Genomic DNA, 140197 nt, shown 5'->3' with positions numbered 1-140197 from the left:
AGGGAGGGGAGGTGGAAAGGATACACTAAATGCAAACCTCTCTCAGCTTTAGCTGCCCACAGGGAATATACTCCCTTAAATGTCACTTTGCCTGAGGTTTTCGACCCAAGTTCTCAGCACAAACCTCAGCTTTCAGGTCAGAATTATAAATCATGCCCTGACTCCTGAGGCCAAGAGGCCAACAGAAGGTTGACTGAATTTAGTTAGTCTGAAATTCAGACTAACAACCAAAAGCTGATGAGGTACTTGTTATCAGCTCTGTTTGCCAGAGAAAAGCACCAGAGACACATCAGTTCTAGAAACTCAGAGTCAGCTTCCACTTCAGACTTACTAAAATTAAAAACAAGACAAGGTTCTGTCTTCCCCTCTTCTCCAAGAAAACACATCCTTTTTCAACAACAGACTGTGCCTCAAAAGTGCAAAAATTGTCTTCAAATATCAGATCTGGACCCAGGATGTCATTTTGGTTCTTACATACAAAAGCTGTCATGTCAATGCCCAACTGTTTGGATAGGTTCCTATCGGACGTAAATACGGAAACATGCTGGGACATTTCTAGGGTTGCTACTGGAGTCTAAATAAGGGTATAGCTCTAGTTTACCTGTAACTCTGCTGCTCCTTGAGGCTTGGGTGCTCCCAGAGCAAACTGACCCCCTTCTACAACGGCATTTGTCAGACGGAGCTTAGAAGCAGCTCTTCGGTAGATGAGTTCTTCAATTGTATCTCGCCCAATCAAGCGGATAATTTTCACAGGCCTGGAAAAGTTTATGAAAATTCCTATCATTTACTTTTTTTTTGAGGTGCACTAAGCTATTTCCTTGCATGGAGCGCTATCCCCTCACCCACTCCTTTGGTGGGTTAAAAATAGCAAGAACAAAATGACCAAAAATAATCAGCAGAAATGTAATGCTGATACAATTGCTTCTTGACGTGGGAGAAATGCTCACTGCAAAAGTGCAGGCAAGCCTCCAGCCTCCATTTCCTACTCCAAATTTACAAAACTCCTACCCTAGACACATGATGAGAACAAGACTGCATGAGGCTGCAACTGAAAACTGAAGACATACAATCCTTTCTGCTCTCCTTTGATCTTCACTCTATTGTACATTAACCTTCCATTGCCAATGGATAGAGAAAGTAATACTGAGACACCAAGAGAGTCAGCAACCAAACCAGAAGTACTGATGTTTCTTACTTGTGCTGTCCAATTCGGTGCAGCTCTTGCTATTGCTTGCAAGTCGTTTTGTGGGTTAAAATCACTATCAGTAAAAATAACTGTATCTGCTGCTGTCAGATTCATGCCAACTCCACCTACAAAAGAAGATGGTCACAAAATATGTTGGCGGCAGAAAATTAAGGAGAATTTATGCTATGCAAAGTTCTGTCAGAACTTATCTAATTCAATCCATCTCTCAACCCCAAATCTAAGTCTCATATAGATCTAAAAGGATGGGTAACCCTTCCATTTCCAGCTTCCAGCTTTCTGCAACAGCCCAAAACCACGCCGTATTGTGCAATATAATCAAGAAATATAAGAGTGAGAATGAACCAATGCAAAGGGTCAAGACTGTCAAGACTGAAGAACACGGACATATTCTTCCGCTGGCAGGCAAATTATCCCAGCAAGGACAGGCTTCCCTGAGGCCACAACGGACTGTCCAAGTCATGACTTGGCTGCAGCTCAGAAGAAGCTGGTAAACACACCACTGAAACACTGGAAAACACCAGGCCCAAATATACAATAACCAGAGACTAAGTATTTATATGACTTAGAGGTTTTGAGGTTAGAGCTTGGGCTTTCATGGAATGAAAAGAAAAAAACCCCAAAGTTAATTCTACATTTTTAAATACCCACTATTGTGACCACATACTATAGTTAAAAAGGGGACAGCCTGCTGCCTCATATTTCTCCCAGCTCACGATAAGACATCTTCAGTGTAATCAGAACATCCCTGCAAGCGAACACAGTCATGCACTGGGTAATTTCTGTCCATAATGTAATAGCAATGGAAACACTGTTAGCACACCTATTCCCAGCTGAATACAAGATGCTTTGGCCAGACATGACAACGTGCAGTAAAAAACAACTCTAAGTCTGGCTGGCACGGGAGACCTGGCAGGGAGAGTTCAGGTACTGTGGTGAGAGACACATGTGCTTCCAACATCTAGCTTTAGGTGCTTCTCTTCAGTCTTGCTATGTACTCCTTTCAATGCACTGCGGTAATATTGGAGCCAGGCTCATCCACAAAAATCTAACCAGAAGCCCAAAGGAAGACTTAGTTCCAGTTGGGTGTTTGAGATCAAGCACTGTGGATGCCTTCTCTGGAGACAAGCAGAAGCCTGGCTCTGCGCTTGCTTGAACAGAGAGACAGTGAACTTTGAAACAGTGTAGAAGACACCGATCTGCCCAAGGACCTAAGAGGGGAGGAAGCACAGATAGCAATCCCATAGAGTTCTCTGCAGTCTCAGGACAGCAAAAGGCTCTTGTTTGAGTCTGTCTGCCAACTAAAGAGCATGTCCACGTTTAGCAAACTTGAGAAGCAATTCCACCAGCTTACTTAAAGGAAGTCTGCTCCTGCCTAAGGTCTGGCGCTTGCAGAAATGAAATGCTAGTGAGATTCCTTAAACTCAAACTGGCACACAGACAGTCATTATGGGACTTGGAATAAAATAAACTCAAGAGGCTGCAATATGAAAAGTATCTTGGCATCAGCTGCCAAAAAGAAAGCACAGAAACCAGATGTCCTAGATGAGAGACCCAAGTTCAGTCCTGCTTCCTTCAAAAAGCCCCCACACAAACAGGCTCTGTAGGATTCAGAACTCCCTGAAATCTTTCCAGAGAGAGAAAAGGTAGAGTGCAGAAGCAAGATGGTTTGCTTGTCTCTCCTTACTTACCTGCTCTGGTGCTCAACAGGAAGATAAAGATGGGCTGTTGACCAAAGTTCTTAATGGCAAGGTGTCTCTCTTCACCCCTAACAGAGCCGTCCAGCCGCTCGTAGCTGTAGCCTTTTCAAACAAGCAACATGTATGTTTCTGAAATTCCATCTATGCTCTTACTCTCTTACCTCATTCTGTCTCACTGCTGCCCTGAATCCTTTCATGCCAAGTCCTCCTCCCATGGTTCTCATTTTATTGCCTTCAACTCCTTTTTCTTTCAGTTAAACCTCGTATAAACTGATGTAGTGACCCTGACTTCCAGATTGACTGTTTGTAAAAGGTAATTTAGCTGAGTCTGAAGCAGAGACTCTCAGCATTTAATTTACTGCTTGGAAACACAACAGGAAAATTCAGAGCCCAAGTAAAAAAACATTAGCGCACAGTCCCATTTCATACTATGCTGTGCTGGCTGTTGGCCCCACAAAACAGGCCAACAACCATCAGATCCTCCTTATCCAAACTCCCACGACCTTCAATGTGTGCTTTCCTGTGAGCAAGCAGTATGGGATATGGCGCTACATTTGGCTTTATCCTACATTATTAGTTGTCCAAAACCATAAACACCAAACAAAAGCCTCTTTCATGGGAAATCCTAAGTAGGCATGAAGCCATGTGGATTGAAACAAAAGAAAATGTCCCAAGAACACATTGCTAATCTTGCCAAAAATGCTCTGATCCAACCTGCCCTCGCAGACATGTTGGGGCCTCACTGTCAACAACTGTTTTAATAAAATATTAATTTCCTGGTACAAATGTGGCTCAATTTGTGTTTTATTCTGGATAAACTGAATCTAGAACAAGCCTATTGCCTTTACGGCAATTACTTCAGGCCTCAGGTACACAGTTGAACACAGGTATATAATGAAACATTGCTACCCTGCCATTTGTTAGCTCCATTTCACTGAGGAACAAAAGCTGAAACTACTTTGAAGAATAGCATTTAACTGTCAGCTCATTTCAAGCAGGTGGTAAAACAGCAAAGACCTGAGTTCAAGACCCTTTAACTCACAGAGCTACTCACAGAGCAAGAATATAGTTTATAACTACTAAGAAGCAATAAATTCTCATCACATTTCTTTCTCCATCCCGGGCACATCAATCAAAATCAGAGGAACAATACATGACAGAGATCATCAGGATAAGCCCTCTCCTATCAAAGTGTGCAGAACATACCTCTATAGTCCATGTAGTCTTGGAGGATATCAAGCAGTTGAGTCATCTGAGAAAAGAGCAAGACACGGTGGCCACTGGAAGAAGAACATGAGACACTCAGCATGCTGTGACAGCATTTCACAGCGTGGCAGAGGGGTTACAATAGCTTAACCAGTCACTGTTAGTCACTGTTACACAGCAAAGCCTCACCACCTCTGTACACTCTGCCTCCCAGAATCAAGGCCCATCCCCTCAACACATTTTCAGCCCCCCATCCAAGTGCAATCAGTGAGCTTCATCTGCCATCATCAGTCACCCTGTCTAGAGTGTTGAAATACAGTCAAGTAACAAGGCCCTGGCACAGCTCTGCTTCTGGCTGGATACAGCCTGGTGAAGATCCAAAGGAGCCTGTCTAAAAGGATCCTCAGCTTCAACTTAGCATGACGAGGTCTTCCTCACCACATGACTGCTCTCAAATCACACACTACAATGAATCTGAAATGCTGGGAAAATGCGATATCAGCATCTCTGTGACAGTAAAGCATTTTCTCCTCCAGTAAATGACCCTCAAAGATCAGACTATGTACAAATGTTTGTGAGAAATCAACTCTTCTCCCTCTCAGCGCTAAGCCTCAGACTCTGTTTAAATCAGACCTCACTGTAGAGCAGAACATGAGCATTTTCAAGTCCAGAACCTGCACAGGGCTGGTCCTGCAGCAAAGACATTCAAGGCTGAGGCACACACTCACAAGGTGATATACAACAGAAGGATAAAGACCTTTACAACCCCAACAGAACTTTCCCAGGTCTGTTGGAGCTCTGTCCCTTGAAAGTAGTCAAAGGGAAATCACAGTCCAGTTAAGAGAGAAGGTAGAATTTGTATCATGCAGGAGGCATTGCTTCACAGACTGCACAAGAATGCAAATCACAGTTTGATTTGCTGCCCATCTGAGAGCTGGAGGAAAACACCCAAAGTCTTTGGGTTCTATGTTCTGAACTCACTAGAGTGCAACACAAAGACTTCTGAATGTCAGTCCCAAAGCTGAAGTTTCAAGCTTATTCTTGTGTTTTTCTTTTTCACATTTGCTATGGATTCTGCCTCCTGGTATAACACAAACCTGCCAGCACAAAGGAACTCAACTGATGCCTTGGAAAGCACTCTCAGGAAACCCACAGTCAAACCAGAAATGCTGAATAACCAGTCACATCATTATTATCCCAGATTCTCAAATATGGTAAATATGAGAACATGTGAGAGTTAGTGGAGCGTTTTGAGAAATGTTTAAAAGGAAGCTACACAAATCATCAAGGTTCCTCTACATTCTCCAATGCAGTTCTTTATGCTGAAATTGCTTCTTTCAAGTAGTCAGTAACATGCAATGAATAGAGCAGTGCTAGTGTTTTGATGAATATCTGTTCCATCTATGGCTAAATAAGGTAGTTTGCCTTCCCAGTTTACCTCTTTTTTTTTTACCCTATGTCAACCCCACCCTGATATGACATACCCAGCATACAAAAATGAAAGGAGTTTGTCCAACAAACACATCTTTCCACTGGCTTCAACAATATGCTCTCCAATCTCAAAGGGTTCTGGTTCAACACCTGGAACAGAAAGGAGTTTCAAAAGCAGACCTAATACCATGCAAATAACAGCTCTGTGGTCAACCTCAGTGTGTCTGCACTGCCACTATTGCCAAACAGAGCCCCATGATGCTTGACTGAGAAGTGATGATTCTTCTCTGTCCATAAACAACACCCTCAGTAGTTCACAAAGCATTGTAATTTCTTTGTTTAGGTGAGAGAAGACACACAAGTGGAGAGTTGCAGTTAGAAACTCAGACTTCACAGTCTCCTACTTTATTCCTCATTATTAATGAACTGTCATGTGTTGGAACTGGTCGCAAAATCACAGCTGCTACTGATTCAAGTACAAGATTGTTTATGACTTGCTTCTTCTAAGCATTACACTGCCAGGCAGTAACAGAAAACCACTGTGTAAATCAAAGTTACTTTTTTCTGTTTCAAGAGGGAGAACAGTGCCTTCTTACCATTGAAAAGGTACGGGTGGGCAACACACTTCCGAAGCTGAACTAAGACATTCTGAAGTGTAACCTTTCTTCCTGCTTCATTTCCAAATGCATCTGGATAAAAGAGCACAGAAAAGGAACCGAGCAGAGAAGCCCATGCTCCATTAATGGGTTTGACTGGGTATGTCTGAGTCCTGAGCACTGCTCTGAAGTGCTTCAGCACTGGAGTATCTCTCTCTGCATATCATGAATTTCCCACCTCAAGACTTAATATATCTGTTTTCATGGACCAAATAAGATTTCCCTCACAGTTTTTGGACAAGCCTTTAGAAATAAGATCCTGATGAAAACTACTCTATTCAGATTCACCAAAGTTCACTACAGTCAGATTCACTGAAGTTCTGGACTCCCTGGATAAGGTCACTGTAATTTTTCTGAGAGTGAATCATCAAAAATAGTAAAAAAAATTTGGTGCAGTTTATTTGAATTTTAAAAAAATAAGTGAACCACCACAGTCAAGATCTCCTGGGCAACCAGGAATTTAAGAAGAATTGCATTTTTCTGAGGAGAAGAAGAAAATACATGTACATATGTTGACTACAGAAGATGAAGGTTCCGATTTCCTGGTGGTGTTCATGCAAAGTGCTAGGCCTAGAAGAACACAGGATCCCCAACTCCCCAGTTTTATTTCCCTATGACACAGAAGTACTGGCAAGCCATATGATGTGGTAGTAGCTGCATTGTCTACGTAGCCCTGTGGTTTCCCAAAAAACTCCTAACTGCATCCAGTAGGTTGAAATTTGCTTTATGGCATCTGTGCTACTGTTGGAAAATTCATAGAGATCCACAGATCCAAAATTTCTTGTACTACTCTTTTGTTTGAATACAAAAACATGCAATAGGAGTAGCTTACCTCATGGTAAGTATTTTTAATTACAGACTGGCCCAAAGCAGATCCTTACGCTGACCTTTCCTAGCTCTGCAATACCTGAGCAATAGATCCATTTGTCTCTTATTTTATCACAAGCTAAAACCACAAATCAAGGAGCTCCAAACAATAAATTTGGCGTATTTATGCTGTACATATTCTGCAGGCCAGAGTAACTTTTTTTCTCTACAACAGAGCATGCATTTACAAAAGGAATTAGTTTTGTTTTTAAAAATAATTGATAGAATTCAAAATCCTCAGTTACCTAGATCTTTCATCAAAATGGCCTTGTAGTACTTTTTCTGCAGAGCTGACATTCCATGATACAGAACCACTTCCACCTTCTTTGGCAGTTCTGCAGCCACCTCAGATTTTACTCTCCGAAGCAAAAATGGCTGCAGAAGACTGTGCAATTCTTTGGCTACACAGAAGCAGGGAAAAGGAAAAAAAAAAAAAAAAAAAAAAAAGAGGAGATTACTGCATTAAAGGTAAAGAGTTTATACAGTACCTTCACAACTATACTTCCAAAATAAATGATTAAGAAATCTCACAACTATTAATGAAATTTTTCAAGCCATATTTTACAAATAGAGAAACCAAAACATAGCTGCATACCTGAAACACTTTGGAGCTACACTAAGGTAACTCTTGCTTTAAAGGTAATTATTAGTTTTTGTGTCTTAAAGCTAGTCAGCATTAAAAGAAGGCAAATAAAGAAGACACAACACCCTTGTTTCCTAGTCAAGAGAATGGCTTCAATTGGTTCTGATTGAAGTACAACGTTGCCTATTACTGACCTGGCTCACTCTCCTTTTCGATTGCTTGGTAATACTCAACAAACTCTTTCACTTGTTCCTTAGGAAAGATGTCAGGCTCAATAAGGCTGAGTAAAGAGTACAGCTCCTGGAGGCTATTCTGGACTGGAGTGCCTGTGAGTAGCAGGATGAAGCCTACTGAGAACTGAAAGAACCAGCAATAAAACAAAATAATTAGGAGAAAATATCTGTAATGAATATCTGTAAGTTAATATACAACTCACCCACACCACTCTTAGGCTTAACCTAAGGCAAGAGGCAGCAGAGAACTGCTGGCAGAATGCTGCAAAGGTGTGCCAAAACCATCCAAATGTAAGGTATGGTGTGACTCCAAACTGACTAGAATGGCACCAGTGCAAGGAAGTCAGTGTAAGGAAAATAAGAAAAAGTGCAAAACCAGCTCCATTAAGATTCTCAGATCCATGCAATCTATAGTAACCAAACACTCAGTGCTTTCATTTCACTGTCCTATCCCAACAGCATTTCCCAGTTATTTCTCATCACAAGCACTCAGTGCTTGGTAATGAGAGATAACCGGGAAATGCTGTTGGGATAGGACAGTGAAATGAAACTGCCTAAGTTACATTTCGATTTGCTGGCTAACTCTGACAAACACAGCAACATTATCTTGTCCATGTTGCTTACAGTAATCCCTGTAAAGAGACTTGGAGAATATGGTAACCTTTGGAAAAACAGAAATTTATCTCAAGCTTGGTAATAGAAAATATGTTAGGAGAGCTGAGGTGAATCATATCTATTTTTTTGTGACTATAATCAAAGTTCTTGAATTACAGACATTATGGACAAAACATTCAGAAGGTATAAAACTTTCAGTAATTTAATTTAAAAAATTATTTTCCAAGGTATATTGTAGTACATTGTGGCTGATGCCAGTGCAAACCTAATGCCAATGTTTCACTGCCATGACAAGAAGTGCAGTCTTCACTCAGGCATTTGTGGTACTCTGCTGGAGCAATTCTCCTACATTCAGTAAACAAGGGACAGTGGAAGTCAGTAGTTCCTGACTTGAGGTCCCATGAACTAGGTAAGGGTTCCTTCACCCTCCCAGAGCTGGAGATAGCCCCTTGTTGCTTTACATTGTCTTAGGTCAGCCAGACTTCTACTACTTCAGTAACACAGCACTATGTCTGGTTGTTTTACATTTTTAGGTCTTTCAAATGAATCAGAATGAGAGAGAAGCTCCAAATACTGCCCACCTCCATGCAAAGCCAACAATATACGCCTTTATCTCTCTGCTACTAAATATGGGAATCTGTTCACCAACTCTGTCAGATACTAGTTGTGGGCCAGAGTTTAATAAATACTCAGAGAAATAAACAGAGAATCCATATGTTATACTGAAGGGAAAAAGTCTAAAGACACTAGAAGACAGATGACTTACTTTACCTCAGAAAGTGTCTTGTAAAGCAGAGAACTTTGATTTTTCAGTCTGTGAGCTTCATCTACAACCAAGGCAGCCCAGTTAAAGCTGAACAAACACAAAACAGCATCTTCAGTGAGGGGCTGACAATTCATTTTGTAAGTACAGCAAGACTGAAATAAGTGGTGCCTCTGCTTGGCTGAACTTAAGGTGGTCCCACCCCATGAACAACAAGCAAACATCACAAGTGGGGTGGGGGAATTCACAGGTTCTTCTTTTGAAGAGCCAACACAGCTTCTTAACTATAGCCCAGATGAGTTTTTCTGAAATCAAAACTAAATAAACTCACTTGAATTTGTTGCTTCTAACTCCACCCCCACTAGTAGGGGAAAATGACATAAGCACAAGTTAGTCAAACATTCAAGGAAACCTATGATTTGGAAAAAGAAACATGAAACTAGGCCCTAGCACTTGTGCAAAAACACAACAGCTATCATGAGGCAGTGATAGAAGAGTGATTACAAGTCTTTTGCAGATCACCCAAGGCAAGGGTGACAACTTATTCTAGGCTCACATAGCTCTATGCAGTGCCTCCTCAAGCAGGCTGCACAATCACTGGTGATCTAGTAGATCCACTAGGCTTAATACAAATTCCACATCTTTTCAGGCCTCAGTGTTTGTGCCTCCTTATCACTAGGGTTTCAACTCCCACATCACAGAATTATTTCCACACAGTCAAGTCTGGCTGAAGTCAAATAGGCAGGGGACAGAAAGCATGACCCTCCAGCTTTTCTTACCCACATGCTTTTCTTCCTGGTGGAATACAATGTCTGAAATCACAGAGACCTACATTCTCCCCACTGCCTTTCTGTTTGCCTTGATTTCCCTCTTCGCTATGTAAGAGTGGTTCTCCACTGCCTTCTGTCAGTCAAATGTCATTACTCTTATTCTATGGGCTCAGGAGCTGAACTGCAGAAGGGACACTGCCTTGTGAAGCATTGCAGAAGCTCATGTGCAGAGCAGAGTCTAATCTCTCATGTATTACCTTAGAGCAAAGCTCTTGCTCAACTCATTTGTGCTGCTACACTGCTCATAAGGAGTAGTGGTGGTGAGACATCTGATAACTGTGACCCACCTTTACAAAGTGCTCCAAGTGCTCCTGCACAGGACAAGGTACAAATGATTAGCGACTACTTTTTTCAGAAGGAAGACCAGAGGAACCCCCTCCCCAAATTTGAGTGACAAGGCTTTGATGTTATGTGTTAGCTTTAGAAGTAGGAAATTACACTGGAGCTGAGATTTCTGTGATACTAAGGCTAGCTACTTGCTCTCCCTGGGTATTACATACCATGGCTAAACTGCAAAATAAACAGAATCATATGCAGAACATGATATGAAACTGTAAGGACAATACAGTCATGGCTATTTTTCATTAGATCTGACGTCTACCATGATGTGTTCATCCCGCACAACCTGCTACTTCCAGAAGTGGCCAAGGACAGGTGCTTTGCTGAAAGAAAACCTGGTGCCCCATTGCAGGCCTGACTAGTTCTGCCAGACCCAAAACTGTGTCACTGGGGGCTACTGGATTTCTGCTACTACAAAGATACTGAGCCATCTATGATATATAGCTGCCCCCAGCATTTGTCACAGCACTTACCATCACTGCACGGCATTGGTGCTACTACTGAAATTCCTCCCCATTTCAGGTGCAGACTTCTGCAAAATTCTGCATGACCGTGACAATACCTCCTACAAGCTGAATTTCAGCTGAATAATCAGTCTTTCTAGAAAGCATAATGCTCCAGAAGCCCTCTACGTTTCTGACTGGTGGCAAGAGGCAATAAACTTCAGGATATGGTATTAGCACATGATCACCGTAGTGTAATGCAGGTCAGCTTCAGTGAATTTTCAACTAATACCTTTAAAACCTGAAGCTCTTGAAGATCTCCTGTATTCTAAAGATCAGTCTTCTGGACTGATACTTCAGGTACTGCTATAAGTCACTATGTATTATTATTTTGAGTTAACAGGTTTGAAAACTGTCCTTGGGAGAAGTTCACATGCACCTTAGCTGACATTAAAGATTCTTCACTGAAAGTTGGAGAAGGCAAAGCTCTAGTCACAAGCAAAGAACATCCCTGGCTCTTGTGAAACAAGCACAGGATCTCACATATACAAACATACATTTAAGAAATCACTGACAGATATGCAGATTTAAATTTTAAAAAATTAAAACCAGACTCACGATTTCAGAAATGTTGCATCTTTCAGGCAAATCTGCAATGAAAGAAAATGAGCCATGATTTATGATTTAAGTAAACACACTAGTTAAGAAACAGAACATCTTTTTGTCTACTTGCAAACCGTGGTGAAATGGAGCAGAGTGGAATGAAGGCTCTCACTACCTGAGGAAAATAATGTGACAGCTACATTGCACCTTCAGCATGTCGTGGTTTAACACTGGTCGTCAACTAAGCACCACAGAGCTGCTCACTCACGTTCCCCCTGGGGGAGAGAGGGGAAGAGAACTGGAAGGGTAGAAAACAAAAAACTCCTTTCAAAGTGACAAAGACATCACTTACCTCATACGTTGTCAAGAGTGCATGGAACTGAGAATCCTCTTTCAGGTTCTGCTGCAGTTTGGGTCGCTCTTCCTTGTTGCCTATGTATGTTATGAAAGAAAGACCTGGAGCAAACCTGTTGTTAAGAGAAAGAGACAGGGAAACCAGCGAGCCCAGCTAAGTATTTCCATGTGTTTTTGACCTGGACCCTATTATAAAACATAGCTAATGTACAGATGAGAACTCCTATCCGAACACACCACCCTCCTGTGAGATATGGCTGGATCTCAGCTTTTGAACCTCACTCCTTCATGATCAATTTGCATCTCAGGTTGGTACCTCAGCTGCTGGTTCTGGTTTGGACAAGTCCCAAGTAAAACTGCATTCTCCTAGGTAATGAGTCCAAAGTAGACAATTGAAAACCAGTCTCATGGCCCATCTGATATTGTGAATTGAAAAAAGATCACGAGAAGCAGGTGAATGAATACAATTTGCCCAGGTGAGATCAAAGAATCGGCCTAAAACATGCAATGTCTGCAGCAAACAGGTCCAAGTTAGGGCCTCAAAAATATATTCTCCTAGTCAAAATACAGATAAAAGCAGTTCTATGGAGTAAGAGCTGGGACCATAAAATTCTTCCTCATTTAATCCCATTAATGTTATTTACTTTATATTCCTTCTGGATAGCTGTTCACTGCTGTCTGTGAAGGGATGCACTTTTCCCCAACTATTTCACCCGCAATTCTATCCAAATCAGGCCAGCTCACTTCCGAATGTAACCCGGGTGACTTCAGATGCTGAGAGACATGATCGCCCCGTGGCCCATACACAGACTTCTGTTCTAATCTTTGACTTCCTTCCCTCCCTTTTAAAAGGAATCTCTGGGCTCCAGATGTAAAATGTATGTATTCCAGGCACAGCAGATATGCCACCATCACAGTCACTGCACCCCGGTGAAGACAGGCTGCATGCACATATGTAATGTACTTTGCGTGCACATGTGAGCATGCCCCCCAACTTGGGTCTTACCTTTCATCATACAGAATCCTGGCTGTCTTCAGCAGATTTTGCCTAAGAGAGGCTGAGCACGGAGGGTTACAAATCAACAACAAGCAAGCAGCTAGTGGAGGCATTTGGACTGAAAGTCAGCCAATACTATAGGATGGATGAATTTGTGTTTACCACAGCATGGTAAAGACTATGCATTAACTGCATAGTCTGCATTGATTAATTGGTTTAGTAGCAGCTTCTCTTTTTACTTTTTATCCCTTTGAAAGGATAAAAAGAAAGTGTTGGAGTGAGCACATTTGAAAACAACCTTTGTAACTTGCTGAGCAAGAATATAATGAGCCAGACAACTGTTGAAACTTACCTCTCCAGTTCCTCCTTCCAGTTACTCAGAACAGACAGAGGACAAAGTATCAGAAATCTCTCTTTGTCGGTTAATTTTTTTGTCAAATAAAGAAGTAGCGAAATAGTCTAAAAGGCAAGAAAAATATTTTTTTTTATAACAAGGGAAGAGTGCAACCCGATAGCTTGAATCTATATAAGCTGTCTCCTTGTTGAGCTTTGCAGCTAGTTCCCACAGCTTCTTTAGCACAAAGCAAAGTTAACAGAATATCAAGTGGGATCCACGATCAATGACAAAAAGGCTTACATCAGGCCTCAATACATGACCTCGATATACGGAGCCCCTTTCCAAAACCTTTTTCCCACAGTGACAAAAGACATCTGCCATGCATCACTTTCTAAAACTACCAGTTTTTTATTTAAGACCCACTGAATGAAACCAGATGAACCAAAGCACAAACAATCATTTTCCAACAAAACTTAGACCCATTGAAAAACTTATTAAAAAAACCCTCAAAAAACTCTGAAAAAAATTGCACTTATAAATTTTAATCCATGTGTTGATGAACTCAAATATCATCTTGGTGCAGGGGCACCAAAAGGACATGATTTTCCCAGTTCTGGATGTGCACTATGCCTTCAAGTCTGTGCACTGTGAGGTGTTTGTATAAACTGACCACTCATGTTTTTACAAAACCCTGAAACATCTTTGAAGTGTTACTCAGGACTTAACTCAGGACTTGTTTTAAGTGGTTAAGGAACGAAAAAGACAATGAACTTTCTCCTTGGAGTGTGGAATTCAGAATGGGGCTGCTTAACTGACCAATCATTAGGGTGCTTTTCCTTTTTCATTCCGCAAAAATACTGGGCTAAAAAAAAAGTTAGGCAAAGATCATTTTCCAAAAGAAAAAAGACACACCTGACAAGTCTTCCCAAGACCCATCTCGTCACCCAGGATACAGCCATGCTGGACTTCACAGCATTGTACCAGCCAGTTTACACCTTCTACTTGATAGGGACGAAGCTTAATGCCTGGGAATAAAAGTGATTTGTTACATTTACACAGTCATCCAATACACTATACACTGTTATGCCTTGAAGCTACTAGAAACACGTCCTGCCCAGAGCAGGCCTTCCCAAACATCTGCCTTAAAGGAAATGCACTGTCCTAGAGAGTAGAGACACTGGTGTTTACAGCAATTCTGTTAAATTAAACCCTATTCAGAAAGGCGGACACACAAAAATGCCCCAAGTCATTACAAAGGCCTGTAACAGGAACCTGATCTAATAATTAGGCTGCTACTTTGCATTCCTAAAAGACAGCTTGATTTTCAGCTCCAGCCACTCTTAAATACCTGCTAGATCCAGGGTCAGCTTCAGGCTACCGGAAATGTTTGCAACAATCTAGCTTTGTATAATAACAATTTCTCAACATTTTCCAGCTTTCCTGCACTTAAGTTAGGGCAGACCTCAATTGTAGGTCACTATAGGTACTACCACCCTTGCAATCCTTATTATGGGGCACAAATTAAAACAAACACAAAGCAAGTCAAGTAGGACTCTTCAAGACCTCTTCAAGACTCAAGTGCTGGGTATTGTGCCATTATGGCCCTTTTCTCCCTGGGAAGATGTGCACACTGAGTGCATGCAGCAACTCAGCAGCCCGCAGGATACACAAACCCAAACTGGCATGGGGATTGAGACAGACAGCTAAGGAAAATGTGCAGGTGGGATGGATAGCCCAGGCATTCCTCTTTAATATCTCACCCTTCAGACAGTGGAAAGCACTTTCATTCATGCTCACCATCAGCCCATTTCAAGGTTGCTGAACAGGGCAACCCCTGTTGATCTCGTCCCGAAGCACAAAGCTGTCTGAGGCTATGCTAAGAGGTTAAAGCTGGGTTAAGCCCCTGGCCGAAAAGCCAAAGAGAGAGTGACTGCAGCAGCTGGGGAAGGCTCGAAAGGAGTAGCGAGGATGGCAGCAATGCCATCTCTGCAGCAGCTGCAGTTCACTTTCACAGGCCCAGGAACCACTTTATTTATTTCAAGTCTGGGGTCTGTTAACACAGAGCCCAGACCACTACAGCTGAGAGAACTGGGATTGTTCAGCCTGGAAAACAGAAGGCTGCTGGGTGACCTAATTGCAGCCTTTCAGTACCCAAAGGGAATTTACAGGAAAGATGGGGCAAGTCTGTATAAGAGCAGGTAGTGACAGGACAAGAGGGAGCTGGTTCAAACTGAAAGAGAACAGGTTTAGATTAGGTATTAGGAATTTTTTTTTTTTTACTGTGCGAGTAGTGAGGCACTGGAACAGGTTGCCCAGAGAAGTTGTGGGTGCCCCATCCCTCGAGGTATTCAAGGCCAGGCTGGATGGGGTTCTGAGCGACATGGTGTATCTGAAGTTCTCCTTGCCCACGACAAGGGGGTTGGAACGAGATGATCTTCAAGGTCCCTTTCCAACCCAAACCATTCCATGGTTCTACGAGGTGGGCAGCACCAGGCAGCGCTGGGCCGCTCCGCCGCCTCCCGCCACCGTCTGACAGCACCACCCGCAGCGCTCCCTCCCCGCCCCTTCCCCCGGGCATCCCGCTGACCTGTCAGACCCCACTGCGACACGTCCGCCTCCTGCACGCCCGGGCCCCCCGCCCGGGCCCTGCCGGAGCGCCGAAGCGCCTGTAAGAAGCGGGACATGGCGGGACACGGACACCGGCACCACCGCGCGGTTCCCGCCTCCTTCCCGCCGCTGCGGGCGGGGCGAGCCCGAGCACCGCCCCGGCAGCCGGAGGGCTCGGGGGGAGGACGGCGATGGCGACGCTGCTGCTGGTGCTGGTGCTGCCGCTGCTGGCGGCCGGCGCCGCGTACCTGTGCTGCGTGCGGCGGCACACGGGCAGCGCCGGGGCCCTGCTGCTCCGCCGGCAGCCGCGCCGCGCCGGGCCGCCCAGCCCGCCCCGGGACATCGTGAGCGCCGGGCCGGGCCGGGGGGGGAGGTGGGAGCGGGGCGGGAGTGGGGCAGCGGGGCCCGGCGCTCACCTCTCTCTCGTCTCCTCTCCGCAGTGGGCCCCGCGGCTGTGCGGCGCCGGGCTGCGCCTCTTCGTCCATGTGGCCAACACGGTGAGTCGGGGCCGGGCAGGCACGGCGGTAAAGGTCGGGGAGAACCGGACGGGGCCGGGGGTGCGGCGGGGAGGTAAAACCCGCGTTCGCTGGGAGGTTGTGGCGCTCTGCGCTCTCGGGTTCACCCTGTCTCCCCCAGGTGTGCTGCCTTGCGGACTGAGAGCGCTGTCCTTTGGCCCAGGGTGTCACGTGTGTCTTTGGGTGCGGAGAGCCCAAAGCCCACATCAAACTGGAAATACAGCTGCCAACAGCTTTCCTTGGACGTCAAGGGGTTTGGGTCCTTCAGCCCTCTGAGTGGGGTTTTCAGGAGGGTGCTGAAGGCGGCCGACCCCCCGGTGCTCCCCTCGGGCGGGTTTGGGAGCCTGCGGGTCGATCCCGCTGCGGCAGGTGCGGGGGAGGTGGGAGCGCTCCGTGTCGGGGTGAGAAAAGCCTGCGGCCCCTGGGCACTGCACACCTTGCAGCAGTTTCTGCCTGAAAGCATGTGCATTTTGTTGCTACTGCTTGGCCATTTGAGCCGGTATCACGGTAGGCACGAAAGTTTCATTTCAGCAGTGGGACCTGTTAGAGAGCTTGGTGTCCGGCTGGGCATGGAATGAAAGCTAGGGGTGGGCTGTGTTTATTTGTGGGAATGCCTTATGAGTGGCTTTCTTCCAAGATATAACGATCGGAATACCTTGTTATCCTTTGCTTTGTGGCCATTTCTGATGCGTGGTAAAGGGGCTTGCGTTGTTTCCTGACATCTCCCTTGGAGGCGGGACCTGAGATTCTCAATCTGCTAGAGGATTATGCTGTGTTAGATTAGATGAGATTAGATTAGATTAGATTAGATTAGATTAGGAACAGTGCATTTTCAAAAAAGATGCTGCAATTCTTATGCAACGTGTGAGGTAACATACCACTTTGTGTGTCTAGCAGTGTGAGCCTTGCGTCAGACTTGCACTGTGTTTGTACATCCCATAACGTGTTTTTGAAGTCCATTGTTGAGCTATTAAGACAGGCTAGAACCAGGCTGGTCTTTTTGGGACTGCTGGTGCTGAGTATTCAAATATTCAAATCAGAGTATTCAAAGAGTATTTTTCAGCCATCTGCTACCATCGAGTCTCTAAATTTCTCATGCTTTTCCAAGTTGTCTGGTTTTATTGCAGGAACTGGTTGAGAGACAGGAAAGGTCCTAACACTGTGATAAATAAAATAATAAGCTTCTATATTATCCAATGTTTGCACAGTCTGTGCAACACGAGGAAAGTAATGGTGTTACCTATATAGATGCATGTTGCAGCCTTCAGAGGCAGGCTTTCAGTGCCGAGTCAGGGAAAGACAAAGGCAGGAGAACCCAGAAGGATACACTCGTTATATAAACATGAGAGGTGGGAAAAAAGCATTTTAGGCCATTTTTGTAGTGTGAAATATAAGTGTTTTTGTTGTTTCTTTACTGCTTAGTATTGCGTGCTCTCTAGGGTGCTCTCAGCCTGCAGTAATCGTGCACATGTTCAGCATTCCTTGTCTAGTGAAGAAGGTGATCAGGTCAAAGTTACTGAAAACCAACATTTCTGCTTACTTTATTTCTAGGCTTTTGGACAGATCTGCTTACTGCCATTCTTAATGAGGTAAGAGTGGGAAGTTTTGGTGTGGGTTTTTTTGGTTGGTTGGGTTTTTTTGGTTTAAGGTACTCACACTGCACACAGCTTTTAGGTTATGTGAAATGACAAATGACATTTTCTAAGAGGAAAGCTGCATAATTTGATTGGAGAGTGAGGAAGATTATTTCATAGATGTTGTTTACTAGATTATTTTTTTAACTATCCTCATTTGAGTGGGTATTTATCAGAAGAAATTAACCTTTTTCCACACTCAGGCAGGTGCACAGAAACTGTATTAGTCAGCTTGCCTCTTTGCCTTTTGTTTGCCTTTGTGTCTTTTTGCCTTTGCTCTTTTGTTAAAGGACAGTCTTTCTTTCAAAGCTTGTGGATGTGCAAATAGGCTGTGTTTATCACCAACAGTGGTAAAAGAATAGTAACAGTGGGGAAATGAGGCCAAATATAAAGTTCAGAGATTTTAATAAGTCCTTTTTAAAGATGTTCACTATTTTAGGTCAGCCTTTCCTCTTTCACACTTATGTTTTTGTTCAGAAACTGCTGTCAAGTGTACGTTGTATGCTAAGAGCCACTCGGGTAAGAGGTGTCAGGAACCCCAGGCTCACACTTGGTTCCCATAGTTTGCCCATGGTTTGAAGGGTCATCTGTGCAGGTCCCTGGACCCTGAGACATGTGTTACCCCTGAATTTTATTTAGACATGGGCTTTATGAGTGAATCAAATCCAGACAAGTGTCACTGCTGTTATGCAGCAGATCATTCCTGGACATCTGTGACAGGGTCTTAATTTCCTTGCTTTACATGTTCCACACTATGGATTTATGCTGCAATCCCTGTTGTATTTGGTTGCAAACAAACTATGTTGAAGCAGGTCATGCAGAAGTCTGAAGAGGTGCTTCTTTTAACAGGATTAGTGGTTGAAAGTATATACAGCTTATACTACTTTCTCTTTTTATTTTCCTCTTCATCCCTGTCTTTATTGTTCTGTGTATGATACGTCCAATTAAAGTGAATTGCAAAAATTTCACCATTTCTTTCCCAGCTTGGGTATACAGAGGCTGGCTGGCCTTATGTCAAGAGGTAGGAGGCTTTGTTAAGCAAGCAGAATAGATTTGACGCTGCCTTTAGGAAAGATGTGAGAGAGATTAGCTTGTAGCTGTTGAAACTGTTGCAGCTCCCTGCTGTGAAAGCAGACTGCTAACATAAAATGTTCTTGGGTAAGGTTCCTTCTGAACAGTCTGAAAAATTAGTCACGGTAGCAATTGCAGACTCTGGCAGTGACTCTCTCTTTCAGACTGAACAACTTCTTGCTTATGCGTTCACTTGACATTCATGAAGATCCCACGTTTATCCCGGAGGTTGCTGCGGAGGTTACAGGAGACAAGTCTGAGGCTAAAAGCACTTCAGATGTTATCAAGCAGCTGATAGATGCAAGGTCAGTATGTGAAGTAGAAGAATACACGTGTTGGCACTGTTATATTAGTGGGAAGCTGTCATTGTCAGTAATTTAGATTGAATTTTTTTCCACGCCCAGCCACTTTACAAAACAAATAGTGCTGTCAGTCATCTTTCCTCTGGCACCTTATAAATTACCAGTAATTACAAGCAATGTGGAAATTCTCCAAGCTGCAGGGAGTCTGCCTTCTGGGGAGAGACTAAATGCTGCCCTTGCCAGTGCTCTGTTTGCACTATTAGAGCAGATGCACTTAGTGATTGGCTAGCCAGTGTATAGATCCCTTTAAGTGAGTCTGCAGGTGTGCTGTTTCTTGCCTGCAGGGAATCTTGAAGAGAACACCAGGGTTGCTTGGAAGGGAGAAGGAATGCAGGTTTTAAAAGAAAAAGGTGCACAAGAAACTAGCTTTTTTAGTGAGTGGTGAGAAATGGTCTGTTGTTTAAGTGGTAGAGCCATCTGTTTTTTAAGCAGTTTGCTGATGTGTATCCTTGTGTGTGCTGCATTGTGCCTTTTCCCAAACCACACACCGTATGTGCTGCTGGCTGTCTCTGGATTGAACTGTGACAGAGGTCCTGCAAGTAGGTTTACAAGTATATTTCAGCTAGTCTGTAATATTGCAGTGGTGAGTAGCAAATGTAAACCTCGGAACATATTTTGAACAGTTTAATGACTGCTGTCTTTCAGTAGAAATATGAAGAAACTAGAACACACTGCTAAGACTAATCCCTTATTTCTGTGGCACCTTTAGTGTACCTGGTATGTGGCACACGTGCAAAGAGCGTGACAGTGTTAGCTGCTGGCATAGGCCAGCTGTCCAGATGGTGTGCTGTGAGTGAGTGATGTCCAAACACACATTGGATGGTGCTGCTGAAATCTGTAGGTCTAAACAGAGGTGGCTTTGATGGTTCACTGTGGTTCACTATTGTCCCTTTAATCCTTTCTTTGCAGGTCTGATTCTGCTAGGAATGGATTTAGCTTCAAAGGGATCAAAGATTATCTGGAGTGCTACCGGTAGGTGAAGTTGTGGTCTGGGAACAACCTGTTCCACATATTCCCCCTGCTGTGGGCTGCTACTGTTTCACAAGCTTTTAGGTATCTCTGTTAGTGTTGTCCTTGAGGTGCCATTGTTTAGCATCACTCCCAGCTGTTCTTTCCCTTTAGTAGAATAACAAAGGAAAGTCAGCTGGGAGAGCTGGCACAGCTTTACAAGCCCTGCAAGGATATTTAAATGCCATTTTTTTTGGCTTATTGTCAGTCTTCTCTGAGAGATTTCTACATACCTTGTTTGCTCAAACACGAGTGAGAAGCAGATGAAGGTTCATCTGGATTATGCAAGGTGCACAAACTATGGGTCTCTGATGAATCCCTTGGTTCCCCAGTTCCTTGCTCTCTTCTGGCCCTGACACCCAGTAAATATGTCCAGCTGGGAAAGGGCTGAAAGTACATTCCTGCCTCTAAGCTTCTATGAGCTGTTGGCTGCTTGGTAATTCCTGGTTGCCTCTGGGACAGGTGCCAGATGTGGAAGGCTCAGATAAATCCTCTTGTGCTCCTGGCACTTGTTCCTGAAGGGCCCCCTCTGCCACCAGGCTGTGGCCTTGGAGCAGAAGGTTGACACTGCAGTCTGGTGTTACAGATGCATCCTGGCTTTTGTGTCAGCCACAGATAGGTGTGTTTGTGGTGTAACACAGCCTTTTGCCAGGAGGGAGGGAAGGCCTGTTTGTTAAGGTGAGTTATGACAGTACTACAGGGAGCCGCTTCTCTGTAATGGGAAGACTGTATAAAGGGGTCTGGTCTCTTGGTCTTAGCTTGTGGTAACTGGCAGTTTCGTAACTTCAAGCTTTTGGAAGCTTGAGGACTTTCTGTAAAGCTGTCACCTGTTCATCCCTGTTTATCTGGTGGTTCAGGAATATCTAGGTAACTCTGCTAACTCTTGCCCTACTCTAAGGGCTGGGGACATGCTGCATAGGCAAATTCTCTCCTTAAGGAAGGGAATCTCCTGTCTTGATGGTGTCAACCGTGTTGAAATCATCACCATGCAGAGATTCTTACCTAGTTCTTGCTTACACCTGTCATGTTGCTGTATGGGAGACAAACCCTGGGTGTGGGTGTGGTGTGGGGAGGCCTTGTAACAAGGTCCCAACTTCTTCTGTCCTGCAGGAGTGGGAAGCTGACGCCATCTCAGGTAGCCAAGAACATCATTGCCATGCTGGAGGACTGCGACAAATCCACGCCTCCGCTCAGAGCAATAGTGCAATGGGACCGGGAGCAAATAATGCTGGTAATGTCTGCCTCTTGTAGGAGAGGGGCCTCTGCCACATTAAGAGCAGTAGTATCCATTGGAAGGGTCAGAGGCTCTTCTGCTGATATATTGCACAGCAAAATAAGTACATTTTTCCTTCTTCTGTGTTTAGAGGATTACAAACAAGTTTGCTTCCTGTGAAGAGAGGTAGCATTAAAGCAATCTGTTTCCTGCTGGATGACTATGTTTATAACAGGACTTCTGTGCTTATGTGGCATCCATTAACACAGATGCTTCCAAGTAGTAGTTTCTCATGAGCATATGGTGGAAGAAAGAAACTTTTGATAGATTGGCTAAGTAGAAGCCTGAGAAAGACATTTTTGGTATCCATTCTGATATTGGTGATGACCTTCAGCTTAGCTAAGTATATATAACACATGGTGGTTTTTTTTATTCTGTGCAGATGGCTGAGGCCTCCACTACTCGTTACAGGAATAAATGTACCCTGTCTTATCTGGATGGCATCCCAGTGTGTCTGAAAGAAGAGTTCAAAGTGGTGAGTTTCCTTGTCTAGCTGCCAGTTCGTGCTGCAGGTGGTCAACCTGGGCAACTCACTGTGACAAGGTTTTAAGGCCAACTCCTCAGAAGCCTGAGAATATGTTTGTAATACAGAGTAGTACGTGGGTTTTCACTGAGTAGGATTAACAAGTTTCGCAAGGTGAAGACAGATCTTGCATACAGCAGATGTGTTCCATATCTTGTACCGATCTCTTGAATCCATAGGTAGTAGAGGGTGGGTGTGGGAAGCGGTCTCTCATATCATGAAATGAGAATGTATCAAAGCATCTGTAACGGTGGGTGTAACTGTTTGTGTTTCTCAGGCGCTGACTTTGCTCCACTGGCAAAGCATCTCTCTCTCCTTACCTTAAAATACATGTGTCAGAAATATGCAAGTTGTTTTGAAAATCCCTACTGACAAGGATTTTTACCTGTGGTCTAGCAGTAGCTACCAGTAAATACTCCTGGCAGTGCCATCAGGCTGTCATAGGCTGTGCAGAGACCTACCTGTAGGGTGGGAGTCCTGTTTATGTACAGATTCTTCTACTGCTGCCTCGAAGTGAAGAGTTCTTAGCATACCCTCCAAATAAGTCCATCTGGTATTTTGGCATTTGACTAGTCTTGGTGCCTTGCTTTAAAGCACTGCAGATCTGAATTGCTGTAGCCCTGTCCATAATAAAATGGAACACGGAGCTGTGTGCTGTGCGGTGGTTGTTCAGCAGCCTCTGGGCGCAGCAATCACATTGCTGCAGGGAGGCAGACTATGACCATCTTCATGTTTCTGCTCTGCTGTATCACGGTATGAAAAGGACTCCTCTGCATGAGAGAAGGACCAAATATTGCAGGGTTAGGTGTCCCTCCTAACAGAGACCAACACAAGACAAATTGAAGAGTGATGCTTCCTAGCCCTTACCTCCACGGGTCCCAATGTCTGGGATCTGTTGTGGTGGTGAAGTGTGCATGTGCAGCATACACAGGGTTTTATGTGCATGTGTGCACTGTACCAGGGTTTTGGAATGAATAATAAGGTGTCTTCTTGCTAAGGTACCTTACCATCACCGAGTGGGAACAGTGTATCTTGGGACAGAGCCAGAAACAGAAGATGCTACTGTGGCCAAGAAGCTGCGAGAGGCTGGGGCTATCATTATTGGGGTCTCAAACATGCATGAACTAGGGACTGGAACAACTGGATGCAACCCTAATAGGTAAAAATCCCTTTCCTCTCTCTTCCCCCAGTCTAGAAATACCTATAAGACTGTCCAGAACTGGGAAGGATACAAAAATAAGGGCAAGCACATGAGAATAAAACTGATGGAAACACCCCATACAGAGAGAACCCTGGGGATAGATTTGAGGGTCAGAGTAGCTGTGGAAGCCTGAAGGCTCATGAAACCAAAGGAAGGAGAGGATATGAGTGTTGTCTGCTGAGTAAGGAACTTGGTTTGTCAGGCCTTACAGGCCTGGAGGTGCAAATGTTTACAGGATGAGTGGTAGACAAAAGCCATGACAGAAAACAAATAAATAGTAATGTAATGCTGAGCCACAGTAATGGCTGAAGGTTCAGAACAGTGAGAAAAAGGTACAGTAGTCTCAGAACATAGTGGTTTTGTTAGCTAAAACAGGTTCACTGGAATTTGCTTTACTGTTGTCAGTTCTTCAGCCAAGATAAGAACTGCAATCCCACAGCAGTGGTCCTCACAGCCTTGATGAGCCTTGTGTAGAGCCACACTTCATGCACATGCATCTGGATGGAACTAGGGCTCCCCCTCTGCAGCAACAGCGTGCCAGGGCATTTCCTCACTGTGTGAGGTCGGCTGGATACCCAGCTGCATGCCAGACCTCTTTGGTGTCTGGGGGCTGTGGTCAGACTGGAGACTTTGGGAGCTGCTGCTCTGGGATAAAGGGAAGAGCTGGGGATGCTGACTTGCCTATCTGTAAGGATTGCTGGCCATCAACTGCTCCACCTTTTGGAATTGCTTAATGCCCTGTGGCATGCAGTAATGGCACAGTGCCATTGCAGACAGAAGAGCTTGAGCAGCATCTTTTCCCTTGCCTTGTGTCTGTCTCTTTTGGATCAGCTGTTTACACTAACAAGAGGCTGTACTCTTGGAGGCAGAAGTCTATTTTACATTCTGTTTTCTAGGGACATAGCTCTTTCGAGATTAAATGGTGTCTCTTTACCAAGAGATCAGAATCCCTGAGCTGTGTTTCTGGATCTTCTTCTGCACTGTACTGCTTGCAGTTCTTCCTAGGAAAAGATTAAACATTCTTTGTTTCTGCTTCAGGTACCACAAGATCCCTAGGAATCCCTACAAGCCTAACCACTTCACAGGTGGGAGCTCCAGTGGGTCAGCAGCAGCTGTGGCAGCAGGTAGGTGGTCCTACAAGGAGCTCAGGGGTGGTGGGAGGAAGGTCTTGAGCCAAAGGACCTCAGGCATTTAGTTTTTATGAGGGGGTTTAGAAGCTGGAGAGAACTCCCAGCTAAACAGAGAGCTCCCTGTGCTGTCTTGGCTACAGCTGCTGGTAGAATGGACAGGGCAAAGTGATGTCTCTCTGATCACAGGCCAATGTGTGGGTTTTTTGTAGGTCTCTGCCCGGTGGCTATTGGCACAGATGGAGGAGGCTCTGTGAGGATTCCTGCTTCATTCTGTGGTGTGGTGGGGCTGAAAGGTAGAGCTCTTTAATCATGTAGGGGGTGTGTTCGTCTGGTTGGTGTTTCAGACATAATGCCACAAACAAGTTGGGCACAGTCCATCAATTCCTGTCAAGTAAAACTTGACCAGAGAAACTCTGGAGAGTAACACCCCAGGAGGCATGTGGGTTAGACTGGCAGCATGGAAGTATTAAGTCAAATGCTAACAAAACATGCATGCTGCTTTTGCTTTTCATCCATTCACCCCTCTTCACTCTTCCTTCTCTGCTGGGAGGTGTTCCCAACATAGTTGGGTATCTGTATTTAGCTGGTGAAAAGTATCTCCACCCATGGTGGGTTGTAATCACCCCAGTTATATGGAGAGGCTGATGCTGCTCAGATTTGTACCTGGTAAGTTAAACCTGGTAATAGGCTTGTATGAAACCAGGATGTAGCCATTCCCTCTTATCTCAGTGTTACAAGGAGTAGCAATGCAGTTTTTGCAGTAAGAATTAATATAATCAAGGAAAATGTGCAGAGGACATAAGAAATGCACAGGGCAGTGTCTAATGTATGGAACATGGTGAGGCAGGGTTGTCACCTGGACGAGATGCTGGCTTTTGGGAATGGTTTATCATGCTGAAGTATCTCAGCTGCTTCATCTTAGACCAGATAGCCATTACTCTCTTTCCCTCCTTTGCATGAGGTCAACTTAAATAATTGTGATTCATCTGAGAGGAAGATAATAATGATGATGACAAAAATATAAGTGGTCAGAAAGGCAACACAAATACTTGCAGAAGACAACTGGTGTTGGGCATGAAGTCTCACGGGTGAAGTGGGTGACACCTCCCATGGGGTGGTGTCTACTGCTGTTGATAATCCTGTTCCTGCATCTCCATCCTCCATATCAAAAATGCTGCTTCTGCATGTTTAAATGTGTATATACCAAATTAACCCTGCACATATTTCCCCTCAACTAAATAATTTCTTAGGGGAAACCCATTTCATTATTTACTGAATGCATCTGTTTCACTGATGAGTCAGATCATCGTCAGCAGAAAAGGGTACTGAAGGATGAGTGAGTGGGCCCTGAAACAGCAGACATAAAGTGACTGGCAGGAATGTTGTTTACTGACTGGGTGCACCGGAGCTATCTGGTCGGCTTTTCCCAGTGACTGCTGATACCTAGCTAACTGCCCTTTTCTTGTTCTCTAGGTACATTTGGGCGCATCAGTTGTCATGGCAGCTTGCCACTCTCCTACTCCACAGTCAGCGTAGGTAAGAGGACTTGTGCTCCACTTCAGGGACCTTGCTGTGGTTTTCTCATAGGAGAGGCAATCTGTGCCTACAAAAGACCTTTGGAGGAAGGTATATTTACCTCTTGTCACATTTTTATAACTGATCTTTTACAGGCCCTATCTGTACCTCAGTGGCAGACGCAGCCATTGTTTACAGTATCCTTGCTGAGCCAGATCCGCTCTATCCATATGGTAGGTGAGCCCTCTCCGTCCCTGAAACCCAGATGCTCTGTCTTCCTAGAGGCATCCTAGTCAAAAGGAGGAACTCTTCTTTGTTCCCTGCAGGACTAAAACAGCCCAAAGCAACCCTATCTGATATGTGTGCTCCTGACCTGAAAGGCTTGAAGCTGGGAGTGGACTGGACATTTTTTAAGGTACCTATTCTATCTCACTCTTTCTGCTGCTTTGCAAAGTGAGATTTTAAAGGAATCTGATGTTCTCTTGCCTGTCTTCATTAGAGCTTCTCATATTTAGTCCTATAGTTGGAATATAGCCTGTGTGAAAACATCAACATGGGTAGATTTTTTTCTAAGGCAGCCTTTTGAAAAAGTCTGTTGGAGACATGAGGAAAGGTAACAACTGCTGATTCTATTGGAGAAAATGATTCTGAACTCATTACAAAGGGCAGTTAGTTCAAAATCAAATGAGGAAAATCAGTGTGTCTGCTTGGTGACAATGCTGAAGCTGCTGAGTGTTATTTCATTGTGCCAGTGTACAAATTGGGCTTGCAAGCTAGTACTGCTTGGCAATTGTAATGCAACCCCACAAATGTGCTCAGGATTTCTTCCCCAGAGGTAAAAAAAAAACTCTTAATGGCTCTACCACTGTGCAGAGGAAGAAAAGATGATATTTCCTTTTCCCTGGGGAGTGACCTGCAAGCTGTTCTCTGGGAGCAGGTTGCCTAAGGCACTCCTGGAGGGCTGTTTCATTGCCATTAGGGACAGGAACAAGGAAGGTACCATGAGGACCGAAGTCCTAGTGAGTGTGCTTACCAAGAGGAGGGCAGTTATTAAAGTCTACTGAGTTGTTTCCTCTTACTCTTTAGGCATGTGATGCTGAAGTCCTGTCTGTCTGCGAGAAAGGTAAAGAGGAAAAGTCTGTAAGTCTCTTATTCTGCCTGTTGTTGTGGTGTCACTTGGTGCTCCTTTTATGTATGCATTAAAAAGACCTCTCCTCAAGTCCTTAAAGACAGTTACTTAAAGAGGTTTGGCTGGACAAACAGCATCAGCTTTGTGTTGGGGAACCCCCCCTGACTGCTGAGGGTTAAAAATCTCAGCAGTTGTAGGCTTGTCAGATTACAACAGAAGAATGCAGTCCAGTGTGCTCAGCCTCTGTCTATATAAAGACAGATCTGTGCTCAGTAATACTCTGCAAGCTTTAATGGTAAAAGACTTTTAAGGGAGGGCCTTGTTTCACAACATAATACTCAGTAGCAAGACAGTGCTAGGTCTTTGTGATGTATCCAGTCCTCTGGCATTTCCTTGAAAGCAGCCAAATGGTTCCTTTAGGGTGGCTTTGTCAGAGTTTAGACTAAGCAAAATTGACCCAGGAGAGTATTTGGGGGTGGGCGAGAAGGACTACAATGCTTGGTATAGTAGTTGGCCTCCTGTGCATTGGAGCTGAGATAGTTCACAGTATTCAGGCTTTGCCTGGATTTTCTTTAGCCTCCTAATTTCCAAAGACAAACTTCTACATCTGTAGTATTTTCTTAGGAGAGCTGCACCTAAGGCCAGTGAAATAGGCAGGCTTGGGTTATTATTAAGTTGGGGTCAAAGAAAGGATTCTTTTTAGGCTGCAAAGATTCACTTTTTCTGAAGTTTTGGTATTCAGCCTGGTTAAAGTGCATCAGGATTTAGTGACCTTGTACTGTTGACCAGGTCTCTTGAGTATCTCCTGGGTTCCTCTACAATTGTAGTTCAGAAGAGGCTCTGAATGGAAATCTCATGATGCTAAATATTCATTTCATGCTGATAGAATAGTGGTCCTGTGAACTGCCCAGGCAAGCATTGGCAGTCACCTTTTACTCTTTGGCTTAACTGAGGGGCTGGAGGGAGAGGGTGAGCTTGTCCTATAGTGGCTAAATTAGGAACCTGTGGGCAAGCCCCTACCCCTGCCCCATGGGAATACTGAGATCTCCTTAGGCTGAAGGCTTTTACCTGTGAGAAGCAGCTGCAGCAGCCTGTGTGCCACGTGGTGCACTGAAGGTGCTTGCCACATAATGGCCTATGGGGTCTCTAATTTGGCAAGGGGTTGGAGATTTGCAGCCCTTCTGTGCAGCCTGGTGACCTCAGGGATGCTGTGTGTGCTTTACCTGTTCTGTACACAGCGGTGGAGCACCTGCGGAGTTTGGGAGCCAGTGTGGTTGAAGTCTCTCTTCCAGAGATGGAGGAAGCTCGAGTAGCACATGTAATCTGCATTCTCAGTGAGATGAGAGACTTCCTGCAACCTGACTTCAATAAACATTTCCAGGAAATGGTAAGTAGCAGCACAGATGTCATGTCAGTGAGAAACCTGAGACTCTCCTTCTGTGACCAACTACGTGTTGGATGACTACCAATACAGGAGAACAGAACTGGAAGAGAACTCCTGGGCTGTTGCAATTCAGTTTCTTGCAAACAGAGCCTTGATAAGTGCTTTTTATTTCAGAATTTGGACACTCGGGCTAACCTGGCCTTGGCTTCCCAGTTCACAGCTCTGGATTATATTACGGTAAGGAACATAGTGTAGTGAGGGCTGAAGGGAGGCCCATAGTGAAATTGTACAGGTGGGGTAGAGGCTTCTCTTAACCTCCCCGTACACTGGGGAAGATGTCACCCTGCTCTAACTGCCCTCAGCTATGAAAGCATGCTGAATGGTGGGGCACCACAGAGGACATGCCACCTGTCCTGCATTGTGATTCCAGGTTGCAGGAATGGTGTCTTCTTTTGCAAAGGCAGAGGCTCTGATGGGCAGCCTGTCAACATCAAACATGAGCCTCGTGAACCAAAAGGTTCTGGTCAGACAGTATTCTCTCTTCTTGCAGGCAAATCGGCAGAGAACTCGGAGCATGGGATTTTTGCGAGAGATCTTCAGCACTGTGAACTGTATCCTTACACCAGGTATTGCCATTTTTGGCCAGTCCCCAACAGCTCTGGGATGCCTTTTAAGAACAGTCACTCCATTAACTTTCCCACCTCAATTTTTAAGAGTATGACTTCTGTGCAAATATTTTGCTGTGCCTCAAGCCTTTAGAGGATAATGCAGCCTGGTTAGAAAGACTGCTGTATATTTCTAGATTTACTGGCTGTATCCATGGCAGTGACAAATTCCCCCTTAGTGCTTGAGACAGGAGCTACAAAGCCAGCAGATACGCACAGGAGGGACTGGATATCTACTTATGTATGCAGTGTTCTTGCTATAATAGAAGTCAACTGCTTTATTTGTAAATCCCAGCAACTTGCATGAGTTTGCATCACCACGGTATATCAAAACATGTGGCTTTAGTGAATGAGCTGTTCCTTGAAGATTGCCCACTGTCTGACTCTTCCTTTGCTCTTTAAGCACTGCATCAGGTTGCCCAGAGCCTGTGGAATCTTCATCCCTGGGAATATTCAAAAGCTATTTGGACATGGTCCTGGGCAACCTGCACTCAACATTCTTGAGTCAGAAGGTTAGACAGAATGACTTCTTGAGGTTCCTTTTCATTTCAGTCATTTTGTGATTCCTCCACAGCTGTTCCTTGCACTGCCCCAAGAATTTATGAATCTGACCTCTTGACTGGGAGCAGCGATATGTCCTTCACAGTGCGGTCCATGAGGTAAGAACAGTGTTACTTGCAGTATAGAAACAAAAGTTTGGGAACTGCTGGAAACTAGCTGCACTAACTGAAGAAGCTCAAGCTATAAGGCAGGAGAGATTGATGCTACCTGCCTCTCCCAAAAAAAGATGAATTTGCTGCTGTCCCAAGTCAAGAATGCTGATTACAGCTTTTCCCCCCAGGTTCATGCAGCTTGGTAACTTCACTGGGATTCCAGGCCTTGTGGTCCCCATTGGATATTCTACTGCTGGGCTTCCTATCAACCTCCAGGCAAGTACTGGCTTTTTGTTGAAAACTGGGTCACAAAATCCCCAGCTGGATTTGTCCCGAGCCACTATAACCAGGTTCCTGCTGTTCCACACAGCTCATTTGAGGAGTTGCCAGTGACTAGAAATAGCAGTTTTAACTTGTGGGTGATTTGCCTCAGAGTAACTCACTCCTGAAGGGCAGAGGGACTCTTTAGGTATCTTTGAGATAGATTTGTTTCCCTGGCTACTTGCATTGGTCCCCAATATTTGTCACTACTCTTTCCTCTCTTATTTCTCATTTCCTTTAAGTTCTTCCTGTTGAATGGGTCTTATGTAATGGAAAGATCCATGTCTTGCAGTTGGAAGTCACACAGCTGCCTTTATTCCAAATGCAGTGATGTCATACTTACTAGGGTAAAGGGGAAAAATGTGCCTTTTTGTGCTGTTGGGGGAGTGGTAGGGAAATTATGTTTTCTGTTATGTATTCTGGGGCTTTCAGGAGTGTCTGTATGTGATGATGCTACTTTGTGGGTTTTTTCCCCTCCTTTCACTCCCTGTTTCTCTCATCTTCTCCCAGGTCATGGCAAAATGGTGGGATGAAGCTGTTCTTCTGAGGATTGGCCTAAAGCTAGAGCAGTTCCGTTCCCAGACCAAAAAACCATCCATTTATTATGACATCCTCGCATGATAGAGTGACCAAGTTGGGGATTAAGTCTTTTTTTTCCCCCTAGTCTGACCTGACCAAGTATTAAGAGTGGACTTGTTTTCAATGTTCATCTGAAAGGCTTAGGAGCAGGCCCATTTGAGGAATGGGGACAAACCACTGATCAAAGCAGGCACTGATGCCGAGCAGACATAATTTCTGCTCCCTGCTTGTCAGATGGCCCAGCTTATACTGGGGAGACCAACTGTGCTAGTTCCTTGCTGTGTTTTTGCAGGGGAAGCTGCAACTATCTTCTACAATTTCTTCCCACACGGGGCTCCTGTGTACAGATGCAAGACAATTGCGTCTACAGGACTGCATGCAGGTAGTTCATACCACTGTACATGGAAAGGTACAATCTCTAGGCCTTAAACCTTCCAGAATGGAACTTCTCCTGCTCCAGGATATAACAAAGGTTCTGTTTATGAAGGGGAAGGCAAGCAAATAATGCCTAGCTCCCCTGGAATGAGGAGGCTCTTAACACAGCTGCAATCAGGCAGTGTTTGTTTTGGCCCGTACTTAGTCCCTCAGAGCAAAGCAGAAATCCCGTAGGTACGGAAGTGTAGCTGTGCTTGTCCCTCATGCTGCCACCAGTGCGAGGTGTGGGTGTGCTCACTGCCTGAGAGTCCTGCCTGCCTTCAGCCTTGCATGGAAGGGAAGGAAAAGCCAGAACACGGACTATCATTGACTTACCCAAAACCCTGTTTCAAGTTTCTGGCTTTCCTTTGCACATCTCTATTTCCCAAGCTAAGACCTGGAGAGTCTCTTTTCTTCCACTGGTTGCTTGAGTATAAGCCTACTATCATTTAGATGTCCAGGTGGAAGAAACTACTTGCTAATGCAGTGAAAATACTGTTCTAAGGGGTGCTGAGGCACCTATTAGAAACAGCTGACATTTGTAGGAAATGCTACTGAGCTACTGCAAAAGTTGAGGCTGGATGCAAGAAAGGTGTTGCACAAAGCCACATGCAGCAAAGAGTCTGCTCTAGATAAGATGCCAACCTTCTTTTATCCCAAATGTACTTTGTGAAGTAATCAAGGTAGAATTAAGACATGGATTACTACATAAAGCATGGCATGGCTCTAAGCCACAGTATTGTGTTTTATTGAAAGGCTTCAGGTTGTAGATTCATGAGTACCTGTGTCCTTCCAGCAGCACTAGGGCCACATGAAAGAAGAAAAGGCCTAGGAGTGACTAAACCTAAGCATTTGTGTTCATTTCAGGCTAGCCTGGGGTTAATGCTCAGAGGCATCTCCTGCTGCCTACCTTATCAGGTATTCTGGGCTTGTGGTCAGGCTGCTGGAGCAGCTGCCCTACAGACAGGAGCAGAGATCACTGTGTTCTTATGTAGCTTGGAAGGAAAGAAGCAGCAGAAAGTAGTTGCAGTTTCTCCCAAACTCATTAGAGTTCTGGGGGTTTTTTTCCCCATACCTATCCACTGTTTAACCAGAGATAGCTCTTTACTAACGGCTCAAGTTGTCAGATGGCATCTGAATGGAAGAACTTGCATTACCGTCTCCTTAATTACCCGAGTTAAAGCATCAACTCCTACCATCAGCTGTCAACAGCATCCACAGTTAAATTAATTATATGGTTGACACTGTCTTTGATCTTTAATTCCTCTGTGATACTGCCAAAAGTGTTTGTTCACTAGGTTCTAGTACAGTTTAGCTTTATGAAGAACGGTTTAAAAGCAAAGTATTTCCTCTGTTAACAATGATAAGTTATTAAACACTACCAGCATACCTTAGAGTGAAACACTGCTGAAATGTACTGCTTAGGAATAAGGGAAGTGGTAAATGACAAGAATAAATTTCTGCAAGGAACATTACTGCTTGAAGAAAATGGCTGAATATTCCCTAATTCAATGCTATTACTGAAGAGAATAGAGATGGATGTCTAAAATATTCAACTACCATCCTGCTAGATGAATCTATTTATTTCAAATCCATTCTGAAATTATTTACTACCCTAAAATTATAATTTGAATGTTAAATTCATTCCCTTGGCATAGAGAGGGAGCTCAAGTTGCTGGGAAGAGAGAGGCTAAAGTAAATAGTTTGTTATTTTTTAAAAATAATACTTGCATCCTGCTAACAGTGGGAAGAAAGAACTGAGAGTTTTTACTGACTGACAGTAACTTAGTCACTCTTTTCACACACTGCTTCCTGCCTTTGCCTAAACATATCTCATCAGTGCACATTTTCAGTGCAAGACTTTCCTGGTAGTGAGGTTACCAAAATAAACTTTACTTATCTTGGTGAAAGGCCCCTGTGTTTCCTTTTTTTCCCCCTGGCTGTTAGCGTATCCAAATTCTAGAGCAGACCTGCTGTTCCTAATTAACAGCAGCTCTGTCCCCACAGTATGCAGGGGCAGGGCAGTTCTGTGAGCGAAGCAGACACAGTGACCACACACACAATCCTGTTGCTTCACATAGATATATGTATGGGTATAGATATACGGTATATACACATCCACTTTTTTTTTGCTTTTATAGATATATAAAATAACACCTTGTTTATAAAGCGACATTTAATTGCCACTGGTTCCCTTCCCGCCCCACAAAAACAATAGTATACAAAATATAAAATATTTTAAATATTTATAAACGCCGCAAGAAAAAAATAGAACTGTACGAAAATATTTTTTTTCTGAGGTTCCCTCCCTGCCCTGTGGGAAGAAAAAGAGAAGGGGGTACACATTTGGCCGGCCTAGTGTGCCTTGAGTCCATAATTGTTAAGTGGGTAGGAGTATGCCCTGCCTAATACTATCCGGTCCCGGAGGAGCTTAAATAAGACATAATAATTGCAGAAAAGGATGAGGGCCATGGAGAGGGTGTGGTTCCACTTCTCTGAGCGCAGCAGGGAGTAGAGCTGGTAGCAAACCACACTGCCTTCAATGAGGATCAGCAGGTTGAGCAGCCGTAATGGACGGTGGAAAAGGAACTGCAGGGAAACAGTTAAAAAGGACAGATTTCTGTGATTTGTTGCAGGGTTAAAGGGAGGAGGGGTATGTATATAATGCTGTCAGGCGCCACTGACCACTGTGGAGCAGAAGAAATGTACTCCAGCTACCACTAGCTGCTACTTAAGGAGAACAGAATAAGAGGTGGCATGTAGAAAGTGGTATTTTGCTTGAGAAGGGAAGGACGGGTGAGATAATCAATTGGCCTGCTGATGTACTTTCCTGTTTCCCTGAACAATGTTAACTGGAACCCTCTTGGGAATATGCCACTGTCTGATGAGAGAGCTGTGTCACCTTGATGAGAAAACACTGACGAGGCAGCTGTGGCTTCCACCTTGCCCAGAGGTCACTGTAATACTGGAAGGGGAAAGCCCCTCTGCTGCTAACAGGGATTTTGTTTAGCAGCAACAGGCTGTTGCGCAGCACTGAACTCTGTTCTGCACGGTCTGCTCTGCTGCAGCTATGTTTGAGCCTCTCCTCCCTCCCACAGTCATAAGGCATCAAGCAAGAGAAGAGATACTTGCGTAAAAGCGGGCATGGGACACATCTGAAGGCACTGCTACGTTGTAAGGCCCAACTGCTTTATACAGGCATCGGCTCCGTCGCACCAGAACTCCTTGTGGCCATATTGTGTTTTCTGACCAGCTGTGGGGAGAGAATGCCAGAGCATTAGCATCTCTGCTCCCAACTCCCTGGATAGGGAATGGACTTCATCTTGAAAAATACCAAAGCCTCTGCCACAGGGACATGTCCTAGCTCCCACTAGAAAAGCAGAGAGAGGTGATCACAAGCCCATGAAATGGACTCTGAGTAACAAGAACAAATGGCTCCCAGTGCAAGAACCTCATCCCCTGCATTGGAGGAGGCCATCCCACGCCCCTGCGCAAGATACTCTCTAATGGCCAAGAAGAATGTCAGCCTTTCTTTTTGGGAAGGAGCCAGCAGTGACTGGAGCAGCTCAGACAGCTCTCTAGAGCAGATGTTTCTGTTTCCATGGAACAGCAAGGCCAGTGGAGTTGCACGGGGAGTGCAGAAGTGTTCTCAGTAGACATGCACTGGTGGTGGTTGCTCCTCCACTAGAACGTCTTCTCCTCCCCTTGCTAGGCATGCCAACCCCTCCCCATGCCCACACTCACATGTGCTGTGGAGCATTGCTGTAGGAACCGTGTTCTAGTTTCTGCCACTTTCCAAGGTGGGCAGCTGACCTGTGGAGCAGGTCACAGTACTTGGGAGGCAGCAGCTGAGTGGTGAGCATGACAAAGGCATTGATCCACACCATGATGAGGTGCTCACAGGACCAGCGCATGTCGTAGTACTGGGTGCTCTGCAGAGAGACCAGACAAGAACTTGGCACCACTGTCACAAGACAGACAAAGGAATGACAAGGGACATACTGCGTGTGCATCCAGTAGACCCACACCACACGTTACAGGCATGCGCTTTTGGACCGGTGATTTCGGAGGGTTACAGCTTAGGAAACACTCAAAGACTCCCTTCTCCTTGACCTGAAGGAGAAAGGGCAGGGGATGATGCTGCAGCTGGTGCATCTCCTCCTCCAGGAACAGATAAAAAGGCAGTTTGCTTGTCACAGAACTGCCCCAGGAGCACCAATTGTACCAAGACTGCTACATGGAGCCCTGCCCATTTCTGCACCAACAGGAGCTTGCTCAAGTTAGAAAAATGACAGATGAAAATATACAACCCCCACACTGACAAGAGGTTCTTGGATTTAGCTTGCTAAGCATCCTAGTTGGCTCTAACAGCCTGACCACCAAAGCCTCTGATCCATGCACTCAAAAGGCAAGATGCCGGATCTGAGACGGGTAACGACAGGTTCCCTTTTCTAGGAAGAACACAGCTATCCATCTGCCTAGGACAGGGGGTGGGAGAAGGGGAGTTAGTAAGTGGGGTGATGGGACTAGAGGTGCATCACATTTATGGCAATACCTATCTGCCAACCAGGAGCAGTACTAGTGCACTCCGGATGCAGCCATGCTCCGCTATCCGGGCTGCCAAAGGGGAGACAGAGAAAAGGGGAATTAACCAGGAATCTGGCCTGGCAGCAGTTCACACAAGAGTCAGAAGGAGACGGCGGGCAGGGGCACAGGGAGAGCCAGACAACAGCTACCTTCACAAAACACAGTGGCAGGAATGCCACGTAGTAGGCACTGAAGAGAGAGTTGAAGAGAACTTCCTTGATCCTGCGGTTGAAGTCTGCTTTTAGGCACTCCACCTCATTGCGGATGAGATCTGGGGAAAGGGGGCAGCTGTGGGTGGGGATAGACGTAGGATTATTGAACTGTTCTCTCAGGGATTCCCATAGAAGTGAGAAGAAATCTTTGACCAGGCTGCTGACAGCTGAAGCCCCATCATCCGCCACCTGGTCCTGTACCAAGTATCCACAGTCTGCAGGTAGAGGCTGTGCTCTGCTGTCCTGGTGGAAGCAGCACAGAGGGACGTAGACACCAAACCTGCCATGACAGAAAAAACAATGGCTGAAATGACAGCCATCCCAACAGGAAGTGGGGGGCACCTTCTCAACAGATGCTGGCCCTTAGGAGAGTGAAACCACATAAAAACCCTCATTCCAGAAGCTAGTGGCCAACTCTTCTCCGCCCTAAAGGGCCAGAGGTTGCAGTTTCAACAACTGGGCAGAGAAGCTTCTTTAAATCCCATTTGTGGAACCAACCATTGCAATGGCTCAGTCTTCAAGTCACAGTAAAGGCCCCTCACACAAATAGCAACTGAGGCAATTTGTTTCACCAGCTCAGTGCCACCTTCTCACACCACCCCCAAGCCCTTCCTGCCTCCCTTTTAATTTGAGGAGACAGAGCACAGCCAAGAGCTCTGCTTCCCATGGTGGCTGGTGACACCCCCAAACAGCTGCGTTCCCCCCGCCCAGAAGGCACAAGGTGGTGTCACTCACGGGTAGCCCAGGAAGAGAAGGTTGAGAACAGAATGGCTGCGGAAGAGGTTGACCAAAGTCCAGCAGAGCACCCATCCACAGAGGGTGAGCAGCGCCAGGCGCACCATGTAGTGAACCACTGATGTCGCACCCACCTGAGAGGCCTGCAAATAGAGAAGAAACGCTCAGCAGCCCTGTAATACTGGTGCTAGAAGATAAGCAGAAGGGCTGCCTGTGGAGGAGGAGCAGGAAGAGGAGCGCCAGGAGGTACTGTAAGAGGGATAGCTGCCCTCTTCCTCCCAGAAGCAGGAAAATGATTCTCTTACAAAGGTAAATGCCTTTGATTTTACTAATGATTGACAGAATCCAAAAGATTCAAATAATCACAAGTTGTGGGGCATGACTAAAATAGGGCCTTTAAAAAAAAAATTCAGAGCTGCAAAGGAGAAAAATATTTTTGCTCAAGTCCCTTATTCCTCTGATAATAGTCCAGGATAGCCTGAAACCCATTTCCCTCTGCTCTTTGCTTTGGGTCTCAGCATTCTGGAAGGTCACAGTTCTCAGCCAAGGGAAGAGAAGATGGTGTCCCTTTGCAATTCCAAAACCAGATTTCCGTGACTCATCTTTATTGGATGTACAGGATGCAGTCTAGTGAGGAAGCATCACAGCAAGAAAGCTTGTTCCAGTCTCCAGAGGGGAGAAGGAAACTGAACTATGAAAAGATTCTGAAGGGTTAGAGCCAATAGATGGGATGTGCAAGAACTTGCATGGTTTCAATGCAGAAATTTCAGTCTATGGGAAGTTTTACGGAGGATGTGAACATAAATGAAAAATGGCAGGAATCAGATGAAAAGAGAACTTCAGAGATCCCATCTTCTCCATTCATCTTTTCAACAGGACATAACTGTTCCTTTATTTACCTTTTTTACAACACTGCTTAGTTGCTTAACCTAGAGTTGTATTAACCATTTCAGTTGTCAAAACTTCCATTTTCCTCAAACTGACTTTTACAAACGTCTGGTTTGCCTGGTTCTGCTCTCACAAACACAGAGAAGATCTCAAAATCTGTGGTGACGTGACCAGAGTCTGAGTTATTGAGTAACCAGGACTGGAAAAGCAGTTCTACCACCATTCCTGTTTCACTTCAGTGTACTCAAGACATCCTCCTCCTGACCTTTCCCCCTCTAATCTCCTGTTCATTATTCCAGTCTTGGCTAACCTCCCTATTTGCCTTTTTGCTACCTGACTTGCAATTCTCTTGGCCACTTCTCTAACAAGATTATGGGGTGCAGTATTGTGCCTGCAAAGATAATAAGCAAAAGGGACCATTTAATCTCCTCCTAGGTGCAGAGGCAACAGAGCTACCCAATACTGCAGGACATGAACGGTCTCCAGGAAAAATCTCCAAGGCAGGGCACCACCAAAATCTTAGTCCTTCACCCCCAGACTCTTCTGAGGGAAGAAACCCTCCAACTTGCAGAACTTTCTCAGGCCAGGGATGGTCACGTTCTGCAGTAAGTACTGCAGGCAGGAGAGGGAACATTTGGAATGTTACCTCAGAGATGAGGGCCCACACCAGCCTCCGTGCCAGCATCACTGTGATGAACGCCGCCAGGTGGTAGTCAATGAGGTGAAAATTCTGAAGGAGGAAAGAAAAAAGGTCTTCACCAAGCAAAAGGACTCTAAACCCACCCAGACGGGGTGGGACTAGAAAACCGTCTGCTGGAGATTACTCTAGGACCTCATGTAAGCATTCCCCAAATCTCTCTATTAGGGATGAGGGAAAAAGGATAAACCTTAGTAAGACAGGAATGTCTCCAAGAAGCTAGATCTCTTCCACAGGGAGGTTCCTTCCCATGGAGAGATTTGCACAGAAAACAAAAAAAAAATCCACCCTTCAGGAAGGTATTTGTAGGGTCAAAGGGACATCTAGGACCAGAATCCTACTGTGGAGAACAGGTTACAGGTTCTCCAGGGAAAAGCCCCTGAGCAGCCAGAGCAAGGGCAGCAGAAATGGAGTCCAGAGTGAGCATACCAGCTCACTTTCCCTCTTGGTCTCAGAAATGGTCTGTAGCAACCAGTGCTCCCTGATGAAGTGAGAAATGTCATCTTCACAGGCCACAGATCTGTACTAGAAGTTTAATGTTGACTCTGGCTGTATCAAGTTAGACACAGTTCTTATAATTTTTCAGTGAAGCCATCAAATATATCCTGGTTAGAACAGTTAGCAGACTCTGAATACTGCTGTTTAGGATTTCAAGGACATTTTGGGTAAAAAAGAATGCTTGAGTTATGATGGGAACAAACAAATGACTATTAAATCCTTCTGGGTAGGGAGCCCAAAACAGAATGCTTTTACTTCTACTAAGCAAAGTGTGTCCAACATCGCAGAGCTGAGCTGGAACACCAGCACCACCTGTCGGTACAGGTAACTGAGGAACCACCTCACACTTCCAAGCAGCACTGAGGATACAATACAGGCTGCAGAGGCTGGCTTCACTCACACAACGCTCACTGACTCAGGTACAGGTCACTGCCAGGTCGTGCAGCTTATTGGGCCAGCAAGACTGAAACTGAGCAGACTGGTAGCTTCAGATCTGAGGATCTGACCCCCTCCCCAGCTCTGCTGCTGACCTCCTGTGAGATCCTAATGTAAACTTGCATATCTTCCTTCTTCAGGCTCTGTTGTTTCCACTGGGAAGGGGCACCCATGACAGGAGACAGCTCCTGGAATCTCAGCTCCATTTCAAACCCTAGGAGCTAGCCAGGCCATGCAAGTACCTGCAACAAATTTCCCCTGAAGGAGTCCTGTTGATTCCTTTCTCTGACCTGCCATGTATTTTCTCCCCTGTAAAATGGGGGATGACATGGCCCTGGATGATGGGGGTGCATGTGAACTCCCATCCACTCCCTTAATGTTTAATGCTTGGTGATTCCTGGACCGAAGCAGCATGAAAAGTAGCTGTGTAATGAAAAAGCATGAGTGATGGCACTCGCTGGGGAACTCACCAGTGAGGTGCAGGAAGCAGGGTGATTGTATGGGTACCACCAGACAGTCTTGTAGATGTTGATGTACTGAATGAAGAGGGCTACCAGTAGGTAGATGAAGAACAGGAATTCAAAGAGAAGGCTCCCATCCAACGGCAGTTCAGGGATCCGGCAGTGACGCACAGGCTCTGGAGTAATCAGCGCTGTGATCGGAGGCGCAGAGAGGCTGATGGCACTACCATTCCTGAAACAGATGGGTATCACTCACTTGGTAAACATTCTACATCATCTCCAACATTTTCCAGGACAAAGTGTGCTTTTAAACTGGAGACTGGGCATTACCAGAGGAAAGGTGACAGCAGTCTTGCATTCATGGTTCTGGCATGAGACTGGCGGTGAGCTTCATCATCTTAGCTCAGACAAAACCCTTATCCAGCCTTTTCTCTGGACAACTGACTGAGCTGCCAGAAGTGCTGTGACACACCCAGCAATACTTCAGTAAACTTGGGAGACTGAGGAGCAGAGGTACAGAGCAAAACTAATTGAGGACCCTGTGCCACACCAAGCACTTAATGTTGGCTCCTTCCACCCATCACCAGGACATTACAGTAGCACCCAGCCTCCTTCTCCAGTACTGTAAAGTGCCCATTGTCTTTCTGCTAACAGTTCCTCTTTTTAAAAGAGGGGTAATGAGAAATGGAATGAAGTAGTTCAGCCACTTCCTAGTGGCTGACCTGTCAAGTGTTCTCACACTTCCTTCTTTCCTAGGTTTCAGAGAAGGTTAGAGCAACTAAAAGTTCTGGCAGACTGAACTGATGGAGGAAGCTCCGACATAACTATGCAGTGTCTGAAACCAGGATAAGCAAGGACCTAGGCACTAACTCGATGGTCTCTACAGTCACTTGCTCCTCAAAAACCTCAGACTGTGCCATCTGTCCATCTCTCCCAGACAGAGAAGTCTGTGCAGGCCAAAGCTACACGGCTTGGATCGCTCTGATTTGAAAGAATGAACCTATACCAGGGCCTCTGTGTGCAGCAAATAGCTTTTCTACTTTGCCAGCTTTTCTATGGAAGGAAGTAACACTGGGCCCTTTCAGTTTTCATATCAAACGTGGAGATCTAAATGTCACTGTGTGTTCCTGTTTCAGCCCCCAACTTCCCCAGAAAATGGAGATGATCTTTGCCAACTGTGAGAATCAGTTGCATCTGCAGCTAGCAGGTCCAAAACAGAATAAAGGCATTCCCTTGCCCTGCCTTTCTATTATGTGGGAGGAGGAGTCACAGCTGTGCTCTGACATGTCACACTAACTCCCTGTGGCACTGCAGGCAAGTGAGAGAGACAAGGACTCATCATTTGCCAGGACTCAATGCTCTGGGAACTGCTTCAGGAAAGACAAACGGAGCACTGTGCAATTTCCACCCCTGGCTGTTGTGACCACAGAAAGCACTGAAGGGGGGCTGAGACCACTTCCACAATCCTCCCCATGGGGCTGATTTTACTGTATGAAGTCAAGAGAGGGGCCACAGAGGGTAGCATGTGCCATAGCAGAGCTGAGAAGAACTTCAGGACACGTTCCCTCTTGGATGAGTCATCTCCTAATGCCACAGCAGGAAGCTCAAAGTTCCCATCTCCCAGTTCCTCCCTTTCACCACAAAGCTACACTCCTGCACGGAGTTCAGAGTGGATCAAGTCCCTTGCTTTTAGCGCTGTCCAAGCCACAAGGGTCTCAACAATCCCACCTTTGTCCTCACCTGTTTCTCAAACCAGTACCGTTTCCGCAGCTCCCGCCAACCAGCGTCTGGAGAGAAGGCAAAGCTGAACGGCTTAGCTGTTGCCGGCTGGGTCCCCTCCTTCCACCGGGCATGACCAGGAACCAGTCCGCTTCCAGTGCCTCCGGCAGGCTGTGCCCTGAGACCCAGACAAGGATCCAAAAGCCTTCCCAAGTCTGCAAAGGAGGCAGAAACATTAGCTAAGGTGCAAACTGCTGTTCACCTAGCTCACGCTGCAGCCAAGCAAATTCATGCAAAATGAAGTCACTCTCATACACTCAGAGCTCTGTGGGACAGCCATCACCACCCTAAAACACTGTGCCATTTCAGTGGCACCAGATCAGCCTCTATTTGCACATGCAGAATGAACACCACTGACAGTGTATCTTTAAAAAGGGGATGCTTAAATCAGACATCAGTGACTGCTAGCACTTCCTGCTGGCTGGAAAGCACCACTGAGCATCCGCAGTGCTGGAGACGACACGACTGTGTGTTTCATTTCAAAGCAAGCCTGGGGAGAGCCCTCTCCATGTTGTGGTGGAGCTATTAGAACTTCACAGGTCTTTTTAACCATCCAACACGTTACTTGACAGCCTCTGATGCTGGTAGGTAATTTGGATGCCCTCAAAACAGGTCTGGCAGAGGTCTAAACAGGCTGGTCTCCATGGGAGCTGGATGGTTCAGCTTCCTTCTGTGCTAAGAAAGCCCGACTGACATGAAAGTAGGAGGTCCTTTAAAAGTGGTTTTAGTTAGCACAGTAGTGCAGCAAAACACACATGTTATGCATCTACTTGAAATGCATGTATAGGTGATCACATGACCCAGCCCTTCAAAGAAAAATAATTTAACGGTAGGCTTATAAATATTTCTTTATTTTTAACAACACATTTAAATCTATCAGTTCCTTAAAATGAACTAGTACGACAGAGGCTGGGAAACTCCGAATATCACTAACAGTGGTGGATTCTCTGGCACTCACTTCCCATACAGTTTTGCTTCTATTCCATTGGTCTCCCACATGACACTGCAAGGATTTCGGCAGTCAGCTAAGTTTCTGATGGCTAGCAGATACAAGCAAGTGAGGGACTGAACTGGAGTGTAAATCTGCAAGTCACTCCAAGCACCTGTGATGTACAGAAACAAGACACTGAACGAGCACCTCACTACAAGGACTTTGGTCTGTGAGTCTGGAGATTAATCAGTTGCCCTTTCAGAAAAATATCATATCCAGAACCAACCCAAGGTCCAAAAAAGCAGCCCCACCTCCTGGGAAACTCTAGATCTAGCTTTGAAATCTACAGATGGAAGCTATCATCTATTTATAATTCAGTTATCACCTCCTTTAAAATCATGAGAAATCACAGCTGGCAGAAACACCAGGAAGTTTCCTCAATGAGTCACACCACTGTCACCATGAACACAGTGTGCAGGAGAACTATTCTAAAAAACTCCCTCAAAGAATTATCCTTTGTATTAAAATTTGCCATCCTTCATCTCTACTCCAATAACCAATTGTTGTGGTTGAAACCAGGACACCAATTCTCAAATTTTCAACAAAAACCCAAGACGTTTCAAAAGATGAATGCTTTCTACATATACATACAAAGATCACTTGCAAAAAAACCCAAAAAACAAAACCCAAAAAAAACCAAACCAAAACAACAAAACCACACCAAAACAAAGGAGATCCTGGAGTGGGGGGGGGGGGCGAGAGGAAAGGAAAAGGAGCTGTGAAAATGCATAAAAGAAAAGCAAACAATGGACAATTTGGGTTTGGAGGAAAATAACGTATTTTGGCAGACTTTAAAATTCTCATTATAATTCCAATGACAACACAACAGAGAATTGAAGCCTTCCTTACTTTTCTAGTCAAGACACTAAAGCTTTCAGACAATTTTCTCTAGGATGTTCTAGAGTTTTATTTGGGAATATTTCTATTTCAGGAATTAAATATAAACAGAAGAAAATTCTCCTGCATGCACAAGATGAGCAGGGGCAGCAACAAACAACGCTGAATTCACTCAGGGCATCCAGACTTGCGATAAGCAGCTAAAGTGAAGGAAAAAAAAAGAGAAAAACGTCTAAAAAGGAACAAACCTGAAAGACATTTTAAGCCAAATTTAACTACTACAGGGACTGTGAAAGCTAAAACAACTAGTCTAATTCAACCTACAGGATATTTATGATAATGGATGCAATATGTTGGTGGTCTAATTAGTGCTATTAACAGTGGAAGGTATTTTATGCCACATTCGATAATTAACGTAAATAATTTAACAGGTCTCATTAGTATCATCCCATTAGTATGCCTCACACACCCTCCAATACAGGCACTTGGACACTAAGGAATTGCACTTCCACCCTCTGGTTTTGCAAACCAGTAAAATGCAGGGTTTCTACCAGTAAAAGAGACTGCCTGTGGAACGCAGCCATCCTTAACATCAGTGCACATATTTTAAGTGCACTTGAATAAGCCCTTTCACAGTGATCCATGAACATATAGACTGGGCAGTTCCTCAAGCCAAGCTTTAAATAACTTTTACTTCACTGGAGTTAGATCAAATTAGGTAGGCGTCTGTTAGAGCAAAATCTGCCTAAGAACCATTCCTTTTTTGTTTGCCTTTGTTTTGTAAAACTCTCCACACAAAACTGAAGCTCCACAGATAAAGCTAAACAAAGCAGTGAGATTACAGATCAGTTCGACTCTAAGTCTGCTTTTTTTGGCCTTGAACCAATCAACAGCTTTCATTTTTGAGGAGAGAGGCATGGGGAAAAGCCTTTTTATACCTTTCAATTAAAAAACAAAGGCATGATTCTACTTTGAAAAATATGTGAACAAGAAAAAAAGTGTCCATAACCCTTTATTTCAACAGATAAAAGATTCCTGTGTGCATCTGAGTCATATTAAGTATTAATGAAGTCTACAGGCTCCCTTCTCTGTTTGCAGTACCCACTCCATCAATGATCTTATTTTATATAGAGTCATGCAGAAAAAATGAGTAATGAAAGATAAAAGCTCTTCCTGACAAGCCTCTTTAGTCTATTAATACGACTCCACATTGTTCTTGCCAGTTCACCTACAATTTCCCTCAAAAAATTAGTCACATTCTTGTAGTCCCTTCATCCTCAAATCCTCAGAACCAAAACTACCCACTTTCAAGATCTCATCACTTAGGCAGATGTGGGCATCATGAGAACAGACAAGCAGGATCTGGGGACCAGCTACAGAGCAGCAGACAGTGGTCCTGCCCAGCTCTTGGTCCTAGGGCAGACCATGCTCTTTCATCTGTGACACAGTTATAAGAAGATGCAGAAACAAAGCATCAGACCCTCTGATTTCCAGTTCTTCCTTTTAGAACCACAGCAAAGGACCACTTGGTCATTTTGTTTCTCTGCACCAACACCCTCTCCTGCCCGTCAGCTCCCCAGCTATCCTGATGAGGCAGGATCAAGGCAGGCAAGAACCACAGCTGTGTGCAAGGCTTTACTGATAAAGAGCTAGACGAATTATACACCAGTTCAGATGAGAGGTGAAGCAGCACGCAGCCCTGTCCTGCTCCCCAGGGACCATCACTCAGAATCATGTTCCTGCATCAGCAGCTGCCCAAACAGCTCTTTCAAGAGGCAAATCAGGAGAGAGTCAGTGACTCATCAGAATGGAAAGTCTGCCTGGTTCTTCCCCATCTCTTTGCTGGAAACACTACAATGCTCAGCCAGTTATTTTGATGGCATTAACGTTTTTTAATTGAAGAAAACTCTGAGCCTCCAGTTCCCTCGGGAAGCTCACTTCACCACGGCACAAGAACTCTCAGAGGCTGGAAAACATTTAAGATGCTCTTCTTGGCTCCACAAGACCTACAACCAGATACTCTCAAGAGCAGAAAGGGAAATGTGACCATCCTCACTTGCAGCAATGTGGCTCAAGAAGACCACAGGTCTCTCACTGCAACTCTCCATCTCGATTAAAGCAGCCCTTTCCTGCCGGGTCAGCATGTGACATCTGGGGGTGAAGCAACACATCGCCTCTGTGGTGAGTGAGGGAGCCCTGCCTGCCTCCTCCTCAGCTACACGCATGCTCCCAGTAAGACTTTCCATTCTGGGTGTCCGTGCTTTATGGAAACACACCTGCCACCTGTGCAGTGTTCCCTTCTGGGGAACCGCAGCAGGTCACCCCCACAACATGGCCCTAGAGCACTGACACAAAGCACAGTCTGTCTCTGAAACGGAAACAAGCAATGTAAAAAGGTCTCTTGGTTACTAATGTCCTCATTCAAGTCGCTGTAGATGGTCAACATAACCCTAAACTTGCATTTGTCCAGCAATCCTAACGTCTTTGCAAATTATCTGCAAAACTACCTTATAGACAAGTTTTCTTTTGAACTTTGAACACTGACAGTCCCAGTTATTACAGGTTATTTTTACTTCCTCTTAGTGTGAGCCTTTCATTTAAATTAAAAATTAATAATGATTTAAAACTCTCCAATACAACAAAAAAAATTCTCACCCATTTTGACAGCTGGAAAAACTGAGACACAAAGCTGGTAAACAATTCACCCAACATAATGCCAAAAAGAAAAAACAATCCCAAGAGAGCCTGGGAACAGCGATGATGGCACCCAAGCCTTGGTCACGAGGCCCCCCTGTCAGCACCCTCACATCTGCCACAGCAAAAGCCAAGAAGCTGCAAAACTTCTGTGGAAGCCCTAACTTGGTCTGGGAATAAAATAAGCATTTGGTTGTTGTAAGGGAGGAAACAACCAACAGGTTATCAGATGGAAAGCTAAATATTTGGCTTGTGCAGAGCTGCCCCAGTGCTAAGTCAACACAACCTTTCAACTCAGGCTGGCTCCAAAGGCACACACCCACCATCTGGCCCAGAGCTGGGAGGCAAAACAAGTTAGGAAGGAGGTCTCCAAGTCAGCGCATTTTCCAAGTCCTCATGAAATACGCAGCAAAGAGGGAGATTTGGTAGAGAGAGAGACAGAAACACCCATGAAGTGCAGCTCAGACTCCATCAAACAGAACAAGAGTGAGTGGTGAATCACCATCAGGTGATGCACCAGCAAGACTAATTTTCACTCAGTGACTAAGAATCAAGAACCTCCTCTGTAATAACAAAACCAACCCATCAAGTCCAGGTCAGTGTAGGCTTTTCTGATGCAGCACAACTCTGGCTGAAGAGGCTCCATCTACCAGCTCTCTACACACACACCAAAACTGAATGGTGAAAGAAGCAAGAAAAAGGAAGAATTCACAAATGGTATATACAGTGTATGACTCATTTCAGGCACCTTCAGCAAAGAAGGCTAGAGCTGAGAAGACAGGTAAGTGGGGAAACTAAGAGTTCTAGCTAAAGACAAGGTGAAGGCAGCATCTGCCATTTGTAGCTGCTGCAGTACTTCAAATACCCATACAAAAATGGGAGCAGGAAAGAAAAGTTTTCCAGGAAAAGCCTCTGAAGATTAAAGAGCAGTAAGCTCAGCCAGCTTATTTTGCAGATGTGCTCTTTAAGGTTAGGAGATAGATTTAAGTTCTTAATACTCTAGACAAAGCAAATTATCCAAGAGACTGAAAGAGCAATTTTTAAAAATGAAGAGGGATTTCCAACCCAAATCCTATACATTGCTTAAAATCCCCTCAAAGACCTTACTTTAGGAGGCGCAAGGAGGAAATTTCCAGAGGTATGCAGGCAATAGAACTCTCTTCAGAATACCGGTGAGTTCAAGTCTTTGTGACTTGGAGCAAAGAAGATACACTCAGCACTCTTAATGAACCTCTGGCGAGTACAAGAACAAAGCCACAATTTCTGGAGTAATAAAATGAGATTACCTTATATCCGTATAATTACCTTGTGCAACAAACTGCTGCAGGAGGTTAAAGTAAACAGCCTAGGAAGACTTCAATGAATGACTGTGATAATTTCATGAATGAACACAAGTGAATTTATATTCCAAAAGAAACTGAAGAAAAACAAAACCAACCCACAACACAAGATCCTCTCAGGGCTCAGCAACTACAAGTCGCCAATAACACTCCTCACCAAGACAACAGCATTACAGTTAGCAAGACATTAACATTTTCTTTGGCTTCTTCTGATGTATACAGTAACACTCACAGCCAAATACAGGATCTGGGAATAAAGAAAGCACTGGCTTGTTCTCATGTGAGAACAAGACAGAATTGCAAAGTTGAGCTTTTCCAGCAGCAAAGGGAAATGCAGGCCTGACCAGCTGGGTCATGGCTTATTTTGGTCCTACAGTTCCCATGCTTTTAAGTCGTGTGGGGAAAGGGACAGCAAGTCTAGCCTCATCCAAAGTGAGAGACCCAAACTAAAGAGCTGGCAGGAATTACCGAGCCAGACCCACAGTTCTCTGCGTATGCAACAAGACAAAAGTTTTAGGCTTCAATTCCTTGTGCATATTACTGATAGAAACAGAAGTTCTGTTTAGAAGGGGACATTGGTTGGGAAGTAATGCTAAATCACAAGGGCAATGTTTTAGCAGACATAACACAGGCAAGGCTATCAAAGCTGGCCCTTAATAGTTTATCAACACACACTCCTAAGTACATCTTGCACCAAAGCTCTTCAGTAAACATTAAGCACAGTCATGGCTCTGCTAAAACACAGCCACAGATCACCCTCCATTAAACTGTGCCATGCACAGTAACTGCGAAAGGAAGCGAATTTTAGGTATGGCCACTGAATTTTTTTTCCAAGTTATCAGCGCAAATGCACAACAGCAGGTCACTCCTGAAGGGAATGAAGAAAGAAAATAGAAAAAGATAGAAGATGCTCTTGCTTTAAGAGCCCATCTTAAAATTTTCAGTCAAGTAAGCCACCAAAATATGCATTCTCCTCCCAACCTTGAACACATACACACAGCCTAATGGCCTGAGTACAGGCTAGGACCTCATTTGCTTTTTAATCTCTCCTCTTCAACTGACTTCCAGGGAACTTGTTTTACCAATCTTGTCAGATCTCAATTTCCTTATCCCGAACAGGATAAACTGTTCAGCAAGTATTTCTCCTCCCAGGGGTCTCTGTACATAGCAGCGAATACTTTTTACAGTATTATTTTAGTACTTTAGAAAAGCTTTTTTAAAAACAAACAGAAGCAGCTTTCCTGCTGTTTTTGTTTCTCTGCCAATCCCTATGTTTAATTTAATGGAGATCAGCCATGATGACAAATCATGGGGAGTCACTTTTTCTATTTTGTCCTCAAATAGCTAAAAATAAGGCAGGCATCTGCCATATGTAGCAATGAGTTTGAAGGCATGAAGTGGAAAGGCATGAAGTAGAAAGTTAAAAGGTGCTTCCTTAAGCTTTACTCCAAGTCATTGCACTGGGATTTACAGCAGAAAGTATCGGTGCAACAAGGGTTTGCATATCCCTAACACCATGGAAAAGCAGAATTATTTCAGGGAATTCTAAATAAATTGTAATTTGCATGAATCATAAATTTGCATTAAAATATAAAACATATTTGAGAATGCATCAACTCTCCCCTACTTGCCTCTTTAATGAGAGGTACAGGTAATATACAAGTTCCCCACAAAACAGCAAGAGTCTTCGATTCAATTTCCATGACTCTGGTAGGCAGCACTCAGAACCTTGTATGACCATGTACAGATCAGCTATTCTATCAGATTGGGAAAATGCAATAGGATACATTATATACCAAGACTAATTTACCTGTCTGAATCTGCCTACTCTCTCCCTTATATGTATTTATGGGCCACAGATGCCTATTGACATTTTTGCTTTAAACCAACCATTCCAAAACCCTCGGCATATATGGGTGCTGCTGCACCATTAGTAGCAGGGCTCTCCTGACCAGCTTGCACAATACCCACTTCCCACCAGAAGTCTCATTTTCCACTTGCAACACCCAAAAAAACTCAAAGAAAGGTTGGAAATAACTCTCCAATGACCACACTCCACAAAGAATGGCATGAAATCTCTCAGGGGAGTTTATGATGCCTAATGAGAGATTTCCCCAAGTCACACAGCTCCTGGAGATTCATCTCTCATTTTAAAAATCCACTGGCTAGAAGCAATGCCACTTGCCTAACTGTGGTTAGAAATAAATGGACTAAAGTTCTGATTCACACAGAAGACCCCACAGTCATTAGGTGAATAAAGGAGAGAACCAACTTCATGGCACCATCCATTGCCAGGACAGGCCAAACTCTGCAGTCAGAGAGCAGGTTAAGGAGATGGCAGAGGGAAGGGATCACTGAAAGAAGAGGAAGGTCAGCTGCTGTAATATCTTATCTTCCTTATGGCTTCTTGTGCATAAGCTAGCACTGCATTAACGTCAGACTGCTTTAGTTCTCCAACAGAGTGGTAGTGCAAGGAGAACAAAAACTGGGCCTCAGGAAGGAAAATAACAGAGTATCATACTGCACAGTTAACTATGACAGATTGAGTAATACTAAAGATCCCAAGCAACTAAGTAGATTCTGCAAGCCAAATTCAACCTTCCTCTGTATTTCTCAGTCCATAAAGATGCTAGGACATAAATTTTCACAATGGAAAAACAAAAAAATTGTCAGAAATGGAAAATATTTTTAAGACCAAATGTTCCAACAGCAAACAAATTCAGCCAAATCTCTAACTGATTTTCACCAATGCTAAAGAGCACATACATTTGTATATTGGCAAACTGTATTTTCTTTAAATCCAGAGTACGAACCCATCCCCTCCAACTCAAGAATTGGTAAACTAAAACTGAATCACATGATTGTAACTGCCCAAAGAAAACTTATTCCAAGATTTCATGATTCTGAGGCACAGGGAAAACACTGAGACTGAGGAGTAGGATGGTCTCAGAATCAGTTTTGTCTTGTTGCTTTCCATCATATCCATCTTTAGGTGCTGTAACTTTATAGAGTAGTAATGAGTGGCCCAACTGGCTTCTGAATTGAATGCTCATGGAAATTGGAAGCCATCTTAACAAACATTTCTAGCCCATATGCTCTTGCTATATTTTCAAACATTCACATTTGATGCCTGCAGAAGGAAAAGAGGTGTTAGTTTTATGATATCCAGGCTTGGGCTGCCCAGGTCAGTTTGCATTACAGACCCTTTCAGAGAAATATTTGTGTTCAACACTGCTCAGTTTCAAAATCAGCAAAAAGGTGTGGGGTTTCCCCTTCAAATGCTATATACAATTTGATTCTTTCTCTAAAATTTCAGAACAAAAAGTAGTGGCTGAAGAACACATAAACAAAAAAAATGATTTGGCCTGGTTTTGAGTAATACATGAAAGTTTATCTATACTGGCAATGTTACATCAGCACAAACATTGCTAATATAAGCAGGCTGCTAAGATGAGAATAACTTAGCTACTGCATCCCTGTAAGGAAAATAATTCAGCAAGGTGGTAACCTGTACACTGCAAGAAGTTTTTAAAAGAATTTATCTTCTTACAAGCAGAGTAGAAACACATCCTGCAAAAGTAGGAAGCAAAATGTTTTATCCCCATTTTACAGCCAGAAAGACTGTAAAAAATAAAAAGTAAAAAAATAAAAATAAAAGGCCTGTCTTTTCTATATTATTTTTTGAACGCTCAGGTTGAGGCAATATAGACACCTCTGTCAGTACATGTGGAGATATCCAGAGCTTCTGAAATTCAGATCTCAAATGCTTGCAAGTTATCATGTCTGCAAAGAGACAGACAGCAATGAGCTGTACAGAAGGCATGGAGGTGTTTTATGGTCTTGAAATCAGGAGTACACATCACACTGGGTACAGTGTCAGTGATATTACCTGAGCTTCTCTGTTCCTCCAAATAAATCAGACGTGGACACCATTCCTACCTGATGTACTGGTTTGTACTGAAAAACCCAAGTCAAAGATGTTCAAGAACAGAAACGAGGAGTATCTGCACCTACACCTAAAGAAAGAACTTCCAGTCAGATAAGGGACAACAAGGAGCAGGTGAAGTTTCAGCCCAACTTCCTGAGTGGTCAGCATTGCCTGGCTACCACTCTGGCATCTGTGGGCCCAGATTTTACCAGCAGAGCATCATTCGACTGCAATGCCAGGCACCTTGGCTAAAACAGCCTGCACTCCAACAGGAGCAGCTGGAAGGAGAAATGAGTACTAGAAACACTCCAACAACAGGAATGCCAAGAGGTGAGCAAAGGAGCAGACTGTGGGTTAAAGGGCTGAAGTCTTCTGCTTTCAGTATCCTGTAAAACTGCAGCTGAGCCATTCCAGTCCCATTCCTGTACTACCATAACCCTCTCCCAGAAAACCTCTTCTGGTCACATTGAGTTAACAGACAGAAGGGATTGTTACAGAAGGGATGCCTCGTCTCCAAAAACTTCATAACTCACCGCTTTGTAACGCAGACATCTCATTTCTTCCCTTACAGTCGTAACAGATGCCAGTGACACGAGGGGCCCCTTATTCACAATAAAAAGCATGCATGAGAGCAATCATAGATTGCAAACAAAGCTGCCTCTGTTTCTGCTATACGTTCACATGTTAAAATGACGATGGAGTGGCAAAGGAATTGCCTCATGTAGAAACGAAAATCATCAGCCCAAGTGCTACCCTACATAACGGAGGATGATTGATACACTGTTTTCCGAGTGGTACAAAAAAAGAACAGCGATAGAAATGTGCATCCACATGCATTCGGGAAATGGTACCTTATGGCAGGTTGAATTTGCCTGGACTTACAGTGGATTGCCTCAGCTCTTCATCTTCCATAGAACAGTGCCCTTGCCTCCCTCCTTTGCAGGACTGATTACGTAGGGACAGCGCTTTAAAAGCACACCTACCTGCGACCCCAGCCCAACTTTCTCGCGTTTAATCTCCCACTCTCCTACCACGGAGCACCCGGCTCCCCGCAGCGTGAGCGGACCTCCCGCTTTAACCCTGGAACAGCAGGAAACGTCTGAAAAGAGAAGCCCGGCACCAAGTGCCGTAACTTACCAGCAGGACGGAACAAAGCCAGCAGAAGCCTCCCCACCACACACACACACACGTACACACAACACACACGAAGTTTCGGGCGGGCGGCACTGCAGCCTGCGGGGGCTCTGGCGGTCCCAGCCCGCCGCCCGGCTGTGTCGCCGGGGCTGTCCCGGAGCGGGGCTGCCCCGCGGGAGCGGCGGGGCCGGTACTCACACATCCAAGCGCGGGCGGCGGCGCGGCTCGGACATCAGCCGGCAGCGGGGTCCCCGACGGTGGCAGCGGCCCGGCGGCCAGCCCCAGCCCCCGCAGACCCCGGACCGCCCCGGAGGGACGAGGCTGCGGCTGCGGCTGCGGCGGTGGGAGCCCCGCGGAGCGCCCCTCCTCCCGCCGGGCAGACCCACCTCGCCGCTGCCCCGCGGCGGGGCAGGGGCAGGAGCAGGAGCAAGGAAGGGAGAGGACGGGAAGAGGAGGCGAGCGGGCTCGGCCTCAGCACCCTGGCGCGGCCCTGCACAGCGCCGGCTGCCCGGGAGACGTGGCAGTGAGGGCTGATGCTCTCATCACACGGCGACAGCGGCAGCGGCCCCCGGCGGCCGCGGCCGGCCCAGGGAGGGCAGGAGCCGCGGGGCGGGGCGGCGGCCGCGCCGCGCCGCCATCTTGGTGGTGGCAGCGGGTCCGGCCGGGTGTGCCGCCGCCGGCCTCTCCTGGCCGCTGGGGTTTCGGGGGCTCCTCGGGAGATGTTCCGTCTCCTTATTTGCTCTAGAATCACAAGTGAAAATAAAGCTCCACACAGAATCATATACACAGGATCAACTAGTTTGGAAAAGACCTCTGAGATCAGTCCAACCTATGACCAAACAGCTCCATATCACCTCGAACACTAAGAGCCATGTACAGTCTTTGATTAAACACTTCGAGGAACAGTTACTCCACCAGCTCCCGAGGCAGTCCATTCCAATGTCTAATGAACGTTTATGCGAGAAATTCCTCCTAATGTCCAAGCTCACTCCCTGCCCCGTGGTGGGATGGGGAGGAGAACTGGAAGAAGGTAAAACCTGCAGGTTTAGATAGAGCATTTTAATAACTGAAGTAAAGTAAAATCTAGTACTACTACTAATTGTAATGAAATAAAACATAACAAACAGAGAGAGAGAGAAATATAAGTCAAGAGGAAAAAAACCCCACAACAGTGATGCATAATACAGTTGCTCAGCACCCACTGACCACTGCCCAGCCTGACCCCAAGCAGCAATTGGCCCCTCCTGGCCAGCTCCCCCCCAGTTGATATACTGGGCATGACATTCTACAGTACAGAATATCCCTTTGGCCAGTTCAGGTCATCTTCATCTTCCTGGCTATGCTCCCTCACGACTTCTTGTGCACTCACAGGTGGAGGATGGGAAACTGAAAAGTCCTTGATTTAGGGTAAGCACTACTTAGGGACAAGTGAAACATCAGTAAGTTATCAGTGTTATTATCCTTCTGGATAAAACCCACAGCACTGTACCAGCTACTAGGAAGAATATTAACTCCATCTCATCTGAAACTAGCACAGTATCCACCCCTTATTCTATACCATTTACACCATGCCTAGCTTTCATACTTTCAAATACCCCATCACCTTTCCTGTCTTTTGATATATACACAAATATAATTTCTCAAGTCCACCAACCATCTCTCTAAAATGTCAGTTGAGTTAATTTCTTCCATGACCTTGAGATTCATTTTTCATAACCATCCTTCAGGACCAGAAAGATGGTGTGTATTGTTGGACTGTTGCATGGTAAAGCCAGTTCTGATTACATCATTGTTATGCTTGTCCAGATTCATCAAAGTTCATTCTTTATTAATGTGGTGATCAAAGGGGAGCTGAGTCCAGATCCCCAAATCCACAGCTGGTGGAGATGGGCGCTGAATATCACCACATATAAGTGACAATACACAGTGTTACACAGCAATTACATCAGTTTAATTCACTGGATATTTTCACCCAAAATTGGTTTGCCTTTGCTTGAGGCAGGGATAACCCAGACTGTTTTCCCCAGCATATTTCTTACGTGCACTACAGAAACTTTAGGCCATTCTACAGTACATAAAAGTTTTAATTGAGCAGTACCAGCCTTACTGACAGATTCCTTAGTGTTGATTAGCCAGGTGGCTTTTGCTAAATGTTTGAGGATCACACCACCCATTGCCCTCAGTGCAGTCTTTAACAGTCCATTGCATTTTTCAATTTTCCTGCAGCCTGGTGCACAATAGGGAATGTGATATATCCACTCAATGCCATGCTTTTTGGCCCAGGAGTCTACAAGGTTGTTTTGGAAATGACTCCCACTGTGTGACTGAGTAGTTTCTGGGGTACCTTGTCACCACAAGACTTGTTTTTCAAGGCCCAGGACAGTGTTCTGGGTGGTGGCGTGGGGTCTGGAATATGTTTCCAGTAAGCACATTGTGTGTTTGTGGGTGTGTGATAAGGTCAATCTGCCAGGCTTCCTTACATTTATATTTCAGCCACTATCCTTAATACTAGAGAGTCTTTATCCACTGGATTTGCTTAATTGCATCACATTCATAACCTGTGCAATAGCATCCATGGTCAAACCTACCCCTCTATCACACGCCCATCTATGTGTTTATCTCTTCCTTGATCACCTGAGGTGTCATGGGCCCACTGTGCTATAAATAATTCACTCTTATGTTGCCAATCCAGATCCACCTGAGCCACCTGTTGGTTGTTTTGATGTTCTGCGGTGTCCTGACTCGGGTATGTGCATCTATGTGATGTACCTTCATCCTCCTTTAATATATAAGCTGACTTTTGTGTCCATTTCTTCTTTTCTATAGGAGTGACTGATACTTGCATGGGTTGATTCTCTGGTTCAACTACCGTGCCTGTCACTGGGGTTGGAGTATCTGCAGAACCTAACACTTTGCCATCAGACACAGAAACCATCTCATCTCCTTGAGAGTACTGAATAATGTTGAAGAGAGATCAGCACAGCACTTAACAGTGATTTGTGCCTGTCTGGAGTTGACAGGATGATAGCATACTTTTCCCAAATATTTGTTCAGAGATCAAGTTCAAAAACACTGGAGGTGCCCACTGTCTTGTGTACTTGTCACATGTTATCCCACACACCCTGCCACTTGTAGCTATCCAAACACAGGGGGTTCTCTTGGTAGTATTCTTAAATAGTTGTTTAATCTTAAACAAGACCTGGACCACATTCAGCATGCCTGGAAATAAGACCATGCTGGTTTCAACATCCAAAGGACATTCAAAATTTTCAAAATTCTCAAACGCTACTGTAATTAGCCTGGTGGGAAAGGGGGAAGGTGTGGGAGGATGTCTCCCCCATAAGTTGTCTCCCTGAGGAGGAAAGACAGAAGCTGTCATAATTGATTGTTCCCAACAGGTGGCTCCCGAAGAACATAGGTGAACAGTGCTAAGTACACACACCAGATTAGTTTTACAACCAGTAATTCTATCATATCACAAAGCCAGTATTACAAACTACAATTAAGCGATAACCTGAGTCCAGACCTCAAAGGCGATAAACCCAAGATAGGGAACACGCGCTGCAAGTAAAGTGTTACAAAATGCAACCCTGAGAGCAAGCACAATGACTGAGAGCAGACAAATCAACGTTGTGACCAGCAACTGTAAAACCAATACAATGAATTGAATGCTCATAACGAATTTGTTTTAACTTGCTCTGGTCAGATCTGTCGCTATCTCAACCCTCTGTACACCATGTTAGGTGCCAAAAAGGATGTTGACATGGCTTAACAAACACCAGTCAACAACTAACTACCACACAGACCCACTGCCCCATGCACCCCACAGTGGGACAGGGAGGAGAACCGGGAAAAGGTAAAATCTGTGGGTTGAGATAAGAACACTTTAATAATTGAAATAAAATAAAATATAAAAATGAGACAACTAATAATAATTGTAATGAAAGTGGAGATAACAAAAAGAAAGAAAGGAGTAAAACTCAAGATAAAAAAACCCAAATGAACAGTCATGCACAATACAGTTGCTCACCACCTGCTGACCAATGCTCAGCCTGTCCCTTAGCAGCCATCGGTGGCTCCTGGCCAGCTTCCCCCAGTTTATTTACTGAGCATGACGTTCTATGGTATGGAATATCCCTTTGGCCAGTCCAGGTCAGCTGTCCTGGCTATGCTCCCTCCCAGTTTCTTGTGCACCTGCTTGCTGGCAAAGCATGGGAAGCTGAAAAATTCTTCACTTAGGGTAAGCATTACTTAGCAACAACCAAAACATCATTGTATAATCAACATTATTCTCCTACTAAATTCAAAACACAGCACTGTACCAGCTACTAGGAAGAAAATTAACTCTATCCCAGCCAAAACCAGGACAGCTGTTCTGTTTTACTTTTAAAACAAATGTCTTGAAGGGGCTCTGGTAAAGTCTTATTGTCTTATCAGTATTATTTGGCTTATTTCTGATAGAGAATCCTCCCTCTTCATCCTATGCCAGCATATCAGAATCTGTGCCTTATGCATTCACTTTTCTTCCTTCAGCCTCAGCAGCATCCTCAGATAATTTTCATGTCAGCAAACTGGACCACAGTTGCTTTTCACTGAACAAGACTGAATGTGCCTGCCTCGCTGCCCTCACACCTCAGCTTGCTCATCCTTCTCTTTATGGCCAAAGAAATGACCACTGACAGCCCAGCTGTACCAGCAGACTGCGGATGTAGTTCTGTGCCTGCACCTCTGTAATATACACCTTGTACTAGGAAATCTGCCAAAGCATTCTTTTGTTCTGGATCAGACTGAAAAAAACTCCACCCAATAATGCGAAATGTTTTAAAAAATAAATTGTTCTTAACCTCAGTCCAGGTGTCTCTAAGGCCTGGAGCCTCTGTTCCAAGAGAAAGCTGCTCTTTGTGTCAAATACGCCCAGGAGATCTTAGCTGATGGAGCTGTGCAACAGGCTATTGGAAGGTAGGAGACAGAGTTCTGTGATAATTCAACAGAGGTAAAATTCCTTCTCCATCCCAAATCTGAACACAAGCCCAAGTCTGGCTACATGCAGAAGAACCTTACTGCTGCTGTGTATTTTGACTCAAAGAAGTAACTTTGTGCTATTTGTAGAAGTCAGGCGCAACTTTGACTGGATGTTTTAAAGGCTTACACACCCTCCTCTCTGCCATACTACATATTAATGGTTATGCCTACAGAATTCAATGCAATGGTATGGAGACTGAGGTGTGTCGGCTTTTCCCATCTCATTCTCACTTAGAAACAGTAATGCAGACAGGACAGTTGCAGAGTGACAATTTATTTCCACCTACCCTTGATAACAATATTTCAGAAATACTTTGCATTTATCTGCCAGTGTCCATGGGGTGTTATATTTATCACCAAATTAATCAGAGAACTGCATGACTGTTTAGGTCCTTGCTTTCCTCATATTTGCAAGGAAACTGTAATCCAGACTGAGCCAAGGAAACGAATACTGAGGAATAAGGAGCAGCTCAGGCAGAATGTGAAAGATGAGACCACCCTTGTTAGATTTTATGGAATCCCCCTAGTCTTCTAACTTATTCTTGCATGGGACTTCACCATATAAAACACTGAATTACATCTATGAGAAGCCCAGTAAAGTACAGAGGCCCAGGTCCAAAAATATTCTTCTCTGATTAAATGTGTAACTGCTGCAGGGACTTTGATAAAACACTCCTACTGGGTCACGTAACACTGTGTTTGCCCACAAGCGAACACTAATGGCATAAAACTTTCTACACTCTCAACCAGTAGCACACTTGATTTTCCTATCTTTACCTCTGTCCCTGTTTTCTTCTAGCTCTCATTTCCTTTCTGGTATCTAGATTAATGCCCTTTTCACCTACTTCTCACTTCTGCCATGCTTCATGTCTGTTTTCCACTATCCCTTAGAAAACCTAGGCCCCTTTTGTCACTCACTCCCCCTCCTATTTCAAATTGTTTTCCTTTCTTACTAACTCCTTAATTTTTCATTTTATCAAACATCCCCCCTATCCTTTTACTCCAGGACTATTGCTCCACAAACTCTGGGACATACACAGGTGTGACCCTGAACAGGAACAGTCCTGTAAATTTACCCTGGGCCACAGCTGTTACTTAACTCAAAGCCTTATCTTGATAAAGCAAAGACATAACTTCGGTCTTGGGTACATGTGTACAGACGAGGTTGGGTACCACTCATAGCATAACTGTAGTGACATGCAATTCAGCATGTACTAATTGGACTTTGTGCACAAAACACTGCCTGGGAAGTCAAATCTTCCTCCCAAAGGCTCCTCTGTAGCACATCTTGCATGCAAGAAAGGGTCACTACTTTTGTTCACATTTACAGGTCCCAAGGCACCAGCTTTCATGCAAACAATTTATCAGGTAAAAACCTCCTGTGTTTAAGCTGTAAGACTGAAGAACAGAGATGAAAAGAAAGGCTTCTTTCACATGCTGTAGGGAAGAGCGTCCAATGTGGACTTTGTATCTGGGTCCAAGAAAACAGTGCTGCTGTGCATCTTCTAAAAGTTGTGCTATGAAACAATCTTAATTCAAGTCACTGTGATGCCTATGTGAATAGGAAGCTAACCTTCACGGTAATGCCTAAAAGAGACCATGGGGATAAAGACTCCAGGCCAATTTAGTGTATAAGATTGTCATGGTTTTGCTGGTTCTTAGAAACTAAGCAGGAATTTTTCCCTTCCCCCTGCCCACTGTGTGAAGGGGATGTTGAATGGGCAGATTGACTGTAGCATAGGCAACTGAGTAACACAAAGGGAGTGGCTGATAGAACCATGGGGTCATGGGACATTTGGGGGAAAAACAGTTTGTACTACATCAGCATGCAGCATGGGGCTCAATCATGGTTGATATTCTGGGTAGCTGAAGTTCAGTTCTTGTAATATTCTACAGGTGAGATTAAAATAAACAGCTACAGAGCTCATCTAGGACAACCTGAATATCTGAGGTAGGAGAAAATGTAAGGTTTTGCTTAATAAAAGGTTAAAGATAGATTGCCGAAGGAAAACCCAGGCTTGGGGACCTTCTCAATACAGACTCCACGCCCGTGAGATCCACAAGAAGGTTTTGTATTTTGGAACAAGCATAATATTCAGACCAGAGGAAAGAAACCTGTTTAAACAAGGTTTGACGAATGTTAAATATGTCAGATAAGAATGTTTGTGGAGGAAAACACACAGAATGACTTCTATAAAAAAAAGTGCGTGTATCAGTTTAACACAGCATTCCATGGGCAATAAACAGAGTCAGTTGCTGTTCTCAGAATGTTTCCCACCTCCCCTACAATGCCTTCACTGCATTAGCCCAAATTTCCCATATATCCTTTATATCCCTGTAGCACAGTATTCCTTCAAGTGCATACAACATTTTCAGATCCTCTGCATAGCACAGTTCATTTGTAGCATCTTCACACATACCTTTGGCCATCTCTTCTCTCGTTTGCCTGTCCTGTGAGACCACCACCACAGTAGTTTCAGGTCCCATTGTTCGCTTCCCTGTCTTTGCTGACCTGTAGGACGAGTGAGAATGTGATTTGCTGCATATATTGGGACTTGAGATACACACTGATTTAATTTGTGATGTGTCTGGGGACTGACAAACTGGATAACAGCAGTGCACTCTTGATGGGGCGAATAATGACTAACCCTCTCTGCCACTGTCTCAGCAGAGTGTCTTCTGTATCTACAGCTCTGATTCACACAGCACTGGCAGAAACTTACTACATTTGAGACGAATGCGCTTTGGCAGATTTGATTACAATTAGGAAGTAGCATCTGGGTTTGATAATTACATAGCATTATAAAACCTGTTTATCAATAGTTGTGTGACTGATACCATTAGAAAAGAGGTCACTCATACAGTTATTACTGGACAACTACTCGCATCTCTTTTAATTTTGGATTATCAACATCCTTTACTGTTTACAAGCAGAAGGAATTTAATACTTTCATTCTCCCTCAAATCTTATTTCTGACCATTTCAGTGTTCTCCTTCATTTAATTTCTTACACTTTTAAACAGAAGCTTTCTCCTCTCTGGTTCTTTTAACAGAACTAATTTCTATCCACAAAAGAAGGTGATTTTTGCCTTTTTCTTGAAGGGCTTTTCTAGTGCTTGGTGTCAGATTCCTTATGGGTGCAATTGTATGAGGTCTGTGTGGCATATTCCAGTTTATGACAGGCATGTATGCAGGCTCACTCTAGAGCCAGGTGGGCTCAGCAGGGCAGCACCATGGCCATCCCTACTACTCCCCTTCTGCTTCCTTTCTGCTTTTCTTGCCATTGTCAGCAAAACAGTTTTGCTATTTGATCAAATAATTTAAAATAATTGGCCTTTTTGGCAGATAGGGGCAGTCAGGCTGGCAAGTTTTGCATGGAGAAACAGCAAACGTTACATTATAGCAATATGAACTGTGGTTAATCCATACTGTGATCTAATTAGTATTGCAGGTGAAAACACCTTTGATTTTGAGGCTTTTTTCAAATATTCAGAAACCTGATGATAACAGATAAACCCCTGCATATGGGCATGCACACTTAAAGGGTTTGTTTTTCTGTTTTGCTTTGGTTTTTGGTTTGGGTTTTGTTTGTTTTGTTTTGTTTTTCATTGTTAGAGTTGGACACAAAAAGCCCTGTTGTGATTTCACTGAAGGAAGGTGAAGTTCTCTTTCCTGAGCAATTAGGTTTTGGAAAAAGGCATCTTTTCTCTTTTCTGAGCAATTAGGTTTTGAAAGCAGGCATATGATTTCTGAGATTTTAAGAACTCCTGCTGAGCCCCATCGAGGTAAAGAAGTGCTAAGCACCACAGAGCCATTGAACCAGAGTGGTCTGGGCTGGAAGGGACCTTAAGATCATCTAGTTCTACCAGATACATTTTGAGAGGAAGCGAGACTCTCGGCTTCCTGACGAGTACCAACCACGCAAACACTGTGATGCCCAAGCCCGCGGAGCTCCCCTACAGCTCCAAAAAAAAACCCAACCCCGGGCGCTTCAGCATCCCCGTAAACGGCAAGAGCTGGCGCAATTCTGCCACCGTCACCGGCACCCCGGGCGCGCTGAGCCGCTGGCATGGAGCCGCGCCTCCCGCGTTTGCTCGGGAAGCCCGGAGGACCCAAGAGGACAGGGTCCGCTGGCCCGCTCGCCGAGCGCCGGCCCAGGGGCGGCCATGGCGGCAGGGGCGGTGAGGGGAGCGCGGAGAGGGGCGGTGCGCGGGGAGAGCGCCTGCGCGCGCGGGTGGGCGGTGGGCCGGGGGCGCGCCGGGAGCCGGGGGAGCGTGTGCGAGCGGCCCGGAACGGCGGGAGCGGGGCAGGGTGCGTGTCACTGCCGCCACGAGAGCGGTGGGTGCGGGGCCGGGTCCGTGTTTCTGTCCGTGTCCGTGTTCCTGTCCGTTTCCCCCGGAGCGGTGCGGGGCGCGGGCCCCGTCAGTAGGAGCTCGGTGTGCGGGGCGGGGGAGCCGCCTGCGCTGGTGGGGGGCGAGCGGAGAAGGGGGAGCACGGCCGGGAGCGGGTAAAACTGCGGAGAGAGGGTATGGGCATGAGCGCGGGGGGTGACGAGTTCCCGGGCCGGTGCTGCTGTTCGGCGTCACCGAAAGGGTTTGGTTTAATTGTGCCGCCCCGTCCTTAGAGCATCTGGTACGTGGCGGAAACTTTGGGTCGTGTGCTGCAGCTCGAGGCTCCTGGGAAGTCCCTGTATGTGCAGGGCATCTCAGGCAGGACCTGGGGCTGTGATCCTGCCAGTAAGTCTGTCGGTACATAATGCTCTGTAGCGTAGCGTTGCTGATATAATTGGGAACAGTTACATATCTAAAAATTGCGTGCCAAGTGGAAGTACTTGCTGTACCGGGCTCGGGGATCGTAAGTCAGGAGGACGGCTGTAATGCACTGGTCTTTGCATTTTAACTAAAGCTTTTGAATGGTTTTGTGTTAAAGTAAATGCAGTACTAGGTGTTACTTTCTCCATTTCGCACATGGAGAAACTGGACCACAGGCAAATGATGCTGTTCACTAAGATTTTTTTCACTGACGAGACGTAAATTTCTTCATTCTCTGCTATAGGTGTTATTTTGGGTTTTCCAGAGTAGTGATCAGAGAACTTGAAAGGAGGCTTGCACAGGTTCATGGGAGTCCTCATTTGACAAAAATGCCTCAGGTGACGATGGAAATGTGTTTGCAGGTGTTGAGGAGAAGCAGAAGTGAGACTATGAGCGAGAGTATTCAAGAAGGTTTTATTTCTGAGTCATAATATAAATGTGTTTAAAGTACAGCTCTGGTATGATTGTACACTTAAGATTTTCACAGCACTATGGTAGTAATAGTGAAAAAGGAGAATACATGCATTCAGTTTCTTACTAACACTTGCTTGTCTCAAAGAGTTAACAATGAAGATCTCTTGTGGATTTAACATTTTCTTCTACCCCTTCATATAACAGCTACGGAAGTTCCCAAGGGACAGCTGAGTCAGGTTAGACGACAGTTTTCAACAGAGAGGTTTAGAGAAAGGAATATGAAAGTTTGGTGTAATTTAAATGGCTAACGTTAAAAAAAAAACAAACAAAAAAACCCCTACTTTGGGTTCAGTTCACATTCTTCAACTTAAATATTTACTATTTCTGTCAGTAAGATTGGTAGTTATGTGAGATGTTCTTTCTCTAAAGATTATTTTTTTTTCTTTAGAATACTGAAAAGGATGGCTTTGGGGTTTTGTATTATTTATATTATTCTTTGTCAGTAAACTTTGTCAGTAAACTTTGCTAATGTTGCATGAGCCTTTCTTTAATAATGTGAAGTATCACCTTTCATCCAAGATACTGTTATTGTAAATGAGTTTTCTTGGTAAACACTTCCTTTAAGTATGATTGATCTTGTTTTTGATTTATGTAGGTATTTCTTTGTCATTTTTGAAACAGCTGTGTTTTATTTTCAGAAATACTTTTCGGTTAGAAGAAAGAAATTTTTTTTAATTTTGGAAAGCTTGTTTTTTTCTTTTTCTCTCTGGTTTGGGCTGATAAGTCCTTCTGTTTTAATAAATATGTAGGAAAAAATAGAAGTTGAGGGGTGTTTGAATGATGCAAGAGCTTGGTTGAAAAACTCCTTTTTTGGCAAATACGTAGTTCAAAAGTCACCCAGCAGGTGTGTAACTTGGCTAGCTGATTTTTTGTTTTTCTTTTTTTTTTTTTTTTTTGCTTCAGGACTAGATTTTTGCGTTGCATATAAATGGGACCTTGAAAATGTTGTAAAACAGTGCGAGAGAGCTTCCATCACATTTTTCATAACAGTTTTCAACATATTTAGGGGATTTTATAAGCATTGTGTCTTCTGTTTTAAATTCTTTGGCATAACTACAAGTAACATGCCTTACAGCTATGATTGTGTCATCCTGAGAGCAACAGCTGGGTAATATTTATTTGTCAGGCAGTGAATTGTGGGATAAAGTCATCATACATTATAATTCAGATGATACTTTTAAACTGAAATAATGATGGTCCTAAATGTATGCAGTTACAAAAAATAGCAACATTTTTGGACCTGATGTTGGTTGGGCATCTGCAGCACTAATGTTCATCTCAGTCTTCAGTCCTGTGGTTGACTTCTGAACTCCTGCAGCTAAATTAATTAATCAGTGAGATGGGAAGGGGTAAAACCTGCACAGTAATGACAAGTGAAATGTTGGAAAGAAGCCACTTTCCCACACTCTGCTTCTGAGTTAAGTATCATCCCCCTCGAGCTTCTCTCATCTTCCTGGAAAGAGCTAGAGCCCATCTGCCGCTTGAGTGAGGAGGGCTGTAGAGAGACAGGAGCTCTTTAGCCCTGACAGAATAGGAGAGAAGGACCCACATCACGTGTCCTTTAAATCTCCAGACACCCCAGCAAGATGTGGTGAGATGGGGAAAAAGATTAGTAGCTGAATGTAAGAATGATATGTTATCTCCCTCTGCCTGAAATTTTACTGAGCTGTTTGTCCAAAAGGTTTAATAGTATCCTGAGTCTCAGGGGTATAGTTTTAGAATTACTTCCACAGACAATTGATTAAAATTTCTTGTTGCAACATTGCACTAGTTTTGAATTTGAAAACGCTGCTCTAGGCCATATCACTTCCAAAGGGTTTGAGTTAGAGCCCTTAAATTGTATGTTTGAAGCTTTTCTCCTGCAGAAATATCTATCTGTAGATTGGATGAAAATTGGTGTAGGTTTAAGTTGTGTTAACACATGGAATAGGTCCTGTACCTTTAGTAGCTAAACAGAGTCATGCCATGTGCACAGTTTTGTCATAGCTGTCTTTGCAGTAGGCCCTGACAATTTGTAATCCTTACTAAGACTGCAAAAATAATAATTAAAAAAAGCAAAATCTGTTCATGCCTAACAAAGCTTGAGCTGGAATGTCTTTGGTGCAATTCTCATGCTCTCATTCACCTTCATGGGAAACAAATAATGGGATTCTGTTCTCAGTTAGGCTTTCATAATACATGTTCAACTTTATTAGTTTTCATTTTTTTCCACAACTTTGTTCATAGATACTTGTAAACTAAAAATTATAAATTTATTAAGTAGCCACAGCTTAACTTCTGTATTGCTTTATCTGTCTGTGTTTGACACTTTCATTTAAAAAAGATATTGTGAAGTTGAAATAAGAATGTGCATTGCTCTAATATGGTGGTTTACTCAGATGTTATTTTTTGTGAAGAAGAAAGTTGAGTGAGGAATTTGGCCAGGAATGTGACTGAAATGGTTTTTATACAGTGTCAAGGCCTCTGACATCTGTCATCCATACTGACTGATGCCACTCCAACAAGGCAGCAGCTGCCAAAAAAAGATGAGGTATTGCTGAGTTGAATCATGACCTGAGCATTCCATTAGACATGAGATTCCTGTGCTCACAGAAATCTGTTTTACCATGTGTTTTTTCAGGATATTGCACTCATCCTGGAAGGGAAGGTGTTTTTAAAATGTGCTGTATTTCTTTAAAAGGTATTTCCACGGTAAGCATTTAGGGAGCTACAGGCTGTGCCAGTGCTTTTTGCTGTGCCCCTCGCTCTGTCTCTTCAGCTGCGCTCAGTCTGACAGTGCTGTGTCTCTTACAGTGAGGTCAGTGGCTCAGCTGTAGTTGTGTAACAAGAGAGTCCATTCATAAATGTGTTTCTTGGCCTAGAGACGTTAGGTTGCATTTCCTAGCGTAAAATCAGAGTTCATTACGTCTCAGGAAAGTACTGGAGTAGCTCTTGTTCGTTTGGCCTGTGCTTGGTAATGATGTTGGGTCATTTGCAGAAAAGGCTCTGTATTTGCTTAGTAAAGAAAGCATAAGCTTTTCTTCTGGTAATCTCAGAAGTCTAAATGTGATGTTTTAGGCACTAGGAGAGTTGGGCCAATTTTATAAGTGAAATGTGACTGTAAAAATGTCTGCTGCTTGCTCACCATATTGACTGGAAGTGTTAAAAGTAGCTGTATGTCCACTGTCTAATATTTGAGATAAATGTAAAGAACTGAGCAATGCTGAAGCCAGGATTACTCTAGGGCCTAAGTGAAATTACTCTAGTGCTCTAAGTGAAAATGTCAACTGAAATTTCTTCTGCATTGGAGAAATTGTTGCCTCAAGTTTGTCTACCTGAAGATAGATTTATGTAGCTATGGCAGTGTAGTTACACCATGCAGCCGTGATTGTCTAGAGGAACTGTTAAACCATGTCAGTTGGTTAATCTGAGGTGGTAGAAGTTTGTAGTTACTATTCTGGACATCAGTAGAGCTCACAGGTAAAGCTCACAGGTGCATGATACGTCTGGAGGCACAGGGTGGAGAGAACCGAGTGTGCCAGTAGTGGGCCCCATGCCGTAGCAGATGGATATGCCCTGAAGGAAGCTGCAGCCCATGGACTGTAGCCTGTGGAGAGGAACCCATGCAGGAGGAGGTTATTGGGCAGGAACTGTGGCCTGTGGAAGGGATCCACGCTGGAGCAGTTCATCAACATGTCCTCATATGGGATAATGTTAAGTGGATTAACAGTGGTGCCCCTGTTAGGGATAGAGGAGATGCTGAGATGCTCGTATTTTCTTCTCTGTCCTGCCTGTCAGAGTTAAAGATGTGTGGAGAGTGCTCTTTCAGTGCTTTTCTGCTATGATGTTCCTTTTCTATGAAACAGATTTACTGTATTTGCTTGCCAAGCCTTTCCTCATTTACATCTCCTGCAGTTTCTTCTTCCGTGATGCCCACAGGCATGGAGACTGTAAGTTGTGTAAGCAAAGTATGCAGGCTATTGTCCTGGTTTCAGCTGGGATGGGGTTAATTTTCTTAGGTGAGTTTTTTTTATTTAATATGAGAATAATGTTGATAACATTTATGTTTTGGTTGTTGCTGAGAAGCGCTTACCCTAAGTCATGGACTTTTCCCGTGTTCTGCCAGTGAGAAGGGTGGAGGGGCACAAGAAGCTGGGAAAGGAAACACCTGGGACAGGTGACCCAAACTGGCCAAAGGGACAGTCCGTAACATATGGCATCGTTCTCAGTGAGTCAGCTGAGGAGAAAGCTGGCTAGGGGCTGCTGCTGAGGGGCTGGTAGGGCATCGGTCAGCAAGTATTGAGCAATTGCATCCTTTGTTTTGTATATTCTAATTATCATTATGATCACAATTATTCTATTTATTATTGTTATTGTCTTTATTTTCTGTCCCCTTAAGTGGTTTTTATCTCAACCTAAGAGTTTTCTCACTTTTCTGATTCTCCCCCCATCCCACTGTTGATGGTGAGTGAGGGAGTGGCTGTGGTGCTTAATTGCCAGCTGGGGTTAAAGCACCACAGTTATTTCCTGGTGTGTTACATATTCTTTATCGTTTTTATTTTGTAATTTAGGGAGTGGGAGCTACCAGTACTTTTGTTCTTTTATGTTGAGTATCAAGTTATCAAGTAGTTATCAAGTAATAAATAGTAAGAAAAGAATGGGGAGCCAGCACATCTGTATATCTGTATTCTTGACATAACTGGAATATTTTAGCTGGCAGTGGCTATCACTGTAACCAGGCCCTGCAAGTGCACCTTGCTCGGTTTCTTTTTAACTCATATGTTTCCTCTGTAAAATTGTCTGGTTCTGAAGAGGTTGTAGAATGTTACCAGTCATTGCCTGGAAATGTCTGTTACCATTCCCCTAAAATAACCGTGCCTAGTCAACTGAAAGCTGAGCTACTGTTTTTCTGCTGGTTGTCATACCAGGTTTTCTGACATTTTTCAGTGGGAAGTGTAGACAAAGGATTACAGAAGGTTCCTAGAAATACTGCTTGCCTGCTAATGCAGCTAATGCCATGTTTCCATGAGAGCCTGTGCTGGTGCAGAGAAAGTATAGTTTGGGAATTGAACCACAGAGAAAGTTGAGACTGTGATAGTCAAAATCCAGACTAATCAGACTTTATGTGACTGATAAGCTGAAACATGCAGTAGTCCTAAAAGTTCTTTCCACACTGTTAAGTGTCTGGAACGAGGAAGTCTTTCCTCAAAACTCATGGGCAGTCCTGATAGTAGATAAGAACTTTGTGGCACAGAGGAGGCTTACTGCTGGAGCTTGGAATGTACTTATTGCACAAAGAATTCAAACAGGTTCAAGTTACAGGCGTTTGACGCTCATCATGAAGCTGTACCTGTCCTTTATCTCTCCACATTAGCTACAATCCTTCTTACCTACGTAACCTGTGTCTACTCAGGTCTCATCCTTTCTGAATCTTTGGGTGTTATCTGTATGTTGACTGGAAGCATGAGAAAAACCTACACCTAACCAGACACAGGCTTGCTCATAAATTCCTCTAATGTAGGTGCAACTCTGCTGAAGGAAATGTGTTTGTCAGCTTAATACACTGCAGCTGGGGAGGAGGCTTAGGAAGGTTGGCAAAAAACTCTTTCAGGTAGTCCCCAGTCCCCAGTGAGGGGCAACCTTGTCATAATAAATTACCTTTTATGAGCCAGGCTGGTTGCATAAAGTAGATGCTTCTGTCAGTGGTGGTGTTGTCATCAACTGGTATGTCCAGGCAATAATGAAGAGGAGTACAGGGGGAGCACCTGTACTTCTCCACAGGTATGGACAAGAGGGTTGGCAGCTTGATCTACATAACAAGAATGGTATCTCTAATATTTAAAGTCTCCAAATGGAGCAGATGCTGAAAGGGCACTGATAAAAATTGTGGTTTGCTTTGTTTCTAATTGAGTGGTTTGTTGTGGGAATTATTTGTAAGCAGTATTGCTTCTGTCCTGGTATGCCTGAGTGCCTCAGTGCTGGTTCTGCTGTGCCAGAAGGAGAGGATGGAGGCTGTCTGCCATCCCAGGCTGGGACATAAGCTGAGGGAGGGGCATGTGGGACGGCACTAGAGAGCCTCTCTGGCCAGGGTAAAAGCGGGATGTGTTGGCACTTTTTTCTTTCTTTTTTTTTTCCTTTCATCCTGTGATTTGAGCTGACTCTTTTCTGCAGCGTGTGAGAGGTAACAGAGGTCTCTTTATGGTGTGGGGTTTCCTGGATAAAAAGTTTCTACTGCTTGCGAGGTGCTCTCAGTACTTTTTGGAGTGACTTGTTCTACAGGAAGGAGGGATGGGGCAGCAGCAGTGAGTGGTTTAATGTGCTTTCTTCGTTTGGCTTGAAATCCTGAGAAGTGGCAGAGGGTTTCATTTCAGGACTGGATCTCTTTTGTTTGTCTTTTTTGTTTTATTTTTAAATAGCCCATGATTTCATCATTTCTCAATGCAGCTAGTTGGTGGGCTTTAAATAGAAAGAGATAATAGGATTAGAAAAGTGTTGCGTAAAAGAGGTGTCAAAAACTATTGTCTAAATGCCCTACTGAAAAACTAATCTTTTGAAAAGAAGGAAATGCCTGTGAAAGGAGCCGATGTAGGCAGCACCTGTAAAACTTGAGGACTTGAACTATCCTGCATGGAACAGCTGATGCTGTACTGTGGTCTTTCTACCTTGTCGGTTGAATTGAATTCCTTCTTGGTGGGTTTAATGAAGAAGATTGCCGTACTTCTTCGCCATACTCCCAGAGCAAACCCATTGCTGCTTTTGATTTTGGTCTAGATATAATAATAAATAATTGTCTGCATAGTACAGAACTGATAAATGCAGTCCCAAAGAACTCTTTCATGCTTCATTTCCTACTTGAACTTATTACAGTTTGTAGATTTAGTTTGAAGTGAATTCTTATTGCTGAACCTGTTCTGCTGCCTGTGGAATTTGTGCGTGAGCTTGAGGAGGTTGCAGGAGCTTCTGGAAAAATCCTGTGTGATGGGAAACCTGTCCTTACTGGACGGTGTGAAACAGGTAGAGTCAGAAAGTTACCTTTTATAAATTAACAATTAATTTTTCCTTTTATCAAATGAAAATATCTTTCTGGAGCTGTCCTGCAAGTGTTCCTTACAGGGTGAATTGTTATAAATGCAAACGCACAAAAAATAAAATTTAGGCAGTGTGTTCTCACTGATTATTATTACTGTTAATTATTACTGGAAAAAAAGTGATCATGTGAATCTAGGATTTAGCGTAGCTATGGCAATTTTTTCCCAAAAGTGTATCAGGGAAAAAATCAATGTTTGGAAAATAGCAAGTTTTTATCAACTCCAGTTACTTACAAATTTTGTTTATAAGGTTACTTTCCTTCACTAATATCTAGATCAAGGCTACCAATTATCAATCTTACAGCTGATACTGACTTTGTCCACTTAGGAATTCTGCTTAGATGAAAAAGAACAACTTTTAGTCCAGTATTTCTGGGTATGTCTGAGCTTGGTAGTGCTAGTGGTTTCACTCAGGCTGCTAGGCAAATGGGTAGGCTGACCCTGCAGCCCTTACATAGGGGGAACCATCTTGTACATCTTTTTCTTACTTGTTCTGTGCTTACACAGTGTGTCAGACTCCAATGCATGTGTATTTCTGTTGGGAAAACCCTGGATGACAATGGACAGGGTTCTAATTTTCCCAGTTTGCTTCGCAAGAAGTCTTGTCCGTGCTGGAACCTTGCTTACTATTTTGGACTTCCTGGATCAAGAAAGGCAAGTTGGGGCTTCATGTTTTTGCCAGCAGGCTCAGGGATCAGAACAGAGGAGCCCCCCTGTTCATGGAGGAGTCATAGGGCTCTGCGTTTCTGATCGGCTCCTGCAGGTATCCGGTTATGAGCACTGCTGGGAATCTTAGAACAAGCAAGTAAGGTTTGGCACATGTTTCAAAAAACATAAACTACAGAACTGGTGTGGCCAGACAAGCTGCAGAGCACAGGGATGATTATTGGTACAGACTAGATGTTGGGGAATGCAGATTGTGCACTATTTTTGTACCTCAATATATTAGGGATATATTTAGAATTGTGTTAAAGTGTCTTGTTTAGATATGAGCATATCTACATGTGGATGGGGACTTTTCACATTTTTCACTGATTTTGGAATTCTGATTAATGTAAATTTGGATAACTGTGGTTTTTTCTCTTTAAATTTTTTCAGTTGTGGATTTTCAAATGTGTACTGTGGTGGTTTTGACCTTGTGGCCTGAAGTGCTGTGCCCTTCTCTCCAGCTGTAACTTTCTAAACTAGGTTTGGTTATGCTTCACTGAGAATTTTCTTAGTAAGCGTTGTACTTTATGTTCCCTATGAAAGTTTCTTGGTACCTTTGATGGTCAGATATAGCTAGGGTCAGGTTTCAGAGCTATGAGAAGAGTTCAGTTGCACCACAGATGTTTTCCCACCCACGTTTGAGGGTTAGTCACCCTGAGTTACAAAATATAGAAACAAGAACCACATTTTCAGTGTCTTAGAGATTATTATTTAGAGCAAGATTTGTTTAGTATTGAATTTTTGACTGAATTATTGTTTGCACATGTTAAAATGTCTGACTGGATGATCTTTTTTCATCCCCCACCAATATATTAACCATGATTTAGGGTTATCAAAGATGACAAGAAGTGCTTCCGTAGGTACATAGGGAACAAAAAGAAGACAAGTGAAAATGTGGACCTGTTGCTCAATGCAATAGGGGACTTGGTTACATAGAAAAGGTTCAGCTTCTAAATGTCTTTTTTGCCTCAGTCTTTAGTAGCAGGGCTGTTAAGGTTGGAGTAGCTTTTGCATGACTATTTTAGTTATTATTTTATTAAGATTATTCCCTTAATAATTATTTTGTGCATGTATTACAACTCTGGCTTTTATACTGCTTCTCCAAGTATGGCTTTTTAACAGCAGACTCTGGGCCTAACATTTTTTTAAATGGTTTTCCTTTAACAAGGTCCAAACTTTGGTATTCTTGACTCTAGGTACCTACTACCCAGGTATTTTAAGCTTTCTGGTTAAAGATCACTTTTTCAAACGAAGAGCCCTTAGTGTGAAATTATAACACAACACCTTCCAGAGGGGCGATGATCAAGTTTTTTGTTTCTCTGGTAGGCAAGTTCATATTGAGGCTTGTCCTCATGTTTTCAGTTATTGTCCTCTTAAGTTTGCAAGGTCTTTGTTAGAAGTTATAGAAGTGCTAGCTCGTTACTGTGTTTGTCGTCTTAATTCACAAGGGTACAGTTCTTCCTCATCTCTTAGTAGAATCAGGTGTGCCTTTCTGTGCACATGCAGTTCTTGTGTCTCAGCGGAAAAAAAGCCAAGCAAACAACCTTTTAACCTGTGAAGTAATAATGTGAGGTGAATTGTGGGTAAATCAATTTGTGTATGGTTTTCCATTTAAAACACCAAACTATCTACATGCTCCCACATTTTGAAATACGTATTGTATTCTCCATAGATAACAGCAAAATATCAAACTGCAGGTTTCTGCAACATGAATTTTTGCCCTTCTTCTTATGTGTTGTGATGAGCTGGAGGTGACTAATGGTTGTGATCTTGTAATCATACTTAACGCCGCTCTGTTGAAGCACTCAAGTGTATTTTAAGCAAGAGCACCGTTCTGTTGCTGCCACAGAACTCAGTGGAGATGTGATTTTAATTATGATGGGAAATAATTCACCCTGACAGTAGTATGGTCTGAATATTTGTCAGAGACAAGTACTATGAACTTTTAGTAACAACTACATATAATAGAACCTTGCACAGCTGACAAAGGAAATTCATATGTGTGAGATTTGGAATAGGAGTGGAAGAGAGCAGAATTAATGTTGGTGCAGTAAGTTCACAGTTTATGTTCATATTCTAATATCCTAGTACCTTAGGAATTTTACACTTGTATCCTGGAATTTTAAAACCAACAATAACAAAGTATTTCAGAGCCTTGTTCTTCTTACTAATACTGCCAATTGCCTCCTGTTGTTTCTTTATGTCTTTTTCCATGGGTAGTTCATTTTTAATTTTATTTGTGGAGAAAAAGAATTTCTTATGGGAGGCAGCCCTTTTGCACTAGTCTGCATATCAGTGGTAAGCAACTGTCTTAACTTATTTTAAAAATTGTAGTTAACTTCTGGTAAAGTGGAAAGCTATTAATATAATAAATCATAAATTGATTTTTATCAAACATCTCTTCATAGTCATTCCCTGCATATTAAATTCAGTATCTTAACCTTTATATTGTCCTTTTCAGCCAAGGTTAATCTGGGATGCATTTGGGATGGGTGACAGGGAAGGAAATTCCCTCCCCTTGCATGCATTTTGTACAGTGGTGCCTTTGGTTTCTTTTGGAGAAGATTACACCCCTCGGGGGACATGCTCCACCTGCTGAACACTGCACAGTAACTGAGAGGTTATGAAAGGCAGCAATTCAGTTTATTCCATAGAAACTTGCAAGTAGAGTTTAGATAAGCAAATTATAAGGTCTTTGATTTAATAATTACAGGCTGATATTACCTGTGGGGTCCACACTGCGCTCCCATGGTTCATAGAGCTCATCACTGATTTCCTGTACGTAGCTACTGCAGAGTATAAACTGATGGGGGAGGGTGGACATTTTCTCTTTTATTTGCATCCCTGTTGTTCTGGTGATAATACACTACAAGTAGTTGAGCTTACTGGATCAGTGAAATGTGTTACTGACTGCCCCTTAAAGTTGCTTTCCAGTTGTTTACTGCAAACTGATGGTAGAACACAGTGTGTGTTACCAGCATGAAGCTTAGATTTGCTTATCCTCTTTGATTTTTTTAATTTTCTTTTTGTTTCTTTGTTTGTTTGTTTTTCCACCACGTGTATACAGCTGTCCTAAACTGTGTAGGTTTCCTTATTTGTAGGTCAGTCGGATGCTGGGTGTTGCTCTGTTACTGTTTTTTTCTTTCCTGTTCTGACAACAGAGCCAATGGGTATCAACAGAGGAAAAACTAGTTCTGTTCGTTCTCTGGTTTCCTTAGCGAGTAATAGACACCCATGCTGTCAATACCTTACAGCCTATTCTGATGTTTTCCTGTTTGGAAAATCAGGAGAAAGAATGTTAAAGAAAAATTAGCTTAGTGCTCTCAGTATCTTTTAAAACAATGAGGCAGACAGGTTTCCAGTGTAATTTATCTAAGATGAGAAAGAATTCATTGGACAATGTGGTCTCAAGGGCCAGAATATGAGGAGAGGAGGACTAAGAGGAACTCAGAATTCCCTTCTTGTTTGTTTTGGTGATTCTGTCCTTGTGTTCTTGAAGATTAGCTAGGGGAAAAAAAAAAACCAAAAACCAGCAAAAGTCTTCAAAAACTGTGGTTATTAGTATGACTACATGGCACTTTTTAAATTTTTTTTTTAATTTTTATTATTATTATTATTATTTGTTTGTGGAGAACCCTTCCCTCTCTTCTTTTTCTCCCCTGCCTGTACTTGTAAGTAATAATCTCTTCTCTGGTGTAGCCTCTATCTTTTTTTTGCTCTGTTCTCTGTTAATGGTAAGGTCGTGGAAAGCTCTGTTGCTTCCTTAGAGCAACACTGTGGGTTGTGTGTGAATGGAGAGAGCAGGTTATCCACTTTCATGTAGTGCCTGCCAGGAGGGACAGCAGCAGGTCATTCCCAGAGAATCCCGAGAAGCTTGGGCAGTATATCCAGTAGTTCATCTTGTCCATCCTAGATTGGGCTCCCACATACATTCCCATGAATCAGCAAAATTCTTCAGAAGACACCTGGGCTAATCTAGAGGGAATGTGGAGTTACCATATTCTTTCTGCCTCTGATATCTCTCCAGGGTCTCATGCATATTTTGGAAGCTGGTATAGAATAGCCTCACATGTTTTTATGTTTCTTCCCTTTGATCCAGCCTGTTTCATGTGCAATGTCTTTAATCATTGCCTTTGCTTCACTTAGCCTCAGTCCTTGTTCTTCTCACAGGTAGCAGTTTTCTTCTGTGTTTTCTATATCAAAGCTCTCTCTATTAAAATTTTATTCTTTCTCTGCTATGAGATGATAATACCATCCAAAAGTCTTGAGTGGTAACTGTAGTATGATGTCAGTGAAAGGCTGTATGAAAATGGAGCTCTTGAAAGAGGGCAGGAAATGGAACAAAGGATTGGATCCTCACAGACCTAACACTGAAAGAATGAACTTTATTCTTAAACAGCAGGAAGATTTGCCCCCTGCAGCAGCACGTAAGAGGGGAATACTGGGCAAAGACCCCTGAGGTGGTACTGACAGGCAGCAGATATGGAGGAATGATTTCTTGATGCCATTCAAATGTTGTAGATTTCACCCTGCGTTGTGCAGAGCAACGTAGCATCAATAATACTCTCTTTCAGAAGAAAACAGTTTAGTTCTGCAGAAGTTCATGTGGTTTTCATTTTGTTGGGGAGCTAACTTTACTCATAGCCAGCAGAATCTCTTGCTTTGCAGCTGCTGTCAATTTTGCTAGGAATAGAATTAGTGAAGCCTGGGTATTGCCAGGCACCGTACACAGACATAACATGGGGTAGTGGTTGCACTTTCTGACCTGAAAAGAAAAAAAAAAAAAGGAAGAAGAAAAGGCAGAGAGGAGAACAAAACAGGAAAATTATTTACGTAAAATCGTGCAGCTTGTTTGTGGCTGTGTCTTATTTTCTGACCAGTTGTTTGTACATGCTCTTCCTTTTGTATATTGTCATAAGCTGGTTTCATGGAGTCTGTGAAGGTGTAGCAGTGGAGGTGATAGAAACTAACTCTCTCCTTCCTTTTTTGTTTTTGTGGTCCAGGTTACAGTTGTATTTTGTGACATTTGAAGAGCAAACAATACTATGGCTCCATGAATTGCAAAACTGCAGGAAGTGTGGCATCCCTCCCTACCTCCAGCTTTACTTCCTTACTTTGACGTTCTCATTGGGAACTTTGGTTTCATCCCCACTGGATATGCAGTGACCTGCCTTGGCATCAGAGCAGAGGAAGCAGCTTGCAGATCAGGGAGAACCATGGCCTTGAGCTTGAATGTTTTTCACCTCTTCTCTAAATTCAAAGTATTGGTGCTTGTCACTTTGTTTTTGATGGTGCTATGGACCACATTCAGTTACTTTGTGGACTCCAGACAGGAAATTTCTAAAGCTAAGAGTGTGATGGAGGTTTTCAGGAAGGTAACTAGCCTGGTGGACAGTCAAGAGGAAACAAAGACCAAATCAATTGCAAATGTTCCTGTGGTGAAGTCCCTGGGTCCCTGCCCAGCTCTGTCTCCGTACCTGCGTAAGTGATGATGCATCTCTCTCCTTCTTTACAAGTTAATCTGCTCTGGTACTGCTGACTTCCTTGTGGTTTTTCAGTTGGATATCTTTCCTGCGAAACAAATACAATACAACCAGTTGCAGTAAGCGCTTCTGGATGAGGAAGTGACCTGTGGCACAGACTGCCTGGGCTGGGTCCAACTGGGAGAGCAGCACATATGGTGCTGTGGTTTGCATTTTTGGCTGAAACAGCTATGGTAATGCACCATATGGTAATGCTACTCTGAACAGCGTTTGTACTCTGTTGAGGCTTTGTCTCTCTCTTTCTTGGCCCTCTAAAATTTGGTGGGGTGGGCAGGAGGTTGGGAGTTGACACAGCCTGGACTACTGACCCCACATTCCATATCCTGTGACCATACCATTCCTCATGCTCAGCAATGAAAGCTCAGGGAAAGGAGGAAAGGGGGATATTTGTGGTGACAGTGTTTGTCTTCCCAACAACTGCTGTTTGTGCTGAAGCTCTTTTTCCCTGGATGTGGCTGGACATCCAGTTTAAGCAACTAAACACTTGATACCCTCTCTTTCCACTGCCTGCATAATGTCCTTGTAGCAGTAGTTTTCTCTCGGAAAGGCAAGGAAACCTGGGTTTCTTGTACTGGTTACAGAGTGCCTCATTAAGTGGCTGGTCTATCCACAACCTGAAATGACTCAGGAGAACTCTTTGTGCTTCTCCTACAGGAGGTGCCAGCAAACTCACCTTCAAACCATCTGTTACACTAGAAGAAGTGCAAAAGGAGAACCCTCAGGTAGCCGAGGGCCGGTATCACCCTACGGAGTGCTCAGCACTGCAGCACGTGGCCATCCTTATCCCACACCGCAATCGAGAGAAGCACCTGCTGTACCTCCTGGAGCACCTCCACCCCTTCCTACAAAGGCAGCAGCTGGACTACGGCATCTACGTTATTCACCAGGTGAGGCAACAGGGCAGAGATGTGTTTGGTTGAGGGTAATATTGGTGCCCTGCAGCCTGGGAAGAGGCTGCTGCCTCTGCTCTCTGGCATCAGTCCTCCAAGCCTGCTTTGAGCACTTCTGCTTGTAGAGAGATGCAACACTGCCTGCAGCCACTGCTGGTAGCATTGTAAGATCTCATCTGCTGGGGAATATTAACAGTGTCTTTTAACTGGTGTTGATTTCTCAGTCTAAGTAACTTACTCTTTCTGAATTAGTGTTCCAGGTAAGCACCTTCTACACTGCTAGTGCAAGTCCTTTCTCTTACAGTATGCACACTGTGACTAGGCTCACCTGTTTTCTGTCTTTACACTTGGAGTTGTTTGAATCAAAGACCTCAGTTTGTATCTAGCCCTTCTCCCCCATCTGCTTGCTGGCTGTTGTGTTTAGTAAATTGTGTGTATCATATGTTGTACATACTTTTGCTTTTTCAAACTAAACACAACAGCTACTGCTTGTAGCTACTTTATTTGCCCAGCAAGGATGATGGGAAGAAGTTGTCATGGCAGAGCACTTGGTTCCTGAAAGATTTATTAATTTCTTTATTTACATTCTTTCTAGCGATGCTGGGTCTAGCAGCTAAAACTTGAGCAGACTTGTACCACATTGTCTTTCATCAAAGTGTTTATGTTCTACTTGCATGAGCTAGAAGACGTATATATTTCTCTTTTGTAATATGTTATCTTTTCCTTGATCTCTTATCATGTTTACTTTCTTTTACTGTCATTTACTTATGTATTCTGCTTTGACTCTAAACAGACTTTTCAGACAGTGGGTGAAAAAGGAGATAAATTATTACAGTTTCTCTTTCCTTCTGTTTAAAGCAGCTAGGGTCGATTAACCAGAATGAGGCAGTGCATTCTAGATGAAACCTTACACTTTTGCAGAGTGTTTCAGCAGAACAGCAACAAAAGTCATGGCAGGGTATTTTTACTTGGAATGGACTGTTCTTCCATTGTTTAGAGTCATCATGTGGCCTGTAGAGTGGAAAAAACGAGGCTTTTTTTCCTGCATTATTATGTACTATAATTGTACATCTATTGATTCATTCTAGGTAGGAAGCAGTGGTGAGCAATAAATCATTGGGAGAATGGTTATACCTTCTTATTTAATTGAAATATGTGAGGTGGAGAACTGCTGTTGTCATGTTAGCAAAAAGTAACGCGGAAGTATGGAAGCTTTGTCTGATGTGAGCAGCACTGTCAAGTCTGGACTTGTTCTAGCAGAGATTTTGCACGGAAGACTGGAAGCTTTCACATAGCTTTTCCATATGGATAGGCATACCCAAAGACTAGTCTAACAAAAATCTTCTAGAGAAAATCCATTTTTACTCTTCAGTTGTGATGTCATTAATCGTTTTAAATATGTTTTGAGGAAAGAAAAATGGGATTTAACTATTAAAATACACAGTCTAATTTGGAGGAAGATTAGTGAATGGGTCTTTTTTTTTTTTCTGTGAGCTATTGAAGGGTGTACTCCAGATTTCTTCTGTATGGGCTGCTTGTAAAATCTTGAAAGTTGTGCTTCTCTGCGTATATGTGTGCATACATGAGTGCTGTCCTGAAAACAGTGTGAGTTTGTAATCCCTAAAGAGGGAATAATTCCTTTCCCAACATGAGTTGATCTTGTGGTCAGTGTTCTTCTTCCATAGGAACGAAGGAGGACAATTCTCTCCTTGATAAAATATGAGGGTAAATCTTGCTATTTGTTCAGCATGTGGTCTGACATGGAAAACTGCCCTTCCTGGAAAGCAACATCAGCTGTCATTTGGCCGCAGTGGTGGCTTGCACTGATGAGGAAAACAGAACTTCAGCAGATGGTAGATGATGCTCCTGAACTAGGCTGGGTTTGATACTCAATACAAGTGATGTTTTCCACATGTACCTTACCAGCCATCGGATTTGTTCTGTTCACTCAATAACCTATGTTTTCAGCATCAGGAGGAGATTATCTGATGGCTGTTTTCATATATGGGACATTTTAAGGAAAACGAACAAATCCTCTCCTTCCCCCCCCCCCCCACAACATACCAAAAATCCCACTCAGAAATTTTACATCATAGATTTTGAGTGAACTCTAACTAAATTTTCCCTGTAAAATTTATTCCCTGAGAATGGAAGCAACTGATTACCCATCTCTTAATTTCTCGGAGTGGGTACTGAATCGTATTTTCCGGCCTGCAGGTATAGAGCCATAAATCCCATAAATCTTCTTTGTGCAGGAGCAGATGGCTGTTAGTGATGGTGAACAAATGCTGCTTTGGAGCAAAGCATTACTTTTTAGAGCAATAAAACGTGCTTTGTGTACAACATTTTTTTCCCTACAGCTCACCTTGGCCTGGGGAGGCCAGCTTCTTTCTCATTTTCCATGGAACCTCTTTCTGTCCAGGTGCCTTCTAGCAAATTTGCTAGAATTCCAAGCAATTTCTCTAGAAAATGTCTTTTTTATTCCTTCAAATACACCAGGTTCCTAGCTCTGGAAAATGCCTGCCCTATCTGTTTCTGGGAGTGCTGGGCTTGACCCTCTGGCTCCCACGTGGGAACTTGAGGGAAATCACCACTTTGTCCTCAGGGGCAGAAAACCTTCTGCAGGCTGGAACTTGTGTGTAGCCAGGTAAAAAATAAATAGCAAGATAAGCACACCTATTGCTCTGCAGTGAATGTTGATGTGGTAAGCTTACAAAACTATGTGTGTATGTATATACCTATACCTTAAAGGTAAAACATATTTTTGAAAAGCAAATACAAACTAACTTATAGCAAAAGCTAACAATGAAGACTAGTACAAGTCAGTTGAAGTCCTGTGCTAGGAGGTGGCCCCGTGCAGCAGCATCATCAGGTTTCAAGTAGGAGTTAAAAATGAAGAGACACGCTTTTTACTTCCCACTCTGCCACCTGTGTGTGATCTAAGGAAGTACAGGGAACTCTGTCAGCATTGCTATCCCTGAAACTGGGTGTGGACAAGCATAAATTGTTTGTGGCAAGGGCTCTGACGTCTAGAAACTAGTTAGTATGGGATTAATGTGGGGGTTGGGTTTTGGTTTGTTTTTAAAAAAAAAAGCCTTCCATAAGCCTTACTGGCTTGGTTGTATGGAACACCAGTTTCTAAACTGGGTACTGATACCTCTTTTGCTACGGAGCCTGATGGGAACTTCAGGACAGGGTGCAGCAATGGCAGTTAAATTGCATCATGGATCTCTCACACTTCTGGTGCCCAGATAACAGTGGGCTCTCCTGGCCCTGGCTGAGTGTTTTTGTGAGACTGAAGAAACCCTTTGCATCATTGGCCACTCCGATGCTGTGCCCAGTGTTATGGGGCAGCTCCTTGTGCAGTTACTGCTGTAAAGGCTGTGCCCCATGGACGTGGTTGCAAACTGTGTGATCAGAACCAGTACCTGGCAGTAGTTCTTGTTCAAACTCTGTGACACCTTCTTCAGTGTTTTTTTTTTTCCATTCTCTTCCACAGGCTGGCAACACCAAATTTAATCGAGCTAAACTGCTGAATGTAGGATACCTAGAGGCCCTAAAAGAAGCAAACTGGGACTGTTTCATTTTCCATGATGTGGATTTGGTGCCAGAAAATGACTTTAACATTTACATGTGTGACACGCAACCAAAGCACCTTGTAGTTGGCAGGAACAATACTGGATACAGGTAGGAACCCAGGAATATGGAAAGAATATCAAACTGGGAAATGCCATATTACTTATAATGTTCATCTTCAGGTGGGGCTGTATGCTGGTATCTACTCTTCTTCTTGACATCAGGTTTCTGGTGGTGACGCTTCACTCTGGAGTGCCTTCTGACTGCACAGATCTGTACAGACATCTCTGAGGTCTGCCTTGTGGTCACCTGTACAAAGGATCGTTGTCGTCGTGCTTGCTCCTGTTAAGGGTCAAGTTAAAGGGTGTTCTGAGAGAAAAGCAACGTGCCAGATGTTGTGCTGAGACCTTCTGTCAAAGCTAAAAATGCATTTGCATTTCACTGGTCCTATGATTTGAGGGTGTAATCTTACTATAACAAAACTTGGCACTTACTTTTGCTGGTGAAGAGGTAATATGTGATATTGAGAGCTCAACTGTGAGAATTTGCTGAGGGATAGGATTGTCCTTTAATAATTTTATTAAACAGTGTCTGACACAGGATCGTTTTGATTTTTAAATGGGCCTCCTAAGTGCTTGTGTGATATAAATAATTTAAAGTGAAAAGTCAGGTTCAGTCCACCTCAGAGAAAAAAGGCTTGTGAACTTGGTGAGTTTAATGACTGAAGTGCTTTCACTGAAGTTGTTTCTTTCAAGATTCACTTCACGTCACATCACTCTAAATATCGATTAGAATTGTGCTTTGCAAAAGCTGATCTCAAAGTACTTTGAAGTAAACTTGTGCTTCGCTTCTGGGTTTGCTTTGTTAAATATATGAGAAAGAGGTGGGATGGGCCAATTCTTATACAGAATAATATTCACTTTCCAGTCATTTAGCGAAAACTCGAACACATGCATATGAACTGGGCTTGTGATGGGCATTTGGAGCACTGTGCCTTGCAGAGAGGATGCTGAAGGTTACAGGATGGTCATTGCACCAAAGGAACAGAAACACCTAGCTGTCAGTTAGCTTTTGTTAATTGACAGGCACGTAGAATTCAGGCTAATAACATGGCACAAAGCTTGAGGGGCTTTAGTTAACCCTCTGTGCCTTAGTTCCTGCAAGTGTTTTGCTTAGTTAAACCTGTAGATGGACTTTCGCTTTTATTAAGAGACCTTCTTACTGTTAGTCTTCTCATGTTTCTCCTGTTTCTGTAAAGGAGCTGTTAGGTATAGATCAGCTTTATGCTTTGGCTTTAAAGAGTATAGACAAAATGTTTTTGTTGTGAATACCCTGCACCAGCGTTCAGTAGAGTGTACTGGTGGTTTGAATTTGATTCATAGTTTTTCTATGTCACTGCCTGTGTTTACACATCCATGAAGTGGGGATAATAATGCTCTACTTTCATGGGAATTCCTGGGTCCATCTGAAGGGACTCAGAACCTGAGCTCAAGAATGATACTTGAACTGAGCTGAGACCACAGGTTGAAATCCCACATTGCTGCAGCTGAGGTGAGCACGCTGAGACATACTGCTCAGATTGAGGTACAGAAAACCGAAATCACACATGTTCTGTATTAACACAAAGCATCTGGGGCATGAATGTGGGTTTTTCTTTTTTTTTTTCCAGTCTGTTTGTTTATTTGCTTGGTTTTGAGTTTCCTTTTTAGGGGGAGGATTTTTTTTTTTCTAGGGGCATATCTCCTATGGTGATCCAGTGCACAGTAATTTTAGCAGCCATGCTCCTTTGGAGAGCCAGTGCCTTATCTTTAGCTACATAAACTACAACTCAGTTTTAGATTCTTTAGATAGAAGGTTTATGTATTAAGGCTTTGAAGATAAGGGTGGAAAACCTTTTTTTATCTTAGCTAAGCTATTTCTTTGAGACCAGCACAACATCATTTCCTACTTGACCATTCCTATAGTACAGTTTCTTCAGACCGATTTTAAAAATTCCAAAGGAGCTGATATTCTCTTGTCCTCAGGGAAGAAGTGGAGACCAGAACTGAACCTCAGATGTGGCCTCACTAGGATCGAGTAGAGGGGGAGAGATCACCTCCCTCGATCTACAGGCTGCATTCTTACCGATACATCCCAGCTCTGGCTCCTTCGATGTCTGCCTCTCCAGTGGTGTAGGGGAATGGAATTATGGGGTGCATAAGCAAGCAGTGGGGTGCCTTATGTGGATGCATGGGTTGGCAGTCAGTTCCCAAACCCTGCCAGGCTGCTGGAGTAAGGGGATATGGTACTATTAGTGACAGGCAGTGCAGCCTGAAGGCACGGCTGGGGAAGGCTCTGCCCTCCAGCCTTCTTGCTGTCCATTCCACCTGTTCACTGCATTTCTCTGGAGCACCTATAGCAGAAGTCTTAAGGTAGTAATGCATAATTAAAATTTGATGGGGCCTCCTCTACCTTGTGGTTGGTCTCCTCCGAGAGAGGAGACAGAGGAGGAAGAACAAATCTGTTCGTAAGTCATGCCTGACCAACTTGATAGCCTTCTCTGATTTGAGTAGCTTGCTGGATGAGGGAAGAGTAGTGGATAATGTTTATCTTAAAGAAGGCTTTCAACACTGTCTCCCATAATAGCCCCATTGACAAAGTGATGAAATATGGACTAGTAAGTGGGCAGTGACATGGGATAAAACTGTCAGAACTGGTGGGCTCAAAGCGTTCTGATCAGTGGAGCAAAGTGCAGCTGGAGGCCAGTCACTAGTGGTTTACCCCAGAGTTTAATACTGGGGCTGGTACTGATTAGTATCTTCATTAGTAACCTGGAAGATAGGGCAGTTTGCATCTTAAGCAAATTTTCAGAAGATAGAAATCTTGGAGGGGTGGTTTTTGTAGCAGGGCCTTTGTTAGGCTGGAGAATGTGGCCAGCAGAAATCTAAAGAATTTCAACAAAGGGAAGTGCAGAGTCCTGGACCTGGAGAGAAGTAACTCCATGCACCAGTAGCTGCTGGAGGCCAGCTGTCTAGAAAGCAGCTTTACAGGAAAGGATCTGGGCCAGTGATGTACCCTTAGCATCTTGGTCTGCATTACAAAGGGTGTGCCAGCAGGCTGAGGGAAGTGATTGTCCCCTTCTTCTCAGCACCATGGAGATGACATCTGGAGTTCTGTGTCCAGTTCTGGGTTGCCCAGAACAGCAAAAACTTGGATGTCCTGGAGCAAGTCCAGAGAAGAGCTGTGAAGATGATTAAGGGATTGCAGATCTGACATGTGAAGGGAGGCTGAGAGTGCTGGGACTGTTCAGCCTGGAGCAGAGAAGGCAGAGGGGGGGGGTCTTGGCAAGGTGTGTACATACCTGATGGAAGGCAGTAGAGGTGGTGCAGTCAGACCCTTCTGAGTGAAAGGCAAGCGGCAGTGGGCACAAACTGAGATACAAGAAATTCCATTTACACGTATGAAAAAGCTTTTTTACCTTGAGAGTGGTCAAATACTGCAACAGGCTGCCCAGAGAGATTATGGAGCCTCCATCCTTGGAGATGCACAGAACCTGAACAGACATAGTCCTCAGCAACTTGCTCTAGCAGACCCTGCTCTGAGCAGAGGGGCTGGACTACTGGATCTCCAGAGGCCACTTCAGCCTTTAGCAATTCTCCTGTGATGATATGACAGGAATAAAAATCAGCCAGGAAAAATAACCTGAGGGTGGTTTTTGTTTTTGTTTTTTCCTTGGTGTTTTTAAAATTATATTCATGGTAAACCAGGAATAATAATAAGCATTGCACGTTTGCTTGTCTGGCATGTAAATTGTGATGATGGATACTCTCTAGCCCTGGCAATTTGTTCATCTGTTTAGATTCACATATATGTAGAAATCCAAATGCGATCTGCAGCCGCATGCACATCACCGGAATTGACAGGGACAGGGTGGTAGAGGCTGGTTTGTAATGTTCCCTTAAGGGCTGAAAGAGAGGAAGGCATAATGAAGAGCAATTAGCAGAATGGTGTAAGAAGATAAATAAGCATGGTATGTAAACACCTTTTTAAAGTGGGTGCAATTTTCAGGAGGAGGAAGGTAGAAGTTAGAAATTGATCTCCTTTAGAGGTGAGCTCCATTACACTGGGTTACTAAGTAACTTGCACTGCGCCTTACCCTGGAATTGTTCTTGCGGTATCCCATAGCACATGCCCCCTTGCTGCGAGCTGATTTCATTCCAAGTTTTTCAGATTCAGCTCTTCAGATAGGCGATGGGTTGCCATCATTATTGCAAAGCTTCCACTATATTAGTGCGTAGCTTTGTTTTCTACACATCAGAGTCCCTGAGGTGAAGTGCCTCTTTGGCTAGCAAGGGGAATAGTATAAAAAGAGAGAAGCTACTGAAGAAGACTCCATTCTTTCTGTTGGAGAGTTAACTTTTTCTGGCCTAAAGCAAATCTCCACCTTTTTGTCAAAAGAGGAAGAGAACAGGATCAGCTACAAGGATTTGTGCACCCTTAACTCTGTGAAAGACAAGTCTAGATCTGGAGTTTCAGGGTGATATTTTCATTGTTGTTAAAATCTGACTTTTTATTCTTCATTCTCTCTTCTTGTGTACCTCCAGGTTACGGTACCGGGGATATTTTGGAGGTGTAACTGCTCTAACAAGAGATCAGTTTTCCAAAGTTAATGGATTCTCTAACAACTATTGGGGTTGGGGTGGAGAAGATGATGACCTTCGAATCAGGTAAACAATGAGAAATTGGTTTAAAAAAAATTTTAAAAATTAGTGTGACTTCACAGCAAGCCTCATAAAGTAGAGCACTACAGGGGGTTCAGTTCCAAACAGTATTGCAGTGGGGATTTGAAGTGCAAGATGCAGTTCTGTGAGCAGTTTCCCCTTTGCAAGGGTTAGGCATGCCTGAGTCCTTGTCCTCTTCCTGACAGCATTGTTGATGGTTGGGTGTGGGTTAAGGTATTTGCTTGATTTGTTTTGGCTTTGTCTCAGCCACACAGTATTTGTATTCTCGCTTGGAAATTGGTTATAATGGAAATAATGAGATTGAATTTAGAGTGTGGTTTGCCAGAGACACAAAGGCATTCAGTTCCAGTACTTTGCAAGTGTGGGAGTGTTTTGCATTCACTGGCTACCATGATTTACTCCAGCCAGGGCTTAGTTTGTATGTGGGTGGTGTTGATTATCATAAAGATAGAAAATAACTTGAATTTTAGAAAGGCTGCATATATATGCATATATCCTTTGCTCTTGTTAAAACTAGTTTTGAAGATGTGCCTGTCAAAGTAGGATAATTTTTTTAGTTGAGAGAGGTTTAGTGGGACAAGGAAATCAGCAAAACTTACATTGATCTTTTGCCCTGTGCTTAGGAAGAAATCTCTAATCCTGCACTGCTGTTAGTGAAGGGTGGGGAAAAAACCCATAAACAACAGAAAAAAAACACAAACCCAGCCCTGCAAACTCTGTTGGCAGAGCCTGTTAGTTTGTAACTTGGGTTACAAACTCTCATTCTTAAGCTGTTATCCTTTTCAGCTGATTAAATGCTGGCGAAATGAAAGTCATATCCCCGGTGATGTTACATAATTGCATAGGGGATCCAGTGGGTTAAAGTTAGGATCTTCCAAATGAAAGTTTTTCCACTGTGTCAGTTTAGCAATTGGTCAACAGTTAATCACTTTTTTTCCTTCCAACCCCTACCTAGACACACGAGCTTCTCAGTGACCTCTTGGGGAACTGGCTTTTATCGTGGTAGGGTGTGGCTTGGTACCATCTTATTTCCCAGCTTCCTGTGGGTGACAGTGGTGTTTCAGATACTCCTGTGGGCACTGGAGAAGCAGCTGTGCAGCAGACCAGCAGGATTTACTGAGAGTCTCTAAGATGTTTTCAAGGGGTTGGAATTGAAAGGGATGCCTGTGCGTGGCACCTCTTAACTTTGCAGCTGTTGGTCTTGGTGTGGAAATCAAGTCATACAACACAGCATGTGCACTGCAACTTCTCGTGCCTTTCTTCTTGGGTGGGTCTTGGCTTGGAAGGGAGTCTGCAAGGGGTAGGTAAGGGCAAGTTTGCTGCTTCGGGGTGGGGGTTGTTTTGCAGAGACATCCTTGGAGCCTTTCTGAGTGAAGTCAGTAGATGGCAGCATCCCTTCAGTGCTGTCAGAACTCGGGCCCGGAGGGCTCTCGGGTCCTACTATACTGCCTCCAGGCTAAACGTGACGGTCTCTTTTGGCCCTTCCTAAGGCATGCATCACCAAGCGACTTTTCAGATCATTTGCTGTAGTTGTTTCATAATTTATTGCTACAAAGCCATTTGAAATCTGAAAAGGGCTCAAGTTTTTTCAAATCTTGGTTTCCTATTGCTGTTTCAGCTGCTGAGTGACTAGCCAAGAGGTTAATCCTTCTGCTGTCAGAGCAAAATTGTTGTGTTCCACAGATATGTTTAAGGTCACAAGCTCCAACCAAGTGCCTGATGTCAGACACTTAAATCCGTGCGTGGGGCTCAGTGTTTCTGCCATTGTTCTCAAAGAAATTTTCTTCATGTGAACACATAAGAATTTTGCAGCTGTCTGCCAGCTATTAAAGAAGAAAACAAGCTTTTTTCCCCTCCTTCTTTTTAAGTGGAGAATTATCAAGTTATGGGTGTTTTATTGCAGGAGTAGAGATAAACTTGTTGCAAGAGGTGTGGAAACTTGCTACAGAGCAGACCAGTCAATACTAATGTAAACATACTCTGCTGTATAATGTGTGCCTAAAGCTCTGTGTGATCTCTACTGTACTAACCACCTGCTTCCGTTCAAAAGAAAGGGTGACATATACACCTAACAGACCTTTTCTCCAGAAATGCAACTCTGAGCCTCGTTTTGCTGGCAAAATGGGTTGTGGCAGAGATGCAGATGAGTTTTTACAACTCTATACTTGCTTCCATGGCATCTACAAAAAAGGAAGTCTCCAGTTGTTGGGTTTTTTTCCCCTTAACAGCTGGCTTATAGCTGTTGTGTTCCTCATACCACTATTGCTTCTTCCAGGGTTGAGATGCAGAAGATGAAGGTGGTGAGGCCGTCTGCTGATGTAGCCAGGTACACGATGATCTTCCACAACCGAGACCATGGGAACGAGGAGAATCAAGAGAGGTGAGTCAAGAACAGTGTTCCACCTTGCATTGTCCTGGTTTGTGTCTGGGAGCCAGGCACCTGGGGGACAGGGTCTTTGCTCTAGGCCCAATAGGCATTTTGTGGTACCCAGGGGCTGTGGGGGCCACCCCACAGTGTGACACCACTGTTCACAGCTGGCAGTTGTTCTGTGCCTGAGATCTTTGTAGAACTGACTGGGTGGTGTTCCTTAGAAACTTCCAAAGTTATTGTTATATGGATATGATTTAAGCATACTATTTCAGAGATTAAACCAAAGCACTTTATTCCCCCATATCTGATTGTCTGTGTTGAGGACAGGAAAAACAGGACTTTACATTCCCAGTAGATAGATAATGGCAGTAGCATTGCTGCCAGATTTACTAGGAAGTGGGAAAGAGCTCAAGACACCTCTCCTGTGCATATCAGTGAAGATTTTTCTCCTCTTTCCCCTCAGGATGAAGCTTCTACGTCAGGTGTCTAAAACATGGAAAACAGACGGGCTGAATTCTTGTTCATACAAACTGCTCTCAGTGGAACACAACCCACTGTACATCAACATTACAGTGGACTTCAGTGTGCAGCCCAAGGTCTCATAGGGGTGAGCACCACACAGGTTCTAGGAAATGGCAACAGATCTTGTTTGTGGCTGCTGTTAGAGCAGAGGGCTGCTGGCACTCTGTTTGGAAGAGTGCTTCAGTAGCAGAGAAGAAAGTAAAGTGTTCCTTCACAGCATGTAATTGATTGGTTGAGAACTTCCTTTTGTGAGGACTGGAGCTACGGACTGACCTGAGGGACAGGGCCTCGTGGTCTTCTATGCACTTTTTGCTGGGACATTTGCAAAAGTGTCCTTGTTTGGGCTGGTCCAGTGAAAGGACTTGAACTAAATCAATGAAAAAAATTTCGGTTTGCAACTATTTCTAAACTTTTTTGTGGTCTCATTAAAAGCACAAGAATTCTTCACCAACTACCAGCTTAATAAGAAAAGCTAAATTTTTCTAGCCTGAGTAAAAACCACGTGTGAGGGAAGGGCAATAATGGTAATGGTCAAGGAGATGTTAAAAATCTCTCAATAAATGCAGTCTGCTGAACTCCACAGTGCCTCTCATCCTTCAATCTGTGGCAGTGATCAAAGTCTCAGTGCTGCAGCAGGATGTGTGTTATTCTCCAGGGATCTGGAAGGAAAAGCAGTGGCCAGCTGTGTCAGACGGAGAGAAAATTCTCTCTGCATTTTGGGCCATGCTGTTAGCAGACTGTGTATTTGTATACATACCCAAGCCATTACTATTTGTGAGTCTTGCTGAAGAAGACAGGTGAAAGATAACTAACTGTTCCACTGTGCTACAGGATTTGTGCTCAAATCTTCATTAGAGCACTTGCCTTACTGCATTATACTTAACTGTCTTTATATGTAAATGTGAAGCCAGGCTTGGGAGAGTTTCTTTTAGGACATATTTCAACTGTAGAGAAGACTGAAACTTTAAGTGTTTTTAGGTGTAGTGAGATAGATGCAGCTTTTCAGTGAACAAGGAATTTTTTTTATCTTCAAGTAACAAGCAGAAATACCCAGTGTCCTGCTCTCAAAATTACTGGCCCTGGCAGGGAATGCTAGACTGACTGGACAGAGAAAGAAAGTTTACAGCAAGAGCAAGGGCTTGGGCAGAATGTGTCAATCTCAAGAGAGAAAGTTTACAGCAAGGGCAAGGCTGGGGCAGAATGTGTCAATCTCAGGTAAGTACAAATGTATTCCTGCCAGGGTCACAGCTCCACTATTGACATGTTTTACTTAGTTTTTCCTCTAGGATTTAATTTTTCAGAAGTATTTTATGTTCAAGACTGCTCGACCTTGAATGGTAATGTCTGAGCAACAGCTGAACTACTAGAATAATTTCCCTGCCTGAGCAGGAGGTTACACTAGGTGACAGCCTCAGGTCCCATTACTTACATTATAGCATTACTTACAGTATAGCTGTAGCATAGCTACAATAAAGACATTTAAACATAGATGGATCAGGCCAGAAAGAAAAGCAGGGACTTAAGCTCTGGTCTGTCTTGTTTCAGGGTAACTTTCTCTTTTATTACACTCTTACTTAATATTATATAAAACTCTTAAGCCAAACACAGAACTCAAATTTATTTTACTCAAATTCACAAAAGATATTTACAGAACTATGACTGGCTTCAACACTTTCTCAAAATATAACACTTCAGAGGCCATTCTGACAGAATGGTTTGCATCCTAATTAACACTTAAGTACAAAGCAGGACAGAGCTATCCAGTTATGGAACAAAGGTTCCAGAAAGCTTGGATCAGCTTACTGTCAAGGAGACTTGGCTCAGTAGTTAGTTTTACAGTGACATGGACAATTTTTACAGTAAACCACAGCCTGTTTATTAGCTGTCATCTCCTATTCCTGAAGCCTGTCCTTCTAAATCTTAAACTGTTTGAAGAAAAGTGAAATGCATGAAAGGCAAAAGGATTAGTCTCAGGTGGTGCAGACTCCACAGGACAAGGGGAGGTAGCAGCTGAGTGCCCAGGCTGCACCCAACCTCTGCTTTTGTTTTCAGTCTCTTAAGAAAATGGGGGAACATATCCAATGTCCACAGTGATCTTGGTATAAAGAGGATGCTTTATCCTGGAAAGGAGCCTGAACTGTAATGAATTCATTCCATCAGCTTTCCATGTTTTCCTGGTGTTGTGTTGAGAAGTAGGCCTGAGGAAGGAAGAACACCTGCAGTTAGAAGAATGGAGGCGACATTTGCAGCTCAAGCTGCAGAAGAACGAAAGAGGATTCCAGAGGTCTCAAAGAGGTAGCAGAAAAGCCCTGAGAAAACTTTCCCCACATGATACAGAATAAACAGATTACAATGAATTCACACTGAGTTTTCTGAACAAGGAGGACAATTTGGACTGGACCCTAATCAGACAGGTTGACCAGTGAGGTGGCAGCTACAGTCTGCCAAAGCCCAGGAAGCTGGCAGCAGCTTAGAGAGACCTAGGAGTGCAACACAAGAGGCTTGCAGCAAGGGTGTACATAGGCTGCTGTAGGTAGGTTTTTAGACAGGGTTGTTATGGAAACCTGAGTTTTGAGATGATAAAGAGAAACCTGCGCTGTCGGTATGAGAAGCCTCCACCACACTTGACCCAACACCCTCCTCCAGCTCTTCTATATAAAACAGTGTTAGATAAAGTCTCTCATAGCACCTTCCTCATGTCTTCAAGCTAGAATACTGCTTTCCACTATTTTAATGGCACATTGTAACTCCACACAGATTGAAGAGCAAGTTTTTATTATAGGGAAGTTGTAACAAAGTGCCTCTTCAAAGTGAACTCTCCCTATTTACAAGATGGGCAGTATTTTTTCCTAAAGTTTTACTCCTTGAATTATTTGGTGCTTAAGTCTGACATGTGTTAGCTTCGTAGCTAGAATGGATCTTCACAGCAGGAAAAAAAGGTAGGAAACAAGGAGAAACCCTTCACGTGCAAAGACAGGATATGAGTGATTCAGTTGAGACTGGCTGGGAGGTGCTTTTAAATAGCCTCCCTAAAGCAGAAGAAGAAGCAGTGACATGAGGTATATTTACTTCCTGTTCTGGGGAAGATGACAGTAAGACTCTGCCTGCCACAAGGCAAAGAGTAGCTCCCAACCCAAACAGTTACCTTCTCCAAGGCTCTTGCATCTCTGTCTCTTCATCGTAGTTCATCACTTTGTAGCGTCCAAGGTGAGGTGGTGTCCGGACTATTTTCATTCCTGCTAACCGAATCCTTTAAAACAACATATAAAAATATTTGCTTAGGCATAAAGATGCTGTTTCTAGACTTAGTTATAGTCAGAGATGATTTTCAGTGTTAATGCAATAAAAACAAAATGCAGAAGCAGCACATGATCTTCTCTAGCAGGGTCGAGGCCAAGCTTGGGCTGGAAAGCTCCCAGCTGCAGTGCACTTCCACAGGGTACAAGAGGATTATGACAAGCAGGGAATGAGCAAAAACATACAGAGCATTTAAGAGCAATTCCTATTAATTTAACAAAATCATTATTCCACTTCCTTCTCAGAGCAGAGCGTTTGCTGCCTAGTGGTCCATCACCTAAATTTTAAAAAAAAAGACCTTAAACTTGCAGATTCTGAAAGGAAGCCAGTCCTGAGTTTCAAAACCAGATTAAGACTCTCTGTTCTTTGAGACGTGCCATTCATTCAGATGGCCTGATTATACTGGTTCATAAAAGATTAGTGATAAATACAGTCACCAGACAAACAAATGTGAGCAAATGTGAGCTCAGTTGTGGGATGGTTAGATAAGACATGAGTGAACTGAAGGCTCAGAATTCTGGAACAGAGCTCCTAAAAACCAGCATTTTGGGTGACTCTAAAACAACCCCCAACCACTGCTGATGGCATCTATGTTAGTTTGTCAATAAAAAGTGCCTTTAATAGTGCAACGGCTACCAAACCTCTGTTATCACAGGACAGCCCTTACACAAAGAAAATTCCTCTGAATGTAAGAATGAATGTTTGCTCAGTTGAGGTTATCTAACTGGCATGTTTCGAGCATTTGACTGCGTTCCAGTGAGATCTGATAGAGCAGGAATGTTATAAAGCTGAAAGAGGCCACAGATCTGAAAGTATTGGTTTTTTTAGAGCCATGAGAGTATTATAACACTTCATTGACAGTGTTATAATACTGTTATTTCAGATCGAGTTTTAGACGAAGTTTGTTGTTTTCTGAACATAAGCTTATGGCACATTCAATCATAAAGAGACAAGCAAGAACACTAAACTAGATTTGCTGTTACAGTTTCTGCATTGCAAAATTAAACTTAAACTGTCATATGGTACAGTTCTTACATTAATTTACTGTTAAGAAGAACCCTACCGACCTTCCTGTAGTTGATAATGTAAACACATAAGTTTTCCTCTGAGAGAAGGTAGATCCTGGTGTTTGCTACAACTAATACAGTTTTGCAGTCTGTCAAATGTAAGTAGCAGCCAGCAGGTTTTTTTCGACTAGCTCTGCTTTAATAAGTAGTATCCCAGAAAAAAAAATTACACAGGACTTTTTGAAATTGGACATTGCAATGTCAAAAAAAAAAAATCATTAATTTTGTTGCTACATGGTAAGAAGTGCCTTAAGCACCTCCTAAAATCCAAATACCAGATGGTCACTTAAGAACAGCAGCTCATTTCTAACTGGGGAAGGCTGAGACTTCAGAATGTGAATAAATCATTAACAGGCACTGTCCATGGCCTACATATATCTCTAGGCCACAACACTGCTAATCATTAATATAAAAGTTTTCTCTGTAAACATATGATCCAATTCCTTTCAAGAAAGGGCTATTTTGGGAGCTACATAATCCACTTGTCTTACAGGAGTCTCTTCAAGGAAGTGCACTCCTATGCATAACTGGCATGATTTTTTATCCCTCATACCGAAAACCACATTAGATGCCTAAGCTGTGCCAAGAACAGTTGAATAAACCCAGCATTGTAGTGTTTGATGTAAAGATCTATTTTCCTGGCATTCCATTCCTTTCATAAATGCAGACTCTTTAAACAACCATATAACCTTTTAGTTGGCTTCATCTGAAAGGCAAAGGAGCAATTCTACCTTAGAAAAATCTGACTTTCAATTTCCAGAAAAATAACTGCTTTAAAAAACCTCGTGTAACTTGTTGCACTGTGCAAGGAAAAACAAAAAGCCTTCTATGGTCAGTTTAGTTTTAAAAACTCCCCATGAGCCTGCCTCAGTGCTGGATGATAAAGGTGCACAGTGCAACTGCAAAGCTGAATAAAGGAGCTGTAGCCATGATTCTGCACTTGAAGAATTCGCATGAGGCAGAGTACCTGGAACTAAACTCGTCATATTCACTCCTATAGCATGCTGCTGCCATGGCAACCCAAGTACAAGGAAGACCATCAACTCCTGCTGTCACTGACTCACATTAGTACACAGGCTTCTCCATCACCCAGCACTGCAGACAAAAGATAGAATTCCTTGCGTTCCTTAATGCCCAGTATTGGTGATTAGGTAGTACTCAGAGCAACCTAAATGCACTTAACTTAAATTCCCAACTGTCTGAGAATTAGTAAGTACCTTCTTATTCCTCAGGCTTGCAGATTCCTTCCCTTTGTTGGGGCTGTCCACGTCAAAGGAGGCACTTGTCAACTCCTACTGGTTATAACCCCTTGGACTAAAGGCACAAGGATGTGAAGTAACATTCTGCTCTCCTAAGCCGAGAAAGCTGTGTTTTCCCAGCACACAGTGGCTGGATTCATAGCTTCTGAGCAGCTTCTGATATTAACCATTCCCAATGCCAACAGCATTTTGGATTGTAATGATACTGCAAGCACACTAAGGAACAATGTCTTGGTTCCTTTCTTAGGGCAATGCTAGACTTCACTAGCCAGCTTGAGCTAGCTATTTTAAGACTGTCCTGTGCATTAGTACCTTGTAGCAATGTCGTCATCTTCACCACCATCACCCCAGTATGTATTTGGAAACCCATTCATCTTCATGTAATGATCTGGAGTCAGAGCAGATACACCCCCAAAAAAGGTCTTGTAAGGCAGACTAAAAGAGAGAAAAAAACCAAAAAAGGCATCAATACTGAAGTCTAATACCTGTCCTTCACAACTGACAATGTGATCCAAATCACACATATGTTTTACAGACACTGTCACTACAATACCAAAACCGAAAATCTTCTCCCAAAGTAGACCAAAGTAAAGCTGGTTTCAAATTTCACATCTTGGGCCAGTTTAAGATACCTGCATCCTATCACATCATCTTCCATATGATCCAGTATTTCCCACCCTTATACTTTTATTCTTGAAGGAAAGTCAAACTGAAACCTGTCAGTTATTTGCCAGGCTGAGCTAACAGTGTAACAGGGAACTACAGGCAAAGGAATTGTTCAAGATTGCATGCTTAGGTCAAGCACATCCTTTTCTAGGGAAGTCACTACTGCAAAACCAACACACAGAACACCTTACAGAAGTTCTGTCTTTCACTGTTCCCCATCCCTACTTTCTAAGCAGGAAGTGAGCCAAGTAGAATGCATATACACAGAAAGCAAATGGAGGCACTTACATGTACTGAAACTTATCCATGGCACTTGCCATATGCTTGGGATAGTATTCATCACAAATGTAGAGGTTATAGTCATTCTCAGGTACTAGGTCAACATCATGCAGGACAAGGCAGTCCCAGTCTTCATCCTTCATGGCTTCCCGGACACCAACATTAAGCAGCTTTGCTCGGTTAAATGAACCACTCCCCACCTGGAAAAGAAAACCTGCATTTCTTTACCAAAACAACAAAGATGGTAACACAACTGAAAATTTGTGTTAGTAAAAAATTCTTATTCAATTGAATGGCACAGTAATGAATCGATAATGGCTGCAAATTCCATGTTCCCAACTCTGAAGATTTCACCCACCCTCTTCACAACATTCTCAACAATTGTCAGCTTTGCTGTGTCAGGGGCTGTACACTGTTGGCACCTCAAGAAGGCTGACTTTCAAGAGATCCATAAGCCAATCCTCAGGTGTACATCTGCACATCAACACTTTTGCCCTAACTACTGTTTATTACAGCTTAGAAATGAGAAAAAAAGATCTTGGTCAAACAAAAAAGCTTCTTCTCCCTCCCAGTAAACTATCAGTTTTAATTCATGAATCCAAAACTTGGTCTCTCACCACTGATCTTTTGCAACACCAGTGCACATCAGTTACAAAAAGTTGTTTGCCCTGCACAGGCTGCTCCTCAGCAGGGTCAAGCCAGATGTCTGTATTTGAGACAGACTAAAAATACCCAACTTCACTTTAGCATTAAGTCTTGAGATTTTGCTCAGTAGCCACACTGACAAGCTACAGACAAACCACATTCGGCTCTCAAACAGATGAAAATACAAGGTATCATTGAAATGACAACTTTATCCCTCTAGAAGAAAATCCCCAACAGAACTAATCAATAGCTGAATAATGATCTTGACAAGTGTTATGGTATTTCTATACTAGAGGAGTCATATTTCATAGAATGGCCTGGCTTGGAAAGGACCTTAAAGATGATCTAGTTCCAAACCCCCTGCCATGGGCAAGGACATCTTTCACTAGACCAGGTTGCTCAGAGCTCCGCCCAACCTAGTCTTGAACACTTCCAAGGATTGCGCATCCACAACTTCTCTGGGCAGCCTGTTCCAGTGCCTCACCATCCTCACAGTAAAGAATTTTTCTTCATATCTAATCTAAACCTATTCTCTGTCAGTTTAAAGCCATTCCTCCTTGTCCTGTCACTATATGCTCTTGTAAAAAGTCTCTCTCAATCTTTTTTGTAGACTCCCTTCAGGTACTGGAAGACCACAGTCAGGTCACGCCTAGGCTGTCTCTTTTCCAGGCTGAACAATCCCAATTCTCTCAGCCTTTCCTCACAGGAGAGGTGCTCCAGCCCTCTAATCACCTTGGTGGCCCCTCCTCTGGACTTGCTCCAACAGCTCCTTCCTGTGCTGGGACCCCAGATCCGGATGCAGCACTCCAGGTGGGCTCTCATCAGAGTGGAGCAGAGGGGCAGAATCACCTCCCTCAACCTGCTGGCCACGCTGCTTTTGCTGCAGCCCAGGTCACATTCAGCTTTCAGGGCTGCAAGTGCACATTGCTGGGTCATGTCCAGCCTCTCATCCAAGAGCACCCCCAAGTCCTTCTCAGCAGGGCTGCTCTCAATCTGTTCATCCCCAGCCTGTTCTGATACCGAGGGTTGCCCCGACCCAGGTGCATTTCAAGTTCAGAACCAACCCGTAACTGTGAAGCTCAGCTGGCAGGCACATTTGATTTAGATTTACCTGCTGAATCAAGTAGATAGTGTAACTGAGCTGCTGGCGCTGCAAGAAGGGATGAATGTAGTAGAGAAGATGGTGGAGGTACTTCTCTTGGTTCCTGTAGGCCACAAGGATGGCAGATTTGTAGCGGGCGAAGCAGTGAGGTGGCCTGTAGTGGCCACCAGACTGAACGAAAGGATTTTTTTTGATGATCATCCTTTCACTGGGGAGCATCCTGAAGGTGATGGTTAATGGACCAACTGTAAGGAGAGACAGAAAAGAGAAACAAAAAAAAGTAAGGTCAGTGATGTTTCTCAGCCTTCATTCAGACCTACCAGATTAGTTACACATGGTCACTACTTCGGGACACCAGCCCTACCACAGAGCAGTTAATAATGCCCACACAGCTGGGCCTAGGTGAGGAATTTCACCACTGCCTGCTGGTCACCACCCCACAGCTCCACACCGAGGGGTGCCAGGCTCAGTACCAGGATGGCACTTTCCCTGCCAGGCATCCCGAGTCCTGGCACAGCCAGCAAGTCTCACTGGGCTCCTGCACAGCTTGCTCTCGCCTGCTACTGGCTCCCTACTACAGTCTCGTGTTGCTTAGATTGAGATCCTTGAATAATGTATTCACTGTAAGAAAAGAGCTGAAGATTAATCAAGATGAACAGACACATCTGGTTTTGCTACCCATCTAGAACATTTCTCTAAGCCTCTTTCAGAAGAGATTTGAGGACAAAGACGTCCAAATGGATATTCAGCAGGTCAGGGCAGAAATAGTTTAAAGCCTGGATGGACACAAACACTTTAGGAAATGTTAGCTTTATCTTAAAAAACGTTTCAAGTTCAATTTGATGTTATAATCACATGCCACAATGGCTGTATTTGCTATATTATTTCATTTTATACACTGTGATAAGTAGGCAGTACTTCAAAATGTTGGAAGAAGCAGATGACAGAACTGAGAAGGAAGAAAGGTTTTACATTTTCAGGAACAGGCACAAGGTAGCAAAAGAAACTACATATCACTGTTCCTCTACTCAGCACCTGAATTTTAAATACAAAACATACTGGATATGTTCAACAGTTTTTACCTAATTAAATAAAATAATTTGCATTTTTACATGAATTCTTCCATTTTTCAGATGGAAAAAGCTTGAAAAGTCACAGGTAAAAAGAAGAATCAATTACCATTTTAACACAAATCTCACTGTTATGATATAAATAAACAAATTCTACAATTATTTAAATGCCTGTCCTTATGGGTACTGAGAAAAGCTTCCAGAAGTAGCAGAAGAGTTAAATTTACATACAAATCAGTGTGCCTTAATGATTTCCTACACCTGTCAACTTCTAAGAAAATAAAGCGCAAATGCAGAGAAAGATTAAAATCTAATACTTTAAAGAACTAGGGAAAAACTTTCACCTGAATCATAATTACAAGCTGGCAATTTCAAATGACATTTCTATTCAACAATTCTCTGCAAACCGTGCTACCAAAGGCAAAAAATTTTTTTGCACCAGAAGTCTGTAAGGCAAGTTGTTGCTGGCTTGTTTTTTTTTTTTAAATAGCTGTAAACAATATTTTTTTTCCCCTTCCAAGCTCATAGTTAATGCTACAGCTGAGTTATTCCATATCTCATAAGTCAGACTTTCTCTCAAAGCACTGAAGTAAATTATTCTCTCTAAAAACTTCTGCTCATGAAGCCTCAGAGAGGGCAAATGTTTAGGCCTGGTGTTTAGTAGCTTTCATTTGAGCAGGAAGAGGTACAGGTGTGTCTTAAGACTAATTAAGCAGGTCCAGAAACTACTTCTTCCAGGCCATCCTGCATTCAAGTCTCTGCTACAATTCAAATGAAAAACATAAAAATTGAGCCTGCGCTCACCCACATCCTGTTTAACTGACATAGAAGGAAGAAACATCCCTTCACTGGTTTTGGGGGTTTGTTGTTTTTCTTTGGTTTTGTTTGTTTGTTTGGGGGTTTGGTTGTTTGGTTTTTTTGAGCAGTAACAAAGCTTAGGAACTAAATTTACCCTAAGGTTCAAGGTGCCCATTCAGAAACGGGAAATGTTTGGTACTACGTGGAAGTTGTTACACATCGCATTTCTGATGGGCAAAGGGAACATGCAAATGGTATTTCCTGAAGGTCACTCTTAGCAGCCACTGGTCTCATTCCTCACACTGTCAAAAAGGTCTAGCCACTGTGAATCCCACTTTTTAAAAAGAAAACCTGAATTTTGGTTGCTAGCAAGATCACGCAATACCTGACTCTTAAGTGTCACTTTCAGTCCTTCCCCAAGCACTTAAAATGAAGGGGAATTTGATTTTGACTGCATTACCCTCAGAAGGAAACTGGAGTACATTGCCATATATTTGTACCTGAAACAGAAGGATAGTTCTTCACAGACTCATGCTGTGGGCCCATGAATCTAGGTCACATTTACAGTTTTATGATGTTGTCACCTACTTCTATGCATACAGTTTCATCTTCTGCCTTTAAGATCCCCACCTTTCAGTCCAACAATGTTTTTAACTTGTAGTTTATACTGCCTTTTAGGTCTGTGGACTCCCTGATTATCAGATCTTTTAACTAAAGCACCATTAACCGTGGATTTTATGACAGCTGGAGCTTGATAAAGAAATGTTATATTCAGGGATTTCAACTGTAAATCATAGCTCCAAGGAAAATATAAGAAAGGGAATTAATTCCTCCCACAAAGGCAGGATTTTGCTTTCTATAAAACAATTAGGACTCTTTGTATTGCAGAGTAAGATTCTGCAATGATAATCCTTAGATTAAAAAAAATAAAATCTAAATTTGAGTGTTAAAGGGTATGAGTAATATAACATGCAATAGTTTCACACCTGTTCTCTCCTTCCACACCCAAGCATACCACTCAGGAGGGTAGTATCTGCATTTTACAGTTTTTTCAAGATGTCATGTTCTCCCATGCTGCCTGGCTCCAGACTTCAAACAACTCAGCTCAGAAAGTGCACATGCCAAGGAGAAAAGAAATTAGTGTGACTTATATTTCCAAAACCTCTGGCTGCCCTACACTCCTCCGCTACAAGCTAAATTCTGGCTCTCATGTCTCCTTTCTGCCCAACTAACAAAAGGCAAATGCACCGTAATCCAATTAAATTCCAAATGCAAACAGAGCAGTTGCAGGCTGGACCAAAGAGGGAAAATAAAACTGCTAAAACGCAGCTTTTGGAAAGGAGGAAAAACCCATCTTAGACATAACAGAAAGCAGAAGATCTCAGTTCAGGCAAGGTACAGAGCCAAGACCCTGAACTGCCCAAGCAATTTCTCCATTGCCTGCTTCCTAAGCTCTTTCTGTGCCTGTACCATCACACAGAGGGTATTTAATTAATATGAAGTTCAGTGTGTAGAGTTACAGCTCACGATTCCCTGTCTGCATTGTTGTGCCAGTAACAACACACTGCCCGTTTGCTTTACTTTCTAGGCAATGCATTTGTCTGTTGGGGATCTCTTGATTTTGGTCAGATCCATCCCACCTTAAGAAAGTAACTACTCGACTTCTAAACTCCTTGCTACACATTTGAAGTTTGCAGCTCTAATTACAGAGCTCAACCAGAACAAGCAGAACTTACACAAGCTAAGGAAACGGGAAGGGTAGCACGGATGAATGCTGCACTGAGACAGTGCAGCACCACACACACTACATTAACAGAGTTGTATTTGTGTAATTCTAACACTGTTTAAAGGAAAAAAAAAAAGCAGACCAACAGCTTTAATGTAAGCATACGTTTCTAGTGACAGAATACAAGGCTGCCTCAGTGGCAACTGAAAATAAATCTCAGCATTACCACCTTTTTATTTACCCTTAAATCCAAGAGAAGGAACTCTGGTAGCATTGGAAAACGTAGCAGGAGCTACTTATTACCACAACAGATGGTCATGCTCATGAAAAGGTTATGACAGATGGCAGTGAAAGGCAGTAACTGCTATAAGAAGGGCTTGGAAAAAAAATCCTTCCTTAGCAGGAGCGAGTTATAAACAGCAGAGTTACAGACAGAACTTTCAACTATTAAAGTTCTCAAGGGTCAAACCAACTTGTTCAGCACATCCCATGCATGAAGTAAGGTACCTCTTTAAATCAAAATAAAATTAATAAAAAAGGCCAATTCTTCTAAGCATCAAACTTCTTCCTGGTAAGAGGAAAAGACAAACCAAAACAAGACATCTTGCATGCAATGTGAGAAAGACAGATTTTGTATTTAAATGCTACTTTGGTATGTTTAAAGAAGTACAACTCTAGCATACAAATACTTCACTTTTTCCAAAAATAGAGGAGGAGGAAACAGGCAACCAGTTATTTGTGTAGAAACTTTAACTTTTGAGGGAAGTTAAGTAATTTATTCACGATATTAATGAAGATACTGAATACCTTGTGCAATGCTTTTCAAGTTGTGATGACAAAAGGTCTAATGTCTAGACTTTAACCAGATGTTAAAAAAGGACTACTAGTCAGCAAGAGTCTAGTTCCTCTGAGGCAGAGATGATTAGCAACTATACTTCAATTCTTACTCCAAAGCCCTGGAAGAACCAAAATGCTGTAAATTCAAGAGGCAGGAAAAAGACAGATGAGCTGCAAGCTGATTTACATTCAAACAGTTATCAAAATGATCTACTATATATATATATATAAATGGAGAAAGTGCCGCACTTCATAAAAGCCCTGATGCAGAAACCATTTAAGCCATTTGGCATCCTTCCAGTGACTTTAACACGCTTTGGAGTGGGCACAGTGACTTATTACCAGCTCTGACTAGGAGACTGGAGTTCTCGAGAATTGATTTGAAATCTTATTTAATAGAGTTTATGAAATAAATATTAAAAGGCATTGGTCTCTCTGATATAACGCTTCCAAGAGAGATCAGTCTCATGAGAGATGATAACAACCATTCAAGGCATTTATAAAATGTTTATATATCTATTCATATGTGCCCATTACATACAAAACAAAGGGCAAACTACCTTACAAAGTAGCATGTTTCTCAGTTAAAAACAAAGCAAAACACCCAGAAGACGCTGGCATATAGAGATACTAGAAGGAATAATTTACTTCCTATATTTAAAGGGAAATATCACTGACTAAAAGTTAAGTTGTAGCAGAGCGCTCATTTTTCTTAAGCTGAATCTGTGTCCGTGCTCCAAATTCCTTGTGTTTCACCACAACAATGGTTCATATGCTCCACTCAATATTTTTCATGCAGCAAAGCTTCCACAATTACTCTGCCTCATTTACCTCTTACTTTTTTTTCTCCCAGCCAACTGACTGTTTCTGCCTATGACTAACATTATGTTTTCATTTTAGCTCTGCAGTAGCACATGCAGGCCAATCCCCTGTTCCCAGCACTATCAGAGGTGGGCAGAAGTCTTAAAAAGACTTCATAGCTCTAAGAGCACAGATTAGTGTAATTTTACCCTGCATCTGCCTCCTCCGTATTCATCACTACTCCTGCTTATCTGATGGTTTGCAGACAGGCTGCACAGAACTGCATCTAGTTTTGTTCGGTGTTCTATTTTTTTGAGACCAAAGCTGTCTCCTTTGACTCTTCAGGACAGCGGATTCTCATCAGTAGTGGAGACAAATGGGGTGCAGTCACATTCCTGCTGTGCTTTTTCAAATAAAACCATTCAGTCTGAAACTAGGTATTGTAGCTTCCCAGAAGAACTGATGGTCTGAGTGCACCCAGACCATTAGAGCTGGCAGCTGTGCAAAAAGGCTCTGTGCTATCAGGATTTCAGGATTTACTTATTGGAGCTGTTTCCTAGGGAAACACTGAAACATATACCCAAAAGTTATCATACAAGTTCATCATACCTACTGCATGCATTTCATTTAACTACAAACAACAGAGGAAGGAAGAAAACCTCTCAAAAGAACAGCCATTGTTACAAAGATGGCAGTCTAAGCAGGCCCATCCAAAGGGTCCCAGGAGAGTTCTGTAGCACAAGTAAGCAACTTGACACAAGAGCACTGGCTTCCCACAAAACCTCCACGTGAACCGAGATCAGACATTTGCTCTTAATGGATTCCACGTGTGGTGATCAGCTGTCCCAGAACATCACGGCAACTACTAAGCAGTGGTCCAAGGCTAGTTATATACAGCATTTAGATAATGCAGAAACCTGGGCAGTTCAGAAAAGCCAGGCAAGAGAAATGTACTACAAAGTACTCTAACAAGTTGATGGCCCCAAACCAGCTGTTAAGTGCATGCTGACAGAACTCATCCCGTTCATGGCTGACGGATTCACTATTTCCTGACATGCATCACCACTTTAATAGCGCTACATTTGCTGTATAGGTTTGACTTTGCATTTACTTAAAATTTCTCAACTGTTTTTAGTAGTGCAATAGCTGCCTTTAGGATCAGCTCTAATGTGGTTCTAGTGTAAATACAAACTAACCTGTGACCAGACTTTTAAGTATAATGGAGAAGTTTCTAAGTCTAAAGGATGTGTAACAGTCACAGGCCAGTAAGTTCACCATGAAGACCAAGGTGCCAAGCTATATCTTTATGCAAATGATACTTAAATCCAACTTAATCAATTTATATTGAACTACAGGCTTGATATAAGGTTAAGACAAAGAACCCAGAGGTTACGGTGAGTCAGAGGTCAGTGTTATGCAGTTACTGAATCGTTGGCACATTTTATTCAGGACTGCCAAGAAAAAGAAATATTACTAACTTGATATTAACACCATGCGCTATTATCACTCTTGCTCTACAATCTCAACATCTATGTAGCCAAGCCCTTAACACTGGAAAGTTTACAGGTCAGTAAAATACTTTTCCTCGCATAACCAAAAAAAAAAAACAAAACAAGTTAGTTAGCGGGAGAGAATTTTGTCAATTACATCAGTCCACGGGTTCCAAAGTGGAAAAGTTTTGAAGCAGACACAACTCACATCTCTGAAGCGTTCGAGGTGAACACGCTGCGTTCGTACCTACCAAGGACCGGCGACCGCGCCGAGCAGAGGGGCATAGTGTCCTCATTGGGAGCCCGGGTGAACAAGCTGAGGTTTGTGTACACATCGTGGGGCTTCGAGTAATCCACAACCTGCGGCGAGTCCAAAAACCCGCGGAACACGTTCGAAGGTCCACCTCGGTAGAGGATGAGGATAAACACCGCCTGGAAGACGCACACAAACAGCAGGAAACAGTGGTTTTCCACACGGGAGAGGGACATAGCTTTTAGCCCATGCTCCGGGAATCTGGGCGACGAGGAGCTGATCCGCCTTCCACGAGCTCTGCCGTCCCACGCTCCGGTCTACATCGCTGTGCAGACCTCCTCCTCCTCCTCCTGTTCTTCCTCCTCCTCCTCCAACTTTCTGAGGCGGCAGCGTGCTCTCTCAGCGCGGCTCCGTCGGGACGCCGGGAGCCAAACCTCCCGTTCCCGCTGAGAGCTGTGCCAGGCGGGCTGGCAGAGGGTCCTGGGTGTCCAGGGCCACCCCGAGCAGAGCCCGGGGACAGCGGCACGGGATCGCTGTGGCACAGACGCAGCGCCCGCCCACATCGCGGCCAGACTACAGCTCCCAGGATGCCGCGCGGCACGGCCCGCCCCGGGCGGGCCGTGCCGCCGCGCGGCATCCTGGGAGCTGTAGTTTGCATCCCCCCCCTCCCTACCCCCTCGTCAGCGACCGCCGACTGGGCTGCTCAGCGTGTCGTCTCCTCGGTCAACACCCGGCTGCTGTCCCATCTTTAATTTGGTCAGGGAGAGATGAACGGAAATTTAGACGTGGGAATAGACTGCCCGGGGAGGTGATGGAGTCACTGTCCCTTGGAGGTGTTTAAGGAAAGAACGGATGGGGCAAGCAGGGTAGTGCTTGATGTGACTCGATGATCTCAGAGGTCTTTTCCAGCTTAATTGATTCTGTGATTCTGTGAAATGGATACACCTCTGCCTGAGCCTGAAGGGACCACAGACAGGAGCACGGCCCCACTGTGAGGGGCCTCCCATCATGGCCTTGCTGTCTCTTAAGAATTTTGGCTTTTCCTTTCTTCACTGGCTGATTTTGTAAAGCGATAAGCCTTCTTACAAGATTGTGCTGTCAGTCATCTGCCTGCTCTAGTGTGACCATTTTCACTTAAATGCAGCAGAGGAAAAGACGTCTTACACATATTAAATTCCTACAAGGCTCCAAAGAAGAGTCAGGGGTTGGGTTTGCAGTGGGGAGAGAGTTCAAAGGAAATCTGTGCCCGTGAGAGGGGGCAGCACCCTGAGCTCAGCATCCGGCTCCAAGGTGGTCAGGCAGCCAGCCCCTGTGTGCAATCCCAGACCAGGCGCAGCACTGAGCACCGGGACTGGCTGCCTGGACTAACCTTTTCCAGGGGACTCTGCTTGAGCACGGAGCTTGGACCAGATATCTCCAGCGATCCCTTCCAAACTTACCCATTCTATGATTCTGTGAAGCATGTGCTGCTGCTTGTCCTCCAAACAGGGTGGCATGGGAAAAAGATGGGGGGAGAGGCTGACAGCACTTTTATGGGGAGCTGGGAGTACTCTTCCTTCAGACTTGGCCTAAGATATAGGGTATATGTCTACAGGAAACGATCTCAGTAATTCTGCTGCACAGAACAACTCATTATTCAATTTAAGTGGATTGCTTAAGGCCTGGATGCAAATTGTCGTCATTTCACATTTAATTTTAACTTAATTGGTTTTTAAAATAAAAAATGTACTTAACATTTCTTTTCCCTGGGCAAAGTCTTGCTCTACTGAAACCCACCCAATGCTGCTGCTGCAAAGCTTGCTTTTCTTGCACACTGCTGTGAGTCTCCACTGTTTACATTTTCCCTGTGCCATTCTCTCCACAATCTCGGCAAACCCACCCTGCTTGTCTTCCCCTCCATAAAACAAAGCAAAGCTTGCTGTTCCATGGTAGCTCCAGTGAGTACAATGCCACGGACAGGAAAAAATTAATCTCTGTGTCAGCTATGAAACAAACAAAGGAACCAAGATTTTCGTGGTATGACCTGGGGTTGCAGACAGCAATTGTTTTAGGGCCTAGTACTGCTTTATGTTTCGCTTGCGATCCTTCCTTGGGTCACAGTAGGAAATCACAATGTAGGAGCAATGTGGACAAAGCATGTCTGCCTCCATCTGTCTTGGACAAGGGAGAAGCTGGATCCACTAGAACCGCCCTGCACCAGTGGCTCTGCTAACTTCGTCACAGTCAGGGCTTAGTTGTAAAAATGGTCACCTCATGCCAATTTTTGGTCAGAAGAATCAGGTCAGATGGAAAGGCAGAAGCCTACCCCAATCTGTATTTTTACCTATGTGTATATATGCTCTCAAGGCTGGAAAATTAACATACAGCTTGCCAGATCAACTGTCTGCAGAGGAGCCAAACAGCATGTGTTTCAGTGCAGGCTGAGAGCTGAATGTCCAGGAATGTCTCCCTTGGGAGCCTTCCAAAACCAAATGCAGTTTGTCTCTTTCCCCTTCAACCATCATCATCAAAATGGGTGGATCATAAATCCACCAAGACCCTTTTTCTCACAAGTAAACAAGTCGGGACTGGAGAGCAAAGTACAGATCAGAACTTCATGGTGCCAGCAGGTCTGAGCCTTTTCAAGGTCACAGTGCTCCTGCTCTAAACAGTGCCATGGAAAGCTAGGGTGTGTTTTGAATTAAAATTGAATTGTATTGCTTAAATGCAAAAAAGAAATAATGTAACTGTCTCCACCGAAGCGTGGAAGGGAGGTGGCGGGCATTTTAGCAACCTCTGCACAGAGATTTACTGAGGGCAGTGATGGAGGAAAACAATGTGAGACTGGATCGGTAAGAAACAGGCACTGGGTTGTCTTCACAGTCAAAGGTCTGCCTTTCTCATTTTCACACATCTGCCTGAGAAATTAAATTGAATGCATTAAAAAAAAAAAAAAAGAAAAAGAAGGAAAAAAAAGGCAAACATCATCTTCAACAGAGCTTGAAATTAAGTTTGTGCGAGAGCCTCTGGATTGTCCCAGGGGAGGGGGCCTTCCCTCCCTCCAAGTGCAGTTTTACCTCCAATCAGCCCTGAATGTGATGAGAGACTGGGAGAAGTACTTTGCTCCATTTAATAAGATTCATTCTTGCTTGCTCATTTTCTCTCCCCTTCTCTTCCATGCCCTGTCTCGTGGGGCCTGCATTAGATCCCTGCAGCAAAGTGACTCTTGGGAGTTTTGCCTTGAAAATGCAGGGCCCAAGGAGGGGAGGAACAGCTGGTATAACAGAGGAATACCAGAGAGGGTGCTCATGGTGTGTTGGTCAATATGTCTTATCCACTGCCCTCCCAGTCCCCAGGGTTTCCATGAACGGAAGAGGAAGGAGCATTAGCTGTTTTACAAGCACTGCAGAAACTTATAGTCACTACAGCCAATCAGAGCTGTCCCTCGTTTTTGGGAGTGACTGTTTTCTAGGTACTCTGTTTCAGGTACTTTGGCTGCAGAAGTTCTTTCTCAGCCTTTTGCAGGATCTTGGTTTGTAAACTTCACACTGTACTTTAAGCAGCATCTTTGAGAATGTGATTTTTTCTTTATTACACAGGTATGAATTTGGCTTGTACTCTGCTAAATTTTTAGCAAGGCTTCCTCAGAAAAGTCTTAAAACTGCTTCCACGTTTCTGGGAGGTGGGTGCCCTGCTGATGGTAAAAAACCCAGATACCTGATGTCATGTACCTTGGCCCAGTGACAGAGAAAATCAGTGAGAGCATTAGAAACAGGACTTGGATCTGCTAGCTTCTTCCAGGATTCTGGATTAGCCAACAGTGGCTTCCTGTCAAATAGACATTTCACTAAGAGAGTTTGTCTTCCCCTCTCCTTTGTGATGGAGAACTGATGGCCTGCTCAGTGTTTTGACCACCACTCACTTTTGAGTCGTGGTCAGCACCTTTGCAGAGCAATCTCAGTAGGGATGGTCACCATGTCCAAAATGACAACTAGAGATGCTGTAAGACTATAGATTTTGGGTTATATTCTCCTGTCTCCTTTTTCCTTTATCTCCATAATACAGGCAACAGTCTTGGGGACCTGAAATGTTTTTGCTTGACTTTCTTTTGTGACATTTGGGTCAGATGAAGACTGAAATGAGTAGCCTTGAGAACAACTAAAATGGATACATTCTCCATTCCAGAGTCCACTGTGGAAAAGTCCTGGAAAAGGAGTAAGCACTTATGCTGCAGACAAGACAATGGTGCAATATTATACTATTCACATTGTATTTAATAATGCTCTAGTACCATTCAATATAAATAAATAACCATTAAAAAGTACTTTCTTGACATTCTCTTTCATTCGTCAATAGTATTTTCTGCAACAGGAAAGGTTAGTAATATTCACTGGTTGGTGAATTGGATGAATCTCAGAGAACATGAATATCAGGTACTAATATGCTAGTAAAAACCAGGCACTGGGATGCCTTCTCTTAATTAAATACTTCAGGCTTGATCTGCAGCTTCCCTCCTTACTGCGTTCACTTCCCCTGAAGCCTGTAACTCTTGACAGCTGCTTTTCTCCTGGGCTCTCCCACCCAGCTTTGCTAACAGCCATCTCAACTTGTGGTGCCTATTACTCACCTACCCTTAGCTGATACACCTTGGCCAGCAGCAGTCCTTGCTGTCCTTAGGCTGGTCTACAGGGAAGAGTATTTGTGCTGAACAGGTCCAAATGTCTGCTAGCCTGGAATATCAGCTGCATACATTCATGCTGTCCATACAAGGTCTTGGTTCTGCACAATTTAGTGACAGACAGAACTTCTTGATTCACATAAAGTCTACTCCCCAGGGCCAGGCTGGGGCAAGAATGGAGATGGTATGGTAGGGCTGGTCTTGAGAGCTGAACCTGACCGACACTGAACTGACAGTGTAGTACATACAGGAACAGTAATTTTGCTTTCTTCTGGGGGTGTAGAAAGAACAACTAAAAACGTGTATGGTGTTGCAAAGAGAAGAGATCCTTGCTATAGACTCTCAATGTCAGTGTCAAAAGCCTATGTAGTACCTGTGTGAGATTAAAGGCCTGAGAATTAATCATCATTCCTCCTCCTGTTCATACGGGCAGAAACCCTGCCCATCTCAGAGGAGAAAATGGAGGATCATAAATCAACTCCTTTATTCCCTCACTCTTGCTCATTCACTGAAATCACAAAGAAGGGGACCTAATCTTGGTTTAATGCTGGGTAGAAGCTTTGAGCCCTGGTGAAAGGATGGGTTGGCAAAGCCCACTGGAGTGCAAGCCCTGTTACCTTCTGAAGAGGACAGGACAGAAAGCTCTGAGAAATGCAGAGAGAAAAGCATTTGGTTTATGCTGGGCTTCCTTCATGCTATCCAGTACCAGGATGCCAGACCCTTTCTCTGTAAGGACCTTCCTAGAGTTCAGACACTGTTTTTTCAGCCCATTCAGTATTTCTTCATACTGAGACAGCTGGCAGGGTGGCCTCGTACTGCTGGGTGTCTTCATCTGGACAGACCCCGGCCTAAGCCTCACTGAACACAGTCTCCATTTCTCTATTTGTTGCCTATTCTTTAATTTCTCCTGTGTCCCTCTCTGAAGGGAGGCATCTCATCCTCTTTGCCCCCTCCTGTACTTTAGCCCCCTCCTAGCAGGATGTATGGTGGCTCGTTCTCCACTGAGGGGACATGGACCAACTCCCTCTCTCAGATACCCTTCAAAGAGCCCCCTTCATGGAGGCTTCCCAAGATCCCATGGGGACTATCTGTTGAGTGAGGCACTCCTTTGCTCATGTTTTTACCTCACAGTGATCGCTTGGGAGCCAGAAACTTGGTGCCACCCACGCCTCTTGCGTAAAGGAACTATAATTTCCTTCGCTGTACTCCCCTCCTTGCTGTGTTTCTGATTATTTTGCCAGTTTAAGACACCATTTTAAAGAAACCCCAGGGAGCACAAAACATATGACATTCATCGGTGAACACCAAGCTCTACTGTTTTGAGGCGAGTGGGTAATATTCTTCCTTCATGAATATGTCAGGTGATCTAAGCTAAAAATCAAAGGAATCAAGGAATAGGCAGAGAAGAATTCTAGTATAAATAAATCAACAAATAAATAAGTTTTCTCCTAGCCCAGAATTTCTTGGGTGAGGGATGATTCAGTCGCTTAAAACTTTTCCCCAGCTGTGAAATCCTTGATGTATTTTGAATGCCTAAAGCCTTCATTCTCATGGCCTGAGTGAAGAAGGTTTTCAAGATACGCTCAAAGGGGTTTCTGGGTCATTCAAGGAATCTTCCTGGAAAAGTCACAGCAACACCACTCCCCACGCACACACATGGTATCAACACTTGTGCTTTTAATCCAGTGCATCCTTCCTTCGGTCCTCATTTGCACCTCCTGCTTTGTGGGCTGCCTTCCACCTGGCTGTCTTCCTGTTCTATTGAGGGAAAGGGAAACCCTTCCACATGACACTGACTCCTCTCTCTTCACAGCATCACATGCTCCTTTCAAAGTTCAGCTGCAAAATCTTGTCACATTTGCTGTTTCAATTGTCATGTATGTGCTCAAGATAGGTTTTCCAGTGATGTCTCCTCATTCCTTGATGTTCTCACAGCAGATTAGTGCAGGCTGAGGATTCCTCTTCTCTGAGCACTTCTCACCCACCTTCACTTCAGAGAGTGATGGTGCTCCAGCAGGCTTCCAGGCCTTGAATATGTTCAAGTCCATCCGTCTTTGCCCTTGCTTTCTGGTCCCTGCAGCGAGACACGGAGGCATGGCCTTTGAGGTACAGTACCTGCCGGGTCTCCCTGAGCAAGAGAGCGACCTTTATCCAGAGGGCTCTCTGCCTGGGGATCTGGGACAGCATTTTCCAAAACAACCTTAAGCAGGAACAGTTCAAGATCCTAGCTGAGGGGTAGGCACCAGATTGCTTCTAAACTCCCAAACGCCAAATGAGGCACTCTGTCACAGCTTCCTCTCCAACACTGAAGGCTGATCCATGTAAGTATCTGAATGCATCCCTCAGAGGGACAGTGTCTCAGGCTAGCTTTGCTTTAAAGCTGGTTTGAGAGCATACCAGCCTCAGGCCAACAGGTCCACATTTGTGCTTTAGTGACAACTCCTGACCTTGAACCACTGAAGCTCAGGCTTTACCATATGCCAGGAGAGACCTTTGCAGGCACCTGCACCCATCCCAGATGTCAGCCCCCATGCTGGCACAGCTGAGAATGAAGATCACGTCTAATAAATTTTAACGAATGGTTAGAAGTACAGGGCCCACAGGGGAAGGGAAGCACTCCTCTCCCAGGTGGGGAGGATTGCAGGGCACCACATAAGCTCTGTCCCTGCTTATTACCACCTTTTTGGGCAGTGGGAGCTGATCAGAGTGGTGACATTTGGGGGTGTTCATCATCCTCCAGCAGTGGAGCAGAGCGCTGGGTAGAACAAGTAGGGTGCACAGCTGCTATGGTTGCTGACAAACTTCAGGAACGATCACAGCCCGCTGCCTCTGTCAAAAAAAACACAAGATGAGGTAAGAAGGACATAGAGGCGTCAATACAACATCCAGTGTAACAGGGCTATCCCATGGTTGAGGGATATACCTGGCAGGGATCAGTAAACAGGTTCCTCAGCTACACTGTGCACAGCTTTGGGCTGAGATATGGCTGAAGAGCTGCTCATTCTGTTTACACTACAGAGTCCGAGCTGGGAGATTTTATTTATGGATTAGATAAAGTTTTTGATGGATTTTTTTTGTCTGCCCTTAAAAATCATTATTTTAACTTCTTTGATAATTTTTTTTTAAAGAAAGAGCAGGAGGATAAGATCTGAGGATCCCTGTTCAGTCTGTCTGGGAGCTCTGAAATGCAGATGCACTTTCTCTGTTTCTGAATTTCACAAGACAGCAGGACCCCTGTGTTAACCTAAGCACACTCTTCTCTCTCAGATGCCTGTAAATAAATGTTAGCAATAAGGCTAGGTAGTTTTTATAACACCAGTCTTGAGTGATAGTTTTTAGGACTTTAACAAAGAAAAATATGAAGTGAAATTAATTTCTGTCTTCTGTTCTCAGAAGCCAAAGCCTGAGTTTTGACAGCATTTCAACAGTTGGCAGGGATGTATGCTGTGATAACTTTTGGTTATTCTGTGGCAAGCAACCCTGCAAGTGGCCCAGCTAGAGATTAGGAGAGATTACCAAATCCCACACCAAGCAATGTCTGCCTAGTTCACATCTGCAGTCTTTGAAGGGAAAGAAGACTCTAGGAGGTCTGGGATTTAACGCGCTCAATCTGATCCTCAACAAGGACTAATTGCCTGGAGGGAAAGACAGAAACATTCTCCCTATTGTGTCTAAGAACAGAATATCCCCAGAGGAGTAATTTTGCCTCCTTTTTTTTTTTTTTTCCTCAGCCCTGGTTTATCTAGGTCATGTCTGTCAAGGTTCTGAAGTTTAGCTGCCTTGATAGTAAGGACCTCCAAAACACCATAGCCATCAGCAGAGATATCAAATTAGAACTTTAAGAGAGGTAATCCAACAATTTTGCTTGACTGCCCAGTCAAGCAATTTACCTTGCAGGTGTCTCCTGGAGTGGGTACCTCCTGCCTGCCTGGCAGGTCAGAGTAGCTGCCCCACACGGCAGACAGTGGTGCAGAAGGTATTGTGGTCAAATTCACTGCTAGTGCAAGTGAAAAGCTCCTTCAAAATCTACAGGGCTGACCCAGCCAACAATCTGCTTGAAAGCATTGGAGAGCATGGTTTAGATAAGGATGCAAGTCCTGCTGGTGAACGTGTGGCAGCGTCTTTATCTGTCAGATTGTTTGCTTTCATTTCCCACAGCAAATGACTTGTGGGGAGCCGTTCCCATGGGAATCCATAGCTGGTGTGTGGCATTTCTCGTGGAGGATGGCTGAGTGTTTGGGCTGGGAGAGATGGTAAGAACAAAAGTGCTGATATATAAATGGCACATTTATGGAAACATCCCATCCGCACTCTGCATCTGTAGTGGAAGAGTCAGCCCCCTCCTCTGACAATTAGTCAAGGAGGGTCTAATCTATCTGAGATTTTATAAACCTGCTCATCCTTTACAAGGTAAGTGGTACCTCCAGACCAGTTAGCCAGATTCTGAGTGCGTAGGAGCTGAGTTTGGGCAATCATACCTTCAGAATGGGTGAGTATGCAAAATGAGCCTGTTGCTGCTAGTGGATCTCACAAAAGCAGTGGTGAAAAGCGGAGCTGCCGCCTAAGCACAGGTGCCTTGCATCATTTATGTGTTGCTAAGATATCTGAGATATTAATAAAAGGCTGGCAGATACGGTACAGAGTTTGTGCCCCACAGGAGGGCCAGGTAGGCTACCCCAGGTGGCACCAGCTGTCTGTGTTTAGTCAACTGACATGTGTCCCTTCCATCTGCTGCTGGGTGTGCAGGCACTGGGATTGCTTTGCACTCTTTGTGTGGCTGTCACTCAGAGATGATGAGATGGTGTGGAAATGCTGTATGCAGCTACTCATGATGCACACAGGAGATCAGTGCAGAAGTTGAAATAGTCGTGCCTGTCTGTATAAAAGCTGCCAGTTTTATTTCCACTGGTAGAGCTGAGCTGAGGTGTCTGTTGGGGTCAGAACTGAAAGCAGCCCTAGAATACCTTCCAAAGTAGGACTAAATCATTCAGCATCCTGTATTCTGACACATCTGTGAATCATTTCAGAAAGAGCTGGGTACTCCCAAAATGGGATACATTTATTCTTTTGAGACTTTTGGGATAGGAATCTGTCAGGGGTGGACACTGGGATCAGAAGCCATGGCATCTGGCAGAGGAGGTCATAGCTCCTCTGAAGCCCGTTCTTCATCAAGCTCTTTCTAAGAACATATCAATGATCTCCGATACATTCCTGCCCTCACCAGCAGTGATTGCCATAAGCCCCCATCCTGCTGCTGATCCTGGCTCTGTGAACTGCAAAGGAACTTCCTAGCGTCTTCACTATTTCTAGCTGTATTCCTAGCTCTCATAATGTTGGTACCAAACCCCTCAAACTGAGAGTCTGTGTAGGCTGTGCTTTGCCAGTTCCTGTTTTGTGGTGGTCTAAGCATTCCATCAGCCTTTCCCTGCTGCGCCCACACCACAGCTGTTCACGCAGGATAAAAGCTGAAGGTGGATGCATGAAGCACTGCAGAGGTGGCAGGGCTGCTGGGACAAAAGGTTGTCTGCAGGAGTGTGATTTCCTTCCACACACTGTAGGACAACTCCCACACTAAAGAGAGTTTGGAGTTGGCAGAAAGGGTGGAACAAGGAATTTGGCTTGTCCTTAATACTGAGTGAAGCTGCTGGGGGACTCTGCTGCCACTTTTCTCTCTGGCTGTAAGCTGGCAAAGCTTCCATGTGATCTGCAGGGAGTCTTGAATGAGTAAGAAATTTCTTGTGCAAAGGGTGGCATGGTGAATTACTGGGACACTCATATATGCAGTTTTTGAGGAAATAATAGCATAAATAAGGAAAGAGGTACACATTATTTGCCCTGTTAAAAACAATAAAAACAAAGGTACTCACACCCTGGAGCTGGCTCTTTGCTTACACCTCTACTCTGGGGTCTGTAAATCCACGCTTGCCTTCATTAACCAGAGTGGGCCTCTCAGTTCTTGTGTGCCAGACCAGCACCTAGAAAGAAACACAAAGAGTTCAAGGGTTCTGGATGCCATGGAAACAATGAGAGTACCACATCCATTGGGTAGGATACTCAGAAACCTGGGGCTCACAGCTTCATGTTTGAAGCATGTGATTCATAGGGGTTGATCCTGGGAGACACTTCACAGGTGCATGAAACAGTGACAAGGAGGAGGAATCATTCTGGACCAAAACCCCAGACTCAACCCTCTGCCAGTCCTCCTGGATTTTGGAGAAGCAGTCTGGGCACAAATTGTACATCTGAGGTTCTTTATTAACACAGAATGCATAACACTGCTTGTCAGCTCTCAAGCTTTGTCCCTCTGTCCCAGCACCATTTGGCACTGACATGTGCCACCACAGGGCAGGAACAGTGGAAGGTGGAGGAGCAAAGCAGGAGGCTGTAAAAGCAGACAGGACTCATCAAGGAGATCGCATCTTCAAGGTTTCTTGTCCTACTAACCTTTGTGCAGTTGGCTGCTTTGGGCTCCAGCCCATCCATAGTCACTAGATCCTTCAGGAGACTGGTTTCCTGGTAGCCTCCTTTAACTCCTTCCAGCTTGAAACTGGCGTGAGGCTTCTCCAAAATCAGCTTGATGCTGATAGCAAATCCAGCCATGTCAATAGCAAAGGGACGATTAGGGTCAAATACGGTTTTCCAGCCCACCACCTTCCCTGCTGGGCTCACTTTTGGGGATTCATATCGCAGTCCCCCAACAAAAGCCACTGGCCAGACTGACACCCTCCTTGTGTAGCGCATCTGTGAGTCGGAAAGAGACAGTGCGGTGAGAATTCAACCCCACATTGTTTGTCCCAACCCATTAGTGTGCCATTCTCTGCTCTCACTGGCACCATCCTTCCCTGTTGACTTCCCATTCAATCACATTGCTCTAGGCAGCACATTGCTCTAGGCAGCACTCGTGCTACTGCTTGAAGAGCTACAGCTTCCTAAGCCACAAGACTGTTTTTTAGCACATTATCTTCTGAACACCTGCTTCATTGCTTCTCTGTGCCCATGTTCAGTCTCTCAGAAGGATGAAAACCTTCGGTTTTCTGATCTCATTTGAACTCCTATCCTTTTTTTTGGTAGCATTTTATCATTTTTGTAAATGCCATGTACAACTTCTGCCAGGCTTCTAGCTCTGTATTATCAACTCCACTCACTCCAGTTTCCTCCTCATGGAAATAATCTCCCCCCATGATTAATCCATCTTTGTCCTCATGTATTATAATTTCTCCCCCAATCCCCAAACCTTGTTTTTTTCGTCCATGGCTACTGCCTAAAAGAGTGTGATTTTATTGAAATTGTCAGAAAGGATCTGGAAAGAAGTAAGAAAGGATGAGCTTAACAGAGATCTAAAAAATTCTGAAAACTGGAAATATGTTCTGATGCATAATTCTGCACTTCAAGTGGTTTAGTACAGTTTGGCTTTAATTGGTGGCAAGGGAGTTTACTGGAATTTTGCAAGTTTACAATAGACTTGGCATCTCACAAAAGCCAGGTTTCCAGCCGAAGTCTGGGCAAGCTTCTGTGATCCCAGAGGCACAGCCCTGATGTGGTGGCTGGAACTGAAGTACTGAAGGGCAGCCAAGGAGTACAGGCAGATTAGAAATTCAGACAACTTTTCTACCATCCCCTACCCATCACACCCCTACAAGAGTGCAGACCTATGCTTTGCCAGAAGTTTGTCTTTGGTGCTTATTTAAATTAGGTCAGCTGTCCCTGAGGTGAGGTATAAATTCTGGGGTATATATCCTCTGATCCCTGGCAAAAGGGACTCTAGCTGGTGCAACAGTGTGTGAGCAGCTATTCACATCTGCAGCCTGTACCGTGGCAGATGTGCTCTTTGCTCTTTAAGCCCTTTGGAGCATGGCTCCTGGGTTTGCATAACTGTAGGTTTGCATCTGCCCTACACCCAGCTGCCATGGCGTGCAGAGAGGGTGAGGTGGGCTCCATGCAGCATGCCAGACCCCTTGTCTCCCAGCTGATGACAGAAGTCCACGTGGTTGCCCTGCTTTAGAGGCCTTTGCAAGTACAACTGGACTTAAGAGGCTCTGCAGCTATATCCTGCTTTTCTGCCCCATGTAATTTTACGTCTCTTACCTCTTCAAAGAGCTCCAGGCTGTAGGTATTATCATCATCGGCAAAATACACCACCCCTTCTGGTGGTGCGGTGTTGCTGAAGCTGTCCCTCAGCCAGTGCAGCCCCAGGTTCCTCTGTAGTGTCCCTCTTGGGGTGTGGGATGGGATCCAGGACAGACCCAGCTTCAGGCTCTTGGGTGTCTCCACATTGAGGTGGGTGAAGTTGAGCCCAGCCTTCTCCAGCAGGTTGGATACCAGGTTGGTCCTCCGTGGCGAGTCCTCCACCACCACCCAGTGCAGGTTCTGTACGTGTAGGAAGGTGTTGGCCAGGCGGGTCAGCTCAGCTTTTTGCACCGGCCGGGTGTAGGTAGGGGTGATAACAAAGATGGTTGGCAGGGTGTCTGACCATGGGGGAGGCCTGGAGTACACATAATTCTGGATGATTTTAGGGGTAGCCCCTATGCTTTGCTGCTGCCGAGTGCATGATGGGAAGCCTTCTTCTCTCAGTGCAGACGTACCATTGAGGAGAGCTTTAGAGGTCACGTTCTCATCTGTCTCTTCTGGGGCGAAGGAAGGAAGGAAGGATAAGAAGAAAGAGAAGGAGAAAAGGTCAAGAAGATGTTAGAGAACTAACAACTGCTGGGCTGCCTCCTCTTCAGGGAGGAGATTGGCACACATCTGTCTGGAGTTAGTGCTCAGCACAACAGCATCCCCTTCTCGAAGCCAGCCTAAGATACATGTTTAACACGCTCTTAAGAACAGTTTATGTGCCTGCTGTAGGCAAACCCTTAGGGGGCCTTCAAGCTTTGTTTAACCCATCCCACTAGAGAGCCCCTCCTACCAGGGTTCACACCAGCAATCCTCACAACCACAGAGCACACTGACAGCAGAACTCCTGCACTTACTTCTCAGCAGGCTGAGGTAGTGGGTGGTTGGGTACTGATGCCACAAGGTTAGGAGAAGAGCCCATGGCAAGGCAATCAGGAGCGTGGTAAGAAGGTTACGTCTCCTCAGCATGCTGCAGGGAGCTTCCAATGCCCAGGCATCTCTCTACCTTTCAGAAAAGAGAGAAGAGTAAGGCCTCCAAAATATCAATCACCACAAATGCAGGGAGACATGATAAATGTTTGGCCCTGATCCAGCAAAATGTTTGTCTAAGTTTACAAGAAGTCCCATTAACATTGCAGGCCCTAACCATTATCCACGTGCCCTGGCCAACTCTGGTGCTATTGAATAAAGCTTTTAGCTATTTATGTTGCTATAAAGAACTTCCACTGTCCCATGATGAATCCACTGTCCTTAATTCAGGGTTGTTCATCTTGCTGATTCTGAAGCCATAGAGGACTGCTACTTACCCCCTCTCTGGGACTTGTGTTCATTCCTGAGCTTTGTGTTGACTGTTTAATTTGGGTTTTTTGCATAATTTTTAAAAACTGTTTGAAAGATTTGTGTGCCTGCATATGCAAGTGGAGAAAACAAATAATGTCAGGCATCCTCAGGATAGCCAGCATCTCATTCACCTCTGTGGTTTTAATTCATCCTCCTTATGCAGATGCATTGAGGCAATCAGGGACTCACATTATCACCTACTAACTTTTCCATGAAATTCCCACCTTGGTTATTCCACAGTGCTGGTGATGCCTACTGAAAGTTTAATTATTCCACATCCCTTTCTACTTCTGGCTTGCAGTGTTCATCCATTGCAGCATTTAGTTGAAATTACAGACTTCAGAATACCCACCAGATCCTCTTGCTGTCCTGGGCTGAAGGCCAAGGAATTTTATGTGTACTTAAGGCCAGTCATCTAAAACCAGGGTCCTCAAAGGGATCTAGGCACATTTTGTTCAAAGGCAACTCCTTGTCAAGGATTTGGGTCTAGCAGCTCCTCCTCTGTCCAAATGGGAAGGATTGCCTTGCTTCAGCCTTGGAGAATTACGTGAGAAGAAAGATGACAACTAGTCCAAAAGGGCTCTGCTTTGCAGTGACAGCAGCCACAGGGTACTCCTGGAAGTTATTAGGAGATGCTATTCTAAATTTATCCTCTGGGACCTTCTTAGAATCTCTGTTTAATTGTTTCCCTGACATTTTACCTTGGTGTCCTGAAAAAACAAGGATTATGCAATTGCGGGGCTCATTAGTGCCCTGCCACCAATAACTATCAAACCTATTTCAGCCAGATCTGACAGAAGACTAGCACATCTCAGCAAATCTTCAAGTGGATGCACATAAGCATTCCCTGTTAAGGTAATTACTGCTACATGAGCTCATTCCTTGTTCGACACCAACGGTACCACCAACTGGAGCCATCCCTCAAGGGAACCTACTTCCACTGACTGCTCCCTGAAACAGCCATTCATGGTGATAATCTCCAATGTTTCTTACCTACTCACTCAGTAAACACCATGGTGCCCATTTCTCTACTTTCAAGCTATCAAAAACTGATGAAGAAGTGGGCCAAGGAACCTGTGTGGCCGGGGGCACACGGGAGTGTTTTGGTGATGCCAGCAGGTGCCTTGTGCAGCAAATATACATAACTTCATTGGATTGTGTTGGCTGGGTCCCGGGCAGGTACAAGAGTCTCCTTCAAGCTCTAGTGCCAAAGGCATAGGTGTTTGGTAAGCTACAGGTCCAGGCTGGACACAGGGCAGAATGATATTACCCACACCAGGGGCTGCTTTTCCCACAGGAAATCCCATCCCTTACTGGCACAGCAGCGTAAAGCTTCCATCATTCATGGCTGTGAAAACAGACAGAGCCACAAAAGAAATCCAAAGATTGCTAATAACAACAGCAGATACTGAGGTCCATCCAGGCTCCTTGAAGCTCCTTGCTTCCTCTGGTAGCTTGCAATTACAAATGTCCCTGCAGTAGAGTCAGGCAGCCAGTGCTTTTTCCCTTTAATAAAAGGACTTAATTATACAGACACAGTTTCTATGCAGCAGGCCTGCCACTGCTGCAAACTCAGATTGCTTCTGGAGGGAAGGAGAGGAGGAGGCAGCAGTGGCAGCTGTGTTACAGCATAGAGGAGAATGGATCAGAGTTAGAAGAATTTATAACGAATTCCTTTTCTCGTTCTTTCTCCTCCTCCCCCTTCAAGCCATCCCTGTTCATGCTTCCCGAACACTGCAAACAAGTGGAGATGCTGTCTGTGTGTGCAACTCCCCTGGTGCTTTGTGCTCATTTATTTCTACATGCACCTTCTCTCTATTACTTTTCCAAAGCAAGCAATGCTGATCAAGTTAAGCCTTGCATAAAGCCCTGGGTAACTTGTCAACCTTGCAGAGGAGCTGACTTTAACCCTATTTTCAAAAAATATCTCTTGGAATACTTAATTTTCTCTTTAAAATGGTGCCTTATCTCCCCCCCTTTCTCCCCCTGCATCCATCATGCCTGTGCTCTTCTTTGTTGCTTTATATCTTTCACCTACTTTTTCTCAATCCTTAAGAGTCTCTTTTCTTACCTCTTTCCAGGACTGGAGGAATCCCCTGGCTTACTAATAATTTTAGCCTTTGTCTTCTATCCTTCCCCACACAAAGGCCCTTTGAATTCTCTTAGTGTCCACCCTGCATAGAATATTTCCCACAAAGTGGTCCATTAAAGCATCAGCCCATCCTTTTGAAAACACAGCATGAGAACCCAGTCACATATCAGTGCCTCTGAGTAGCCTGCTGATGGCCCCAGTGGGGCTTACGGAGGTTTACTGCACATATTTTTACCTACTTTTTATAATTAAAAACAAAGTCTCCTAAGTGGTTCAGATTAATTGCATGCCTGCTGGCAAGCATTACTGTGTATATTCTTGGCACAACCAGCTACCTTCCTTCTGCCTTAAACTCTTTCAAGTAGATCCTATTAAATGAGATTGAAGATCAGAAGAAAATTTTGTGATCATCTAAACCCATCTCCAGCGATCATCTGGTAATTCCTGGGTTTAAGCTGTAGAGGGCAGGGACTATCTCTTAATGTGCTTGTACAGTCCGGCACTGATCCCAACAGGAGCCTTTGGATGTGCTTGCAATACAAATATTATTGATTGCACTTTCTTGCTGGCAGTTCTCCTCCCTTGCTATTTCTCCTGTCCTGCCTATTCCCCTTTCCTTTTCTTTTTTTTTTCCCTAGTGTCTCCTGCAGCCCTTGTTTGTGTTACACACCCTTAACAACATTAGCTGGATGTTTGATGGATGCCTTCAATATGCTGCCTGTAGCCTTCTTGAGCTGTTTTCCAATTACACATCCCTCTTCTTAATTTCATCCATCAATCTTCTGTTCTCCATTAAAAAATAAACAAACGCACACAGAGAGCACAAAACTGAGTATGATAGGGACAGAATGTTTCTTGTACTACTCTTGTTTCACGCTGCTTTGTCAGAATTCTCAGTTCCTGGGACACCACAGCATTCAGTCTCCATTTAGGCTCATATGCTGATGCAGGGGGCCTTGATCTGAAAGGATTCAGGAGAAGAGAATCAGGGAAGCACATGGTGGGAAGAGCTGGATGCCCCAGACTGATACTGAAGAGAAGCAAGATCTGGCTGAGGTTCAGAGCATTGCATGTGACCAATCCCTTCATCTGCTGTTGACTAATTACCAACAGAGTACAATTTGTTACAGGCAGCATAGCCCAGATGTTGAGAGAGGGATAAGGATTCCAGGCTGGAGAACAACCCAGGCAGTGACTTTCTCCCTGAGCTGCAGAGGAGTTTGAAAGGACATGCTGAGTGAATGGCAGAGAAAGGTGAAAGTTAGGGAGAGGCCCAGCTGACTGGGGATTATCAGGTTGACATATGAGTTCAGGTGCCTGCAATTTTCCTACAGCCCTCTGCTCAATTTACACCCTCCTTGATAATTCAGAAATTATTAGAATCACATGGTCTTTGGTAATTCTGAGGTTTTGGTTCTGTCCTCCACCTGCCTTATCTGGAATGAGAACCACACCTTTTGAAAAGTTTGGTCTGCAGGAAAGGCGATTTTGCAGCCTCTGGTTGAGGGCAGCCAGTCTGCCCTGAATGCTGAACCAGCCCCAGGACTGTACAGCTATAGCTGGAGACACAGGCTGCAAAGATCATTATCTTCCCAGAGGGACAAATTTCACAGTTCAAAGTGTCCCCTGGGAACATCCCCGCCATCCAGTGTAGAGATTTTCTAGGCAAGCACTCAAAGCAAACTAGTCCCAGCTAACAGAGCCAAAAGTTTCAAGAAACATTCGCTAATCTTGTTTTGTACCATGTCTGCAAGCCAACCATTCTGTGCATACCCTGGGAGGAGAGAGGCGTGGAGAGGGGAGGAGAGAGGGATGTGAGGGGCAGAACTGGAGCAGAGCTGCAGGTAGATGCAGATGACTCTTAATTTCATGCACTAAAACTGTCAGCAGGGTTTTTGGTTTGTTTTGCCTGCTTTTTGCTGCCTCTCTCCATCAGCCCCTAGCCACCTTGAGGAAGTCCATGCAGATTTCATGAGTTCCCTAACTCCCGGTGTGGGAGATGTGATGCTGAAGGCAGAGCAGGGAGCTTTCAATTATTGATGAGAGCGACCTCCCTTTAAACAAGGAATGCATAATTCATGGCAGCGCCGGTATTTGTGGTGAGCAGCACCGGCTCAGTCTCTGCTTTGCTGAAATGCACAGGAAGCTGCTGTCCCCTCTCCCCCCAACTCCCTCAGGCCCATCAGAGCCCTCAGCCAAAACTACAATACTGTTTAAAATCGAGACAGGCCAAGATGCTGCAGCGCTTCCCCTCACCAGGCAGCTGCCTGCCTGTTTGAGATGTGCTAGATAAAGTGGGAGGATGGATTCAAGGAACCACAGAAGTGGGTGGAATGGGTTATTGCTCTGGAATAAGCAGGGGTAATTACTGTGCAAACACAGCCACACAGGACATCTCTCAATAGTGAGACTTCTCTGACCCCAAGACAGGTCTGCAGGAACAGCATCATTGTAGGACAGAAAGGATAGGCTGGATCTAAAGGACAGTGCCTGAGGATTCACAGTCAGCTGCATTTTTTGTGGGGGTGGGAAAGAAAAGGGAAAAAGGGTTTTCTGCTCAATAAATAACAATTTCTCCCCTAAACTCTGATGGCACAGAGTGGTTGAAAAGCAAAGGAAAAAAAAAAAAAAGAAGGAAGAGCATTTTTTTCCAGGAAGGGAAATGTTAATTATGGAATCATGGATTGTTTTGGATTGAGCAGCATTTGTGCATCTGAAAGAGTGTATTAATGTCTGTTTTGGAAGGTCATAGAATCATAGACTAATTGAAGGGTATGGGTTGGAAGGGACCTTCAAGATCATCTAGTGGGCAGGGACACCTTCCACTAGACCAGGTTGCTCAAAGCTGCGTCTAACCTGGCCTCGAACACTTTCAGGGATGGGGCAGCCACAAGCTCTCTGGGCAACCTGTGCTGGTGTCTCTCTACCCTGAAAGCAAAGAATGTTCTCTAATATCTAATCTACACCTGCCCTCTTTCAGTTTGAAGCCATTTCCCCTTGTCCTATCAGTACACGCCCTTATAAAAAGTCCCTCTCCAGCTCTCTTGTAGCCCCCTTTAGGTACTGGAAGGTGCTTTAAGGTCTTCCTGGAGCCTTCTCTTCTCCAGACTGAACAATCTCAATTCTTTCAGCATGACTTCATAGGAGAGGTGCATGGAACAGGGAAGAGAAAGGCTCTCTCCTAAATCACAACTGGGATCTTGACCTCCCAGTAGCACAGGCAATGTAGGAGACTGCGGTTCTGTCTGAAGATGGAAGAATGTTCTTCTGCTGGGGGTTTTAATCCTCCCTCTGCTGCAGACCTTGTGAATGGCTTCAGGCAAGTGACACCTGCCATCTGAATGAGGTGAGCACTTCTCTACCACTTGTGGGGAAAGAGGGCAAGGAAAAAGTAACTAAGTCCCCTGGAGAGACAAAAATCACAGAACTACAAATCATAAAACAATACAGGGAAGGATGGCCAGGTCCTTCCCCAGGGCAGGAAAAGCAGAGCTACCAGCAGCTGTGGGATTTCAAGGCTCAGCCCCATCTATACTCTGTCTCTTGGTGAGCAGGCTCCTGTGGGGACAACTTCCCCAGGAAGTGAGTCACTTCGAGTGAAACAGCCGCCCTTCCCAAGCTCCTGTGCCTTTTCCTTGGATGCAAAGAAAGGATTCATCCTCTCCCTGTGAGCTCTGATCCCTTCACCATATGGGAGAGCAGTTACTTCAGCCCAGAAACCAGGCTTGTCCTTGGGGAATACACTGTGCACACACCCCCATCCCTCCACTGCCCACATGAACCCAAGTCAAGCATCATCCTCCAGTCTTGGTCCATAAACAGCTTGGCATGGTGCCTTTCCCAAAAACATCCTTGTCCCAGACATGTGGCTTGCATGGGGGAGCACAGAGTGGAGGAGGCTGATGCTTTATACAGGGCTTTGTTCCAATTAAAAAAAAAAAAAAAAAAAAAAGGCAAAAAACTTCAACAGAAAACAAAAAAGAAACTTAAACGAAGCTAATTAAATCTGCTGGCTATGTCCCACGGGAGCCAATACTTTAGAGACAGCACGTGGCTCAGCCTGCTATCCCCAGGTAGATCAAGGGTATCCAGGCACTATCTGGGCTATCAGCAGGAATGGAGATAACCCAGTTCGGATAAACGCTAGACCTTGAACTTGGCTGCAAAACCCATCCTTGCAGGGAGCCTTCCGGAGCCTGAAAAAGGAGGTCTAAACCAGGCTATTTTTAATCAACTGAGACCCAAATGTCCTTTATGGTCGACCTGTGCAACCTGTCACCTCCTTCCTGCCCCCCCAGCATTGGTAAGGGTGGGCTGTGACTCAGAGGGACACAGCCCTCTGCCCTATCACAATTTCCCTGCACTGCAGAGCCGTAATCCAGGGGTGCCAGAAATACCCGGAGAAAGATTAGCATCTCAGGCCTAAAGAGAAGCAGGTGGTACCAGATGTCTCCTGAGAAAGCTAGCTGTCTCCTGAGAGACCTCTAAGCTTGGAGTTATCCTCTCTTGAAAGGAAAGTCGGGGGCTTATTCAAACGTCAGCTTCTCTCCCCTGCTGCCGAGCTCTGGCAGAACTGAAGTCCTTTTCAGATGCTGATGACTATTACAGAATAATCATTCCAAACATATCAGCATGAATCAGCCCAATATCTGCATTAGCCAACAAAAAAAAGGCTTTTTTCTTTTTTTTTTCTTTTTTTTTTTTTTCCCGAGGAGGGAAAATAATTCTAAGGAAGCAAAAACAATAGCGGATTGTTCCAAACTTTCTGTATATTTCATTCAGATCTTTCCCTACTGAGTTAACAGCTGATGCCTGTTCAGCAGGAGTGGGAGCTGTCATTTTACAGGTTTCTTACGAAAGCAGAAAGGAAAAAGCCATAGTATTTCCTTCCAGAACATTTTCAAAGATGGAGAGGAATTACTTTATCAGAGAAAAAGGCATTAGGCATTATTTGATGGATAATTATATTTCACAGGTGCTTTTTTTGAGGGAAAAAAAATCATGTTGATCACAAGCTCCTTCTAAAGATATGAGGCCCAAAGGCCAACGCTGTTCCTGTGGTAGCAGCCAGGATGCAGAGACAGGCTTTGATCTTAGCTATGTGTCAATATGACATCAAATGCAGACCTCCAGAGGAACATGCTATCACTAATGCACACCCTTGATTGATTTAGACAGCTTGTTTTCCTCCTGCTTTCAAAGGCACTGTTGAAATGCTCTTCCCTGCTGGATTTCCTGGTTACTCCTAAGGAGGGCAAAAGAAAGCGAAGGAGAAGCTGCTCTGGCTGAAATCAGAGTGCAAATGAGTTGAACAGCGATTATGCCATTTAAAACATTGATGTAGCTGAATATGTTCCCAAAACCTGTGGGAATACTGACATTTTAATGGTTACATGTATGTGCTGGTATCCTGAAGAATCCTGAAGTCCAGATCTGTTATTGCATGGAAAGAACTGTGGGCAAATGAGTGCAATGCAAAGGCAAGAATCCCCCAGCGTTTTTATTTGGGAGTGCTGGCTGAGTTATGGGATCAATAAAACCATCAAGAAAACAGCAAATTTGTGTGGAATGTTTTTGTGAGTAGCCACTCCAAATAGATTAACACAGAGAGGACACTGACCAGCACTGGTGAGCTGCCACCACATCACGTAGCTGTTAGTTGTGTGAGAAGTAAAAAGAGCAGAAATATCACTTTGGTCTCCCTGATGGACATTTTTGCTGTTGCAGTTCTCTGAACTGTGTGAAATACACTTGCTTTGTAACTAGCTGAGATGGTCCAAAATGCTAATTCTGATTTCTTCCTCCAAATAAATCATCAGCACTCATTAGATTTGCCACTTGCTGCGCGGCATCCAAGTGTTGTGCAGACACTTTTATAAACAAACTTAGAATGGAGAAATAAATTGGCACCTAGAGAATTGTCTTTTGCAATAGATATATGTTATGGTCCACTGCTTGACTTGTACCTTCAATGCCACGGCTGATCTGTGTAGCTTGGGCTCGATTAAAAGGAACACTAAAATGAAAATTAGAGTCAGAAAACAGTGTTTATTTTTCTGCCTTCTGTATGTGAAATAAAAAGGGAAGAGCGTGAAGGAAAGAAGGGGCAGGAAGGTGACAGCCAGTGTCCTGCTGGGGCTGTCCTGCTGTCCTTCCCTGTCCTATCAGGGAAGCTGTTGGCTCTGGTCTACAGGCAGGTCACGTCTGAATTAGGTGCCAAGGTATCAAGAAACCCATATGCAATTCCCACTTCCCGGGAATGCCATGGCAGCAGTTAGTGCAGTAGTTGAAATATCTAACTTGGACACTGGCAGCAGCTGCCAGAAGATATTGAAATAAGTTTTATTTTGTAGAAAAGGTAAGCAGTGGATACATTTGGGTGAGCAGATGGAGCTGAAGAGTAGCAAAATCAAGTGCCCCTTTCTGACAACAATCCAAGCCTACCAGAAAAAAAAAAAAGATGTGAATTTTGGTTTCTGGTTTTCCCCGTCTTGCGCAGTGAAAATGGAAGAGTCTGTTGGGAAGGCAGGGAAGGCTGTCAGGGCAAGTGAGCTCAGCATGAGAGACAAACTGTGATCTCTCTCTTAAAGTGCAAAGGGCTGCCATAGGGCTTGCTTGTACAGGGATTGTTCTCTGCCGTGCTCCTTAATTGCACCTGAAAGCAGACTGGTCTAAAAGTCATCTTTGCACACAGTGTTTGTGAACCTTCCCTTGAGAGGGAGGTCAGCCTATGCTGTATTGTACTCGTGGGCTTATCTGTGAAATTGTGTGCTTCAGGCTGCTTGAGACCTGGATGCAATGAGGGGTTGATGCTTCCCTCCAACCTGGTAAGTTGCCTGCTCTGTTTCCTCAGTTTGGAGTATAACCTTTGCAGAAATACAAGCAAGAAAATCCCAGGAGATGCCTCTCCCCAGCTCTTACACCTCTGCACTCAAGGCTTCTGGTCAGTGCTGTCCTTCCTAACTTCCTTCCACATTCATGGGCTGCCAGTTGGCCTTGGATAGAATAACTCATGAAGAGATACTTCTGGTTGGAGAGGAAAGACGAACTAGCCTTTTTTTGAACCCTCCTCTGCACTTTGAGAGCCCTTGGAGCTCATTTCAAAGGTAGATGAGGTTGGCCTGAAACATCAGGTCAAAGAGTGGTTTCTTGTTAAAACTAGAAGCGGGCTGCTGCTGTAAATCTGAGAGGTGGATCTGAGCCTGTCCTGATTCTGGAGGTGAATTTGGCTCTCTTCTTGTGTTGCAGGGAGGAAAGGTTGCTCTGGTTATCAAAAAACTTTGTGTGCATTGGGTCAGGGTGTAGTCATCCCACAGACAGAGATGCTGGTAAAAGTGGCAGCTGCAGAAGTAGAAATTGGATCTCTGGAAACTCAGAAACGCCTTAAAACAAGGGCCCAATTTGTCTTTGCTGGACAATGAACTCCTGCCCCTGGAGTACACTTCTGATTGCTTTTCACAGACTTTGTCCTTAACCAGATTCTGTATATTAAGTGACTGTTAAAGGGCCTTTTTTTTTTCTGCCTGTAGTAAAGTCTCCTTCTTCAACTTATCACCTCTTTCCCAGCAGAGGGATGCTTGAGTGTTAGCCAAACTGGGCTAACCTTAGGATGGTGTTACTAAGGTGGCTCCCACCCACATCCTTTCCAGACCCCTGCAAGTGTGTACACACCCTGCATCTCTGGCTGGTGCCTGGCATGCTGGTCTTCTGTCAACAGTGGTCTCCTAAGTGTGTCCTCAGCGTGACAGTCACCTTGGTACTTCTGAGCTACAGCAGCACAAGACCAAAAGCAGTTCTTTGTGAGGATGTTTGTGGAAGTCTACAAGTCAGGTGAGGCATTCCTACCTTTGCACATGCACATGTGAACTACATCTATACCTTACCAGCTCTACCCTGAAGGGCCAGTAACACTTTCTAGGCAGAGGAAACATCCAAAAATGTCTTGTGAAGGAAGAAGGAAGAAACTGGATTTCTGCTGCTGCTGTTGTAACTAATTTGTAGGCCATCTGTGTTTGTCCTGATGCTCAGCTCAGGACCTATATTGGGGTTAGGAAAGAAATACTTAGTATCAGATTTTATCAGTCTGGTAAGTGTGCTGCAGAAGGGAGCATAAAAAAGCAGAAATCTTACTTGGTGATTATTTTGCACCAGTGTTTAACAGTTCCAGGATTTGGTTTGACTTCCAGGGAGCTACAGTCCAAGCATGGCTTTGGCTTGATGGACTATGAATAAAATTTGCTGAGATGGCAGCTTATCTGCCACTGGATGGGAGCTGGTGTTGACAGAAGAGCCACAAGTGTCCTCTGCAGCACCTCCAGAAGAGACTACTAGGTGGGATGAACAGTGCAGAATTTGTCTAGCAGACTAACATGACTGGGAGGGCAAGTGAGGAGAGTGGTCATGGTACAGGAACATTATTGGATTTGTTCTCAAGCAGGTGACAAGAGACTCCATGCATGAAGACTCTTGGAGGTGGAAAGAGGTATTTCAAATTATCCTTTCCCAAAGAATCTGTTGGTATAAACTATATTCGCCCCCAAAAGTCTTCTTAACACAGAGGTCAGCGGCAATGATCTTAGCAAAGTGCTTATCAGTGTCCTGTGACTTCCCTTGTAATGGAGCTGCTGATGCATATCGAGTAATAAGAGATCTGTTGTGCTTTTCTTAATGCTCCAAGAATCCTATTCTAACATGGAAGCTAGAAACATCACTTCTGCTGTAAAGAAATCTCCTGTTATAATTTGAAAACATGCAGCCAAGCATTGTATACTTGAGGAAAACAGTAAAACAGGAAACAGCATGCTAACCAGAATGGGAAACACACTGGGATTACTGGAGGAGCTGTGAAGAAGCCCATGGTCTGATACAGTGCAAGAGGTTCTAGTATCCCACAGTGGAGGGCAGAGGTGTGAGTGAAGGCAGAGCAGGGGACTGGATTGGAGAGGACACATGAAATATCTGGTTGTTAATAAAACAGAGGCTGTAAGAAGTTGACAGGAGCAGGATGGAGGATGTGGATCCAAAGGAAAAAACGAAACAAAACAAAAAACTGAGATCTGCCACTTAATAGCACTCGACAAAATGCAAACAGTTTCTCCTTCCAAAAGATCTGCCAGGGGATGCCTCAGCTATCTGGGGTCAGTGGTTAACACTCCTACCTCCTTTCCTATTGCTCCACTGAAATGAGGAGCTGGCACACATGTCTGAGGGAGGAAAGCAGCTTGCTGTGGACCTTGCAGTGGTAGGATTTGCCAGCTTGCCTCTGACTGCCCAGCCCAGCCCAGAGATACAGCTCAGTCCGGCTCATGTTTGACTTGTTTGACTTCAGCAGATGCTGCCTATGGGCTTTGTAGAGGTGCACAGGGATAATCATGATTTGGTTTCTGTTTGCTGGCTAATTTCAGCCCCTGCTGTGAGATTTGGATGTTTCTGAGGATTCTATATTAGCTTTAATGATTAAAAAATTATTTCAGTGCTTAGTGAAGAAGATGCATGATCTATCATTGAAGCCGCTTAGCAACAGGACTCATTAAGACACATATTAGTACAGAAAGATACCCTTGCCCCAGCGTCCTCTTGGAATGACTACCCACTCGTCTAAACAAGATAAAGGTCTTTGCTGGCCTCCTCCAAGGCCAGAGGATAAAGCAGTCAACTGTGAAACAAGATTTCTCGGTTCTTTTTCTGGCTTCAGCTGTGCGTCAGTATGTGGATCTGGGCAAATCATTTCACCTGCTTCAGTGCCTCAGTTCCCCCACAGGTAAGATAAGCACAACAATGTATAAGCACTCTGGGGAAATGACTTTCAAGTGCCTCAGCTCATTAGAGAAAAACCAAACCTTGCAGTGAGTAAAAACTGTCTCAGCCCCCTAATGTAACCACATGGTTTGCATTGCCCTCCTGAAGCCCCACATACAGTCAGCTAATTACAGGGCAGGGAAAAAAAACCTTCTCCTAGCCCGTTACCACCTGATGGTAGGCAAGTATAGATGTTAAAACTTGTTACTGGGCTCAAAAGAATTAATTTTAGACAAAGCATTTCTGGTTACCCTACAAGGAGAAAAGGGTCTTCTAGTCCTGGGGCAGGCTCTAATTTTGCTTGCAGGAACACTGTTAAATACCATGTCGGAGAGGAGAACAGTAATACTTTGTGTGCTTTATTCCCAGAGTAATTCACTGAATCTCTCAGGCAGCAACATTCTCCTTACGAGGAGCAAATGAAGCAGGGTGGAGGAAGCAGGTGTAAGAGCGGACGTTTCAGTCCACAGTATAAAAGCTGAGGCATTCCTGGCTCTTGGACTTGCATGCAGGACATTGAACTTCATACCTGGATGCACAAGCCTTGGCTGCACCTTACTGTGGGGTAGAAGTAAGGAAAGCATAGATGAAAGGAAGGTGAGGGGAGAAAAATGGATGTAGGTGAGATACTAAGGTGTGACTGAAAGTGGTTGCTGAGGGAAGGAGAGGGAACAGGAGAAGAAATGAGGTTAATGGGAATGAGAAAGTAGGAGAAAAGAGGAGGAGGAATGAACAAGGGTGAGGGAGCAGGAGACCAAGTGGGACAGCAAGCAGGAGGCACAGTCAAATCATCTGAGCTCTCTCTGAAGAGATTGCCTATTTTGTTTCTGCTTTTTGTATCTGTGTGTGATCTTGCCTTAAAATTGCAGGAATGTGGCGGCACAGCACTGGCGCTCTGATTTATTAATTCCATCCCGTCCCACTAGCCCATAAAACAAAAGCATCTGTGTTTGCTCAAGAGAAAACCATGAAGGGCCTCATTCACGTCAGAGGTGGAGAGAGAAGCTGGCAGATACAGGAAAGTCATCGTCTCCTCCTTCCTTTTCACCTTTGTGTGGATCTGGGCTGGGGGAAGGGCTTCAGGAGGGAAGGATCCAGGGGATGAGGTATCAGCAGGGAGAAAGCTAAGTTCACCCTGGCAATCTGTGCTGGAGAAAGTGGAGGGGAGGACACAATGAATGCAGTAGACTGGACCATCTCCACTGAGGAAGGCCCCCCAGCATTGCAGAGAGGACAAGACCACTTGCTGCCACTCAGGCTCACTCAGCACTGGTCTCTCTGAGGTGACACTTGGTGCAGTTTTGCCCTGGTGAATGTCAGTCCTATTGCTGTGGTCACAGCCAGGGCTTTCACGGAGGCCAGCATTGTTGCCTGTCCTATAACTATGGATGTAACCATAATAATAAATTAAATCTACAGTCATAAGAGAAACACCCATTTACAGCTGTTTTTGGAGTGCTTTCAGAATGAGGGAGGGTCAGGACAAGATGAATATTAAACTATCTTAATTTAACTACTGGGGCATGAAGGAGGAGAGGAGCCATCAACCTCTGCTCCTGTCAGGAAAGGATCAACTGTGCTATTTCTATCAAGAAGTACTGGGAGATTTTTGTCGGATCTTGCTAAAACTACGTCTCTACCCCTGCCCTTAAAGACAGTGTCTTTAGGAGCCAGGCTGCCCTGCAATGCCACATGAGGAGCACCGTCTCAGGGGAGGCAGGGTCTGCAAGATACTGTTGCCTGCCTGGCTCTTGGCTTTTTCTCCAAGTTCTCCCTACGAGGATTGTCGAGGAGCAATCCTCCTTTGCTTAGCAAATCACAGTTCCCATGTGCCCTGTACTCCCACACACAGACCCACCGTGAACTTACAGAACGAGACAATACTGCTGCTCTCAAATCTTTTATCCAGAGCTGAGATTGCCCGACTGCTAACCCTGTTCGGCTCCAAGTAATCCCAGCACTTGCTTATCTAGAGGTTGGCTATACTGGGAATAAATGCCCTTGCTCTCATTGCCAGGAGGTAACATCCAAAGAATAGAACAATACCACTTCCTTTTGAAATACAGTGTTATTCATAGACCAGCATTGCATGAAGTTGCCAGGATGCTTCCAGTCTGTTAAAATCCATAACACAGGCAGGGGAAACGGCAACATAAGCACCACTGGACCAGCTCAAGTCTAATCAGAACTTAACCTGAACCTGTTCCAGCTGACGAAACCCAAACCTATGAGAGCTAAGTGTCAGCACACAGGCTGAAAAACACATATTTTTTGCTTCTGCCTGGAAATTAAAATATGCCCCAGTGATCTTCACTTGAACATGTCTCTATCCTTTTGTCCTTTGTCTCTTACATTGATCAATATTGTGGGTTTTAGAAGATATAAGAAATCCTATGCTAGGCAACTCTGAGGGGTTGAAGCCTGAAGATTTAGATCTATTTCAAATGGACTGACCTGTCCAGTGATGAATGATCTACTATCCATCAAAATGTCTCCTCTTTTTCTTAATCCTACATTCAGCACCAGCAGCATCTTGTAACAGTGAGTTCCTCATGTCACAGTCACAGCAGGGGAAAAAATGTACTTTTATCATCAAATTGCTACCTTTCACATTTTCCTGGATGCACTCCAGTTCCTCTACTCAGAAAAGCCATGTAAAGAAGCATTCATTCTCCCTCTTCCATGTTGCTGATTGCTTTGTTTTTCACCCCAATGTCCCTTGTCAACTCTGTCCCTGAACTAACCAACCCCATTTTAAGGAATGTTGCTATGTGCACCAGGCATTAGTGGGATTACCTGATCAGAGTAGGGATGAGCAACAAACAAAATGCTAAATCTAAAGGCCCCTGTGTTGGAGCCGTAGATTCCAGTTCTGTGTATCAGCCCCGTGAAGCTGTGCCTCCTGAGGAAACTTGGCTCACGTTTTCTAAATCTGAGGAATTTGCAAAGTGCACTGTTTTCATCTCAGGGAAAAGGATCTCAGACAGCCCCACACACTGCATGGTGGAGGAAGCCAACAAGGCAGTTGATTGAACACTTGGGAACATTGGCAAAGTAGATAAATTCAAGCTTTTAAGAAAAGACCTTCGGGAGCACTAATGTCACATGAGAGCAAGCTAGAAGAGACTTCAAGCTCTTAATTATGAGCCTGCACGGCCTAAAACAGCATGAAAGATTAAAGGACCAAGTTTCTATAAGTGTGTTGACCATGGATCAAGGCACAGTTTGGAGACACACCCCAGCCTGAAAGAATCAGTGGGGTCTGACCAGCGTCCCTGTCAAAGATGGGGCTTTAGACAGAGCCTGCACCCAAGAGGAGGGTGCTGACAGCCACAGGTCTCACTGTGCTCTGTATTTATTAGTCTTTTGTAGTATTCATTGGTTTTAAATCGCAGTCCTGTCAGTCTGAGCTTCTTCCCAGCAAGTGCTTCTCAGAGTTGCAGGGGCCTCGCCTGGGAGACAGATGATCTGGGTCTGTCTCAGCTCTGACGTGATGAGCTGCAGTGTCTCCCTTGTAAAGTGGAGGTAGTCATCCTGACAAACAGCTCTGTATGTGGGCAGGGAGTGCTCTTAATCACATATGTGGAGTACTTTGAGATCTTGGGATGGGAAGCGGTGCAGAAAAGCATAATGCTTATTATTAGGCATAAAGGCCAGAAGCAAAAAGGGCAGAGAGATTCTAGACTTCTCCAGGGCCCTGGAGGTGTGTGGGACCTGGATTCCTATCTGGCTTATTACCTCCCTTTTAGGCTTCTTCTTTTATTAGGAACAATTAGATACAAAGAGGAAGGGGACAGATATCATCTTTCCTGTGTACATCCTGCAGAATAATTGCAGAGCTTTCCCAGAGCAATTCTGCATGCTTAGTAAAGGGCATCTTTGGAGCCTATCAAATATCTCATCCCTTATAGACATACACATGAAGGCTTGCAGCATACGTCTTTATTGCTCCCAAATACTGGGAATAGGAAAAACAACTGAGAGTGCTGAAGAGAAGGAAGAAAAGGTTTTGAAAGTAGTTCCAGGAGGTGGATGGGGTTGTGGGGTGGCTTCTGATGGCTGGGACAGCAACATTGCCTCTCGAGGCATTGGTGGGAAGCTGGAGGTGACTGTTCCTGCAGCACCAGCACCCTGAGGGAGAGGGGCAGCAGAGGCTGGAGCTATGAAGGCACTGAGAAACACGAGGACGTGCAGGGCACTGCCACTGGCAGGTGATTACCGTGGTAAAGAGGGGAGGAAAGCTATCCAAGGGTACAGCTGGAGTGAATGCAATCCAGGCTCCTGCCAGCAAGCTGCCAGCTAGGTACGACTTTGCTCTCAGACTCTAAGGACATCTCCTGGCCTGCTGCTGAAGCAGAGGGAAGTTCCCTGCCAAAAAGCACCTCTACCAATGCTTCATAAGCAAGAAGAAAGGACGCTGGCTACACAGGAGACATAGCCTTGAGCTGTCCAGTATGACCTCGGACACTGCAGGGAAGATGTCATTAGAGGACGTAGGCAATAGTCACAAAGATGTTCCCAAACCATGGAAAGAATATGAATTTAAGAGCTGTACACTGTGAAAGTGTTTTCCCTCTTGTGTACATTTAGCTGCTCTATAGCTCTGTACAGCTCCCTAGGCAACAGTCTTCCCAAATGACACTGTAACAAAGCCCAAAGGTGCGGGAGCTTCCCTCATTAAAACCCTTGCCGTGGGAGCAAGTGTCCTCAGCCCAACTGCTTTGCTTTCTATCCCATGGCTGCTAAAGTGCTTTGCAAACCAGGCTGAGGCCCTTCGCTGTAAAGGTGGCTGTATCTCAGCTGTGCTCTGTGTCAGCTGGCTGAATTGCTTTGGGATTGCGAGGGTGCCTAAACGTTTTTTCAATTATTATTATTATTGTTACTACACTGAAAATGCCAAAGAAGCCAAGAGCTTTAATTTGATCTCATCTAATTCCTGAAACAACCGATACGACGTGTTAGCTGCTCAGCCCATCCACCTCTGCACATTAACTGCCCTGCAGAGCCTTAATTCAGTGCAGACTGAAGTGCCCTGAAAGCAACACCAAAGTCGCTCCTGGAAGGTAGGGAGGGCAGGAATCACAGCCAGTGAGCTCCTGGCCTCACACCGGGCAGACACATCATGTGCTCAGCCGCTGGCACTCACGCACGGTCTGTGTCCAAGGCATGCCTGCTAACAGAGAGCTTCCAGGAAACCACGGAGCAAGCACCAACCGAAAGTCATCGAGGCTCCCGCATCCTGTTTCAAGGCATGGGGAGAAGCGGATTGGCAGCATGCACAGCTGCAAAAAGATGTGACACAGGCTGTCACACACAGCTCTGCCGCTGCTCACCTCGTGCCCTGTAACCTTCCCTATTACCTGAGACTGAGGTCCCCATAATCTTCTACCAAGGTATCTCATTTCAGAGAAATGATGGCCTCTCTTCTATGAGGTTCCCATCCTGCTGTCTCTGTGCACCTGTCTCCCAGCTTGCTATATGATCCATGTTCATAGTCCTGTCTGAGGCTAGCAAGGTCAATGCCTTGCACTTCTGCTGGCTGTCCAGGGGTGCAAGGCATGAACCTCCCCACCCATTTTTCCCTTTTTGCACCAGATGAGATTTAAGGTGATCAGACTTGTATGTGAAGCTGCTGTAGCCTCTTACACTCCCTGCATACGTGCTTTGCACAAGGAAAATGGGTCCAGGAAACGAGCTGAAAGCACCTGCAGAGGCTGCATCGCTGCCTCTTCCCCACTCGCTCCTTGAGCTGTGCGGACTTCAAGTTGTCGGACAGGTATTTATTGCTGGTCATTACTGCGCTGCTATGGTGATGTTTGGTGCTGCCCCACTGATTCGAACACCCCTTCTACCCAGATGCACAGAAATTGCCCCTTGGCAGATTTCCCTAAGGAGTTACTGAGAAAACAGCTGCTTCTCTCCAGGTTTGCAGCACCTTGAGGGTTTTCTTCCTGTCATGCACTAGCTGCTGAGCCTACCCCCTCCTCTCCCCTGGCCTGAGGCTGGATGGGTGAGTTGCAGGAGTAGAATGCCGAAAAAAGTACTTTTCAACTCACCTAGCAACATACACCCCAAACTCTGCTCCGGAAAGCCAGCAAGTGCATTCCTCGGCAGACACACGTGTGCCAGGCTGGGGTGAAAAGGGCAGAGCCCTTCCCCAGCCCTCCTTCTCTTGCCCTCTCCCAGTGCACCTCTCCAGAGCTCCTTACGGTGATGTCCACTTGGATTCGGTTGCCACCGAGCCTGCCTGTGCTTGCACACAAACCCCGTCGCCCCTCTGTACTTTGGCTTCCCTGATATTTGTCACCAAGAGGCGCAATAAAACCTCTCCGGGAGCAGCGGTGTGTCCGAGACCCGCGTTTGGGTACCATCGCTCGGAGTTCCCGGCGGCGAGATTCCCGGGTAGACATACACCAGGAATGGGGGCATCTCCCCACAGCTGGAAAATTCCAGCCTGAGAGTGGGATGCCGCTCCTCTGGAAGGTGCCCCGGCCAAGGTGTGAGGGGATGCAAGGACAGGGGCTCCCCGTGAAGAGCGGAGCCGGTTCGGGCGCTGAGCAGGGATGAAGTTCGGGAACGCCGCCGCCGATCGCAGGACAGAGCATTCCTCCAGCGCCAAGCGCCGGGGGACCGCAAGGTCACCCCTGTATCCTCGGCGCTGCCCCCACCCCCAGAACCCCAGTGCCCGAGCGCGGGGCTCCCGCTTACCTGGTGAGATAGGTCGGTCACGGCGGAGATGCCGGGGCGCTGAGCGCGGGGCGGCACCGCGCCGGGGGCTGCCGGGGGAGCATCGCCCGCCGCCGGGCGGAGGCGTGTCCTCCCTGCGCCGCGGGACCTGCACCGGCACCGGCACCGGCACCGGCACCGGGATCGCAGCCGGGACCGGCCCGTCGGCGCTGCCGGCGGATGGCGGCGCCCGCCTTCAGACGGCGCCGGCGATGCGGCTACGGGCGGCGCGGGGCCGATTTAAGGCCACCCCGCGCCGGGGGTGGGGGAGCGCCGAGGGCCGCCCGCAGCGGCTCCTGCGCGCCGCGCATCCCGCGGGGCCACCTTAAACGGGAGAGGGGTGAGAGCGGAGCCGGCGAGGGGGGAAGGAGCGGCGAGGAGGGGACCAGAGCCGGGAAAAGCGGGCAAAGCGGGAGCGGGGCCGGGCGCGACCGCAGCGATGTCCCCGCCGCCCGCGGTGGGGCCGGGCACCCTCGGAGGGGGAGGGTTCCCTGACCGGGGCCCGGCCGCTGCTTTCCCCGCTGAAGGCGAGGGGGTGGGATTTTTTTTTGTTCGTCCCGGGAGGATCGCTTTGCCGCTAACCGAGTGTTGGAGTGATTTCTCCATCTGACTGCACCCAGAAGGAGCCACCTGCCCCGGCTACCGCCCGTGAGGGTTGGCTATCGATAAGGCAACCTAGAGGGCACAGCTCTAAGCCGGGGACCACTGTGTTTCTGAGATTTGGTCCCCCCACTTGCTGCTTGATGGCGCACATCGCCACTGCGTGCCTCAGTTTCCCTGAGGTGGGCAGGAGTGCTGGTGCAACCATTTCCCACTGCAGCAGCCACTGGGCCATTTCTTGCTCTGGCCACATGAAGAGACACAGCCAACACTTTGTCTGGCAGCTTCTGCCTTGGAGCAAGTTATGTGGGTGCAGAGGACCGTCCAGCTTCAGTTTTCCCCTGCCTGCCTCCCTTAGGAGCTATGTCTCTTGGCCATAAAGTCACCATACTGCTTGAGGGGGCATGTGAGAAGCAGCTCTTCCTTCAGCCTCCCAGCTGGGGCTGCATGCACAGAAGGCAGAAATGAGGGCTGTCACACCTCAGCCCTGCTGTAAGAGACTTCTTTCTAGCCTTCACCTTGCACTGGGCTGCACAGTACACATCTGTCCCTCCCTTGCCCTTCTGAGGGTTGTGACTGCCATATCTCAGGAGTTTCTCCTGAAGAGGTGGCCACAGCTTTCAGCAAACCATGAGGCATAGAAGGTAGCACAGTCCCAGGCTCAGCTGGGAACTTGTTCATCAAGTTTGGCTTCAGGTAACAAAGCTCCTGCTGTGGGATGCACTAAGCGGGGCAAAATATTTTGAGATCCTTGGCTGGTAAGTGCTCTTGGAGAAGAACAAGAGAAGTCTATTTTCTCAGGTTAGCTGGCAGGTCTTGGCTATGTTTCTAGAGCAGTCATTGCTGAAAACACCTCGGAAAGAAAGACATCAAGTGACATTTTGCAGCCCAAATGACATTTACAAAGTGGAACACCAAGAAAAACCCAACATGGGTAAAGCAGCAGGCCAGTGCCAGTGCCTTCACTCTTCTGCTTCTCCCTTTGCCAAGGGGACGCTCTGAGGCGGATGTGTTCAGCACCCAGCAGGACTGCTGCCATGCTCACCACTGCTGTTCTTGTGGGTGTCAGACACTGGCTATGTCCTTCTGCAGCTTTCCCTCGGCTAGAGTAGGGCATGAATTGCTGCCCTTCATCAAGTGTGTTGAGAGCTGGCACTATCCTGCTCTGGCATCTCAGGCTGCCCTTAATGGGCATCCAATGCCCTTAATGTCCATCCATCCATCCATCCACCCACCCAGCCAGCCATTCTCAGTGTTGGAAGTATGAAGTCCCCAGGTTGTATGGTCAGCCCAGAAGAGTTCTGTGAGTTCATGGCTGAAAGCCAGCATGTGGGTGTCAGGAAATGGCAAGATGCTTCCCCACAGATGGCTCACCAGAAGCCTGAATTACTCTTGCACTACCAGCAGAAGCATTACCTTGCTCCAAGAATTAGCTAGCTGGGGTGCTCCAGCTCTGCAGCACCTTGGTTTCAGGAACACCTGCGCCAAGGAAATTGACTGCCTACTCCTGAAAGGCATTGAGTCTCCCAGCATTCCCTGGGATAACACAGAGACTTTATCCTCCTGTGGCTGGAGAAAGATCTCACAGAGGAGATAACTGACTGCTTATTAGCCACAGACAACTCAGGTGGTTAGTGAGTTGGAGATGATCCTTGGGTGAACACCCTAACCCTAGGACCTCTCTAGGAGATGCTGGTTAAGGACTTTGACTTCTATGGTTCTCTCTGGAGTGCAGGAGGAAGAGATCAGATCCAAGGCTGCTGGAAACTCTGGAAGCCCATACCACTCGAGGCTTTGCTTACTCGTGCTCCAGGTTCTCCCTTTTTATGTCCACAACCTCTGACATGACTGTTTCGCTGCCACACACAGAGACACAGTTTAGTCAGTCCATCCTATGGTTGGACTGGAGGGGCTGAGGGTCAGCAGTTCAGGATTATGCTTCTTTCCCCCACCCCCAGTCAGAGCTGGCTCCTGGCAAAAGCTGTACTTCTGAAATGAGACTCAGTTCTGGGGAAGGTGGGTCTGTGCAGAGACATTTTTCTTGGCTAGAGCATCCAGAGTAGATTTATTGGAGGAGACAGTGGAGTATCCAGCATATTATAGTCTTCTTTATCCCTCCTGGAAGCAATGCCTGGGGCAGTCTGTGTTCCTAGCCACATGGCAGTGGAGTTGCTGCCCTGGTAAGACCTTCCTCCTTCCACCACCACCACAGCTGTGGCCAGCACAGACATATGCAGCAATCTACACTGCAGTGCTCTGGGTGGCAGCTCTTCCCTGGCACGCTGTAGGCTGTCTGCCGCTCTCTCTGCCCACACTTCCTCCACTGAAAGTACAACATGATGTGAAACTCCATGAAATCTCCATCCTGAGGTTGCCACTAAGATAAGTTTCTTTCCAAGTGGTAAGTGCTTCGAGATCCTGTGAGAGATGCTGCTGGAGAGGGTAGCTTACTGTTGCAATCTGTGTGCAATTTATTCCTGCAATTTGCTTTTCTTGCTTTTTCACTGCTATGCCCTAAGGGGCCTGATGCTGTGTCAGCCTCGAGGCAGACCCACAGACCACATCCCCAAGCCTTGCAGCAGTAAGTCATAGGAGAGGAGTCGCTGTGGAAAATGTTCACTGACTCATGCTGCAACGGAGGAAGCTGTGCCTCAGCACTGTGAGCCTCCCGAGGTCTCGCTCCATCTGGGCTGAGTGGCTGCAGCTGCTCCCCGGTCTCCTGGCCCATCGCTCCTGCTGCTGCTCTTACAAGCAATGCATGGCACTGTGAGTGTCTGAGGCACCTTATAGGACTGGGGGAGTGAGTTGTTCACATTTCCCACCCTTCCTTTTGACAAAGGATTTGGCTACAGGGCAGCAGGGACCTTGCTGCTGTCCTCAGCTGCGGGTATGTGTGTGACGCTGTGCTGTGGGTACCTGTCTGTTAGCAGCTGTGCTGAGAACTTGCCTCTTCATTGCCCTCAAGGCAGGGAAGAAGCAATCAGGGCTGTTTCTGATTCCTGGCTGGCATGGTGTATTTCACAAACACAGGGTGAAGAAGAGCTGCCAGCAGCCCTAGAGGAAGGCAGAGAAGGGAGCTGGGAGGGAAACCTACTGAAAAGGTCAGTCAAGAGTCCTGCCTGCAGCTGACATGGCCCATGAAGCATTGTTAGGTAAGGGCATCACACAGCCTCTGTAAATACAAATCTCAAAACACTCTCAAAAAATACTGCACAAATGTACTAAAGTGAGTGAAACCTTCCCGATGAAGCTCTCTTTTCTTCTGAGAAGAAGGATGAGCCCTGGAGAAGACAAGTTGTTCCCTCAAAATCACCCCTGAAATCCATATTTGAGGGACATGATGAGACAGTGGTGGTCTTGCCTGCCGATGTCAGGGAGGTCAGGCAGGGAGGTATTGAAAATACCTTGGTGGTATTTTCAGAGAGCTTGCTGAGCTATCTTCTGCCTAACCTGCTCATCTGCCCCAGGACAGACCCCCTTCCCAACTCCTTTCCTTCCCAGACTTCTGGATGTGG

The 140197-nt window shown here is 44.7% G+C and overlaps 6 protein-coding genes across 15 annotated transcripts in view; 2 read left to right on the top strand and 4 right to left on the bottom strand.

Annotated features, from left to right (window-relative positions):
* Nucleotides 1–15882, bottom strand: part of LOC126648407 (chromodomain-helicase-DNA-binding protein 1-like) — a 22956-nt gene extending 7074 nt beyond the window's left edge. Inside the window, 15 exon segments of the mRNA XM_050331304.1 lie at nt 602–755; nt 1196–1215; nt 1217–1311; nt 2896–3006; nt 4111–4184; nt 5595–5691; nt 6138–6230; nt 7310–7465; nt 7842–8004; nt 9267–9348; nt 11489–11520; nt 11826–11940; nt 13177–13283; nt 14074–14186; nt 15749–15882. Coding sequence (XP_050187261.1) covers nt 602–755; nt 1196–1215; nt 1217–1311; nt 2896–3006; nt 4111–4184; nt 5595–5691; nt 6138–6230; nt 7310–7465; nt 7842–8004; nt 9267–9348; nt 11489–11520; nt 11826–11940; nt 13177–13283; nt 14074–14186; nt 15749–15845 — 1509 coding nt within the window. The 5' untranslated portion in view covers nt 15846–15882.
* LOC126648409 (uncharacterized) lies at nt 15728–33055 on the top strand. 2 transcript variants are annotated; one of them, XM_050331305.1, is made up of 20 exons: nt 15728–15829; nt 16209–16265; nt 17835–17872; nt 19153–19293; nt 20260–20322; nt 21469–21589; nt 22014–22106; nt 23153–23313; nt 24394–24479; nt 24695–24778; nt 25959–26021; nt 26156–26233; nt 26327–26415; nt 27087–27123; nt 28368–28516; nt 28688–28750; nt 29064–29139; nt 29753–29837; nt 30020–30107; nt 30663–33055. In XM_050331305.1, the coding sequence occupies exons 3-20, from the start codon at nt 17868–17870 to the stop codon at nt 30771–30773; spliced, it is 1593 nt and encodes a 530-aa protein (XP_050187262.1). In that variant the 5' UTR covers nt 15728–15829; nt 16209–16265; nt 17835–17867; the 3' UTR covers nt 30774–33055. The 2 variants fall into 2 exon arrangements, with proteins under 2 accessions (XP_050187262.1, XP_050187263.1); XM_050331306.1 differs by lacking the exon at nt 15728–15829 and adding an exon at nt 15937–16112.
* A 199-nt stretch (nt 33056–33254) lies between these two features.
* Nucleotides 33255–52727, bottom strand: TMEM39A (transmembrane protein 39A). 3 transcript variants are annotated; one of them, XM_050331310.1, is made up of 9 exons: nt 52560–52727; nt 41399–41592; nt 39668–39890; nt 38214–38297; nt 36680–36822; nt 35882–36224; nt 34890–35077; nt 34278–34398; nt 33255–33734 (listed from the first exon to the last, which is right to left on the bottom strand). In XM_050331310.1, the coding sequence occupies exons 2-9, from the start codon at nt 41509–41511 to the stop codon at nt 33501–33503; spliced, it is 1449 nt and encodes a 482-aa protein (XP_050187267.1). In that variant the 5' UTR covers nt 41512–41592; nt 52560–52727; the 3' UTR covers nt 33255–33500. The 3 variants fall into 3 exon arrangements, with proteins under 3 accessions (XP_050187267.1, XP_050187264.1, XP_050187265.1); XM_050331307.1 differs by lacking the exon at nt 52560–52727 and having other exon boundaries at nt 41399–52353; XM_050331308.1 differs by lacking the exons at nt 38214–38297; nt 52560–52727 and having other exon boundaries at nt 41399–52403.
* Nucleotides 52728–61442: 8715 nt separating this feature from the next.
* On the top strand, nt 61443–88646 carry B4GALT4 (beta-1,4-galactosyltransferase 4). 5 transcript variants are annotated; one of them, XM_050331734.1, is made up of 7 exons: nt 61443–61564; nt 75447–75924; nt 76641–76873; nt 80376–80563; nt 85036–85158; nt 87449–87553; nt 88008–88646. In XM_050331734.1, exons 2-7 carry the CDS (start codon nt 75660–75662, stop codon nt 88147–88149), a joined length of 1056 nt encoding a protein of 351 aa, XP_050187691.1. In that variant the 5' UTR covers nt 61443–61564; nt 75447–75659; the 3' UTR covers nt 88150–88646. The 5 variants fall into 5 exon arrangements, with proteins under 5 accessions (XP_050187691.1, XP_050187692.1, XP_050187695.1 ...); XM_050331735.1 differs by lacking the exon at nt 61443–61564 and adding an exon at nt 61650–61721; XM_050331738.1 differs by lacking the exon at nt 61443–61564 and adding an exon at nt 61677–61694.
* Nucleotides 88647–89659: 1013 nt separating this feature from the next.
* On the bottom strand, nt 89660–103871 carry LOC126648570 (beta-1,4-galactosyltransferase 3-like). The gene is made up of 6 exons (XM_050331740.1): nt 103355–103871; nt 96391–96626; nt 94644–94834; nt 94002–94124; nt 91212–91316; nt 89660–90264 (listed from the first exon to the last, which is right to left on the bottom strand). Exons 1-6 carry the CDS (start codon nt 103590–103592, stop codon nt 90123–90125), a joined length of 1035 nt encoding a protein of 344 aa, XP_050187697.1. The 5' UTR covers nt 103593–103871; the 3' UTR covers nt 89660–90122.
* Nucleotides 103872–107588: 3717 nt separating this feature from the next.
* LOC126649238 (galactosylgalactosylxylosylprotein 3-beta-glucuronosyltransferase 1-like) lies at nt 107589–136242 on the bottom strand. Of its 3 annotated transcripts, none has more exons than XM_050333205.1 (6): nt 136065–136242; nt 116983–117131; nt 116099–116634; nt 114458–114754; nt 113881–113988; nt 107589–110842 (listed from the first exon to the last, which is right to left on the bottom strand). In XM_050333205.1, the coding sequence occupies exons 2-5, from the start codon at nt 117092–117094 to the stop codon at nt 113902–113904; spliced, it is 1032 nt and encodes a 343-aa protein (XP_050189162.1). In that variant the 5' UTR covers nt 117095–117131; nt 136065–136242; the 3' UTR covers nt 107589–110842; nt 113881–113901. The 3 variants fall into 3 exon arrangements, with proteins under 3 accessions (XP_050189162.1, XP_050189160.1, XP_050189161.1); XM_050333203.1 differs by having other exon boundaries at nt 116099–116637; nt 136065–136239; XM_050333204.1 differs by having other exon boundaries at nt 116099–116637; nt 116983–117127; nt 136065–136239.
* Nucleotides 136243–140197: the final 3955 nt, after the last annotated feature.

This window comes from Myiozetetes cayanensis, unplaced genomic scaffold (genome assembly GCF_022539395.1).
Source record: "Myiozetetes cayanensis isolate MyiCay16 unplaced genomic scaffold, myiCay2020 scf5-8, whole genome shotgun sequence".
Classification (NCBI taxonomy): Eukaryota; Metazoa; Chordata; class Aves; order Passeriformes; family Tyrannidae; genus Myiozetetes; species Myiozetetes cayanensis.
The sequence above is the reverse complement of the archived record's forward strand: the minus strand, read 5'-3'. Positions and strand labels throughout refer to the sequence as shown.

What these genes read in the sequence shown, in the direction of transcription:
- LOC126649238 (XM_050333203.1), bottom strand. Translation starts at nt 117,094, where the DNA reads ATGCTGAGGAGACGTAACCTTCTTACCACGCTCCTGATTGCCTTGCCA. An exon ending in CTACCTCAGCCTGCTGAGAA is followed by an intron (nt 116,638 to 116,982) that starts GTAAGTGCAGGA and finishes CCTTCGCCCCAG; the next exon opens with AAGAGACAGATGAGAACGTG. An exon ending in AAGCAGCCAACTGCACAAAG is followed by an intron (nt 113,989 to 114,457) that starts GTTAGTAGGACA and finishes GTTTCTTTCTAG; the next exon opens with GTGCTGGTCTGGCACACAAG.
- B4GALT4 (XM_050331734.1), top strand. Translation starts at nt 75,660, where the DNA reads ATGGCCTTGAGCTTGAATGTTTTTCACCTCTTCTCTAAATTCAAAGTA. An exon ending in GATGATGACCTTCGAATCAG is followed by an intron (nt 85,159 to 87,448) that starts GTAAACAATGAG and finishes TGCTTCTTCCAG; the next exon opens with GGTTGAGATGCAGAAGATGA. An exon ending in AACGAGGAGAATCAAGAGAG is followed by an intron (nt 87,554 to 88,007) that starts GTGAGTCAAGAA and finishes CTTTCCCCTCAG; the next exon opens with GATGAAGCTTCTACGTCAGG.
- LOC126648409 (XM_050331306.1), top strand. Translation starts at nt 15,960, where the DNA reads ATGGCGACGCTGCTGCTGGTGCTGGTGCTGCCGCTGCTGGCGGCCGGC. An exon ending in GATTATCTGGAGTGCTACCG is followed by an intron (nt 20,323 to 21,468) that starts GTAGGTGAAGTT and finishes TCTGTCCTGCAG; the next exon opens with GAGTGGGAAGCTGACGCCAT. An exon ending in TGGACTGGACATTTTTTAAG is followed by an intron (nt 26,416 to 27,086) that starts GTACCTATTCTA and finishes CTTACTCTTTAG; the next exon opens with GCATGTGATGCTGAAGTCCT.
- LOC126648570 (XM_050331740.1), bottom strand. Translation starts at nt 103,592, where the DNA reads ATGTCCCTCTCCCGTGTGGAAAACCACTGTTTCCTGCTGTTTGTGTGC. An exon ending in CTATCTACTTGATTCAGCAG is followed by an intron (nt 94,835 to 96,390) that starts GTAAATCTAAAT and finishes TTTCTTTTCCAG; the next exon opens with GTGGGGAGTGGTTCATTTAA. An exon ending in GATGACGACATTGCTACAAG is followed by an intron (nt 91,317 to 94,001) that starts GTACTAATGCAC and finishes GTTGTTTTAAAG; the next exon opens with GATTCGGTTAGCAGGAATGA.
- TMEM39A (XM_050331307.1), bottom strand. Translation starts at nt 41,613, where the DNA reads ATGTTTCTGCCTCCTTTGCAGACTTGGGAAGGCTTTTGGATCCTTGTC. An exon ending in GGTACTGGTTTGAGAAACAG is followed by an intron (nt 39,891 to 41,398) that starts GTGAGGACAAAG and finishes CATCTGTTTCAG; the next exon opens with GAATGGTAGTGCCATCAGCC. An exon ending in TGCCACTGTGTTTTGTGAAG is followed by an intron (nt 35,078 to 35,881) that starts GTAGCTGTTGTC and finishes GTCTCTCTGCAG; the next exon opens with AGCACCCAGTACTACGACAT.